We start from the raw sequence: 121896 nt of genomic DNA on the forward strand, positions 1-121896 counted from the left end.
TGTCCCTCAACCCATAATTGGGATGCTAGTTTCTAATAGCGTGTCTCAACCTTGGCAACTTTAAGTTGGGTGGACCTCAACTCCCAGAATTCCCCAGCCGAGCATGGATAACTGGAGAACTCTGGGAGTTGAAGTCCACTCAAAGTTGCCAAAGTTGAGACACTGCTCTAGTATAACCACTGAACATGGTCCTAATTTCTTGCACTAGGCCCTAGTGACTATGGGGCAGCTGACTGAGTAGGAGGCCTCCCTAAGCCTGGTAGAGGGGAACCACACGGTCTATGAGGCCCCGGCAGATGGGACAGGAAGGGTTGGGCAAGGCCTGGAAACAGTGGAAGCACAAGCAGATGTGGCCACAGGGCAGCACGACGCACTCGCGTGGATTGGTCAAGCACACCACGCAGCCGTTTGCGGGCAGCTCTTCGTCCTGGTTGTGATTCCGCAGGTAGTCTTCAAATTCCTGTCGTTGCGCCTCCCGCTCCCGGTTTAACCGGCGGATCCGGTGGGCTCGACGAAGGGCCCGCAGGACAACCACCGCAGCCACAAAGCCACACACCAAGGCTGTCCATTTCCAGAAGTTGCTGGCCGACTGCAAACCAGATAGCAAGGTCTGCCAATCCTCCAGGCACAGGAAATAGCCGGCTCCATTCGAAGGGGGCTGCAGGCAGAGGGTACCATCGGGGCGCTGGGCCAGCTCGCCAATGCCGGTCAGGCTGCTGCCCACCAAAAGCATCTCTTCAGTCTCCAGAAAGCCCTTGGGCTTCTCCCCGCTCAGGTAGTGGCTGAGGAGGTCTTTGAAGCCATGGGAGGTCTGCTGGAAGCGTTCGTAGACGGTCTCCAAGGGCAAGTCAACCGCCTGGAGGGGCAATTCCACACTTACCCGTCCTGCCTCTTTGTCGGCGGAGGCGAGGACGAAGGGGACTGTGTGCAGCTGCTCCAGCACCACCCGTTCACTGTCGGTCCTGCAATGACAGGAAAGCGATTGGAGGGGAGAGGAAGCAGCAAAGTCTCCGTGAGGGTCTACTGATCAGGAGCCCGGATTTACCCTGTTCAGAGACAGCTGCCACAGGAGCCCATGGCTGAAAACCACTTAGGGGAAGGCATTATGCACAGTAGACCAATACTCCATGTTGTCATGTAGCTTATTTGTTTATTTATCTCTCACCCTTATAACTGAAGGCCAGCATATATATATGCCTAATATTCCTTCCTATTTACCCCACAAGAATTCTATGATGTCGGTTAAACTGAGAGAGGGACTGGCTCACTATCAACCTGCCAGCTTTCATGCCTACAGTGGGATTAGAACTCACAGCCTTCTGGCGACTGGTCCAAACTCATCCAGCTGACTTTCATGGCTAAGGCAGGACTAGAACTCACAGACTCCTGGTGATTGGTCCAAAGTCACCCAACTGGCTTTCATGGCTAAGGTAGGACTAGAACTCTCAGTCTCCTGGTGATTAGTCCAAAGTCACCCAACTGGCTTTCATGGCTAAGGCAGGACTAGAACTCACAGACTCCTGGTGATTGGTCCAAAGTCACCCAACTGGCTTTCATGGCTAAGGTAGGACTAGAACTCTCAGTCTCCTGGTGATTAGTCCAAAGTCACCCAGCTGGCTTTCATGGCTAAGGCAGGACTAGAACTCACAGACTCCTGGTGATTGGTCCAAAGTCACCCAACTGGCTTTCATGGCTAAGGTAGGACTAGAACTCTCAGTCTCCTGGTGATTAGTCCAAAGTCACCCAACTGGCTTTCATGGCTAAGGCAGGACTAGAACTCACAGACTCCTGGTGATTGGTCCAAAGTCACCCAACTGGCTTTCATGGCTAAGGTAGGACTAGAACTCTCAGTCTCCTGGTGATTGGTCCAAAGTCACCCAGCTGGCTTTCATGGCTAAGGTGGGACTAGAACTCACAGACTTCTGGTGATTGGTCCAAAGTCACCCAACTGACTTCCATGCCTAAGGCGGGACTAGAACTCACAGACTTCTGGTGATTGGTCCAAAGTCACCCAACTGACTTCCATGCCTAAGGCGGGACTAGAATTCAGTCTTCAGCTTTCTAGACTAGTGCCGTAATCACTAGATTGAACTGGCTCTCTTATTCCTTGAAAGAGGGCAAATGTTTTGTTTTGAAGACTTACTGATCCTCTCTTGCAGACTGAACATCAAATGGAGCTGTCCCTTGCTCTTTTCCTTTCTTCCTCTCTTTAGATCATTCTAATATAGAAGTGGGGAACTGTGGCCCCTTTAGGACTTGTGGACTTCAACTCCCAGAATTCTGGCTGGCTCAGGAATTCTGGGAGTTGAAGTCCACGAGTCCTGAAGGGGCCATATTTTCCCACCCGTTTTAATATGTCCATCCACCTGTTGAACCTTATGTTGATCTATGGAATCAGATCAATGGCTGCCTGAGCTCCCAAAATCTGCAGGTACCCACATTTACCCTCAGCTTTAGGACGACATGACCTATAGGAAACATTAACCAGGTCAGAATTATCACAGACCACAGACACTGGGCCAGCAAAGGCTACTCCTGTGTCTTCTCGGCATTCAAAGAAGCCACCCTTTTGTCCACCCTGAGCAAGTAAATGTGAGGATACTGCCTACTTCCCCAGCACTCCTCCCATCTTCTCCAAAGGGCTGCTCACCAGCTTCGGGCCAGGCTGTTCCAGATCAAGCGATGCTCCTTCAGGATCAGTCTCTCGATCACTCCCTGCAGCTCGCTGTGGTATGGGCTGGTGAGGGCAGCTTCGACCGGCTGGACCACTCCTGAAATGATAAAGACATCTTCCAAATTGGCAAGTCTTTGAGCTTGAAAGTGGTCTGTTTCAAGCCCCTAACTAGGTTAAAATGGCCCCAGGTCCTTCCGGTGAAGGTGAAACCAGGATCCATGAATACCTGCTGGCAGTCAAACACCACATTCCAAAATCCTTCATCCAGGGGTGAAATCTACTTACCTTCCCTACTGGTTTGGAAGTACATGTGCCGCCCGCCCACGTCACATGCGCGCTTGGACCCTCTGTGCATGTGCAAACCCTTCTGCGCATGGGCAGAGGGTAAAAAAAGGTTACTTCCTGGTTAAAACCAGGTTTCACTTCTCATCCAAGAATCTTCTTCAGCTCTGACCAGATGGTGGGGAATGGAAGAATTTCTGCTCCTTGCAGACAGCTGGTCATTTGCATCCTTTTAGAGATGCACCCGGAGCTTTATCTGTGTCCTCAGGGTCACCTGAGTGGGACAAATGGGTGTGGTGCCTGTGTCCAGTCTACAATACAATCCTTTCAGTAGTTCAAAGAAGGCTCCACACCCATTTGCAGCACTCAGGTGACCCCAAGGACAGAGATAAACCTCCAAGTCGCCTCAACAACTCTCTAAAAATGAATGCAAATGACCAGCTGTCTGCAAGGAGTATAAATCCTTCCATTCCCCACCATCCAGTCAGAGCTGAAGAAGCTCCTTGGATGAGAAGTGAGATGTCTTCCAAGAAAAACAAGAAAGTCCAGTTGCCTCCTGAAAAGGCACCTTTGGGACCTCACCCTCATCCTACACCCGAGCAACAGATCTTCCCCACTACTGCAATCCTTCCAGTGAGCTTAGAGCCACCCAGTTTGAGTCCCAAATGTTTGCATATAATTCTAAAAAGCGGGTGGACTTCTTGAGAAGTGGTGGAGAAGAACGGTTGTCCCTGATCCTTTCCGCCATCAGGAAACCACGAGTGAAATATCGCAGCAAGGACTTTGGCGGATACATTTTGGGCAGGTTCTACTGTTACGGTTTCATGCGGAAGAGATCGTGACCTCTTCCCAAACATCACTGGGAAGAGAAATAAAGTTTAAAGGCAGGAAAGTAGCATGTCGCGAACTTGTGGTTTTATATAAATAAATGTATTTAACGTCTAGATTTTCAGCGGACAAGATAGTTAGGAACATCACTACATCGTGAGGTAAATCACGGAACAGCATACAGAGCACACAGAATAAAAAGGCGGGAAAAAAGGGACACTCCCCCTTTAGACCCATCAACCAATCATAACGTAGATGGCGTGCACTCTCCAACCAATTAAGAAGAGATTGAACAGCCATTTGTCTGAACCACGGCAGTGATTCACTTAACAAATGCGGCAAGAGAAGTTGTAAAATAGGACAAATTGACTTAGCAAATGTTTCACTTAACAACATAAAACTTTGGGCTCAATTGTGGTCGTCGGTTGAGGATTACATATACAATGGTGTCTTCTGACCGATTATATACTTTACTATTTCAGCTATTAAATTAAATATCTTAACAGTGCCCCTCTCTTTAAAATTCTCCCCCGAGATTAAATCAGCCCATGCTTCAGTGTTTGAAAAGGCATCAAATCCTGTTTTTTTTTTTAAACTAAATCTTTGTGGACTGGATGTATTTCATTCTGATCCTTCCTGCAAAAGGAAGTATTTATAGAGATTTAATTGTTTAGCGGTAGCCAGAGGATTTAGATTACAAACATCTATCTATTGTTATAACCTTAAAAACTGGGTCTGTATGTTGCTTGGAATCCGTTCAGACTGAAGCAGGACATAACCCCAAGCAAGCAAATTAAAAATTGGGTTGTATTGTAGTATTAAGAACTCGGGGTATGATATATATGATGTAGTCCTCAACTTACGACCACAATTGAGCCCATAATTTTCATTGCTAAGCAAGACAGTTTTAAGTGAGTTTGATCCCATTTTACAATTACTTTTTTTTAGGCACGGTTAAGCAACTCATTTGAAGGGACACGGTGGCTCAGTGGCTAAGATGCTGAGCTTGTCGATCGAAAGGTCGGCAGTTCAGCGGTTCGAATCCCTAGTGCCGCGTAATGGGGTGAGCTCCTGTTATTTGTTCCAGCTTCTGCCAACCTAGCAGTTCGAAAGCACGTAAAAAATGCAAGTAGAAAAAGAGGGACCACCTTTGATGGGAAGGTAACAGCGTTCCGTGCGCCTTTGGCGTTGATTAAACATACCGGCCACATGACCATGGAGACGTCTTCGGACAGCGCTGGCTCTTCAGCTTTGAAATGGATATGAGCACCGCTCCCTAGAGTCGGGAACGACTAGCACATATGTGCAAGGGGAACTTTTACCTTTACCTTTAAGCGACTCAAAGCTGAAGACAAGTAATTGGGATCATTAAATAAATCTGGCATCCCACTTTGACTTTGCTTGCCAGAAGCCAGCTGGGAAGTTTACAAATGGTAATCACATGACCTCAGGACGGTGCAACTGTCATAAGTACATGCCAGTTGCCAAGTGTCTGAATTTTGATCATGTGACCATAGGGAGGCTGCAACTGTCTTATGAAAACTGGTCATAGGTCACTTTTTTCCAGTTCTGTTTTAACTTCGAATGATGGCTATACTAATTGTTAGGATATGGTTTGAGCCTAACAAGTTGTCCAGGCAATATATGCGTTATGTGACTTTAAAGTTTTCCTGCTGATTCATTATAATGCTGAGTCATGCTGTAATTAGATAATCACTGGTTGTGAGAGTATTTAAGCAAGGTATTGTAACGTGTTCAGTTGCTGCTATGATATGCCGCCATTGTGTATGAAGCTGATGTGATATGCTACCAGAGTATGATAAGCTACCATTGTGTGAGGAGTGCTATTCATTGTGCTATCATCGTTGGATGGATTTGCTACCATCGTGGTTTGTGAACCAGAGTGAGTTTGTTATTCTAACCAACTACTGTCTGTTTGGTAAGAAGATATCTGTAACTACTGGACTGATTTAACTGGCAAAGATTTGGAATTTGTTTAAAGACTATGAGACTGTTTTTCTACTATAAAGTAAACTTTTGATAAACCAGTTTGCGTATCTCTTATTCGTTGCTCTCAGCAACGTTTCTCTGTGCTCTACACTCTGCTGGTTGGTAGCACAACAACAGTATCCTTAACACTAATGATTGTAAGTTGAGGACTAACTGTATAGTTTAAAAATATTTTGTATATATTTGTTTGTACAATTGTTTGTATTTTTGTAAATATTTTTGTCAAAAGGCTCTGCTACCCCTGATTTCTAACCATGGGCTGAATATACGTTCTCACTCCCACCACCCACTGATACGAAGACGAATTGAATTCTGTCTGATCAAGAACTTAGCACCCCACATTTGGGAACTTTCAAAAGAAAAAGCAGATTTATGAATTAAAAGCAAAACATGCCAGACTATCTATATTACACTGAACGGTGGGTATCCAAATATCTGTGGGGAAGGGTAACATTTTCATATTTTGGAGAATACACTGCCATTCAAACCGAGAGCCGATTCATTTCAGATTTAGAAGAGAGCTTTACAGGGAGTCTTTGACTTACATGGAATCAGAATAGGAATAGGGAGTAGAGTAGAGTAGAGTAGAGTAGAGTAGAGTAGAGTAGAATAGGAATAGGAATAGGAATAGGAATAGGAATAGGAATAGGGAGTAGAATAGAGTGAGTAGAGTACAGTAGAATAGAATAGAACAGAACAGAACAGAAATAGGAATAGGGAGTAGAGTAGAGTAGAGTAGAGTCGAAGCGAATAGAACAGAATAGAAACAGGAATAGGAATAGGAATAGGGAGTAGAGTAGAGTAGAGTAGAGTAGAGTAGAGTAGAGTAGAGTAGAGTAGAATAGAGTAGAATGGAATAGGAATAGGAATAGGAATAGGAATAGGAATAGGAATAGGGAGTAGAGTAATGTGGAGTGGAGTGGAGTGGAGTGGAGTGGAGTGGAGTGGAGTGGAGTGGAGTGGAGTGGAGTGGAATGGAATAGAATAGAATAGAATAGAATAGAATAGAATAGAATAGAATAGAATAGAATAGAATAGAATAGAATAGAATAGAATAGAATAGAATAGAAATACTTTATTGGCCATGTGTGGAATTTGTCTTCGGTGCATAAGCTCTCAGTGTACATAAAAGACATGTGAGAAATCATGATCATTTAGTGACTGTTCGAAGTTACGACAACACTGAAAAAAGTGACTTACAATCGGTCCTTGCATTTACAACCATTATAGGACACACACACCCGGTCACGTGATCAAAATTTGGGTGCTTAGCAATCGGTGTGTATTAACAATGATTGCAGCATCCAGGGGTCCCATGATCTTCCCAGATTTTCCCAGCCAGCTTCCGACAAGCAAAGTCATACGATTCACTTCACGGATTGTATGACTCACGTTGCAGTAATTCACTTATGTAACCGCCACGGCAGAAGGGTTGTAAAATGAGGCACAACTCACTTAACAGCCACTTTTTGCTTAGCAACAGAAATTCAGGTCTCGATTGTGATCATGAGTTGAGGATTACCTATACTGGGGAGAAGTTGAGGAGGAAATGAATCGATCTCCATCAAGTTCTACAAAAGATCATGAAGATCTTGACAAGTCCTCTTCAAATGCCTTACCGTTTATCTTCTACTATGCCCAAACTATCTACTTTTTGGATTCTAATAGCTCTGAAGCCAAAAACGAAACAGAGACTGAGAAGAAGGCGAAAAAGCATCTGTTGATCCTCCCAACTTCAGGGCAGATATATAGCAAGCCGATAGCTTTCTTTTTAGTTGCAAGTTTGCCCGTCGCAAAGAAGGATCGCAACGAAACGACGAGCTATTTAACAAAGGATAGTATTTTCCTGTTGCAGATTCTTGTTGGTCCCTTGGTGGGCATTTAGCAAGGATAAACTGGTGCCGAATTCACAATGATAAATGGAAAAGGAAGGGATTGAGGAATTGGAGTGGTGGTTTTTCCCCTGTTCAAATCTTGGCGAACCTGTTTGCTGAATTCTTACCTTCAATGACAACGTAGGGGAGGCAGTTGCTACCTGCGGCAGACAGAACGCTGGGAAGACTTGAATCAACCTGGAGCTTCGGAGCCCCCTGCAAGAATTCGGGAGAGAGGGGGGAATGTAAATAGAAGAGGCAATACCAGAACCTATACAGAATCAAGGTGTCTTGGAATCTTAAACATTTGCTTATTCACATATTTACCAAGGAAACTCCCAAATCACTCCTGTATACGAACTTAAGCACATTTGTTTAGCAACGGGCTCAGTCCAGGGGTGAAATCCAGCAGGTTCTGGAGAACCGGTAGCGGATTTTTTTTTTTTTTACAACAAAAGTTTTTATTTTTTATGTTCAAATAACCAAACAATAGAAAATGAATTATTATACATCATTTCCCCCCCCCAAAACCTCCCTCCCCAACTCCCCCCCCCGACTTCCCAGAGCAAAAACAGGATATAGCATTTAATAAACATAAGCTAAAATATACTAACTACTACAGAATTCAAAAGTCTCTCACACTCGTTAACTCCCGCTTTAAAAATTCTACTTCAACCTTCCTTTTATAAATTCTCTTATCACATTTCACATTTATAAAGGAAAAAAAACCTATAATCTTAATTTAAGCATTTTAAAATCTCTCACTTCAATACTTTAAAACTACAATAAAGTTCAAGAAGTTATCCAACTTTAGTTAAACCTTTTAACATCATAAAAGAATCTCCCAAATATAACCAATCTTTCTTTCTTTCTATATATTTTTTTCCCCTCCTTCATACATTAAGAAAACATTCTCCAAAATATAAGTTTCAAAACTTTCAAGAAGTTATCCATCAATTTTTAAAATTTCCAGTAGCGGAAATTTTGAGGAGTTCGGAGAACCGGCAAATGCCATCTCTGGCTGGCCCGCGAGTGGGGTGGGAATGGAGAATTTGCAATATCCTTCCCCCAGGAGTGGGGAGGGAGTGGTTGTTTTGCAGTATCCTTCCCCCGGAGTGGGGTGGGAATGGAGATTCTGCAGTATCCTTCCCCTGCCACGCTCACCAAGCCACGCCACGCCCACAGAACCGGTAGTAAAAAAAATTGGATTTCACCACTGGCACAGTCATGGGCATGAAGCTGTCTCAATTTGTCTGTTCTGAATTAAGATCACTCCAAGTCAAGTGATGACTGAGAGCCACTTTGGTGCAGCGGTTAGGGTGCTGGCCCAGAAACCAGGAGACAATGATTTCTAGATCTCCTTTAAGCGTGAAAGGTAGCTGGGTGACTTTGGGTCAATCAGCAGGAGACTCTGACTTCTAGTCCTGCATTAGGCAGGAAAACTAGTTAAGTGACTTGGATACCAAGAGACTGTGACTTTTAGCCCTACCTTAGGCATAAAAGCTGGCTAGGTAATATTGGGCCAATCACTAGGAGACAGTGAGTTCTAGTCCAGTGTTGGCGAACCTTTTTGGCACAGAGTGCCGAAAAGGGAGCGAGCGTGCATGCACATGTGCAGGAAACTGGAAGGGCAGCCGCCCGGGACACATACGTGCACCGGGAAGATGATCTTCCGGTTTCCGGTGCGCACAAGTCAGCTGTGTCACTGCGTTTTTGTATTTACCAGATGAGCTCTTATTTTCGAACTTTCAGACTTACCGTAGCTTGCCAAGTTCTTATCAGTAACTACTGCGCATGTCTACATTCTTTTCTTCTTCTCTAAAACTTTTCTTTGTTCTCCGGCCAGGAGAGGTGGCTGGGAAAGCTTTGCCAAGATGTAATTAATTAGCTAGTAAGATGTTTTATTTTCTTTACAACAAATAAATGAGTTTTTCTTAGAAAATATATCTTCGGGTTTATTTTCTTAAAAGTATACTTCAAGGAAAGGTCACGATCCATTCTCTAATCAAGGTGCAATTACCCAAAAGCAGAATGGGATTAATTGCCACCCTGACAAGCTGGTCTTCACGTATGCATGCTGGAAAGACCAGGGGGCTGCCACTCATGCGTGCGCCGGAAACCGGAAGATCATTTTCCCAGCGCGCACATGCACCCTGGGTGGCTGCTCTTCCAGTTTCCGTCACTCCCGCACGCGGGAAGACCAGCAAGCCGGCGTGCTGGAACCCAGAAGAGAAACAGGCGACGGCTTGGATGCCCGGAGAGATGGCTCTGCGTGCCACTTCCGACACGCATCCCATAGGTTTGCCATCACGGTTCTAGTCCCTCCTTAGGCACGAAAACCAAATGGATAAGTTTGGGCCGATCACCAAGAGGCTATGAATTTTAATCCTGTCTTAGGTATGAAAGCTGGCTGGGTGACATTGGGCCAGTTATTCTCTCTCAGCCCAACCCAACTCAAAAAGTTGTTGTTGTGGGGAGAACAGGTGAAGAAGGAATGTTATTTATGTTTGCCACCTTGAGTTACCGTATTTTTCGGAGTATAAGACACACCTTAGTTTTTGGAGAGGATAATAGGGGGGCGGGGAATTCTGCCTCTGCCTACCAGCATCCATCGGTATTCATCTGGCTAGCATCCTTAGCAAACAGCCTGGTCAGCTTCAGCACATTAGCCTGATTCAGCACAAGCAGCTGATTGGCAGAATACCCCCAATCAGCTGTTCCCAGAGGTGAACTTTTAGCAACAGGTTCGCTGGTTGTGAGCGCGCATGCGCCTCGTTGGGGCAGATACGCAGCTTCAAAAATGGAGCTGATCATCGCAGGGCGCTCTAATGAGTACAGCAATGGGAAGCGCGGAACTGGTCCGACAAGGCAGCAGCTGTTCCGGGTTGCCATTTTGGCCTCTGTGCCTTGCTTTTTCACCCTTCGAAAACTCCGTTTGCAAAGGAACTTCTCTCTGCAAAGGCAGCCTCTCAAACGGAGCTTTTGGAGGCTGTTTGAGAGGATGCGCGGAAGCCGAAGGGTGGGGGCCGGCAGGTGGGCGGGGCTACATTCAGTGTATAAGACGCACCCAAATTTTCACCCTCTTTTTAGGGTGGAAAAAATGTGTCTTATACGCCAAAAAATACTTAGCAGATAATAAAGCTGAGATAAAAATCTAATAAATCTCCTCTCCCATCCATGGACATAACAAGAAGAGTGTGTGCAGTTGTATTCTTCCATTGTGCTCAGTAATAATGCTGATTTTTTTTTTTACTTAAAAATGTTTTAACCAGTGGGATTTCATAACTATGGCTGAACAACCTTGGCCCAGCATACCTGAATCCAACATGGATGCAAGATAACGCTGATGTTGCAAGACGTTATACTTTTTATCAGAGCAATAATTAAAATGCTGTGAAATATAAATATTATACTACAAATACCATTCTTGCTTTCTCAAGAGCAAGGGAAAGACCATTATACAATACCTAGATGGATTTTAATTGGAATTTTTATGTTGTTTGGGGGGCTTTGCTTATGGCACGCTGCCTGAAGTCACAACGGTGAAGAACAATTCTTTAAATAATAATAATAATAATAATAATAATAATAATAATAATAATAATAAATAATTTTATTTCTATACCGCCCTTCTCCCGAAGGACTCAGGGCGGTGTACAGCCTATTTAAAAACAGAATAAACATCAATTTAAAATAATTTAAAAGTATTAAATAAATTTAATAATAAATAAATCAATAATCACATTAAAAATCCTTTAAGTCAATGTTTTTCAAACTTGCGAACTTCCAACTTTCAGCATGCTGGCTGGGGAATTCTGGGCGCTGAAGTCCACAGATCTTAAGACTGCTAAGTTTGAAAAAGTACTACTTTAATTAATACATAAATGTCACACCTGGATTTTGGACACCACCTTGGCCTTCTTCCTGTGCAGGTAATAAAAGAGGCCAGAGAAAGCCAAGCTCGACCCCAAACAGATCGCTTCTCCTATCGTAAAAGGAAAAGTATCCATCGAAGCTGAGGCTGGAAGAAAAAAACAAAACAAGAACTCGGCTATCAGCCAGGAATGGTAAAATTTAACAGATTAACAGAGATGGAAGGGACACTGCAGGTCATCTAGTCCAACCCCCTGCCCAAGAAGGAGACCCTACATCTGCCTCTACCTAGGATCGAACTCACTGTCACTGCAGTTTTTTGTATTTGTCAGCTGGGCTCCCATTCTAAGATTTACGGTAGATGCAGAGCTCCTTATCTCTGATTCTACTGCGCATGTCCACATTCCTTCTTCCATATTCGAACCTAGGATTGAACTCACAACCTCCTGATTGTGAGGCAAGAGCCCCACCTCTAGGCCACAGCAGCTGGGCTGATACCTCAGAGTCCACTAGGATACTTGATGACCAACGTCAGGAAAGTCCTTGACTTATAATAATTCATTTACTGACCATTCAACGTTACGTCGTCACTGGAAAAGGCGACTGTGACCATTTTTCACACTTACAACGACCATTGCAGCTTCCCCATGGTCACCTGAACAAAATTCAGACCCTTGGCAACTGACTCATATTTATGACCGTTGCAAAGTCCCAGGGTCATGTGATCACCTTCTGTGACCTTCAGTGGAAAAGGCACTTTTCACTTCACAACCATGTTACTCACTTAACAACTGGAGTGATTCACTTAACATCTCTGGCAAGAAAGGTCGTACAATGGAGAAAAAAATGGACTTAACAAACGTTTCACTTAGCAATGAAAATTTTGGGCTCGGTTGTGGTCGTAAGTCGAGGACTATGTTTTCTGAAAGATGGCCCCTTGCCAAAACAAAACAAGGAAAGGAAGATGGAGAACCAAAAACTTTAGCATACCGAAGTCTTAGCAAAGAGTAAGGTAGGCCCAGAATGATCTTCCCATAGAGCTCAATGTTTTCCTTGGAGTATGTTTTGTTTGGTGTCTCCCCTTCGAATTAAAGACCTTTAAAGAAAGCAGAAAAAGTTACTCTGTCGAAAAAAGCAAATCCGATATTATCAAGGTAAAAACAAGGTATAAAAACAATTCGGAATATTAAATAGATAAGCAATAGATTGCTCTCGATTTACAACCATTCGTTTAGTGACTATTTGACGTCATAAAGGCACCGGAAAAAGTGACGTGACTTGTTTTTCACACTTACGACCACTGCAGCATCCCCATGGTCATGTGATCAAAATTTGAGCGCTTAGCAATTGATTCATATTTATGACGGTTCCAGTGACATGTGATCCTCTTTTGCGACCTTCTGAGAAGCAAAATCAGTGGGGAAGCCAGATTCACTTATAACAATACTGTTACAAATTTTAAAAAACCGCAGTGAATCACTTGACAACTGGGACAGGAAAAAATCATAAACCGAGCAACTTAGCAACAGAGATTTTGGGTCCAATCGTGGTCATAAGTCGAGGACTACTTGCACGTTACCTCTGTGTTTCCTTCATGAGTAGAATGTTCCACTGAGGAACACAAAGTCTCAAGGCCGTTTTTTGGGATCACTCAGGTTTGCTGAACATATCATATTATATCATATATCATATCATATCATATCATATCATATCATATATCATATCATATCATATCATATATCATATCATATTATATATTATATATTATATATTATATTATATATACTATATTATACTATACTATACTATACTATACTAATTATATTATATTATATTATAATTATATTATATTATTTATTTTATTTATTTTTATTTATTTTATTAAATTTCTATACCGCCCTTCTCCCGAAGGACTCAGGGCGGTGAACAGCCAGAAGATAAAACACAGGCAATACAAAATCTAAAATAAATTAAAACAAATTAAATAATTTAGGCTGAATTTTAAAATACCCCATAATTAAACAGATTAAAAATTTATGTTTAAAATTTAAATTTAAAAGAGGAGATGATTTAGGCCAGGCCAGCTTGATGAAATAAAAACGTTTTAAGCGCGCGACGGAAGGTGCGAAGATCCGGGATCCTCCTATCTCCGGGGGGAGCTCGTTCCAGATCGTAGGTGCCCCCACAGAGAAGGCTCTCCCCCTGGGGGCCGCCAGCCGACATTGTTTGGCCGACGGCACCCGGAGGAGCCCCTCTCTGTGGGAGCGTACTGGCCGGTGGGAGGCTATTGGTGGTAGCAGGCGGTCCCGTAGATAACCAGGTCCTAAGCCATGGAGCACTTTAAAGGTAGTAACCAAAACCTTGAAGCGCACTTGGAAGACCACCGGGAGCCAGTGCAGCTCGCGCAGGAGAGGTGTTACATGGGAGCTCCATGTTGCTCCCATAACCACCCGCGCGGCCGCACTCTGTGCCAGTTGGAGCCTCCGAGTGCACCTCAAGGGGAAACCTTCCTTTTCCATCTAGTTTCCATTTAACAAGCCAAACTGGAGACTGAGGGACTAAAACATTATATGTGTTTGTACAATGCATTCGGAAGGTATTTTTCAATTCAGAATAGAGCTGGAAGGGGCCTTTGAGGTCTTCTAGTCCAGTGGTCCCCAACCTTTTTATCGCCGCGGACCAATCAGCCTTTGATAATTTTACCGTGGCCCGCTGAGCGCGCGCAGGGGTGGGGGCTTTGGGCCACACGTGCGTACCTGCGCGGGGCTCTCTTTCCTGGAGCCTTTGCGCATGGCCCAGGAGCTTTTGCGCTGCAGCGTTCATGTCCCCCGGCCGCTGCGCGGCCCGGTGCCAGGTACTCCACGGCCCGGCACCAGTCCGCGGACCGGGGGTTGGGGACCACTGTTCTAGTCCATCCCTCTGCTCAAGCAAGAGATCCTACCATTTCAGAAAAGTGGCTATCTAGTCTCTTCTTAATTTCTTCTTATTTCTGGATAACATTTTTCAACTGACTCCCCATATTCAACGAACTTTCACTTTTCATCTCCTTCGAGCACATGGCTTGTAATTCCTCCTAGTTTTGAAAAAAAAAAAAATCCCCTGTCTGAATTCTGAGATTTGTTATTTTTTTTTTTTTGCCTCTCAAGGCTATTCTTATAAGAAATGAATGATTGTTAACACCACATAATTAATTAATTTGTAACTAAGATGATGGATATTGAAATAGATGACAATGGGAAATATCAGTAATGATAATAAAGGAATATAAGGAAATACTAGGAATCGTATTACGTGAGATATTAAATTTGAGGGGTACAACATGGAATAAAAGGGAAATATGGAATTTGGTTAAGATTAGAGGTGAGGATGAAGGGTAATATTGTTTTTTTTTTTAAAAAATAGAGAGAATAAATAATTATGGCAAAAAGGAAGTATAGAAATTATAAATTTAGTTGAAATGACTAAAAACTGTTTAAATTTGTGAACCGGCCAAATACTCTGTTCAGAAAAAATGCACTATATGTTTGTATGTGTGTATGTGACCAGTCAAGAATTCTATATTTCCTATTAAATTTTCTGCAATATACACTTACTATTAATTTTTCTGCAATATACTTACTATTAAATTTTCTGCAATATACACTATTAAATTTTCTGCAATAAACATTTACTATTAAATTTTCTGCGATATACACTTACTATTAAATTTTCTGCGATATACACTTACTATTAAATTTTCTGCAATATACATTTACTATTAAATTTTCTGCAATATACACTTACTATTAAATTTTCTGTGATATACACTTACTATTAATTTTTCTGCAATAAACATTTACTATTAAATTTTCTGCGATATACACTTACTATTAAATTTTCTGCAATATACACTTACCATTAAATTTTCTGCGATATACACTTACTATTAAATTTTCTGCAATAAACATTTACTATTAATTTTTCTGCAATATACACTTACTATTAAATTTTCTGTGATATACACTTACCATTAAATTTTCTGCGATATACACTTACTATTAATTTTTCTGCAATATACATTTACTATTAAATTTTCTGCAATATACACTTACTATTAAATTTTCTGTGATATACACTTACTATTAATTTTTCTGCAATAAACATTTACTATTAAATTTTCTGCGATATACACTTACCATTACATTTTCTGCGATATACACTATTAATTTTTCTGCAATATACACTTACTATTAATTTTTCTGCAATACACTTACTATTAAATTTTCTGCAATATACACTTACCATTAAATTTTCTGCAATATACACTTACTATTAATTTTTCTGCAATATACACTTACTATTAAATTTTCTGCAATATACACTTACTATTAAATTTGAGCTTCCTGCTGACAAAAGCACAGAAGGCAGCTCAGAACAACAATGAAGGAGAAGAAAAATATATACAATCACGGCAGTGAAGTCAGTTTATTTAAAATCAAGGAGCAAGTAAAAGTTTGGGGAAACAGACAGAAATCCCCCCCCCCCCATCCCTTGCGTCTGCCTGGAGCCTCTAACGATCCATATTCAGCAGCACCCTCTGCTCATGCTCAGAGGCACCCTTGTTTTAAAGATTTCCAGAGGCGGGAAACTTACTTACCAGGCTACTACAAGGCTCAACGTTTCCTGGCAAACAAAAAAGGTGACTAATGGCCATCCACCACCCGAAGGTTGGTTCCCGTTTCACTTTCGAACCAAACAGCAGTACCGGAGCATGGTCGATACGGCCGGACGTGACGCGAAGGCGCATGGGAAACAAAGTTCCTAAAGGCCCGTTAAGCCAGCTTCGCTTCTCTAGGCCTCCTTGCTTTGAAAACCACAACTCCCGGCATGCCTTCCTCCCTCTTTATCGTTCTTGACGAGGACTTTTTATAGTTCTTGGCGAGGATCTACGCTCAGTCTCGCGATTCACTGCGAGACTTAGTTCTCTGTTTGAGAACTACGACTCCCATCAGGCATCGGGGCACAAGTTTTTTTTTTTTTTTAAATCTCCGGAGAGCCACGTAGGCTGTCGCTCAAATGGGAGTGGCGTTAGGTAGATAGAATTACAGAGTTGGAAGGGACCTTGGAGGTCTTCTAGTCCAACCCCCTGCTTAGGCAGGAAACCCTACACCGCTTCAGACAAATGGTTAGCCAACCTAAATGCGACAAAATAAATAAATAAATAAACAAACAAACAAACAAATAAATACAAACAAACAAACAAACAAACAAAGAAAGAAACCTCTTCTTTAAAACTTCCAGTGTTGGAGCATTCGCAACTTCTGGAGGCCAGTTTTTCCACTGGTTACTTGTTCTTCTAACTGTCAGGAAATTTCTCCTTAGTTCTAAGGTGTTTGCTAAAATGAGTTATTGGGTTCTGTGATTTTATTTTTATTTTTTTTAAAAAGCTCCTTTTGTTTTAGACCTTCCAGTAAAAGATGTCTTGAGCTCCTTAATGACAGGCAGGTAAAAAACCCAACATTAGAAGCCACTTAGAACTAAGGAGAAATTTTCCTGACAGTGAGAACAATTAACCAGTGGAACAACTGGCCTCCAGAAGTTGTGAATGCTCCAACACTGGAAGTTTTTAAGAAGAGGTTTGTTTGTTTGTGTTTGTTTGTTTATTTAGTCGCATTTAGGTTGGCTAACCATTTGTCTGAAATGGTGTAGGGTTTCCTGCCTAAGCAGGGGGTTGGATTAGAAGACCTCCAAGTTCCCTTCCAATTCTGTTATTCTAGCTATTCTATATTTGAAGGGCTGCCACAGAAAGGAAGGGATCAAGCTATTTTCCACAGCCAGACAAGGAATAATGGATGGAAACTGAACAAGGAGAGATTCAACCTGGAAATACAGAGAAATTTTTGGACAGTGAGAGCAATCAACCAATGGAACAGACGTTGCCTTCGGAAGTTGTGGGAGCTTTCAAGAAGAGACTGGACTGCCATTTGTCAGAAATGGTGTAGGGTCTCCTGCTTGGGCAGGTGGGATGGACTAGATGACCTAGAAGGTCCCTTTCCAACTCTGTTAATCTGTAAATAAACAGAGCTATACAGTATTCACCAACATGGTCTACTTGGTTCCTGAATTACAGCAGCCCACCCATTTTCTGGCTTAAGGTATACTAAACAGTTATTTTAGCGACCATTCAAAAGTTACAGCAGCACTTTAAAAAAAAGCGACTTAGGACCATTTTATACATGACCGTTGGACCATCCCTGTGGTCACGGGATCAAAATTCTGGTGCTTGGCAAGGGATTCATATTTGTGATGGTTCCAGTGTCCAGGGGCCATGTGATTTTTCTTGGTGACCTGACAAGAAAGTCAATGGGGAAGCCAGATTCACTTAACAACCATGTGTTGTGCTCCGTTACCTGAGCCTGTGTCATCGGCAGGAGAGGACTCCGAGAGTGAAGGAGAGGAGTTGGCAAGGCCTCCCTCTCCAGGACCCTCCTCTCTGGCAATGCCTTCAGTGTCTGCCGAAGGGCAAGAGATAGGGCTGGGGCCAAGTACGTCCACGCAGCCACAGATGGACAGTGATGAGGGTAATGAGTCTTGGCTGGATCCACGCCAGCGTCGCAGAGATAAGCGCGCGCAACAGAAGAAAAGGCGTGCCCGAGATTAGGCTGAGTCACTGGACCACACCCCACAAGGTATAAAAGGGAGCGTGGTGGCCAGTCAAACCTTGTGACGAACAAAGCTGAAAGTTTCCACGCCATTCTGCATTGCCGGACTTTTGCTATAGACTTTGCTGGATTATCTCTGGACTTGATTGACTCTGTAATTATTGAGCTGTTTCTTTTGATGTACCAGAAGTGGGGAGAAGTTATCTCTCCTCTTCGTAAGTAATAAACTCTTGGCAGGCAGCCACTAGGTTGTTGCCAAGTTCCATTATCATAAGAAAAAGGATTTTGCCGGCTGGTTTGGTCTTTAACTCTTGAACGTCTGTTGGTGTGTGTGCGTGTGGGGCGGGGACAGAACACCATGTTACTAACTTAACTACAGTGATTCACTTAACAACCCTGACAAGAAAGGTCGTAAAATGGGTTAGGGTTAGGGTTAGGGTTAGGGTTAGAGATAAAACTGTCTCAGCAACAGAAGTATTGGGCTCAATTGTGGTCTTCAGTTGAGGACTACCTGTAAAAGTTATAAAAGTTATAAAATGATGAGTTGTAAATATATATGTTATAAAATACTGTGCATTCAATGTACACTACACTGAACAGTAGCGTGACCTAACAGGCTGAATTCACACCACATGCCAAGTATGTACACTGAACAATCACATAAAATTAAAATCTGTGTGATGCTTTGAAATCTAGAAATCACAAAGAAATAAAAGCTCCATGTCAGAGATCTGGGGCAGAGATGGGTTGACCCCGGTTCGTACCGGTTCTATAGAACCGGTAGTAAAACCGGCGGGAGGCTCTGCCCACTGACCCCAACGTCATCAAAATGCTTCTGCGCTTGCGCAGAAGAGCGCACGACCCCGCTCCGAACCAGTAGTTTTAGTTTAATTTTAGTTTTTATTTGATTTATATACCGCCCTACTCCCGAAGGACTCAGGGCGGTGAACAGGCACAAGATAAAACACATAGAATACAAAAATTTAAGAGCAGAAGTAAAATCGGATTAAATCAATTTAGCCCAAGACAAATTTAAAACCCCAGGTTAAGAACAAATTAAAATTTACATTAAAATTTACATTAAAAAGAGAATGGGAGAGGTTAGGCCAGACCAGCCTGGTGAAATAGAAAGGTCTTGAGAGCGCGGCGGAAGGTGCGTAGATCCGGGATCCTCCGTATCTCCGGGGGGAGCTCGTTCTAGATAGTAGGTGCCCCCACAGAAAAGGCTCTCCCCCTGGGGGTCGCCAGCTGACATTGTTTGGCCGACGGCACCCGGAGGAGTCCCTCTCTGTGAGAGCATACCGGCCGGTGGGAGGCTGTTTGCAACAGCAGGCGGTCCCGTAAATAACCAGGCCCTAAGCCATGGAGCGCTCTAAAGGTGGTAACCAAAACCTTGAAGTGCACCTATTCTCCAAAGCACCAGAAGGCAAGACAAGAAGCAACGGATGGAAACCAATCAAGGTGTCAGACTTCAATGCTATCTCAAAATAAATGAATTTCCAAACTGCCAATCTTTAAGGAAATCTTTTCTTTATTCGAGCACAGCAACCAGATCATGACTCGATGCAGACAAGACTGACCTTTTGCCCCCCAATCCCTCCCTCTCCGATCCCCAATTCTCTGCTTCTCATTGGCTATCTTCCAAGTCCCCCTCCTGACTTCTTGTCTCGTCATTTCACAGGAATGTCTCCCCCCTCCTCATTTCCACGACGACCGAGCTTCAAAGGGATTTAGCAGGCAAAAGTTCAGAGCTTATCTCTCCTCTCTATGCCAGCGCTGAGGCACTGACACAAGGAGAGAAGCAACCTAGAATTAAGGAGAAACTTCCTAACAGTGAGGACAATTAATCAGAGGAACTGCTTGCCTTCGGAAGTTGTGGATGCTCCAACACTGGAAATTTCCTGACACTTAGAAAAAGTAATCCCTGCAATAATTGCAAAATTGTGGGTGCTCATATCACTGGAGGTTTTTAAGAAGAGACAGGACAACCATTTTGTCTGAAATGGTATAGGGCAGGGCTTTCAAACTTGTGGCCCCGCAGGCCGGATGCGTCTCATGCTGGCCACGCCCGGTTTAGCGAAGGGGGAAAAAGTCTCAATACATCATGTGATGCTGCTGTGACATGAGTTTGACACCTCTGGTATAGGGTTTCCTGCCTGAAAAGGGCGCTGACTAGAAGACCTCCAAGTTCCTTTTCAACTTTTTTATTCTGTTAAGCATTGCCACCTTACTAAAGGTTCAAAGAGCCTCGGTGGTGCAGCGGACTAAAGTGCTGTTAAGTGCTAGCACTTAGCTGCCAGCTGCCTGCCATTAGTGCGAGTTCAAATCTCACCAGGCTCAAGGTTGACTCAGCCTTCCATCCTTTCAAGGTAGGTAAATTGAGGACCCGGATTGTGGGGGCAATAAACTGACATTGTATAGAACAAAACCGCTTAGCGGGGGGGCGGGGCGCGAAAGCCCTACTAAGCAGGTATATACAAAAAAGTATGCAGGCTATTGCTATAATGCATTGTAAGCCGCCCTGAGTCTACGGAAAAGGGCGGCATATAAATTGGACTAATAAATAATAAATAAATACCACTTGCAGGTGTTTCTCTCAAGAGACTAATCCAGGATCAAAGTCTGATAGTTTACCGAGCTAATGTGAATAAGGTAAATAAAACAGGAATCATACAGAGTCAGCTACATGGATTCTAAAGGACCCTCTCTATTCACATTATTATAAGGGGAAAAAAACGTGCTTAGCCCCATGAACTCTAAACAACCCTCTCTACTGTAAGAAAGAAATGTGCTGGTTTGGAAGAACAATATTTGTTTGGAAGATTAAACTAAGTCAGATAAATTACATCCTGGATAATATATATATCTTCTGAAGGGACCTAGTTGTCAAGGACATCCTGGGCAATATATATATATCTTCTGAAGGGGCCTCGTTGTCAAGGATGTAAGGACATCCATATGGAACCAAGGAAGACATAAATCTATGCATCAGCAATCACAGAACTAATAAAGGATGTTTAGCTACGATAATCTTATGAACTAGAAAATAATATAGGAATTCAGTAATTAGGAAATGTCAATTATCTTATAATGGATGTATGTTAACCATATATGGAAAACTGCTGTGCCAGCAAAGTCCTTTGTCTTGGATATGTATAAAAGCAGTCCTACCAGGGCTCTTTCTTTGTTCAGATAGCAAGAACCAATCTGCCTCTGAACCTTGCGCAATAAAAACTGTCTCTGGCTGACCCAGGAATGTTGTTTGGTCCCATCATTCCATATCAGAGCCATGCTCCTGTTTGCAATTTGGCAGAGATCTGTTCCATACAGCAATCCATCCGATCTTAACTGAAACTAACCATGTAGAGTTTGGACTGGAACACGTTTCGAAAAGGACCAGGAGGTTATGGTCATCTTTATGAAAGCATCCTCACCATGACTGAAGTGAGGGTGTCTCATTCCTTGGTTTGTAAGTGGAATGGGCAGAATTTAATTTTTTTTTTTTTTTTTTTTGCACACCGAGCATGGCCTTTATCACCAGGCTAAGTGGACTTTTCTTTGAGCGCTGATAATCTGTCCTTCCACACAAACCAGCTTGTCAGTTTGAACCGAGAGATTATGATTTGCATAGGACCCCTTGAAGAAATCTCTGCTTTTCGTTATTGCAAATGATTTAACTTCATTTCTGGACTGAATGACAGTGTGTGTGGGGGGGGAAGTTCTCTGCTCAAAGAACGCTTATGTATCAGAGGACTCTTAAAGCAGAACTGTTTTTCTTCATGTAATAATATAAATACTTAATATAAATCTATATAAATACTTAATATAATACCAGGGCAATGCCTTGACTGCAGAGGTTGTGTCTGCTCCATCACTGGAGCATTTTAAGAAGAGATTAGCTATTTGTCTAAAATGGCATAGGGCAGTGATGAACCTTTTTGCCATCACGTGCCGGGGGGGAGGTTCGCACACACGCGTGCCCACACCCTTAATTCTATGCACCCCGCCCTGTGCATGCAACCCCCCTCCCCCCCTCCTGGCCTCTCTAGGAGTCTCTGAAGGCTTGGGACAGCAAAAAATGTCACTTCCTGTCCAACTGAGAGTTGGGAAACAGTCCGTTTCAGGCCTCCGGAGGGCCTCCGAGGGGGTGGGGAAGGCTGTTTTCGCCCTCCCCAGATGCACAGAGAGAATCTGGAACCAGGTGAGAAGAAAAATGGGCCTTCCCCACCCCACCGCCCCAGGCCCTCCAGAGGCAGGAAACAGCCTGTTTCCCTACTTCTGGTGTCCCAAAAGCCCCAAAAATCAGCTGAGCTGGCGTGCCCACTGATATGGCTATGTATGCCACCTGTGGCACGCGTGCCATAGGTTTGCCATCTTGGACATAGGGTCTCCTGCTTGAAAAGGGGGTTGGACTAGAAGACCTCTGGGTTCCTTTCTATTATTTTGTTCTGTTACTTTGTTATTTTCTATGTTCATGAATATCCATCCCATAAAGCCCAAAGAACGTACACAATGATGTAGAAGGTTGAACAGAGGTTTGGACTAGAAGACCTCCAAGGTCCCTTCCAATGCTAATACAGGTAGTCCTTGACTTACAATAGTTCATTTAGTGACCGTTCGAAGTTACAAGGGCACTGAAAAAAGTGACTTAGGACCATTTTTCACTTACGACCAGGTGTGGGATTCAGCCAGTTCAGGCAAACCGGATGCTAATTTTTCATCTGGTTTGCCGAGCCGATAGTTGCAAGGACTGGCTGGCCCCGCCCACCCCTCCCTGCCCCTCCCAGGAGTCTCCACGCGCCCCATTTTGGATGCCAGGTAAGTGCAGGCCTGCGCGGAGGCTCTGGGAGGGCGAAAAATGGGCCTCCTGGAAGTCTGGAAACAGGCCCATTTCCGGCTTCCGGAGTGCCTCTGGAGCCTGGGTGAGGCTATTTTCACCTTCCCGGAGGCTCAAGGAAAGTCTCCAGAGCTTGAGGAGGGCAAAAACACACACACACACACACACCCGCCGTAGTGCGGGAGGCTGAGTAGGCCACACCCACCATGGCCACGCCCACCCAACAACCGGGCAGAGAACCAGTTGCTAAATTTTTTTAATCCCACCCCTGCTTATGACCATTGCAGCATCCCCATGGCTACGAGATTTACATTTGGATGCTTGGCAACTGGTTCATATTTATGACGGTTGCAATTTCCCGGGGTCACGTGATCACCTTTTGTGAGCTTTTCACAAGCAAATTCAGTATCCAGGAAGCCAGATTCACCTAACAACCGTGTTACTAATTTGACAAGTGATTCACTTAACAAACATGGCAAGAAAAGTTGTAAAATGGAGGCAAGGCTCATTTCACAAATTTCTCACTTAGCAACATAAATTCTGGGCTCAACTGCGTCCATAATTTGAGGACTACCTGTATCCTATGTTCTAATATATTATTTCCTACTTTGGGGTTTTGTTGTTCTTTTTTTTTTTTAATTTAACTTTAATGGAAAGAATCCTGTAATATCAGCCTGGGTCTGGAGTCTAAAACTATTGCTCAGGTAGAGAACAGAAATATCAGCAGGGCTAAACAGCCACAATTCAGAACAAATTTAACCATTGGAGCCAGTGGTTGAATGTAAAATTTGTTACTACCAGTTCTGTGGGCGTGGCTTGGTGGTGGTGGGGTAATGTGACTGGGTGGGTGTGGCCGAACTTTTTTTTTTTTTTACTTTTAAAACCATTTTTTCTACAACCTCTTCAGCTGAAGAGGTTGTATAAAATGCTTTTAAAAGCCTCTGATGATCAGGCAACTCAGCTGGGATCGTCAGAGGCTTTTAAAAGCATTTTTTCTACAACCTCTTCGGCCAAAGAGGTTGTAGAAAAAATGGTTTTAAAAGCCTCTGACGATCCCAGCTGAGTTGCCTGATCATCAGAGGCTTTTTTTTTTTTAACTTTTAAAAGGATTTTTCGGCTGAAAAGGTTGTAAAAAAATTCTTTTAAAAGCCTCTGATGATCAGGCAACTCAGCTGGGATCGTCAGAGGCTTTTAAAAGCATTTTTTGGCCGAAGAAGTTGTAGAAAAAAATGCTTTGATTTTTTTTTCTAAAAGCCTCTGATGATTGCGCGGCTCAGCTAGGCATGGGGGGACGGGCAGGGATTTTTGCTACCGGTTCTCTGAACCACCCTCAGCCATCGTTACCGGATCGGGCGATCTGGTCCGAACCGGGACCATTTCACCCCTGATTGGATCTCCTGTAACTAAACTGCCAATCCAGAGTCACTCCTGATAGGCTGAAAACAGGAAACGGTGCTGCACTCTCAAATGGATTTTTCCACTTTCTTTTTTTCCTTTTTTTAATTCCGTCACACAGTTTTGAAGTCCACTTTGAAACAGTCAAGCGGAAAGTGCTTTTAATAGTAAAGACATCAACAGCAGCCCTCTCCCCGCTCCCTCCCCAACCCAAGTGACACAAACATACACACACACACACACGCACTAATCCAAGGCACTAATCTCCACCAAGCTCAATTAAGATGGGAGCGAGTTTGGAATTTCTCAGCCAAGCTAATTTGGATTTCGATCACGAGCTTGGGAAAGGATTGAATGACACCGCGTCGGAAGCGAGTTCGAATTTGTTTCTCGCTTCTCTCGCCTCCTGCCAGATTCCCAAAAACTTCCTTGGGATACAGGGTTTGTTTGGGTTTTTTTTCCGGTGTGTGTGCTTTGAATAGGATGACCTGCATTTGCTCGGGGTTCTTAGCAACTAATCGAGGGGGCCACCTCCGTTTTGTGAAAAAGGGAGACGAAGCTTGAGGAGATGCAACGCTAGCAAAAGCAAAGGCTTTTCCACAGTGATTGGATGGGATTGTGCTTCGGCAGGTGTACAATCTCTCTTTCCTTTTTCGACGCAACCCGAACGACTTTCCTCCAGATTCGAAAGAAGCAAGACGGAGAAAACAGTCTATGCCTGACCTTTTGTTTTCTTCTTTGGATGCTGGATTGGTAGGAAAAATAGAGTCCGTCTTTCTTTGATTACACCCAGGTACGTACCGGGGATAAATGCTCTTGTGGTACGATCCCAATCTTAGCTAGACTTTGTCCCAAGAGTTTTTCAAACTTTCCCCCCCCCAAGCTGTGGAATTGATTCAGTTTAAAATTATAAAATAAAATAAAATAAAATAAAATAAAATAAAATAAAATAAAATAAAATAAAATATAGGAAAATTCATGCAGCGCCCACGTCAGCTGACAAGCCCTATTCTTTCTCTAACCCAGGGGTCTCCAACCTTGGCAACTTTAAGACTTGTGGACTTCAACCAGTGGTGGGATTCAAATAATTTAACAACCGGTTCTTTGCCCTAATGACCAGCTGGGTAGGCGTGGCTCGGTGGTCATGTGACCATGTGGGCATGGTCAACTCAATGTCACTCACGTCGATGGGCGCTTCGCCTTAGCTGTTACAATGTAATAAGGGTTAACCAGAGAGGCAGTTTCTATAAGCAGGGCAATAAAGATTAGGCTAGAAACACCAGAATGTTTCCTTCCTGCCTTCCTTACAGGATTAGTCCTGTAAAGTGGGAAAAAACAAAAGAAGATATCTTCCAACAACTGGTTCTCTAAACTGCTTAGAAAGTTAACAACCAGTTCTCCCGAATAGGTGCGAACTGGCTGAATCCCACCACTGATTTCAACTCCCTTCAACTTCAACTTCAACTTCAACTTCAACTTCAACCAGCAAAGCTGGCTGAGGAACTCTGGGAGTTGAAGTGCACAAGTCTTAAAGTTGCCAAGGTTGGAGACCCCTGCTCTAACCAATGTTTCCCCATCTCAACAACTTTCAACTGTGAGGACTTCAATTCCCAGAATTCCCTGGCAAGCGAATTGTCACAAAGGTACTTGTTGTCTCCCTCCTCCCGGCAGGGGAATTCTGGGAGTTGAAGTCCACAAGTCTTAAAAGTTGCCAAGGTTGGAGACCCCCTGCTCTAACCAGTGTTTCTCCATCTCAACAACTTTCAGCTGTGAGGACTTCAATTCCCAGAATTCCCTGGCAGGCGAATTGTCCCAAAGGTACTTTCTTTCTTTATCCCCCCCCCGGGCAGGGGAATTCTGGGAGTTGAAGTCCACAAGTCTTAAAAGTTGCCAAGGTTGGAGACCCCCTGCTCTAACCAGTGTTTCTCCATCTCAACAACTTTCAGCTGTGAGGACTTCAATTCCCAGAATTCCCTGGCAGGTGAATTGTCCCAAAGGTACTTGCTTTCTTTATCCCCCCCTCCCCCAGCAAGGGAATTCTGGGAGTTGAAGTTCACACAACTCAAAGATGCTGAAGCCGAGAAACACTCCACTTTGGTTTAGTGACTGAAGGTGGGGTGGGGAGGAACCCTCTTCGCATTCTCCTTACAAAAATAAAAGGCTCAGTTGCTTGCAGGGAGGGTTTTTTTCTCCTCCAAATCATTTGTAGACAGATCTGTGTTTTCCCCCCCCCCTCCTTTGATTCCAAGGTACCCATTCGAGCTTTCGCAGAACCCTATTTGAAAAACCCTGCTCTCACCCAACACTGCAGGAAGGATGACACTTCCCTGTTCTCCCTGCAACCTTCTCAGAAGCATCCTTCTGGCGTGTTGGGAACAAATCTGTAAAACTGAGTGGATTGTCCCAAAGGATCTTTTTCCAAAAGGCAACTGGACTTTCTTGGGGGGCGGGGGGTGGGTGGGTTCCCCTTGGAAAGCATTTCGCTTCTCATCCAAGAAGCTTCTTCACAACTGTTTTGTTTTGTTCTGTTTGGAAAAAGCACCGTTGGGACAACCACGACCTGGATGATGGAGAAACTACATAGACAACTGGGTGGATTCTGCTCTGATTCTAAGAGGGTTTTCTGGGAATCCATGCTAGAGGGCCAAGTTTCAAGGGGTTCCCTGTGGAATGTGTAATTTCCGTAAACTTAGGAAGCTGTAGTTGGAATCCCCACCCCACCACTGAATCCAGAGAGCGACGCCTTCCAACCTGAAGATTCAATGAGCAAAGGCATCCTTCTTGGTATACTTCCTAGACCAGTGATGGCTAACCTTTTTGCCCTCGCGTGCCAAAAGTGGGGGGGGGAGTGTGGGGGGTCACGGGTGCGGGTGCCCACATCCATAATTTAATGTGCCCCGCCCTCTCGCGCATGTGCACGTGACCCCCCCCACTTCCCCCTGCTTTTGGCACGCAATGGCATGGTGGCCTCGGTAGGCCTGTTTTTCCCCCCTCCCTAGGCTCCAGAGGTTTCTAGGAGCCTGGGGAGGGCAAAAACAGCCTTCCCCATTCCCCCAGAGGCCTTCCGGAGTCTGAAAACAGCCAGTTTCCCAACTTCCGGAGGGACCGGAAGGCCTGAAAATCAGTTGGCATGCGCGCTGGAGCTGAACTAGGGCAACACTCGTGTGCTCAGCAATATGGCTCCACGTGCCACCTGTGGTATCCGTGCCATAGGTTCGCCATCACGGTCCTAGACCCATCTCCCCCTACACCCCCGCCCCCCCCCAACAGCAAAGCTGCAAAGCTGATCTAGAGAAGCGGAAGAAACATGGCATCAGGGCACTGCAAAGGATTGGCCAGGCCCCCTGAGTTAGCTGGAGATGAGAAGGAAAGCCAAAGAGGTTGCGTTGGAGATTCTCTGCGGATCCTCCGGAGGAAGGTGCTTGGTTAAGAGAAGGACGGGGCGCGTTTGCTCCTTCCTGACCTAAGAAAAGTTGTAGTCTTGGAAGGAAGGCAAGAGGTTCTGCTTCTCTTGGTCCTGGTGCTCAAAGAGAAGAATTTGTACCAACTGAAGATGTCCAGGCAGGGTTGCCAAGTGCTTCAAAGTCAGCAGGACTGTGCAGGTGGACAGCTGGATGGATGGATGGATGTACAGGAACTGCCAGAGATGCAACTTATTTCCTTCCTTCCTTCCTTTCCTTCCTTCCTTCTTCCCTCCCTCCCTCCCTATCTTGCTTCCTTCCTCCCTCCCTTTCACCTATCTTCCTCCCTCCCTTCCTTCCATCTTCCCTCCCTCCCTTTCTTTCTTGCTTGCTTCCTTCCTTCCTTCCTCCCTCCCTTCTACCTATCTTCCTTCCTTCCTTCCATCTTCCCTCCCTCCCTCCTATCTTGCTTCCTTCCTTCCTCCCTCCCTCCCTTCCTTCCATCTTCCCTCCCTCTCTATCTTGCTTCCTTCCTTCCTTCCACCTATTTTCCTTCCTTCCTTCCTTCCATCTTCCCTCCCTCCTATCTTGCTTCCTCCCTCCCTTCCACCTATCTTCCTTCCTTCCTTCCTTCCTTCCTTCCTTCCTTCCTTCCTTCCTTCCTTCCTTCCTTCCTTCCTTCCCTACCATACCTCACAATATCTCCCAGGGTTCATGAAAGAGCCTATCGGGCATTCAAAGTGCTCTATAAAGTCCCGGGAGTTGCTGAGAGTGCCGATGACCCGGAACTTGTCAGGGCTGTGGGGATCCGTCATCAGGCCCTCGTGGGAGCTCTCCGGGGTCCTCACAGAACACCACACCTGCATGGGAAGGAAGACGGTTAGCAGAGCGCTCATTATCCTGGACATAAACTGTTTCAACTCCTACCCTCAAAACGACGCTATAGAGCACTGCACACCAAAACAACTAGACACAAGAACAGTTTTTTCCCGAACGCCATCACTCTCTAAAAACAAATAATTCCCTCAACAGTGTCAAATTATTTACTAAGTCTGCACTACTATTAATCTTCTCATCGTTCCCATCACCCATCTCCTCCCACTTACGACTGTAGGCCTGTAATTTTGTTGCTTGTATGTTTACGATTTATATTGACATTGTTTCCTGATTGCTTATTTGTACCCTATGACTATCATTAAGTGTTGTACCTTATGATTCTTGATGAATGTATCTTTTCTTTTATGTACACTGAGAGCCTATGCACCACAGACAAATTCCTTGTGTGTCCAATCACACTTGGCCAATAAAGAATTCTATTCTATTCTATTCTATTCTATTCTATTCTATTCTATTCTATTCTATTCTGTTCTGTTCTGTTCTGTTCTGTTCTGTTCTGTTCTGTTCTGTTCTGTTCTGTTCTATTAAGCAGAGGAGGTCAAATGAGTTGCATTGCGTGCACTACGGGGTTGATTTGGTTAGACGTAGCCAAATTTCATCTAAGTTGATTTGGGGGTACAGATGGACAGGTAGTCCTCCACTTACAACAGCTCATTTAACGACCATTCTTAGTTACAACAGCAGTGGTGTTATTCAGCCGGTTCTATCTAGTTCGGGCGAACTGGTAGCGGCAGCTGCGGGAGGCTCCACCCATCTGCCCGGATGTCATCACATCCCATTTTTGATGCTCTGCACATTCACGGAAGGCTCTGAGCATGCCATCACGCGCGCCCACATTTGCGAACCGGCAGCAAAGGTAAGTGAATACCACCCTTGTACAACAGCAGCATCCCCATGGTCACATGATCAAAATTCAGGAGCTTGGCAACTGACTCATATTTATGACGGTTATGCAATGTGCCGGGGTCACGGGATCCCCTTTTTGCAACCTTCTGACAAGCCAAGTCCATGGGGAATCCAGGTTCACTTAACAACCGGCTTCCTATAACTTAACCTCTGCAGCGATTCACTTAACAAGTATGACAAGAAAGGTCATAAAATGGGGCAAAGCTCCCTTAACAACAGAAATTTTGGGCTCAACTGTGGTCGGGCGATGTGGTCGTAATTGTGGAAGGTGGAGAAAAAAAGGAGAAAAATAAGGAAAGGGTGATACTTGAACTTTACCCCTTAAGAGCCTTGGTAGTACAGTGGTCTAAGGCACCCTGTTATTAAGCTGGTTATTAAGACCAGCTGCCTGCAATTACCGCAGGTTCGAATCTCGCCAAGGCTCAAGGTTGACTCAGCCTTCCATCCTTTCTAAGGTAGGTAAATTGAGGACCCAGATTGTGGGGGCAATAAGCTGACTTTGTATAAATATACAAAAGGATGAAGGCTATTGCTGAGCACATTGTAAGCCGCCCTGAGTCTCCGGAGAAGGGCGGCATATAAATCAAATTTAAAAAAAAAAGTGAGGCTCAGTCCTAGAATTAAGCAATCTGTGGGAAAGACATTCAGGCAATTTACGGAGACCCCCTCTTTAATTACTCACTAAATAAATTAAATAAATTAAATCTAGTGTTGATTTTGTGCTTTGTTTTCAAGTAAAACTGCCACCTAACCCTTTTTGCTGGCAATAAGCCTGATTAATGAGACTCCATGTGAAACCTCTTTCCTTGGTCGTTGAGGGGCGGGATTGCTTCCTTACTCAGGAGATTTGTTGATCGTGGACAATTAAACATTTATTGGAAAACAAGGCAGTTTCTGCTTAGAGGGACTTCCAGAAAGCTGTGACATGTTTATTTTGTCATAAGGACCACTGGTGTCTTTTTTGTTTTTACTCGGTCACAGATGACAAAAAAAGCTGTAATTGTGGGTTGCTCGCCAAGCACTCAAAAGAGGCAGTCATAAGACCATGGGGGGGGGGAGGGGAGGGAGGGAGGGAGGGGCAGCCATCAGAACTTTGAAACAAGGTGGTAAATAGCATTTTCAGAATGCGTTGTAACTTTGGACAGTCGCTAACTGAACAGTCTTAAATTGAGGACTACCTGTATTTACCAGGGTGGCTGAAAAATTGATTGATTGATTGATTGATTCATTTATTTATTTAACTTTTCAGACTACAAGACGCTCTGGACTATAAGACACACATTAGCTTTACAGGAGGAAAACAAGAAAAAAAAATCTGCCTCCGTTCGCCGCAGCCCGTTTGCCATTGTCTGTTTGCCCCGCTGTGGACCATTTGCTGCCGGCCCTTTTGCTGGCACTGCCAGCCATTCGCCGCCGCCACGGGCCGTTCACTGCAGGCCATTCACCGCTGCCATGGGCCATTTGCTGCTGCCACAAATGGGTGGCGGTGGCAACAGGTGGCGGCAGCAATCCTGGCCGCCTAGAACAGCTGATTGGTGCCATACCAACTCTCCTCCCCCGCCGCAATATTTGCTCTATAAGACACACAGACATTTCCACCCACTTTGGGGGGGGGGGAAGGCGTCTTATAGTCCGAAAAATACGGTATTTATTCCTCACCTTTATTATTTTTACAACTAACTCAAGATGGCAAATATATCTAATATATTTTCCTCCTCCTATTATCCCTTCAACAACAACCCTGTGAGGTGAATTAGGCTGAGTGTGTGTGACCGGCTCAAAGTCACCCAGTTGATGTTCATGGCTAAAGCAGAACTAGAACTCCCAATTTCCTAGTCATTGGCCTGAAGTCACCTAGTTGATTTTCATGGCTAAAGCAGAACTAGAACTCCCAATTTCCTAGTCATTGGCCCAAAGTCACCCAGTTGATGTTCATGGCTAAAGCAGAACTAGAACTCCCAATTTCCTAGTCATTGGCCTGAAGTCACCTAGTTGATTTTCATGGCTAAAGCAGAACTAGAACTCCCAATTTCCTAGTCATTGGCCCAAAGTCACCCAGTTGATGTTCATGGCTAAAGCAGAACTAGAACTCCCAATTTCTTAGTCATTGGCCCAAAGTCACCCAGTTGATTTTCATGGCTAAAGCAGAACTAGAACTCCCAATTTCCTAGTCATTGGCCCGAAGTCACCCATCCGGCTTTCATGTCTAAGGAGGAACTAGAACTTGCAGTCTCCTGATTTCTAGCCTGGTAACTTCACAACTAGACCAAACTGATTCTCCTTATTTGATTTAATTTGATTTAATTTAATTAATTCAATTTATATGCCGCTCTTCTCCGAAGACTCAGGGCGGCTCACAATACATTTTAAAAAATCATTATAAAAAAACATTTAAAAATTAAAAACATTAAAAACATTAAAAACTCATTCACGCCATTCATGGCCGGATCTCGCCAGATCACAAGAGCGAGATCAACGGCCCCAGGCCTGCCGGAAAAGCCAGGTCTTCACCGCTTTTTGGAAGGCCAATAGGGTGGGGGTGGTCCAGACCTCAGGAAATAACTGGTTCCAGAGAGTTGGGGCAGCCACAGAGAAGGCCCACCCCCGCGGGCCCGCCAGGCCACCCCAACGATGCCCTTGAAGTGATGTCCCAGTGCCTGGAGGCTGTGCGGATCTGGATGGGGAGGAACAGGCTCAGGCTCAACCCTTCCAAGACTGAGTGGCTGTGGCTCCCGGCATCCCGATATAGTCAGTTGACTCCATCACTGACTATTGGGGCCGAGTCTTTGGCCCCCACTGAAAGGGCTCGCAATCTGGGAGTCCTCCTGGATAGGCAGCTGTCTTTGGAGGAACATCTGACGGCTGTAACTAGGGGGACCTTTTGTCAGGTTCGCCTGATTCGCCAGTTGCGGCCCTTTCTTGATCGGGATTCCTTGTGCACAGTCACTCACGCCCTCGTCACCTCTCGCCTTGACTACTGCAACACTCTCTACATGGGGCTCCCCTTGAAGAGCACCCGGAGGCTCCAGCTGGTCCAGAATGCAGCAGCGCGGGTAGTGATGGGAGCAACATGGCGCTCCCATGTAACACCGCTCCTGCGCGAGCTGCACTGGCTCCCGGTGGTCTTCCGGGTGCGCTTCAAGGTGTTGGTTATCACCTTTAAAGTGCTCCATGGCATAGGGCCTAGCTATCTCCGAGACCGCCTGCTGCTACCGACGACCTCCCATCGACCCGTGCGCTCCCACAGAGAGGGCCTCCTCAGGGTGCCATCAGCCAAACAATGTAGGCTGGTGGCCCCCAGGGGGAGAGCCTTCTCTGTGGGGGCTCCCACCCTCTGGAATCAGTTGCCCCCGGAGATAAGAAGAATCCAGGACCTCAATGCCTTCCGTCGTTCCCTGAAAACCCATCTTTTTCAGCAAGCCGGGTTGGCTTAAGAAGAAATTTTTAAATTCTTTTAATTAGTCTGTGATTCTTAACTTTCGGGCCAAAATTTATATATATTTTTAAATGTTTTAATATTTGTATTCTATGTTTTTTATCTTGGCTGTACACCGCCCTGAGTCCTCAGGGAGAAGGGCGGTATATAAATTGGAAATTAAATTAAATTAAATTAAATTGTTTAGCTGACGGGACCCGGAGGAGACCAACTCTGTGGGATCTTACCGGTCGCTGGGAGCTATGTGGTAGAAGGCAGTCTCGAAGATAACTTGGCCCTGAGCCATGTAGGGCTTTAAAGGTAATAACCAACACCTTGAATTGTGCCCGGAGACCAATAGGGAGCCAGTGCAGCTTGCGGAGAATTGGTGTAATGTGGGTGTATCTAGGTGCATCCACGACAGCTCTCGCGGCTGCGTTCTGGACCAACTGTAGCCTCCGAACACTTTTCAAGGGTAGCCCCATGTTGATATTGAGCTGCATTCAGCATTTGAACCCACTGACGCACATGTCAGCTAAATTCACTACCAAACCCATGAGTTACATCCCGTATGCAAGAATTACACAAAGTGCCCTTGTAAGAAAACATTCAAAGTGAGCTGAAGGGACCTTGTCCGATGACAGGGATAGGAATCAGAGAGGAACCCATGGCCCAATAATCCCAATTGTTTCTATTTGCTGACTATATCTCAGATTTAATATAGCTGTCACGCTGACCTAGTAAGAAGGGAAAAATAATAATAAGGTCATGTAGCATCAACAACATTCTGATGTCTGGCTGTAATTTACACCGTGTCTGCCTTCTTTGTCTTGCCTTGGCAAATATTGGGCCAAGGGTATATATATATTTTTTAATTTGATTTATATGCCGCCCTTCTCCGGAGACTCAGGGCGGCTTACAGTGCGTTAAGCAATAGCCTTCATACTTTTGTATATTTATACAAAGTCAGCTTATTGCCCCCACAAACTGGGTCCTCAATTTACCTACCTTAGAAAGGATGGAAGGCTGAGTCAACCTTGAGCCTGGCGAGATTTGATCTTACTTTTAATTGCAGACAGCTGGTGTTAAATTACAGTGCTTTAGTCTACAGAGCTATCCAGTCTCCTATATCAGCTCTGTCCTGCCTTTGCTCAAGCCACTGGGTGGCTCAGCGGCTAAGACACTGAGCTTGTCGATCAGGAAGGTCGGCAGTTTGGCGGTTCGAATCCCTAGTACAGGTCTCCTGCGTGAGCAGGGGGTTGGACTAGATGACCTCCAAGGTCCCTTCCAACTCTGTTACTGTTACAAGGCCGCCCAACAAACTGCCAATCCTTTGCTAGGAGTCCAGCGTTTTGTGTCTTAAGAAAGCTGTGTTGTGCCTTCAAAGAGATTTAGTAAACTAAGGAGAAATTTCCTGACAGTTAGAACAACTGATCCGTGGAACAACTTGCCTCCAGAAGTAAATGCTTCAACAGTGGAAGTTTTTAAGAAGAGAGTGGACAACCATTTGTCTGAAATGGTATAGGAGTTCCTGCCTGGGCAGATAGTTGGACTAGAAGACCTCCAAGGCAGTGGTGGGTTTCAAAAATTTTTACTACTGGTTCTGTGGGTGTGGCTTGGTGGGCGTGGCATGGCTTGGTGGGCATGGCAGGGGAAGGATACTGTAAAATCTCCATTCGCTCCCCACTCCAGGGGAAGGATACTGCAAAATCCCCATTTCCTCCCGATCAGCTGGGACTCAGGAGGCAGAGAATAGATGGGGGCGGGGCCAGTCAGAATTTTTACTACCGGTTCTCTGAACTACTCAAAGTTTCCGCTACCGGTTCTCCAGAACTGGTCAGAACCTGCTGAATCCCACCTCTGCTCCAAGGTTATTTTGATATTATTATCCAAGTCTGTTATTCTGGTTTGTTTGCTTTAGGTGAGCCAGATTTGGGCCACAAGACACTGATTCTTGTTACTCCTACTAGGTAGTCCTTGGCGTAGTGACCGTTCATTTAGTGACTGTTTGAAGGAAGTTACAAGTACCTGATAAGCTGGAATGGGTACTTTGGTCTATTCTATGCATCGTATTTATTTGGTGCTGTCTATTGGTTGATCGGTGTGTTAATGGCCAGTGGTTGGCTCTTAAGTCCCTGATAAGCTGGTGGTAAATCAGCACTCCGGTTGACTGACAAGGACCTGTTTCCTAGGCTTCAATAATTTCTCTGGCTATTTTTGTATCTGCTCGGCCAACAATCTTAGTAACTGCAAAATGGAATGCATGTCTTTGTTCGTTGCAATGTGAGGCTATCAATGAGTTTGGATCTCCTCGTCTGATCACTCGCTTGTGTTCTTGCAACCTGGTGGTTAGTAATTTAATGGTGGATATCATCAACACCATCTATGGTCAGAGGTAGGCAGCTGGGGGTTCTCAGGGGTTCGGGACAGAGGTGAAATCCAATTTTTTTTTACTACCGGTTCTGTGGGCGTGGCTTGGTGGGCACGGTGTGGCTTGATGGGCATGGCAGGGGAAAGATACTGCAAAATCCCCATTCTCTCCCCACTCCTGGGGGAAGGATACTGCAAAATCTCCATTCCCACCCTACTCTGGGGCCAGCCGGAGGTGGTATTTGCCGGTTCTTCGAACTACTCAAAATTTCCGCTACCGGTTCTTCAGAACCTGTCAGAATCTGCTGGATTTCACCCCTGGTTCAGGAGAACCTCTAGCTAAGATTCTGTGCAGTTCAGAGAACCCCCAAATACCACTCTTGCTGACCCCGCCCACCCCGCCCCTACGCGGCCCGTTTTGGATGCAGGTAGGTGCAGGGCATGCACAGAGGCTCAGGGAGGGTGAAAAACGGGCCTACCGGAAGTTCGGGAAGGCCGGAAACAGGCCCATTTCCAGCCTCCAGAGGGCGTCCGGAGCGTGGGGAGGCCGTTTTCACCCTCCTGGAGGCTCGAGGAAAGCCTCCGGAGCCCAGGGAGGGCAAAAACGCCCCCTCTATCGTGGTGCAGGAGGCCAACTAGGCCACGCCCACCATGGCCACACCTACCCAGCAACCAGGCAGAGAATCCCTTGCTAAAATTTTTGAAGCCCACCCTGTCTATGGTCCTAACTTTAGTCCGGGCTAAAGGGTTAACAGGGAAGCACCAGGTTTAAGACGCTGGTCAGGAAAAGGGGTACAACCAGTAGGGAGAGCAAAAACATCCCGAGGCATTTACCTGTGCGAATCCCAAAAAGAAGAGCTGGTGACTCGTAAGACCCACGGAAGGGAGGTGTTTCTCCTCCCCGTTCTTCTTCAACCAAGCTTTGTAAGCCTGCAAAACCAACAAGAGGTTACGACATCTCTACTCCGAGACTCAGGAAGTGTGTGAATCCTGCCCCTTCCCTCCAGGAATTGGGACCTCTGGGGAAGACGTTTTGAGGTTCGCCAGATTGCTCCCTGTGATACAGTATGTGTTCCAGTGGGGTGTGGTTAGGAAATGGTTATTTGTCTAACTAGTTGGTCAGGTAATATATAAACCAACAATGTATGTTTGCAGTCAGAAAGGTAATATTGCTTTAAGACTGTATTGCATCATCTTGTATCCTGATTGCTAAGCTCTGTAGCCAATGTACTTAAGGGAAGTCAGGATCATGGCTTGTGTGGATATTATACCATTTTACTTGCTTATTTGCTGTAACTCTCTACCTGATCTCTCTGCATGATCACTGTTTGATCATAGCTAAATGTTGCTTTCTACTATTTATTTAATGTTTTGATATTGAACTTGTTCCTGTTTTGAAACTCAAGAAGAACTGTTTTATTGTGTATGACTACAACTGGTAAGAAGACTTTGTACTTGAAATATCCCTGGATTGATCTTTTAACTCTCGTCTTATCTGTGTATGACTTGGATTGTTTTTGGACTTTGCTTTACTTTTTTCTAAAAAGTAAAAGACTACAACAACTCAGTGTGTTTGTATGTTAACTATGATTGTTCACAACCACTCCCAGTCACTTTTCATGCGTTTACTCAAAGGGTACTCTGCTCAATAACCCACAACATCGGTTATGAGCCAAGAATATCCTTAACACAGTGGACAATTTTCACCCCGAGCTTACTCACGTTGTAAGCGGCTTTCAGGCCCCCGTTGTCAGCAATGTTCTCCCCCAAAGTCTGTTTGCCATTGACATGCTCTCCGTTGACGAGATATTTGTTATATTGTTCCTCCATGCACTCCGTCCGGTTCTTGAAGGCCTCGAGGGATGAGTTTTGCCACCAAGGACGCAGGTTACCTTCTCTGTCGTATTCACGGCCTGGAAGGAATAAAATTGTTTTGTTGGACCAGAGTATCCATCCAGTACAGGTAGTCCTCAATTTATGACCACAACTGATCTAATTAAAGTAGATCTTTAATGACACCTTCCCTCATGGGCCTTTAGGTCCATCACAACCATGGGAAGCTGAATGAGTATCTCCGTTGATCTTGTGACTTTTAAGCTTTTTCTTTTGATGTTCTCCCCATTCAATAAGACTTCTAAAAGCTTTCCCGGCAGTCCTTGATGTATGACTACAACTGATCCCACAATTTCTGATGCTAAGCGAGACAACTATTCACTTGCTCTTTTATACGACCTTTCTTGTCATAGTTGTTGTTTTTTTTTAAAGTTTTTTTTTATTTTTTAGACAAACAAACATTTAATACATCAGTCATTCCTTCCATGTGACATCTCGGTGTTGTCTCCAAAAATTCTTCTTTTTGTTATTTCTTCTGTCTTCATTCTCGCCATAAACTTACAACAGTTTATGGCTAACACAATATTCTAATCATAACACTTTTTATACATAAGTATTAATTTAGTTATTTGTATCTCTTTTCTACCCAATGGTAAAATTGATTCCATATCTTGAAGTATTCTGACTCTTCTCTTTCTTCAATCATCAAAGTCAATCTATTCATTTCTGCACAGTCTAATTTTTTTAAAAAAATTACTTCCCCTTCCACAGGGTATTTTCTCTGCTTTCCAATTTTGTGCATAAACAATCCTTGCAGCTGTTATTTCCTGTATAATCAAATAAATATTTTCTTTACTAATTTTTTTTCAGGGCGGATACCCAGTAGGAACAGCTCTGGTTTAAAATCAGTACGTTGCTGTATCATTTCTTCCAGCCATATCTTAACTAACCTAACAACTGCAGTGACTCACTTAACAACTGTGGCAAGAAAGGTTGCAAAATGGAGCCAAACTCACTTAACAACCGTTTTGCTTAGCAATGGAAATTTTGGGCTCCATTGTGGTCGTACATCAAGTACCGCCGGGAAGGCGTTTTGAAGTGATATGGAACAGGGAGAACATCAGAAGAAAAAGTGGAAGCTTAAAAGTCACAGGATCAATGGAGATGCTCATTAGCTTCCCGTGGTTGTGATGGACCTAAAGGCCCATGAGGGAAAGTGTTATTAAAGACTTCCTACTTTAACAGATTGTTAATCTGTTGGAAGGTACCTTGGAGGTCATCTAGTCCAACCCCCTGCCCAAGCAGGAGACCCTACACCATTTCTGACAAATGGCAGTCCAATCTCTTCTTGAAAGCCTCCAGTGATGAAGCTCCCACAACTTCTGAAGGCAACTTCTGTTCCATTGGTTGATTGTTCTCACTGTCAGAAAGTTTCTCCTTATTTCCAGGTTGAATCTCTCCTTGTCCAGTTTCCATCCATTATTCCTTGTCTGGCCTTCGAGTGCTTTGGAAAATAGCTTGACCCCCTCCTCTCTGTGGCAGCCCCTCAAACTCTGGAACACTGCTATCAAGTCTCCCCTGGTCCTTCTCTTCACTAGACTAGCCATGCCCAGTTCCTGCAACCATTCATCATATGTTTTAGCCTCCAGTCCCTTCATCATCCTGGTTGCTCTTCTCTGCACTTTTTCTAGACTAGACTAGACTAGACTAGACTAGACTAGACTAGACTAGACTAAACTAGACTAGACAAGAGCAGAGCAGAGCAGAGCAGAACAGAACAGAACAGAACAGAACAGAATAGAATAACAGAGTTGGAAGGGACCTTGGAGGTCTTCTAGTCCAACCCCCTGCCCAGGCAGGAAGCCCTACATCACTTCAGACAAATGATTATCCAACATCTTCTTAAAAATTTCCAGTATTGGAGCATTCGCAACTTTTGGAGGCAAGTTGTTCCACTGATTAATTGATCTATCAGGAAATTTCTCCTTAGTTCTAAGTTGCTTCTCTCCTTGATTAGTTTCCACTCATTGCTTCTTGTCCTGCCCTCAGGTGCTTTGGAGAATAGCTTGACTCCTTCTTCTTTGTGGCAACCCCTGAGATATTGGAAGACTGTTATCATGTCACACCTAGTCCTTCCTTTCATCAGACTAGAGAAACCCAATTCCTGCAACCGTTCTTCATCTGTTTTAGCCTCCGGTCCCCTAATCATCTTTGTTGCTCTTCTCTGCACTCTTTCTAGAGTCTCCACATGTTTTTCACATCGTGGTGATCAAAACTGAATGCAATATTCCAAGTATGGCCTTACCAAGGCCTTATAAAGTAGTATTAACACTTCACGTGATCTTGATTCTATCCATCTGTTTATGCAGCCCAGAACTGTGTTGGCTTTTTTGGCAGCTGCTGCACACTGCTGGTTCATATCTAAATGGTTGTCCATTAGGACTCCAAGATCCCTCTCACAGTTACTACTATTGAGCAAGATATAAAAAAGAGTCTCAACAGCTTTTTTATAGTGTGGTGACCAAAACTGGATGCAGTACTCCAGGTGTGGTCTTACTAAGGCTTTATAGAGTGGTAGTAGCATCTCACGTGATCTTGATTAAATCCCTCTGTTAATGCAATTTAGGATTGCATTGGCTTTTTTTATATTTATTGTTTTTTATTATACATTTTCTTTTATTATGCATCACATTTCCATTTCTGCAACGACAGTGCACTGTCCGTATCAAATCTCTTTTGGATACACATAATATTACACATCTTAATTATAGCCATAATTTTCATTGTATCTACAATGTGCTCTTCACTCCTGGGCATTCTATATAATTTAATCTGTAATCAAATACAAACCTATAATAATAATAGTAATAATAATAATAATATTGCTTATAATGTTATGCTTATATATATATATCTACATCAGGGGTGGGTTCTATTTACCTTTACTACCGGTTTGCAACGGGGCCGCACACATGCGCAGAAGCGTTTTGATGACGTCGGGGTCGGTGGGTGGAGCCTCCCTCCGGTTTTACTACCGGTTCTATAGAACCGGTCTGAACCGGGGGGGCACCCCACCACTGATCTACATATACATTTAACTCTATTGTATTAATAGTTCTTAATTATAAATCTACTAACTTCTGCTTCTGTTTTCTATCCACTTATAAAATAAGTCCCATGTTAAATAATACTCTGATTCCTCTTTGCCCTTTATTCTCATTGTTAACCTGTCCATTTCGGCGCAGTCCAGTATTTGCATTGGCTTTTTTGGCTACTGCCGCACACTTAAAAGAGAGAAGACCGTGCAGGGTGAATGCGAATCCCAAACACCGACACCCCAGGTGGAATAACTGCCTGTTACCTTTTTTTTTTTTATTTAAAAAGTTTTACAAATACATTTTCTTCCCAGTTTCCCCCCTCCCCCGCAAACCCTCCAAACCCTCCCTAACCCTTCCCTTTTCCCCCCAGGACTTCCACAAAATAAAATCCTAATCAAAAATACATTTTATAAAACTTAAACCCCTCCACCCCCTGTATACCACTTATACCTTCCTAAAACTCAATTAATCTATCCCTACATAATACATTCATTCAGCTAAAAGCTATCTGATATTTCCTAGTTTGATATTTTAAACTGTCTGTTACCTTGATCATCAAAAGCATGGGTGAGCTCATGCCCCATCACGACGCCGATGCCTCCGAAGTTGAGGGCCCTTGAGGGACAAAAGGAAATAAAAACACATGAACCACTAAGTCAGGCTTTGACTATCCCAGACAGCTGAAAGGACAAGTCTTTTAAATAAAACACATTGAGACCTAGAATCAAACAAACAAACAAAAAAAAAAAACCCAGAGTTGGAAGGGACTTTAGAGGTCATCTAGTCCAACCCCCCGCCCAAGCAGGAGACCCTACACCATTTTTGACAGATGGCAGTCCAGTCTCTTCTTGAAAGCTTCCAGTGATGAAGCTCCCACAACTTCTGAAGGCAACTTCTGTTCCATGGGTTGATGGTTCTCACTGTCAGAAAATTCCTCCTTATTTCCAGGTTGAATATCCCCTTGATCAGTTTCCTTGAGCAAGCCTGTAACTCCTCCGTGCCCCAAGTCTCGTCTTCCCACCAATCAACCCTGCACCCCCACGTACTTGGGATGGTTGTGAGCGTAGAACGGAGCCTGGAGGATGCCTGCGGGAAAGACGATGCCGTTCTTGGTAGGCAGGTAATAAGCGTTGACAGTCTGGGGGGTCATGCTCCACCTGAGAAAAAAAAAAAACCACAAAACGTCAACTATTTGGGGGCAGAGCTGGCCCTGTTTAGGCACAGGTATGCCTAGCACAAAACTGTGAAGTGGTCCTTTCTGGAGGACGCCTTAATGCCACTCTTTCTGGCTAGTCCTACTTTAAAAGCCTGGTCTCGTTCTTGCTGAGGAGGGACACACCGAACCAGGGGTGAAATGTAAAATTTGTTACTACCGGTTCTGTGGGTGTGGCTTGGTGGGGGGGGGGGGTAATGTGACTGGGTGGGCGTGGCCAACTTTAAAAAAAAAAACTTTTCAAAGCATTTTTTCTAATGCTTTGAAAAGCCTCTCTGCCGATCAGGCAGCTCAGCTGGGATCGTCAGAGACTTTTCAAAGCATTTTTTTTTACCGCCTCTTCGGCCAAGAGGTTGCAGAAAAAAATGCTTTGAAAAGCCTCTGACGATCCCAGCTGAGCCACGCGATCATCAGAGGCATTTTTTTTTAACTTTTCAAAGCATTTTTTCTAATGCTTTGAAAAGCCTCTCTGCGGATCAGGCAACTCAGCTGGGATCGTCAGAGACTTTTCAAAGCATTTTTTTTTACCACCTCTTCGGCCAAGAGGTTGCAGAAAAAAATGCTTTGAAAAGCCTCTGACGATCCCAGCTGAGCCGTGCGATCATCAGAGGCTTTTTTTTTTAACTTTTAAAAGCATTTTTTCGTCGGAAGAGGTTGTAGAAAAAATGCTTTTAAAAGTAAAAAAAAAAAGCCTCTGATGATCGCGCGACTCAGCTGGGCATTGGGGGGGGGGCGCGCAGGGATTTTTGTTACCAGTTCTCCGAACTACCCGCTGCCATCGCTACCGGATCGCGTGATCCGGTCCGAACCGGAAGCATTTCACCCCTGCACCAAACCCCCTCATCATTTGTCTCTTAAAAAGGGGTTAAGCTCCCAATGGTGTCTGCTAACTTTCTACATGCGTTATTTTTATTTGTTTATTTATTAGATTTTTTAATCGCGTCTTTATTACTTTACAGATAATTTAAGATGCTGAACCTACCTAATACCCTTTCCTCCTTGTCCCTTCCCCATAACAACACCTCTGTTGGGTGGGGTGGGCTCAAAGAGAGTGACAGGCCCAAATTCATCCAAGCGGCTCTCATGCCTAAGGCGGGACTAGAACTCACAGTTAAATAAACAAACAACAAACAAACAAACAACTAATCTCAGTAACGTAGTAATTTGGATTGTGAACTGGACAGAATATAAATCGGAAGGGACCTTGGTCCAACAACCTGCTGAAACAGGAGATCCTGTACTATTTCAGGCAAGTGGCTGTGTAGTCTCGTCTTAAAAACCTCCAGTGATGGAGCCCCCCACAACTTCTGGTGGCAAGCTGTTCCACTGGTTAATTGTCCCCACTGTTGGGAAGTTTCTCCTTAATTCCAGGTTGCTTCTCTCCTTGATTAGTTTCCATCCATTCCTTCTTGTCCCGCCTTCAAGTGCTTTGGAAAATAGCTTGACCCCCTCTTCTTTGTGGCAGCCCCTCAAATACTGGAATACTGCTATCATGTCCCCACTAGTCCTTCTTCTCTCTAGACTACCCATACCCAATTCCTTTTTGATTCATTGAACTAACTAACTAACTAACTAACTAACTAACTAACTAACTAACTAACTAACTAACCTGTGCCAGAACTTGATTCATGCTTTGGTGCCTAATCTTCTGAATCTTAACACAGATTCTAGAACTTTTTATTTTTCTGAATCCTGACTTTCTCTGATGGATTTTGGGCTTTTTCTGCTATTGACTTTTTGTGTTGGATTTTGGCCTACGGATTGTCTACCCCTTCCTCTTGCACCGTTGTGTCAAATCGAGGGCATTCATTCATCCTCACTCCTGAACCCTATCTTATGCCATGACTGGGAAAAAGGGGATCCTTACTGGTCCCGGTTGGGAGGCTTCCTCAGTTGGTCTGCCATAAACCTGGCAGAGAAGTTGTAGAAATTCAACATGTTCTGAAAGAAAGAGTCTTCCGAGACCTCATACTGGAAAGAAGAAGAAGAAACACATTTCAGTCTTACAAGGGGGAAACCGCCATTGCTCAATAACTTGCCTTTAATGCAGAAAGTCTAGCATTTCTAAGAAATACAATCTGAAGAAAAAAAAAGCACAAATTATTCACATATCATCCTAGGCCCGTGATGGTGAACCTCTGGCACGTGTGCCACAGGTGCTACGCAGAACCCTCTCTGGGGGCACGCCAGCTGTCGCCCCAGCCCAGCTCCCCGTCGCATGTGTGTGTGCCTCCCACCGGCCAGCTGGTCTTTGGGTCTCTGCCGCGCATGCGTGGGGGCGGAGCGCATGTAGGGGATGTGCGCTTGCGCAGGGGGGTGAGGCACATGTGCGGGGGTGGTGGTAAGAGGCTATCCAGCACCAAAGCAGGGCACGGGGGGCCTCGCCCCGTGCCCCTGTGTCCCGTTTTGGCTTCAAGGTTGGTGCAGAAGATTTTCCAGGCCCAAAACGGGGCACGGGGGGGCCACATGCAGCCCCTCCCCGCCCCATTTTGGCTTCCAGGTTGGTGCAGAAGATTTTCCAGGCCCAAAACGGGGCACGGGGGGCCACATGCAGCCCCTCCCCGCCCCATTTTGGCTTCCAGGTTGGTGCAGAAGATTTTCCAGGCCCAAAACGGGGCACGGGGGGCCACATGCAGCCCCTCCCCGCCCCATTTTGGCTTCCAGGTTGGTGCAGGAGACTTTCCAGGCCCAAAACGGGGCACGGGGGGCCACATGCAGCCCCTCCACGCCCCATTTTGGCTTCCAGGTTGGTGCAGGAGACTTTCCAGGCCCAAAATGGGGCACTGGGGGCCACATGCAGCCCCTCCCCGCCCCATTTTGGGCCTGGAAAGTCTTCTTTAGGCTTTCCAGGCCTAAAACAGGGCACGGAAGCCCTGGAAAGCCTCCTGCACCAACCTGGAAGCCAAAATGGGGCACAGGGGGGCACGGGGCGTATGCGCGGGGGATGCGCATGCATGCGTGGGAGTGGGGCGCATGAGTGGGGGGTGCTCGCATTGCATTGTAGGGGGTTTGGGCACGCACACGTGCATTTACGCGCACGCTTTGGGCACTCAGCACCAAGAAGGTTAACCATCACTGTCCTAGGCCTTAAGAAATTGGTCGGAAGACGTCTTGGTCTATGCAGCTTGCTAAAACCATAGCTCAGGGGTGTCCAACCTTGATCGCTTTAAGATCTGTGGACTTCAACTCCCAGAATTCCATAGCCAGTCATGCCATGCGGGCTAAGGAATTCTGGGAGTTGAAGTCCACACGTCTTAAAGTGGCCAAGACTGGACATCCCTGCAATAGCTGGTTTCTTACAACACAGGGATCCCACAAATTATCTCCAAGCCATTTTAGTCCATGTTGTGCAAAATTACCATTAAGCCATGCGACAGTGAACAAACCACAAAACCTGGCTTCACACACAGTATACGAAACAACAAGCTGAACCAACTACATTTGACTCAACGTTTGAACCCCCGGTATCATGCTAATAAAAACTGGAGCAGCTTCTCTTATTTCTCTGAGACCACCGGGCCCTGAGCAATTTCCATGCCTTTCATGCTGCTGTCCTAGGTTCTTACCCCATCATAGACATCATCCAACTCTTTGTTGTCAAGGATGAACTCGGGGAAGCCAATCATGTCATAGATGGCATCAGCCTGTATAGTAAAGAAAAGAAAAAAAAAAACTGTCTGAAACTCTCAATTTGCAAGAATGCAAGGAACCCCAGTGAAGAGGACTTTCAGAATAACAGAGTTGGAAGGGACCTTGGAGGTCTTCTAGTCCAACCCACTGCTCAAGCAGGAGACCGTTCTGGACAAATGGCCGTCCGGTCTCTTAAAAACCTCGTGTTGGAGCACCCACAACTTCTAGAGGCAAGTCGTTCCACTGATTAGATAGATAGATAGATAGATAGATAGATAGATAGATGGATAGATAGATGATAGAAAGAAAGAAAGATGGCTAGATGGATGGATGGATGGATGGATAAATAGATAGATGATATAGATGATTGATTGATTGATTGATTGATAGATAGATAGATAGATAGATAGATAGATAGATAGAGAGATAGATAGATAGATAGAAAGAATGATGGCTAGATGGATGGATGAATAAATAGATGATATAGATGATTGATAGATAGATGGATGGATGGATATATAGATGATAGATAGAAAGAAAGATGGATGGATGGATGAATAAATAGATAGATGATATAGATGATTGATTGATTGATTGATTGATTGATAAATGGATGGATGGATGGATGGGTGGATGGGTGGATGGATGGACTGACAGATAGGCAGACAGACGGAGAGACTGACAGATAGACAGACAGACAGACAAATGCTTTAATTTAGCAAATACGGGTATGAGAATTGTGACTGATGATCGCAAGTCAAAACCCCCTGCAGAGAAGTAATCCTTTTTTTTAAAAAAAGGGTACAGTTTATCCCACAAATGTTTCACAACAATAGGACCATTATTTGGTATCCAAATTCTAACATAAATGCATATCAGAATCACCTTCTCCTTCGCTGCTTGCTTTGTCTTCTTGTCCATCCAGTCAAGGTTGTTTAGTGAGTCTTGAAAGGCTGCACGGATTTCGGCGATCATGTTCTCAGCCTGAAGGTAAGGATGGAGAGGAACAAGAGGTTCATATGCAGTCAAAGAACTACACCCTTAGAGACCATCTAGTCCATTATTTCTCAACCCTGGCAAGTTGATGACGTGTGGACTACAACTCCCAGCGTGGCTGGTTGGAGAATTCTGGAAGCTGAAGTCCACACATCTTCAATTAGCCAAAGTTGAGAATCACTGATCCAGTCCATTTCAAAGCCCAATGCAGGATGGCTAAAACCTTTGATGCTGTATCTTCCCTATTGCAGCCTCTTCTTAAAAACCTCAACAGCATCTGCAGTGAATTCCACCACTCAACTACCGTATATTTTTCATTCATTGATTATCATTCCTTCATAGAAAAGCAAAAACAAAACCAAAAAAAAAAAAACCCCTCTCAAGAAATCTGGATGTGAAAGAGTTAAGACAGGTGGTTCTCAGCTTATAACATTTCATTTAGTGACCGAAGTGACAATGGCACTGAAAAAGTGACTTATGACCGTTTTTTCAGGCTTGCGATCTTTGAGGCATCCCCACGATCACGTGATCAAAACTTGGGAGCAAAAGCTTACAGTACCACACTTGTCATAGGTAGGTACGTACGTAGGTAGGTAGGTAGGTAGGTAGGTAGGTAGGTGGATGGATGGATGGATGGATGGATGGACGGACGGAGGGGCCAGCCAAGAGTAGGATTAGGGGTTTCTACGAACTGCATAGAATCTTAGCTAGAGGTTCTCCCGAACCCTCTGAACTCCCGTGGTTACTGATGTAAAAGGAACATCTTATCCCCTACACATCGATATAGGTAGTCTTTGACTCACAACCACAATTAGGACAAAAATGTCTGTTGCTAAGCAAGATGGTCGTTAAGTGAGGCATATCTAATTTTATGACTCTTTTGCCACAGGTATAGGGGACAATCTCCAATTGGAGATTGGAGATTGTCCAATTGGGACAATCCAGGGGAAGGATACTGCAAAATCCCCATTCCCTCCCCAATCTTGGGGGAAGGATATTGCAAAATCTCCATTCCCTCCCCACTCCAGGGGAAGGATACTGCAAAATTCTCATTCCTTCCCACTCTGGGGCCAGCCAGAGGTGGCATTTGCCGGTTCTCCGAACTGCTCAAAATTTCCACTACCGGTTCTGCAGAACCTGTTAGAACCTGCTGGATTTCACCCCTAGTCTTACCCCTTCCCTTCTCTGATGTTGCCGCTGCCTCCCTCTTCTCTGCTGCTTTCCAAATACGTAAGCAGGGAGGCAGCGTTCAACCTGTGCATTTGTGGTGGGGCTACGTCTATTTGAGAAGTAAACCCAGGAGTGAGATCTCACCAACCTGGCTGAAGATACTCACAATCTCCTTGCTGTGCCGGTCGAACGTGGCTTTTACAAACAGGGCCCCGAGGGCAAAACCCAAAGTGTCATCCGTGTTAGAAATGCACGTTTGCCAGCGAGGTGTGCAGGACTCCAGAAAAAGAGAACGAAAGAACGAGAGTGAGGCCCAAGGGAAAGTAGAGCCACGGAGTTTTAGAGGACAAGTTGAGTTAAGGATCGATGTTCTATGAAGGAACTAAACCAGGGATGTCGAACTCAAGACCTGTGGACCAGATCCGGCGAGCAGGGTGCTTAAATCTGGCCTGCAGGGCCACCCTGGAAACAGTGAAGGACCTGCCCATGGTGCCTCTGCCAGCCAAAACGGGCCTCCGTGGCCTCCAGCAGCACTCTGCTGGCCAAAAATGGGCCGTGTGAGGCCTCTGTGCAGCCCGTTTTCGGCCGGAAGAGTGCTGCAGGAGGCCGGGGAGGCTGAAAACGAGGCATGGGGAGGGGACACACGCAGTCCCCTCCCATGCCCCATTTTGGCTGGCAGGGTCCTGCAGGTGGCATTCGTCCCGTCTCTCCCGCCCCGCTCCCTGCCGGCCCACGGAAGGGAACTACAATGCTGATCCGGCCCTCGATGAAATCCAGTTTGACACCCCTGAACTAAACAGTGGTGGATCCTCATCCAAGGAAGATTCCTCACAGTATGCCGAAGATCCCAACTCGGGTCAGCAGTGGTTAGTTTTCAGATCACCAAGCTAATGGACTTCAGGTACCAAGATCTCCCCTGGTTTGCAAATTGGAAGCTGTTACTGGTCCTGCCCAGAAAAAGGCATCCCCAATAGAGCCTTGGTAGTACAGTGGTCTAAGGCACCCTGTTATTAAGACCAGCTGCCTGCAATTACTGCAGGTTCAAATCTCGCCAAGGCTCAAGGTTGACTCAGCCTTCCATCCTTTCTAAGGTAGGTAAATTGAGGACCCAGTTGTGGGGGCAATAAGCTGACTTTGTATAAAAATATACAAAAGAATGAAGGCTATTGCTTAGCGCATTGTAAGCCGCCCTGAGTCTCCGGAGAAGGGCGGCATATAAATCAAATTTAAAAAAAAAATTGTCTGTTTCATTCCCCTAAAGCAGGGGTCTCTAACTTTTAAGACTTGTGGACTACAACTCCCAGAATTCCATGCTGGCTGTGGAATTCTGGGAGTTGAAGTCCACAAAGTCTTAGAGTTACCAAGTTTGGAGACCCCTGTTCTAAATAGCAATAGCACTTAGACTTATATATTGCTTCACACGGTGCTTTACAGCCCTTTCTAAGCAGTTTACAGAGTCAGCCTATTGCCCCCAACAATCTGGGTCCTCATTTTACCGACCTTGGAAAGATGGAAGGCTGAGTCAACCTCGAGCCTGGGGAGATTTGAACTGCCAAATTGCAGGCAGCCAGCAGTCAGCAGAAGTAGCCTGCAGTACTACACTTGAACCACTGCGCCACCGTGGCTCTAAAGCAGTGTTTCCCAACCTTGGCAGCTTTAAGATAAAGATGGACTTCAACTCCCAGAATTCCCCAGCCAGAATGGCTAGCTGAGGAATTCTGGGCGTTGAAGTCCACAAGTCTTAAAGTTGCCAAGGTTGGGAAATACTGCTGAGTTCCCAATACTGAGTTCCCAAGGCTGGCTGGGGCATTCTGGGAGTTGAAGTCCACCCAACTTAAAGCTGCCAATGTTGGGAATCGCTGATCTAAAGCATCTGCTTACCTTCTTGGTACCATACAACGTCTCCAACAGCTTCTCCTGGGCCGTTTCAAACCGCTGATCAAGACTGGAAGCTGTTTTCTGGATCAGATTCCAAATCATGTAATTGTTCAAAACACTAAAAAGAAAGGACACGAACAGATAAATGATCACTCCGGCCTCCACAACAGCTTATTTAGAGTGCGTAAAGTTGTGTAAGGACAGGCTAATCTCGAGGCCTATATTTGATCAGGGTACCTGGCATCTGTCTGCTTCAAACCCCCTCATGTTCCATCCCACACAGACAACGGGTGGTATCTCAAGACTCCCGTTTTTAAATAAAGTCTGGCCAACTCATTGAAAACATTGCTTAAGTTGCCCAGAAGCTAAAAATTGCAGGAAGAGAAGAAAACTCAATTCAGTTAGGACTGAAGAAGCTTCTTGGATGAGAAGTGAAACATTTTCAAGGGAAAAAAAAAATCCTTTCAGCAGTTCCAAGAAGGTTCCTCACCCGATTCGCACGATTCAGGTGACCCTGAGGGCACAGATAAACATCTACGTGGCCTGAACAACTCTCAGAAAGAGTGCTAACGACCGGAGGACTGCAAGGAATATAAATCTTTCCATCCTCCACCATTCGGTCAGAACTGAAGAAGCTTCTTGGATGAGAAGTGAAACATTTTCAAGGGAAAAAAAAAATCCTTTCAGCAGCTCCAAGAAGGTTCCTCACCTCATTCGCACGATTCAGGTGACCCTGAGGGCACAGATAAACCTCTACGTGGCCTGAACAACTCTCAGAAAGAGTGCTAACGACCGGAGGACTGCAAGGAATATAAATCCTTCCATCCTCCACCATTCAGTCAGAACTGAAGAAGCTTCTTGGATGAGAAGCGAAATGTCTTTAAACAAAAAACAAAGGAAGTCCAGTTGCCTTTTGAAAAAGCACCTTTGGGACCAATCATGACCTAGATGACTTGAGAACCTCCATAGATGTTGGTGAGAAGAAATGCCAAGCCTCAAAAATTGAATCGTTTGCCTCATCACACCTTTCCAACAACATGAGGACTCACTGTGCTAGACCAGGCCTAGGCCCAGCCAGTCAACATTCTGTCTCAAGATGGCCTACCAAAGGCATCTAAGCTCAGAAAGAGCAGATCAAAGCTGCCCAGCTCTCTCCTTGTTGCTCCTCTGCAGAACAGTGGAGTTGACTGGTGTTGGTGTTTGGTGAGGCGGTGGTCCATGCATTACTTAAACGGAATAGCTCTCAGTATTATAGGAATGGGCTGCCTCCTTGCAAGTAATCTGGCTGACCTTCACTGCTCCTGCCTTTTCTCTGCCCTATGTGTTCTGGGATCAGGTGCAGAAGGCGGTTCCTCTTCCTCATCGCTGACTGCCTACAGCTGCATTTCCCCCCCCACCTGAAGCCTTAGGGCTGTCCTGCTGCAGCTGGGCTTCAGCCAAATTTATTTATTTTATTTATTTATTAATTTTATTTCTATACCACCCTTCTCCCGAAGGACTCAGGGCGGTGTACAGCCTAATTAAAAACACAAAGACAGACAAAATTTAAAAATAATTAAAATTATTAAATAATAGGCCCAGTTTATAAAACCCCCGAATTTAAAATGCTAGGAGATACTTTTCTTCTTCTTCTTCTTCTTCTTCTTCTTCTTCTTCTTCTTCTTCTTCTTCTTCTTCTTCTTCTTCTTCTTCTTCTTCTTCTCTATGCTCTCCCCCTTTCTATTTCTTTCTTTTAGTATCTTTCTCTTTGTTTCTTTTCCCCTCTCTATTTTCTTTTTTAATCCATTTGACTTCTTTTGTTATATTTCTACTCTCTTCCTTTTTCCTTTTTCTCTTTGCCTTATTTTTTTGTATTTCTTTTATTGTAATTATTATTATTATTGCTATTACTTTCTCCTTTTTTTCCTATTATTATTCTCATATAAATATATAAACAATTTGATTAAGAAATAAGAGTATAAATGATTGAAGAAAAACATGAGTTTTGGATATTCTAATGCCTTTTTAAACTTTGAATTTTTAACTAGCATTACCTACAGATTTAATAATTTAGGAATGTGGTGGCCCTCCAGATGCTCAGCTTCTCCCACCACTGGTGATGCTAACTGGCTCAATGGAGAGCTCCCATTCAGCGGCATCCAGACTAACATTTCTCAACCCTGGCAACTTTAAGACGGGTGGACTTCAACTCCCAGAATTCCCCAACCAGCCATGAGTTGAAGTCCACCCATCTTAAAGTTGCCAAGGTTGAGAAACACTGCACTACACAACCCAAGTTCTCCATCTTCGTGCCATACATGGAAGAATGCTTCCTTTTCAATGTCCAAAGATGGACTCCATCCAGAATTGCAGGAAGCTTGGAATGTGCATTGTCCCAGTCATAAATGGATGGATGGAATGTCTCTTCTGATACCTTTTGTCAGTGTTATTGATGAGCTGTGACACCTGCTCCAAATACTCCTTCCCATAGACCACCACGGGCTCAGCATCTGTTAGTTCGAGTGGTGCGAGAAAGTATGAGATGAAGTCCAGCCACTCAACAGCAGGGGCAAGAACCTGGAGAAGACATGAAGAGATTCACAGCTTAATAAATTCATTCATTCATTCATTCGTTCGTCTGTAGAGTTTCTCCATCATCCAGATCATGATTGTTCCAACGACACTTTTTCAGGAGGCAACTGGACTTTCTTGTTTTTTCTTTTGATGACGTTTTGCTTCTCCTCTGTAGAAAGTTACCCTTCTCCTAGAAGAATGAAATATTCTAGGAAATATTAAAAACGCAGAATATTATACCTCCTTGGATGAGAAAAGGAGATACACGCTCTTGAAAAGCAGCCCCCACCTTTGTTAATAGCCCCTGAAAGACTGGGCCATCCTATCTACAAGACAAAAGGCTGGGCCAGCTTATCTAGACCATAAAAGACCTTCACCCTCAGTACATAATAGGATTAGCCCTCTTCCCCTCATTACCACATGGCACTGGGAAGATTACATCACCCAGCAAGATTCAACCAAGCTTGAGACTCAAGACAACCTACAAAGTTGCCCCTGCATGGCCCCATGAGAGTCTGACAACCAATCCGAATACATTTCTCTCACAGGAACAGGAAGCTCTAAGGCTGGGCCCAAGAGAAGGTATAAATCTCTCTCCCTCTCTCACCTATGTGCTCATTTTGGCCAGGACCCAAAAGACCCATGTGGTCCTGTCCACCATTAAACCATTTTTCCAAGCAGTCTCCATGTTTCCAGTATCTTTCTCCCACTTGGAATTGAACCCAGGTGGACATTTCTTCCAACATATTCAAGAAGCTTCTTCAACTCTGACAGGATCAAATCCTTCCATTCCCAATTTATCCTGTCAGAGCTGAAGAAGCTTTTTGGATGAGACGCGAACAAGAAAGAAAGAGAGCGAGAGAGAGAGAGAGAGAGAGAAAGAAAGAAAGAAAAAAGAAAGAAAGAAAGAAAGAAAGAAAGAAAGAAAGAAAGAGAGAGAGAGAGAGAGAGAGAAAGTAAGTCCAGTTGCCTCCTGAAAAAGCACCTTTGGGACATTCATTCGTCCGTCCATCCATCCATCCATCCATCCATCCATCCATCCATCCATCTTCCCATCTCCCTCCCTCTCCCTCTCTCTCTTTCCTTGGCATGTATGACAAAAAAGAGAAGACTGATGACATAATGGTAGAAACCCTGTGCAATTTAGAATTCTCTCCAACTAAAGGCACACCTTGCCGACAAAGCTCCGTATAGTCAAAGCTATGTTTTTTCCTAGTAATGATTTATGGCTGGGAGAGTTGGACCGCAGGGAAAGCTGAATAATTGATGTTTTCACATTGTGGTGCTAGAGAAGACTCTTGGGAGCCCCCTGGACTGCGAAGAGATCCAATCTGTCAATCCTAAAGGAAATCAACCCTGAATGTTCTTTAGAACAGGAGTCTTCAACCTTGGCTCCTTTAAGACTTGTGGACTTCAACTCCCAGAGTTTCTCAGCCAGCTTTGGAGAGAAGCAACTTAGAATTAAGGAGAAATGTCCTGACAGTTAGAACAATTAATCAGTGGAACAACTTGTCTCCAGAATTTGTGAATGCTCCAACACTGGAATACTATTCCACTGTTCCACTCTAAAACACTGTTTTTAAGAAGATGTTGGATAACCATTTGTCTGAAGTGGTGTAGGGTTTCCTGCCTAAGCAGAGGGTTGGACTAGAATGTTGTGGCTCCGTTACCTGAGCCTGTATCATCGGCAGGAGAGGACTCCGAGAGTGAAGGAGAGGAATTGGCAAGGCCTCCCTCTCCAGGACCCTCCTCTTTGGCAATGCCTTCGGTGTCCGCCGAAGGGCAAGAGAGAGGGCCGGGGCCAAGCACGTCCATGCAGCCACTGGAGGACAGTGATGAGGGAGATGAGTCTTGGCTGGATCCTCGGCAGCGTCGCAGAGATAAGCGCGCCCAACAGAAGAAAAGGCATGCTCGAGATTAGGCTGAGTCACTGGACCACACCCCACAGGGTATAAAAGGGGGTGAGGTGGCCATTCAGACTCTGTGACGGACAAAACTAACTACTATCGAGTCACATTGCATCTTTGGAAACGACATTATTGGCCTTGGATTTATTTTACGAAATGGACAATTCTTGACTGTGTGTATTTTGTTTATTGAGTAAAAGTTCTTGGCAAGCAGCTATTGGGTTGCTGCCAAGTGTCTTATCGGAAGAATTGGTTGTCTGCCAGTTTATTTAACCCCCGGCTGTCTGTTTGTGTGCGTGTGTGGGACGGGGACAGAACATCGAAGACCTCCAAGGTCCCTTACAACTCTTGTTATTCTATTCTATCTATTCTAATTCAACCTGAGAGCAGCCAGTTTGGGAATACAAGCCTAGTTTGTAATTTCCACTGATAACTAAATGCAGTTTTAATTCTGGTTCCAACATTTTATGACGTTCTTCCTTTCCCTGCCATTGGCTTTATTTAATGGGCATTTTCCTAATGAAGACTTCTGGAGAACAAAAAAGAAAATGCTTCACTCGCTCTTAGGCAGCGTTATGATTCATTATTAAGAAAAGGAAAGATATTGTATTCAGGGTGGTGGCACATGAATTCTGCATACTGTCACTTTGTTTAATATTCTCGGCTCAACTATTGCCCCAGCTCCAAAGATAAGCTCCGGCATAGACTCCTTTCATTTTCTCCTTTTAATTTTAATTTTTCTCTCGTTCCTGTCCCCGGTTAACAGCTCTGCCTTCATGCAAAGTTTCCTCCTTCCCCTCCCCACTCCTTTCCCCCCCACAAGGAGTCAATCACCCATCCAGTAGTATCACTGCTACTCAATACATAGGATTTTACTTGTCTCCCGGTTACCATGGTGGCAGGTTGCTTGGCAACCCATGAGTGAGGAAGAAAGCCGGCTCCCTCCTTGTAACTGGCAGGCGTTGAAAGCAGAGAAGCAAACAGGCGTGATGGAAACCAGACCAATCGGGACAGGCGAAATTATGGGAACCGTCTACTGGCAACGGTGCTCGAGCGATGCAAAATAAAACAGTTAAACAAAGAACTGGATAGGTGGATTGGCACCGCGCCTTGGTTACCGAATTAACCTAATTTTCTGGGTCCAACAAAATAACACTTAGACCTCTCAACTAAGCCAGGGAGTCGGATCTCCCCATGTCACGCTCTGAAAAACTTAACCCAGGGTAGAAGGTTGCGTGGATGCAACCGGTCTTCCAGTGACCTAGTTATGCATACGGTATAATAAGCCAGTGGTGGGGTGTGGATGAACTAGATTTGAAAGAGGCACGGAGGTGGGTGGGTGGGTAGAGGATAACGGAGGCCTAATGTGCTGCTGGGTGATCTGATTTAGCTCAAAACATAAATCATATGGATTAAAGTGTATTAAACCGATGCAAAAGGCTTTAGGATCTCGTTTTTCAAGTAGCGGCTGAAAGGTCGAAGAGAGAATTGGTGTTCTCCGGAAAAGCAGTTTTACTACACAGTCTTGGGTCCCGAAATGACCATTTGGGAGGGGTCTGCTTGGTTCACTCCCCCCCATCTCTCTCTCTTTCTCTCTCTCTCTCTCTCCCTCTCCCTCGTCCCTATCTATCTATCTATCTATCTATCTATCTATCTATCTATCGGTATCTATTTCTGTCTGTCTGTCCGTCTATCTATCTCTGTCTATCTGTCAGTCTTCTCTCTGTCTCTGTCTCTGTCCCTATCTCTCTCTCTCTCTGTCTTCTCTCTCTGTCTCTGGGTATCTCTCTGTCGTATGTATGTACTGGTATCTATCTATCTATCTATCTATCTATCTATCTATCTATCTATCTATCTATCTATCTATCATCTATCTATCTATCTATCTATCTATCTATCTATCTATCTATATATTTGTCTGTCTGTCTCTATCTATTTCTGTCTATCTGACAGTCTCCTCTCTCTCTCTCTCTCTCTCTCCCTCTCTCTGTGTGTGTCTGTCTGTCGTATGCATGTATGTATGTACCGGTATCTATCTATCTATCTATCTATCTATCTATCTATCTATCTATCTATCTATCTATCGGTATCTATTTCTGTCTGTCTGTCTATATATCTCTGTCTATCTGTCAGTCTTGTCTCTCTCTCTCTCTCTCTCTCTGTCTTCTCTCTGTGTGTGTCTGTCTGTCGTATGTATGTATGTATGTATGTATGTATGTATGTATGTACCAGTCAGTATCTTTCTGTCTGTCTGTCTGTCTGTCTGTCTGTCTGTCTGTCTGTCTGTCTGTCTGTCTATCTATCTATCTATCTATCTATCTATCTATCCTCCTTAACCAGCCATCTCTCTCAGATAGGGCTGTGGGCAATATGCAATTTAATCAATAAAAGTAACTATTAAAAACAGAATAATTTAGCAGATACCCCATCTGCTAAACATTTCAAGGAAGGAGCCATAAAACACCGTGTTTATCAACAGAAGAGAATACGTGTAGCTCAGGGTTGAACGGTGGGTCTTCGGTGCTCTCTGAACTTGGTGGTTTTCTTGCAGATGTTTCATTACCCAACTAGGTAACATCATCAGTGCTTGGTGGAGAATTGCCACCAAGCTCAGAAAGCACCAAAGACTCCATATATCCAGCTTATTTTAAAGTGAGCCACCAAGGCTCATTGAATGTGTAAATTGGCTGCCCATAGTCATGAATCTGTGATGGGGAGCCATATATATCAAAATAATATCAGTACAGTTAGTCCTTGACTTACAACCATTCATTCAGTGACCATTCAAAGTTATGGCACTGAAAAAAGTGACTTATGAATTTATTTCACACATAGGACCATTGTAGCATCCCCATGGTCACATGATCAACATTTGTATGCTTGGCAACTGGTTCCTTGTAGGCCATCTAGTCTAACCCCCCACCCAAGAGGAGACCCTACACCATTTCTGACAGATGGCAGTCCAGTCTCTTCTTGAAAGTTTCAAGTGATGAAGCTCCCACAACTTCCGAAGGCAACTTCTGTTCCATTGTTTGATTGTTCTCACTGTCAGAAAATGTCTCCTTATTTCTAGCTTGAGTCTCTCCTTGATCAGTTTCCATCCATTATTCCTTGTCTGGCCTTCAGGTGCTTTGGAGAATAGCTTGACCCCCCTCCTCTCTGTGGCAGCCCCTCAAATATGGGAAGATGCCTATCATGTCTCCCCTGGTCCTTCTCTTCGCTAGACTAGCCATGCCCAGTTCCTGCAACCGTTCTTCATATGTTTTAGCCTCCAGTCCCCTAATCATCCTGGTTGCTCTTCTCGGCACTCTTTCTAGAGTCTCAACATCTTTTTTATAGTGTGGTGACCAAAACTGGATGCAGTACTCTAGGTGTGATCTTACTAAGGCTTGATAGAATGGTATCAGTACCTCCCTTGATCTTGATTGCATCCCTCCGTTAATGCAATTTAGGATTGCATTGGCCTTTCCGGCTGCCGCTGCACACTGGTTAGCTCCACAGGTTGAAGTCCACAGTTCTTAAAGTTGCCAAGTTTGAGACACACTGCATTAAGCCATCCCCAGCAAGGGACCACTCACCCCAAAATGCTTTAACAGCTCTTCCCTCTGTCCCAATTGGAAAGGGAGAGACACACACCCCATCCCAAAATAGGGCACCACTTGCAGAGAATCTCAGGAGTGTGACGTTTGTCTTTGGGGTTTCTTTGCCCCTTTGTATGCATCCCTGCGAAAAGTGTGACCTCAGCACGGATGCGGGCACAACACTCCAGGAGGGAAGTTAAAGCGAAATTGCGCTTTAAGGAGGCTGAGCGGCTGATTGGGATTCAGATCAGCGAAGCTGCTGGGCTTTTCATCCAGAGAGTTGTGGCAACATGAACTGCATCCTAATCAAAAGACAGATTATATAACAAAACGCCCAATATCCCTGGTTTACGAGGTTGCAAAAAGACAGAAAGGGGGGTGGGGGGCAAAGGGTGTAAACTGAAGGTCCAGAGCAAAGGAATAAGGTGTGTGTGTGGGGAGGGGGGAATGTCAATGAATGACCATGTTTTAAACCCAAAAAAATCTACCATTACACTTTGGGGTTCTCTCTCCCCAGAACCAGCAATTCAATTTTTTTCTCCCATCTGGGGATCCAGTTGGAGCCCAACTGAATCCAATTCCAAATGTGTGCAATTTCCAATGCATTTCTTACTGTAGGAAGTTAGCACCCACCCCTCCCCTAGGAAAAGGAGATATTTTAGGAAATATTAAAAGGACAGAATATTTCCCCTAAAAGGGAGGCAGAAACTCAGCTCCTCCCCCACCCCTTTGTCAATGGGCCATGAAGGCCTGGGCCAGTCTATTCTACATAACAAAGATCTACCTCCTTCAGGCAGAGCCATAGTAGGAATTGCCCAAAGCCCTTTCATTACATCATCACCCAGCAAGAGTCAACCAAGCCTGGGACATAGACAACCTACAAAGTTACCCCTGCATGGGATTCCATGGGAATCTGACAACCAATCGGAACACAAGCTCAGATTCAAAGCCCAACAGAGGATATAAAACCCAGGCACTCTCAGCATCTCTGCCCTTTTTTCCACCCAAGATCTCCAAGCCATGTGATCCTGTTCGTCAATAAACCTTCTTTCCAAGCAACTTCCATGAATCCAGTGTCTTTTTCCCCACTTGGAACTGAACCCGGAAGGATATTTCTTCCAACATTACATAGAGGTATTCCCTGACTCCCTGAAAGTTACAACGGCATTGAAAAAAAGTCTACGTTTCCTTTCTGTTCCGTTGTGTTTCGGCCTAAATTAAAGGCTGATTCAAGCCCTCTCCGCCAGCTGCCCCCTCCTGCCCTTCTCCAGGCAAGGCCCACCTGCAACTCAGCAATTGTCATCTTGTGGTAAATCTTCTCATCGTCTCGCCGTTCATCTTGGGGGACGGTGATGTTGGCCAATTCGGTCTCCAGTTGCAGCACCTGCCCCATCAGCTCTTCCACTGAGCTTCGGGCTCCTCCCAACAGCATTGCCAGCTCCACCATGTAGTCCAGGTATACAGACAAGACCTGCCAAAAAAAGAGGAGTAATTCCATAACAATGACCCCGCCTCCTGATCCTCCGGAGGGATGGAGAGCAGCGGACTTCCTTCTGGAATTTGGTCGGAAAGGGCAAGTGGGAAGAAGTTAAAAATGATCGAAAGGAATATTGAAATGGGATATGCAAAATCACAAGATATACCTAGAGGTTTTTTCCTTCCTTCCTTCCTTCCTTCCTTTTTTCTTTCTTTCTCTTTTCTTTCTTTCTCTCTCTCCCTCCTTCCCTCCCTCCCTCCCTTCAGTCAAGTTTAAGAAATAGTAGTGGTGGAAATGGGAAATGGATTAATTGTGGTCCAATTTCCAAGATAATTACAGCAGTTGCTGAATTCAGTTTAAGAATCCAGTTGTGGCTGTAACAGTAAAGAACCAGAAAGTAAGGAAGGAAGGAAGGAAGGAAGAAGGAAAGAAAGAAGAAAGAAAGAAGAAGGAAAGAAAGACAGGAAGGAAGGAAGGAAGGGAAGGAAGGAAGGAAAGAAAGAAAGACAGGAAAGAAGGAAAGAAAGAAGGAAGGAAAGACAGGAAAGAAGGAAGGAAGGAAGGAAAGAAAGACAGGAAAAAAGGAAAGAAGGAAGGAAAGGAAGAAAAGAAGGAAGGAAGGAAAGAAAGATGTCAAGCTGACAAAAGACAAGAAAGAAGAAAAGAAAGACAGGAAAGAAGGAAAGAAGGAAGGAAGGAAAGAAAGAAAGACAGATAGGAAAGAAAGACAGGAAAGAAGGAAAGAAAGAAGGATGGAAAGGAAGGAAAGAAGGAAGGAAAGAAAGACAGGAAAGAAAGAAGGAAGGAAAGACAGGAAAGAGGGAAAGAAAGAAGGAAGGAAGGAAAGAAAGACAGGAAAGAAGGAAAGAAAGAAGGATGGAAAGGAAGGAAAGAAGGAAGGAAGGAAAGAAAGATGTCAAGCTGACAAAAGACAAGAAAGAAGAAAAGAAAGACAGGAAAGAAAGACAGGAAAGAAGGAAAGAAGGAAGGAAGGAAAGAAAGAAAGACAGATAGGAAAGAAAGACAGGAAAGAAAGACAGGAAAGAAGGAAAGAAAGAAGGAAGAAAGGAAAGAAAGAAAGACAGGAAAGGAAGGAAGGAAGGAAGGAAAAAAAGACAGGAAAGAAAGAAGGAAGGAAAGACAGGAAAGAGGGAAAGAAAGAAGGAAGGAAAGGAAGGAAAGAAGGAAGGAAGGAAAGAAAGATGTCAAGCTGACAAAAGACAAGAAAGAAGAAAAGAAAGACAGGAAAGAAGGAAGGAAGGAAAGAAAGAAAGACAGGAAAGAAAGACAGGAAAGAAGGAAAGAAGGGAGGAAGGAAGGAAAGAAAGATAGACAGGAAGGAAGGAAGGAAACAACAGTCTGCTTGTGAACTGCAGAAAGGATGATGGAGAGAGAACATCTGGACCTTCTGCTTGTAAGCATCCACACAGGAGGCCCAGATGTTCCCTCTCCCCCCCTCTCCTCTCTGCAGTGAATATCTGCTGCAGTTCAAGAGTGGATTCGGCAGCTCAATGGGGAGTTTTGCTCAGCTGGCTGTACTGATTTCACCTACATTTCCCTTTTTCCCCTTAGAATTCTTTCAGCGTCACCCGTTTTTCATTTCTCACTTAAACCTTCCTCGCCTTGCACTATTCTATAGATACATCTTCTGTTTCCAAGCCTACTTTGTGACTCTGGATTTCAGGAAGGGAGACTCAAAATACATCTCCCCACCCCTGAGCTGTCCTGGGTAGAAAGAGCAGAGAATTCCCCAAACGGATAGACGGGATCGGTTTGCAAGGGAGGTCACAGATAATGATCGCCAAACGCAAGCTAATAAAAAGTCAGGACACTTCAAAAATGGCAAAATCAGCAGAAAGATAAGCAGAAGCAGCCAGAAAAGTCCATAGGCCAAGAACAGGAGCCTGGATAGCTCAGCAGACTAATGCATTGTAATTTAACTCCAGCTGCCTGCAATTACTGTAAGTTCGAATCTCACCAGGCTCAAGGTTGACTCAGCCTTCCATCCTTTCTAAGGTAGGTAAATTGAGGACCCAGTTTGTGGGGGCAATAAGCTGACTTTGTATAAAATATACAAAAGTATGAAGGCTATTGCTTAACACGCTGTAAGCCGCTCTGAGTCTCCGGAGAAGGGCGGCATATAAATCAAATTAAAAAAAAAAAAAAAGAACATCACCACGGTTACCCAATTAAATTTCCAGGTTAAAATGACCCGGTGTCATTTTATAAAATAAACAACAATTTGATGCCAAGCAAATTGGAAGAGAGCGTGTGTTATGAAGCAGAAGAAATCTGCTTTTTCAGATTCCACATCCACTTTGCCTCTAAAAATAAACGCTCGAGCAAAAAAAGCTTGTAAAGATAATCTCGTGGCAGGCTTAAGAGCAGTAACTGTGAGAGGGATCTTGGAGTCTTAGTGGACAACCAGTTAAATATGAGCCAACAGTGTGAAGCAGCAGCCAAAAAAGCCAATGCAATCCTTAGCTGCATTAACATGGGGATACAATTAAAATCAAGGGAGGTACTAACACCACTCTATAAAGCCTTAGTAAGACCACACCTAGAGTACTGTATCCAGTTTTGGTCACCACACTATAAAAAAGGTGTGGAGACTCTAGAAAAAGTGCAGAGAAGAGCAACCAGGATGATTAGGAGACTGGAGATTAAAACATACGATGAACGGTTACATGAACTGGGCATGGCTGGTCTAGTGAAGAGAAGGACCAGGGGAGACATGATAGCAGTCTTCCAATATTTGAGGAGCTGCCACAGAGAGGAAAGGGTCAAGCTATTTTCCAAAGCACCTGAAGGCCAGACAAGGAATAACGGATGGAAACTGATCAAGGAGAGATTCAAGCTGGAAAGAAGGAGAAATTTTCTGACAGTGAGAACAATCAACCCATGGAACACAGAAGTTGTGGGAGCTTCATCACTGGAGGCTTTCAAGAAGAGACTGGATTCCATCTGTCAGAAATGGTGCTTGGGCAGGGGTGGGTGGGGTTGGACTAGGAGACCTATAAGGTCCCTTCTAAATCTGCTAATCTGTTAATCTCAACATTTCTACAGGTTTGAAGCAGTGGTGAAATTCAAATTTTTTACTACCAGTTCTGTGGGTGTGGCTTGGTGGGCATGGCAGGGGAAGGATACTGCAAAATCTCCATTCCCACCCCACTCCAGGGGAAGGATACTGCAAAATCCCCATTTCCTCCCGATCAGCTGGGACTCGGGAGGCAGAGAATAGATGGGGGTGGGGCCAGTCAGAGGTGGTATTTACTGGTTCTTTGAACTACTAAAAATTTCCGCTACCGGTTCTCTAGAACTGGTCAGAACCTGCTGAAACCCACCTCTGCCCTATGCCATCCCTCTGGTAAACTTGCAAGATTCGTTTTTCTCACTGTATACATGTATACATCCGAACTAGACTTTTGTTGTCTCTCTGTGTCATATATGTGGGTACATGCATAATTGTCTGTCTGTCTGTCTGTCTGTCTGTCTGTCTGTCTGTCTATCTATCTATCTATCTATGTCATGGTTATATTTATATTAGAGGTAGAGACCGTTTGAAAGCTGTATGCAACATAATTTCATTTTAATATATGTGTCAGGTTTTGATGTCATCTCAAATAAATTGCACTCCCAAACAATTAATCTTTGCTGAAATATTCCGTTTATTGAGTATGATAGATCTGGCCCCGACTTCGTCGTAGCCGATACTAACCCTCTGACCCCCAAACCCTTCCCTTTCCGTTCCCCAATTCTCATCTTCTCATTGGCCATCTTCCAAGTCAGTCTCCCCAGCTTCTGACCTCAACCCACAGGAATGTCCCCCCTCCCATCCCATCTCCTAGGGGATACTATCTACAGAGAAAATAAGTAGGTGAAAAGTCAAGCCTCGTCTCCTCCTTTTTATGGCAGCATCAGAATGCTGACAATATGCCAATTAGTGTACATTCAAAGTGATAATAAAGTATTCTATTCTATTCTGTTCTGTTCTGTTCTGTTCTATTCTGTTCTATTCTCTATTCTATTCTATTGTACTCTATCCCAGGGGTCTCCAACCTTGGCAACTTTAAGACTTGTGGACTTCAACTCCCAGAATTCCTCAGCTTTGCTGTGCCCGCCACGCCCACCAAGCCATGGCATGCCCATCATGCCACGCCCACCAAGCCACGCCCACAGAACCAGTAATAAAACATTTTGAAGCCCACCAGTGGCCTAGGGAACAAAACTGTTACAGAATCAGGTGGTCCTACTAGAAATACTTCGGAACCTCCTCCCAGAGGGGAGCAACAAGAACAGACTATAAAGTGGGTGGGCGGGGTCTCTAACAATGCTTTGAGTTCCCATGAACTGTTGCAGCATCCCCACAGTCACGTGATCAAAATTCGGGCGCTTGGCAACTGGCGTGTACTTATGACAGGTGTACTCTCCCAGGGTCACATGTTCAGCATTTGCAACCTTCCCAGTCGGCTTCTGACGAGCAAAGTCAACAAGGGGGTTGGGGGGGGGGAGAGACCAGTTTTGCTTAACAAACGCATGATTCATTTACCAACTGCGTGGATTTGACTCAACAACAAGGGTTATAAAACGGGACACTGAACACGTGCCTCGCTTAGCAACAGAAATGCTCTTTGGCCAGCGTGCTTGAAGGCTCCTGGAGATCAGCTGCTTGTCCAAGCCGAGCCACCAAACCAAGGTTTGTTGCAAAGGACTCGCGAACTTTTCCTTTTCTTTAGCAGGAAGCCGCTGCCTCTGATCGGCTGGCAGTTTTGATGCCTCGGCCGCCGCCTCCTCCAGCCGCTGCCAGCGGAGCCCACAGGGCGCGGAGCGATCATCGGTGGAGGCCTACCTGTAAAAGGTTTCCTTACCTTCTTGTTGGCTGTCTTGTTCAAGTAATAATCTCGTGATGGTAAAAATAGGCCGGACTGATCCACCTGCCGTAGGTAAAAAAAAAAAGAATAAATTCAATCCAGAAGTCAGACTGTCCTTCCAACTGCCTTATATTCCTCTATAAAAAAGTCAGAAAAATCTTCCTGTTCTTAGCTACTGATGGCTGCCTTCCCACTCATGTGCAGCTGCATAAGAAAAAAGGCATTACAGGTAGTCCTTGTCTTACAACCATTCATTTAGTGACCATTCAAAGTTATAATGGCAGTGAAAAAGTGACTGTTTTTCACACTTACGACCCAGAGGTGGTATTCAGCTGGTTCAGGAAAAGTGGCGAACTGTGGGGGCTGCCCACCTGCCCGCAATCCAGTGGTGGGCAATCTCTGCTACCCATTCGCCCAAACTGGTACATTGCCAAGTTTGGATACCCCTGTGGTCTACTCACAGCAAGTTTGATGAGTCCAAACTGAGGCAGGTGAGAACCATTCCCTCTTTACAACTTATATTGTTTTTATTGTTTCCTAGTATGATTTGATTGCTTATTAGTATAACTATCACCAAGTGTTGTATCTTATGATTCTTGACAAATATACTTTATTTTTTCTTTATGTACACTGAGAGCGTATGCACCGAAGACAAATTCCTTGTGTGTCCAATCACACTTGGCCAATAAAGAATTCTGTTCTGTTCTGTTCTGTTCTGTTCTGTTCTGTTCTGTTCTATGCTATGCTATGCTATGCTATGCTGTGCTATGTTATGCTATGCTATGCTATGCTATTCCATTCCATTCTAGAATTCCCTCAACACTGTCAAACTAGTTACTAAATCTGCATTACTATTAATCTTCTCATTGTTCCTATCACCCATCTCCTCCCACTTATGGCTGTATGACTGTAACCTTGTTGCTGGTATCCTATATTGACTGTTTCCCTATGGCTATCATTATTTGTTGTACCTTATGATTCTTGATATATGTATCTTTTCTTTTATGTACACCGAGAGCATATACACCAAGACAAATTCCTTGTGTGTCCAATCACACTTGGCCAATAAAGAATTCTCCTCTCCTCTCCTCTCCTCTCCTCTCCTCTCCTCTCTCTTCTCCTCTCCTCTCCTCTCCCCTTCCCTTCCCCTTCTCTTCCACTCCACTCCACTCCATTCCATTCCATTCTATTCTATTCTCTGGGGGTCATGAAGACTTGCTATTGCAACAGGTGGGAAGACAGGACAAAGTTACCTGGATGATGTTGCTATTGGAGCTTTTAGAATCAGGTCCCACGAAAACAGTGAAGAACGGAGAAGCGCGATAAGTTGCAGAGACCAATTTCAGCACGTCCATGAAGTTGGTCTGGTTCCAGGAGCCAGTGACGTTCCAACCACCAATCTGAGAGGAAAATGGGTTTAAAATTTTAGAATCGTAGAACACTCGTTGCTTTTGTTAAAATCCATTTTTAATCCCTTGCAACCAAAAGAAAAGTCATGGGGGGGGGGGGGGAGAAAAAAGTCAAGGAAAGGAAAATCATAGACTCTAGGAAAAAGTGTAGGCAAGAGCAACAAAGATGATTATGGGACTGGAGGCTAAAACTTACAAAGAACGATTGTAGGAATTGGATGTGTTTAGTCTAATGAAAAGAAGGACTAGGGGTGACATGAGAAGATTACTTCCAGTACTTGAGGGTTTGTCATGGAGAAGAAAGAGTTGACCTATTGACCAAAAGCACCTGAAGGCAGGGCAAGAAGCAATAGATGGAAACTACAGTAGTGGCCAAAATTGTGGAAACCTTTTGGGAAAAGTGTATTTTTAAGGTTTGATGGCTAATAACACCACTTTTTTTGGAGTTTCGAGAGAATCCTATTCCAGTGCTGGGAATAGCCCAGACCTTAACCCAATTGAAAATCTATGGAGCCGACTAAAGAAACTTGTTAGTCGGAAGCGACCCAGCAATAAAACCCAGTTAATCGAAGCAATCATTCAATCTTGGTTTCACATTAGAACAGCTGCAGAACTAAAAGACTTGGTTCACTCCATGGGAAGACGTTGTAAGGCCGTAATTCATGCTAAAGGTTACCCAACTGAGTATTAACTAACGTGATAATTTTTGTATACCTCGCTTTTTCTATGGTGATAATTTTTGCATATCTCGTTTTTTTCTACGTGTTTTGCTTTTCTTCTTTATACTGTAACTGCTATTCTAATAGCAAATCCTTCATAAAAGTTATTGCATTACATTCTTGATTAAATTATTTTTCTTTTTTTAAAAAAAAAAATCTTTATTTACATTTTCCATTAAAAAAAAAAGAAAAATGACACATTATATAAATAACAAACAAAACATACAAGACAACACAACAAAAACCAACAGAACTAGCATACCTATAAGCAGCACCTTAATAACCTAGTACTCGGTACTGTATATCTATATTATAATCCGGAGAAGACAGAACATCTTACATTATTTTTATAAAACAATTAGGATTATCCGACCTCACTTTACTTGTATAATATAAATTTCTCAGTACATATAATTCCTCTTCTAATTTGGGTTATATTTTCCTCTTCTCTAGATACCTAATTATTTTTCCATTGATATATAATTCCATTGATATATAATTATGGGTTTTAATACAGGGGTGCTTTTAATTGTGGGCCAAATTAATTTAATCGGATTTTAATACTGTTTTTAAATTTTGTATTTCTTGTGTCTTATCTGTTGGCTGTTCACCGCCCCGAGTCCTTCAGGAGAAGGGCGGTATATAAATATAAACAACAACAACAACAATAACAACAACAATAATAATATAATTTTATGGTACTACTGCCAAAAGAAGTGGGTGTTATTAGCTAGTTTTAGAAAATACATGTCAGCACTTCAACCTGCATTTACTTTAGTGCTATAGTACATTTTATTCGAGACGACCACGAAACTTGACAATACACTTTTCCCAAAATGTTTCCATAATTTTGGCCACTACTGTAATCAAGGAGACAACCAACCTAGAATTAAGGAGAAGTGAGAACAATTAATCAGTGGAATAGCTTGGCCTCAGAGGTTAAGGGTGTTTTATCACTGGAGTTTTTAAAGAAGAGATTGGACAGCCACTTGTCTGAAATGATATGGTCTCCTGCTTGAGCAGGGGGTTGGACTAGAAGACCTCCAAGGTCCCTTCCGACCCCATTATTCTGTTATTCATGCATGGAGGCTTGAAATATTTTCTGTCCTTTGTGTGTACCAGGAATCCACATTCTATTTGGCATCTAGGGGTGACATTATAGCAGTGTTCCATTATCTCAGGGGCTGCCACAAAGAAGAGGGTGTCACAAAGAAGCAATGGGTGGAAACTAATCAAGGAGAGAAGCAACCTAGAACTAAGGAGAAGTTTCCTGGCAGTGAGAACAATTAATCAGTGGAACTACTTGCCACCAGAAGTTGTGAATGCTCCAACGCTGGAGATTTTTAAGAAGAGGATGGATAACCATTTGTCTGAAGTAGTGTAGGGTTTCCTGCTTAAACAGGGGGTTGGACTAGAAGACCTCCAAGGTCCCTTCCAACTCTATTCTATTCTATTCTATTCTATTCTATTCTATTCTATTCTATTCCATTCCATTCCATTCCATATTTTCTATTCTATTCTATTCTATTCTATTCTATTCTATTCTATTCTATTCTATTCTATTCTATTCCATTCCATTCCATTCCATATTTTCTATTCTATTCTATTCTATTCTATTCTATTCTATTCTATTCTATTCTATTCTATTCTATTCTATTCCATTCCATTCCATTCCATTCCATTCCATTTCATATTTTCTGTTCTGTTCTGTTCTGTTCTGTTCTGTTCTGTTCTGTTCTATTCACTGTTCATTGGTGCTTGCTTACATTTTCAAACCCTTCCCTGGAATCTTAAAATGTAAGAACCCAGGCAGGTTCTAAAAAATGTTGAGATCCTCTTTAACAGCGACTAGAATTGGAAAAGGAGAGAAGTTACCTACTGATGATGAGATTATTAAGAAAATGATGGAATGTGCTGAAATGAGTAAATTGACATTTGACAGGAAAATAAGCAATATCATTTGATATGGGATTTGTTTTATCAATGGATAGAGAATAAATCATGGAACTGAAGTATGAAATATGGGGTTGATGTAAAGATAAAATATCTGAAGTTTTTTTTTCTATAAAAGATATAAGTTGCTGTTATAAATTGGTATTTTAGAAATGGATTTATGTACAAGAAAATATGAACTGTTCGACTCCCTGTCTGTAATTGTTTGGAATGATGATGGTTTTATGTTTTGTTTTTGTTTTAAAATAAAAAAAAATTCTCAAAAAATAAAATAAAATAAAAAATGTTGAGATCCTCGAGACAGCTAGTGTTATATTTCAAGGGTCCCCAATCTGTGGACCGTGGCACATTAGTGGGCCGGGAGGGGTTTTGCAACTGGGCCAGAGAAATGGCCGGGGAGCGTGCGTGTGCACCCTCACTTGTGCAAGCAGCGGGTGAGCAAGTGAGCGCACGCACCCCATTTGCGTGAGCGGCAGGAGTGAGTGCACGCGGCTCCCCAAAAATGGAGCTGCCCGTGCACGTACTTGCCAGCCGCTCACGCGAACTCTCCCCTCCCCCCCCTCGCTGCCTGTCCGCAAAGCCAGAAACGTTTGGGAACTCTGTTATATTTGATACTTTTCTATTTCTTGGCATGATCATAGATAAAGAGACTTGGTGGCGCAGCAGACTAAAGCACTGTTAAGTAGCACCAGCTGCCTGCAATTCCTGCAAGTTCGAATCTCACCAGGCTCAAGGTTGACTCAGCCTTCCATCCTTTCGAGGTAGGTAAAATGAGGACCCGGATTGTGGGGGCAATAAGCTGACTTTGTATAAAAAAGAACACCGCTTGGGGGGGCGGGGGCGAAAGCCCTACTAAGCAGGTATATACAAAAGTATGAAGGCTATTGCTTAACGCATTGTAAGCTGCCCTGAGTCTCCGGAGAAGGGCGGCATATAAATCGAACCAATAAATAAATAAATAAATAAATAAATTTCCGCTGTCTGTTCTCACTGTCTAGTCTCCAGAATTGGGAATACAATCTTGGAATTGCCTTCGAAGTAGGATGAACTCTTGAACTTCCTGTCACTAGCCAACCTGCTTTGTCTAAGTTTCAATATAACCAAAATGGTCCAGAAGGCCCAAATCTCCCATAAAAAAATCCACTAAAAAATCAATTAAGGCTTAAACTTTAGGACAAGGCACAGGTCCTTTTATCTTGCTAAATTAATCCCAGGTGCGCCACGGGGCACGGCAAAAAGTAGAAATATGGTAGCTAAAAAATGTATTGCTGAAAAGAAAAGTACATAGGTACTGTCATTCATTGGCATCCTTCAGTCTCAAGAGACTATGGTATCGTGCTCTGGAAAGAGGTCCTAAAACAGCATCTGGTGTGACTAAAAAGGCCAATTCGAGAGTGGCCATCCCTTCCACACGGAGGGCAGATACATTCTGTCCCCTGCCCAGTCCCCAGATTTTGCTGGTTCCGGGACTGCCTCTTTGCCTCGGCCTGCCGAACAAGGGTCTCTTCGAATTGGAGAAGGCCATGCTGCGTCTTTAGCCTCCAAGCTGAACGATCGGAGGTCAAGGTTTCCCAGTTGTTAATGTCCATTCCCAGGACCTTTAGGTCCCTCTTGCAGATATCCTTATATCGCAGCTGTGGTCTCCGTCTGAGGCGCTTTCCCTGCACTAATTCTCCATACAGGAGATCTTTCAGAATCCGACCATCAGCCATTCTCATGACATGCCCCAGCCAGCGTAGACGTCGTTGTTTCAATAGTGAATACTGCAAGTAGTGTAAATGAAGCCTATTTTCATAATTGTCCCTTCATCAGTACCAGAGGTGGGTTTCAGCAGGTTCTGACCAGTTCTGGAGAACCGGTAGAGGAAATTTTGAGTAGTTCGGAGAACCGGTAAATACCACCTCTCACTAGCCCATCTATTCTCTGCCTCCCGAGTCCCAGCTGATCGGGAGGAAATGGGGATTTTGCAGTAACCTTCCCCGGGCTCCAGAGGCCAAAAACAGGGCTGTTTCCAGACTTCCAGAACTTCTGGGAGGCCCGTTGTTCGCCCTCCCAGAACTTCCACACGGGCACTGCATTTACCTGGCATCCAAAACGAGCTGCAGGGAGACTCCTGTGAGGGAAGGGGCAGGGTGGGCGGGGCCAGCCAGTCCTTGCAACTACCGGTTTGGCGAACTAGGTGTAAAATTAGCATTCGCTTCGCCCAAACCAGTCCGAACCGGCTGAATCCCATCCTTGGTGGGGCCCCAGGTTTTGAGGGAGTGTGCTGTGCAAAATAAAGCTTCTTTTATCATCCGCACCTTGGTGTGTTCGATTTGAGCGAAAGGCACACCAGGTGACAAAGCCAGTTGAGCTGGGACAGCAATTTCACTCAAATATGACAGGATCCTTGGCGAATTTAGCTTTGATGATGTCCGTTGTTTCCTCTTGATTAGATACAAGTATTCCGTTCAAATATTTCCTTGCTTCTTGGGTCTGCTTAAGAAGAAACTTCTCCCTCCACAGGTTGAATAGAACTGGTCCAATTCTACCCAAGTTGGAGCCAGATTTTCCTTCAATATGTGAATTAATATAACATCAACTGACTAGCCTTGGGCGTAAATCAGAGTCTCCTCATGAGAATGTGAGCAAAATGCTTTTAATATTCCAAACACTCTGTAACTGTTCCTAAGCAAGCTCCTTTTATGAGCAGGGCCTTATTGTACTTAGACCAGGGGTCCCCAAACTTGGCAGCTTTGAGACTTGTGGACTTCAACTCCCAGAATTCTCCAGCCAGCTATGCTGACTGGAATCCACAAGTCTTAAAGCTGCCAAGTTTGAAGACCTCTGATTTAGACAATACGTCTACCTACTTTCATACAATTGTTGCTTGCCAAAAAAATCCCTGAGAATAAATTGTAATAATGTAAGAGTGATGGATTTTTTTTTAAAGCATCCAGTGTCAAAGTAAGTTGCGTTCTTCAGTGGCCTACTGTGAGCAACAGGCCGCCCTGAATAAAATCCATCTCAGATTTTTCCGTCATGACTTTTCATCTTCTTTTTTCTCATCCCAAGGCCAAAGCCAGGTAGGAGCTAGAGCATGGGCATTCAACCTGCAACTTTAAGACTTATGGACTTCAACTCCCAGAATTCCCCAGCCAACATGCCTGCCTGGTGAATTCTTGGAGTTGAAGTCCACAAGTCTTAAAAGTTGGCAAAGTTGGACACCCCCGAGCTAGGGAAACCTAACACCAAAGAAGTCCATCAGCCTGTCCAATTCTATACTCCTCTACTTGGGGGTATGTCCTCTGATTGTCTGAATGCCTGGACTCAGAGGAGGACTACTCCATGAGCACCACAGCATCTGGAAATCTAAGTCTTCAGAAACAGCAATCTACAAGGCAAAGGCAAAGTTGAAGGATTACCCAGCCTCACCAATCTTCTTAAAGTGATGGTTGGACCCAAATAGCTGCAGGACCCACAAACTGCTTGAGGCAACCTAGCATGTAAATCACTGGAAGCAGAGCTCTCCAGGATGCTGAAAGAATATTTTCCTCTTGAGGAGTAGACCATGTTACTTAATGCGATGACTGAATTAATTTATTTCTGGACCTACGCAGAATACCAAACCCTAAATTAACCGAACGGCCTGGCTTCCTGCAGCCTAATAAAGCAGAAGGGGAGAAAAAAAATAAGGAAATTAAGACTAAGCAAGCTGAGCTACCATTATGGGAATGAAGTCAATAGGTCCCCAGTTGACCTAAATTAAGCTTGTTGGGCAGAACACAGGCGATAAAGGGCAAGAATTGATTGGCCCTCGCTTTCTGCATCAAGCGCCAGAGGTGGTATTCAGCCGGTTCGGGCCACTTCACCCGAACCGGTAGCTGAAATCACTGGTGGGCCTGCCCATCCGCCCTGGTTCTATGCCCGTGATGGCGAACCAATGGCACACGTGCTACAGGTGGCATGCGGAGCCATATTAGTGGGCACGCCAGCTCAGCTCTGGGGTGCATGCGCACGCCGGCTAGCTGATTTTTGGGCCTTCTGGGCCCACCAGAAGTAGGGAAACAGGCTGTTTCCTGCCTCTGGAGGGCCTGGGGGCGGGGTGGGGAAGTCCCGTTTTTCTTTCTTACCTGGCTCCAGATCCTCTCTGTGTATCTGGGAATGGCGAAAACAGCCTTTCCCACTCCCTTGGAGGCCCTATGGAGGCTGAAAGGGCCCATTTCCCGACTCCCGGTGGGACAGGAAGTGACTTTTTTCCTGTCCCCAGCCTCCAGAGACTCCTAGAGAGGCTCCTAGAGAAGCTCCTAGAGATTCCTAGAGAGGTTCTGGAGGCTGGGGACAGCAAAAAATGTCACTTCCTGTCCCACCGAGAATTGGGAAATGGGCCCTTTCAGCCTCTGTAGGGCCTCCAAGGGAGTGGGAAAGGCTGTTTTCGCCCTTCCCAGATGCATAGAGAGGATCTGGAACCAGGTAAGAAAGAAAAAGGGGCCTACCAGGCCATCATGTGCCAGGAGCGGGGGTTGGGGTTGTGTGCGCATGCGCGTGGTCACGTGCGCGCACGACCCTCCCCTGCCCCCCCTTTCCTGGCACGCGATGGCAAAAAGGTTAGCCATCAGTTCTATGCCATCCTATTTAGGCAAGTTGGTGAGGCCGGGCGCATGCACGATAGGCCAGGCGCCAGTGGTGAAATTCAGCCGGTTCTATCCGGATCATGTGATCTGGTAGCGCCTGCGGTGAGAGGCTCCGCCCACCCGCCCGGATGTCAACATGTCCCATTTTTGACCCTCCGTGCATGTGCAAAAGGCTCTGCGCATGCATGGAGGAGGTGCTCGCACTCACATTTGCGAACCATTAGGGAAAGTAAGTGAATTCCACCCCTGTCAAGTGCCCTCCAGCCTTCGCAACAACCCCAGCTGTGCCCATTGGTCTTGTGGACTCACCTTCTCGATCAGATCTATCAGTGGCTGAGACCCCAGTTCCTCAATCTTCTGTTCTCTGAGGCAGGACAAGTAATAGCGTTGGGTCTTCCTTTCAGCTTCACTGCTGGAGTTAAAAGTGGCATTTTCTGGAGAGAGGAGCACACGAGGGTCAAGAAAGGGTTGGACAACTGGACAGCTCCGGTCACTGTCCCGGAGCCCCAAAATGACAAGTCAATTTTCACCAGATCTGTGCCAATATGATTCTTCCAACCAGGGGTGAAATCTAAGATTTGTTACTACCGGTTCTGTGGGCGTAGCTTGGTGGTGGTGGGGGGGTAATGTGACTGGGTGGGCATGGCCAACTTTTTTTTTTAACTTTTAAAAGCATTTTTTCTACAACCTTAAGAGGTTGCAGAAAAAAAATGCTTTTAAAAGCCTCTGACGATCAGGCAACTCAGCTGGGATCGTCAGGGGCTTTTAAAGGCATTTTTTTTTTCTACAACTTCTTCGGCTAAAGAGGTTGTAGAAAAAAATGCTTTGAAAAGCCTCTGACGATCCCAGCTGAGCTGCACAATCATCAGGGGCTTTTTTTTTTTTTTTTTTTTACTTTTAAAAGCATTTTTTCTGCCGAAGAGGTTGTAGAAACAGAAGTTGCCTTCAGAATTGTGGGCGCTTCATCACTGGAGGTTTTTAAGAAGAGACAGGACAGTTACCTATCTGAAATGGTATAGGCCAGGGTTTCCTGCTTGAGCAGGGGGTTGGACTAGAAGATCTCAAGGTGCCTTCTAGCTCTGTTCTGATTGGTTGGTGAATTATATTTTTATAGAGGTTTTTTTTGTTTTTTTTTTTTGATTTATATGCCGCCCTTCTCCGAAGACTCAGGGCGGCTTACAATGTGCTCAGCAATAGCCTTCATCCTTTTGTATATTTATACAAAGTCAGCTTATTGCCCCCACAAACTGGGTCCTCATTTAACCTACCTTAGAAAGGATGGAAGGCTGAGTCAACCTTGAGCCTTGGCGAGATTCGAACCCTGCAGTAATTGCAGGCAGCTGTTCTTAAGCAGCTTAATAACAGGGTGCCTTAAACCCTAGTACTACCAAGGCTCTGTTATGTAAAATGTAAAATTTGTTACTACCGGTTCTGTGGGCGTGGCTTGGTGGGTGGGTGGGGGTAATGTGACTGGGTGGGCATGGCCAACTTTTTTTTTAAAACTTTTAAAAGCATTTTTTCTATAACCTCTTCAGCCGAAAAGGTTGTAAAAAAATGCTTTTAAAAGCCTCTGACGATCCCAGCTGAGCCGCACAATCATCAGAGGCTTTTTTTTTTTACTTTTAAAAGCATTTTTTCTGCCGAAGAGGTTGTAGAAAAAATGCTTTTAAAAGTGAAAAAACACAGCCTCTGATGATCGCGTGGCTCAACTGGGCATAGGGCATGTGTGTGTGTGTGTGCAGGGATTTTTGCTACCGGTTCTTCAAACCACTCACCGCCATCGCTACCGGATCGGGCAATCTGGTCCGAACCGGGAGCATTTCACCCCTGCTTCCAACAAAGCTATTCTTTGAGGAATCTACCTGCCTCGGAGTTTTGCTTGATATGGATGTATTACTTGGAACCCTTGACACAAGGACTACCTGGGTGAGATCCAAAGCCCGTATTTTCCTCAGTCTAAATCTAACCTTCCACTTCTCACCCTCCAAGGAGAAAGCTGTCTTGTTGGGATTCTCCACGATCCTTCCCACAAAACCTGAATCCCTTCAACTCATGACCCTTCATTCCAATGTCAAATATTGGCCTTTGTCTTCAGATTCTTTAGCAGCCCTGGATTCCGAATCTGCTTCTTTTGCTCAAGCTAAAGAACCCAGAACGTAGAAACATACTCCGATGCCCGCCTGTAACCATCCACTTCTTACCCAACAGGTGTTTCATGATGGCCTGATTTTGGTCCCAAATACTGTTGAAGGTACTCCACTTGGAGCGTCCATCCGGCAGTGGGTTCCGCTTGATCCATCCCCCGCAGGCGTACTGGTAAAAATCATCACAGGGCTTGACGTCTGGATCCAGAGCTTCCAAGATCTTACCAGCTACAATGACGCAGGCTTCAGTAAGGCAAGTTGTATGCGAAGGATCTGGAAGAGACACATGGAGATTTACGTGGGAGTAGGAATGGATTTGCAGAGGGGGGCCGGGAAATTGCAGACTACAGGAACCATTTGCACTACTCAGCTGACCCTGAGGACACAGATAAACCTCCAAGTGCTTCAACGACCCTCTAAAACAGGGGTGTCAAACTCAAGCCTTGTGGGCCAGATCCGGTCCGCAGGGTGCTTAGATTTGGCCCAAAGGCCCACCCTGCAAAACAGCGAAGGACCGGCCCATGGTGCCTCTGCCAGTGAAAATAGAGCTCGGGAGGGCCGCACGCAGACTCCCGAGCTCTGTTTTCGCTGGCAGAGGGTTGCAGGAGGCCGTTGTATCTGAAAACAGAGCTCGAGAGCCTGTTTTTGCTGGCAGAGCGCTGGGGCCACCCGACACGAGTGACGTCAAGCTGGTCATGCTTGCCCCGGCCACGCCCCCCTCCGGGTCCCCCAAGGTCAAACACAACCCTGATGCAGCTCTCAATGAAATTGAGTTTGACACCCCTGCTGCAAAAGGATGCAAATCAGTGGTGGGTTTCTACCAGTTTGCGCCAGTTCGGGTGAACTGGTAGTGGCGGCGGCGGGAGCCTCCGCCCACCCGCTGTTGTGACCTAGATCCAAGTAGTTATTGCCAGACACAATCAGTCCTAAACAAACATATTTTATTAGGACAGCTGAGAATTACCTCACTCTCAGCGTAGTCCAAATTAAGTTCCAAACAAATTCTTCATAAACAGTCCTTCGGCCTTATCACCAACCTTTGTCTACTTTGGCACCCTACCAAAGGCTTTTCTTGGCAAAAGTTCAGAAGCAAGAGACGCTGACAAGAAGCAAATGTAGCAACGTTGTTTTCCTACAAAGATCCCAAGAGCCGTTGCTGCTCTTTTAAGCCTTCCGGGAGGGGCCAATCATTTCCTGGCCTTACTTCCGAGTCGTCCCTTTTGCTTTACCTGCTCTTGCCTTCTGGCAGCTCTGCACATGTGCGCATTAGGAACAGGAGGAGCCTCCTGTTCCTCTGCCTCTCTGCTATCCGCCTCTGCAGGCTCCGTGCATCGCTCCCAGATGGCCCTGGCTCCCTCTCTGCCTCTGACGCAGAGCCCTCGTCAGAGCCCTCCCCAGACTCCAGGATTGGCCCATGTTCCTCCCCAACCTCCTCACTGTCCAAATCTGCTGCCAGATCTGCTGGCCGCTGGCGGGCCACAACATTAATCCGTAGGGTTTGGCGACAGTATTATATTATTTATCCCCTTTATATTTTTTTATTTCCCCCTTTGATTGGCTGTACACTTTAGTGTCATCACCATTATTACATTCTGCTGTTTTCCAAGAACACTGAGTGCTTTTCTGCCAGAGTCAAATTCCTTGTGTGTTTAACCAGACTTGGCCAAATAAATAAAGGAGATACCGTAAATATATATATATGTATATAAACAAGTAACTAGGGTAAAATGTCCACAAGCTGACAACTGGTAGATAAACTTAGCACTAAAAGAAACACAGACTCTTGGTCTGCCCAGTAATTTCCTTCTCCAGAGAACCAGCTAGCTCCTTTATTCATTAGTTTACTAGGAATTGTCTCCTCTGTTTCTCCTAGGAGAAGCAAACCAACCAATGTTAGCATACAGTAGTGGCCAAAATTGTGGAAACCTTTTGGGAAAAGTGTATTTTTGAGGTTTGATGGCTAATAACACCACTTTTGGGGAGGAGTTTCAAGATAATTTTTTTAAAAAAAATTATTTTGATTTATATGCCGCCCTTCTCTGGAGACTCAGGGCAGCTTACAAGGCACTAATATACAAGATAATCATATTCCAGTGCTGGGAATAGCCCAGACCTTAACCCAATTGAAAATCTATGGAGCCGACTAAAGAAACTTGTTAGTCGGAAGCGACCCAGCAATAAAACCCAGTTAATCGAAGCCATCATTCAATCTTGGTTTCACAGTAGAACAGCTGCGGAACTAAAAGACTTGGTTCACTCCATGGGAAGACGTTGTAAGGCCGTCATTCATGCTAAAAGTTACCCAACTAAGTATTAACTGACATGGTGATCATTTTTGCATATCTCGTTTTTTTCTACGTGTTTCACTTTTCTTCTTTATACTGTAACTGCCGTTCTAATAGCAAATCCTTCATAAAAGTTATTGCATTACATTCTTGATTAACTTATCTTTCCATTGATATATAATTTTATGGTACTACTCCAAGAAAAAGCGGTGTTATTAGCTAGTTTTAGAAAACACACTTTTCCCAAAAGGTTTCTACAATTTTGGCCACTACTGTATGCTTCTGAAAATCCAGCCATCGCTCTGGCTTTCTGTAGAGATATGAAACGCTTTACGATAAACGCTTTGGGGATTTTCATAAGAAGAAAGACAGACAGAGAAGGTGGGAGGCAGGGAGCTTTGTATAAAAAGGAAGGCCAGCCAATTGCAATAACAATAGACCTACGATCACAATTGACCCTCACAATTTCTGTGGCTCAATGAAACATTTCTTAAACGGATTGGGCTCCTATTTGCGACCTTTTGTGCCATGGTTGTTAAATGAATCATGACAGTTGTTAGGTTAATAACATGGTTGTTAGGTGAATATGGCATCCCATTGACTGAGAAAACTGTTGTAAATTGAGGACTAGCTACCCTGTTTTCCCCCAAATAAGACATCCCCTGATAATAAGCCCAATCAGGCTTTTGAGCGCATGGCAATAAGGCCAAGCGCTTATTTCAGGGTTCAAAAAATATAAGACAGGGTCTTATTTTTGGGGGAGACACAGTATATACCCTCCATAGTGCTTTTACAGCACTCTCTAAGCTGTTTATAATGTCAGCCAATTGGCCCTGACCAGCTGGGTCCTCATTTTACCCACCTCGGAAGGATGGAAGGCTGAGTCAACGTTGGGTTGGTCAGGATCGAACTCCTGGCTGTGGGCCGAATCAGCCTACAATTCTGCATTCTAACCACTGAGCCACCAGGAAGGAGAATGAGAAAGGGACTTAAGAGAGGGAGGGAGGGAAGGTGGGAGGAAGGAAGGAAGGTAGGCATTAAGAGAGGAAGGAAGGAAGGAAGGAAGGAAGGAATTGCAATAGCATATATACCATTTCACAGTGCTTTTACAGCCCTAAGTGGTTTACAGAGTCAGCATATTTGTCCCCAACAATATGGTCCTCGTTTTACCAACCTCAGAAGGATGGAAGGCTGAGTCAACCTTGAGCCGGTCAGGATCGAACTCCTGGCAGTGGCCAGAGTCAGCCCACAATGCTGCATTCTTAACCACTGCGCTACCACCATTAGTAATACAACTGTTTCTCCTTGAGAGCTGGGTTGCTGGAGCTTAGTAAAAAAATTCACCATTGCTAGCCTTCACGATACCTTTAAGTAGTTGATGAAACCAAAGTCAACTCTCCAAGGAGAACTTAAAACTTATTCTATTCCGTGCCTCTTTTTTACCATCTTAAATAAAAACACACAGAGGAGAAGCCTTAGCAGAGAACCTGTAAAATAGGAGAAACCCCCCGTACTCTCTTTATAAAAAGATGAGAGAAGAAGGACACTAATTCTTTGTAATGTTTTATATTTATACCAGTGGTGGGTTTCAAATTTTTTTACTACCAGTTCTGGGGGCGTGGCTTGGTGGGTGTGGCATGGCTTGGTGGGCGTGGCAGGAGAAGGATACTGTAAAATCTCCATTCCCACCCCACTCCAGGGGAAGGATACTGCAAAATCTCCATTCCCACCCCACTCCAGGGGAAGGATACTGCAAAATCCCCATTTCCTCCCAATCAGCTGGGATTTGGGAGGCAGAGAATAGATGGGGGCGGGGCCAGTCAGAATTTTTACTACCGGTTCTCCGAACTACTCAAAATTTCCGCTACCGGTTCTCCAGAACTGGTCAGAACCTGCTGAAACCCACCTCTGATTTACACGCTATAAAAATATCATGTATCCATATAATATTTTTTATATCTGTATTTTGTAGTATGTTGTAAGCTGCTCAGAGTCACCTCAAACTGCAGGATGGGGAGGCATATACATTTTATAAATAAATAAATCCGAATCGAATGCATTGATTACCCCCATCCATCAGGAGCAAAGGAAGCGGATATTGTATGCATGCATGTCCTTATGTTCAAAGTATGAAAAATGGTCAGAAATCACTTTTTCCCATGCTGTTGTCACTTCGAATGGTCCCTAAATGAATGGTTGTAAGTTGGGGACCACCTGCACAACCATAAGGCACAGCGGAGATGGAAAGGAAGAGGGGTGCTTTGAAGAAGAGGGGGTGGGCACAACAGAAGCTTCTGGGGCGATGCACAACATGCGAAGCCACAACTGCTGAAGCCACAGCTTGTCTCCTAAACACACAGCCCCTCCCACTCCTGGTGAGGGTTGGTAAATATGCGAGAGCAAAAGGGATATGTGTGTGCATGTGTGCGAAAGAGCTTTAAGCAAAACCTAAACTCCTTGAGGAGCACCCGGAGGCTCCAACTAGTCCAGAATGCGGCCACGCAGGTGATTATGGGAGCGACATGGCGCTCCCATATAACACCTCTCCTGCGCGAGCTGCACTGGCTCCCGGTGATCTTCCGGGTGCGCTTCAAGGTGTTGGTTCTCACCTTTAAAGCGCTCCATGGCTTAGGGCTGGGGTATTTACGAGACCACCTTCTGCTACTGATAACCTCCCACCGGCCAATACGCTCTCACAGAGAGGGCCTCCTCAGGGTGCCGTCGGTCAAGCAATGTCGGCTGGCGGCCCCCAGGGGGAGGGCCTTCTCTGTAGGGGCACCCGCCCTCTGGAACGAGCTACCTCCCGGAATACGACTGATCCCGGATCTCCGCACTTTCCGTAAGGCCCTGAAGACGTTTTTATTTCAGCAAGCCGGCCTGGCCTGAATAGGTTTTATGGGTTAGTTTTTTAATTGTATAGCTTGGGGTTTTAAATTGGGAGGCCGATTAATTTAATTTATTTTTAGTTATCTTAACTTTTATATTGTATGTTATTTTAATTTTCGGCTGTTCACCGCCCTGAGTCCCTTCGGGGAGAAGGGCGGGATATAAATTCAATCAATCAATCAATCAATCAATCAATCAATAAATAAATAAATCTTGGCTATGTTGTGCTCAATGCAGTCAGGGGGCTAACAAAGAATTCTTTGTGTGTCTCCTTGTCATGAAGTGTGGGTTACTCACTCATCTTGGGAGGCTATTATCTCAGTGAAAGCGGTGTGAGTGTGTCCCGCACACGGGTTCCCAGCCTGCTCAAGAGGGCCTGTTGAAAGCTGTCCCTGAGCCCCGAAGCACAGCAGGAGGGGAGAGAGCCAGTTACTATACTGACCTCGGCTTCCCCAGCAGCACGAAACTGAGTCCTCGTTCCCGATAAACCTCTTTTATTTCATTTACGGTGAGTTCCTCTCCAGCCAAGTCTTTCCTCTCCCACAGTCTTTCAAGATAGTTCACAATTACCGACCTTTATCAGGCTTGGAGAGTGGCCAGGCCGATATCTTTCAGACACCGCTGTCAGCGTTCCAGAAAAACCCCAACTCCAAGTAAAGATGCGGAAGCAAACATTTTTCCAAAGTTCTCTTTACTAGAATAGGCAAACTGGCACATCTGGGAAAACCCGAATCTGAAAGGTCCGCGTTTTCCCTCAGTAAATCAAAACCCCCAAAACCATCCCCTCACTCCTCAGTCGATCACATGCTCCAATCAACGTCCGCTCCATCTCGATCCAGCCCCCCTGACTTCTCCAGATGCTGGATCGCCCTGACCTTGACCGACAGGAAGAATGCTATTATGTCTACTTAACAACCCCTCTCCTTAATCCCCCCTCCTACTTTTCCACACATGAGAAGGTGGCAGCATTGGAGCTTCTGGATTAATATGGCCTCCAAAGCTGACAACTGCAATACTTGGCAAGAATGCAGGAATGAACTCATTGTCTCCTGCAAACTCCACTCCCCTTTCGCTCCTCTTTTATTCCCTCTGGGAGGGGCCATTCATCGTCCACCTGTGGCTTTACTCCCAAGTCGACCCTTGTTCTTCAGCTGTTCCCTTCGTCTGGCAACTCTGCCCATGCGCACACTGGGGACAGGCTCCAGCTGTTCGTCTGCCTCACTGATGTCTGACTCCGAAGGCAGCTGATAACTGGCATCCGGCCCTGGCCCCCTCTCTGCCTCCGACGCAGAGCCCTCATCAGAGCCCTCCCCAGACTCCAGGACTGGCCCTTGTTCCTCCCCAACCTTCTCACTATCCGAATTTGCTGCCAGATCCACTGGTGGGTCACAACAGTTACGGGGGTGTTGTTGGGGTCGCCAAGCAGACAGCTCCATCATTAAGGCAGTTTTCCTGCTTGCGTCGTTTTGCGTTTCCTTGCATGAGGCTCTGAAATGCTCCTTTGCTACCTTGCAAAGGGGGGGTCAATGGGGAAGCCAGATTCACTTAACAACCCTGTTACTAACAACAGTGGAGATTCACTTAACAGCCATTGCAATGGAGCAAAACTCGCTTAACAAATGTCTTGTTTAGCAACAGAAATGGGGGGGGCCCAATTATGGTCATACATCGAGGACTACCTTCTCTGCTTATAACCACAATTGAGCCCCAAATTTCATTTGCTGAGCAAGACATTTATTAAGCGAGTTTCGCCCCATTTTTACGACCTTCCTTGTCACCGCTGTTCAGCGGATGCCTGCGGCTGTTCAGTGAGTAACGTGGTTGTTAAGCGAATCTGGTTTCCCCCATTGACTTTGCTCGCCAAGAGGTCGCAAAAGGGGATCCCATGACCCTGGGACACCGCAACCATCATAAATATGAGTTCGTTGCCGAGTGTCTGAATTTTGATCTTGTGACCACGGGGATGCCTCCGCGGTCCTAAGTGTGAAAAACGGTCATAATCATGAATCACTTTTTTCCGGTGCCTTCGTAACTTTGAATGGTCACTAAATGGACGGCCGTAAATCGAGGACTACCCGTACGAAGGAGAATGAGGTCCGTGGTCCAACTTACTGTGGGCCTTGAACCTACCTACCTTTGCTGTACTGGATGGCCATGGCTACGATTGTACTCAGGAGCAGAACTGCCACGAAGAGGGAAATCACCCAGAAGACCAACTTCAGATGAATTTGGGAGCCAAGGCGACTCAGCAGGAGGCCATCCCCTTTTCGGAAGCCCACCTCAAAGAAGAGTCAAGAATCAAAGAGGAAAGAGAAAAGAAACGGGAGATGGAATAGATTAAAGTACCATTCTATTAACACACTTCAGTGTCTTTCAACCTTAGCAACTTTAAGATGGGTGGACTTCAACTCCCAGAATTCCCCAGTCAGCGAAGCTGACTGGGGAATTCTGGGAGTTGAAGTCCACCCATCTTAAAGTTGCTAAGGTTGAGAAACACAGACATACTTCATTCAGCTTGCTAAACTACAATTTATTGTTTAAATCACCGTTGGATTGAAATAGTCTGGATTTCAATTTCAATCTGGATTCTCCCAATATATTCAGTCCAAACCAGTGGTGAAATCCAATTTTTTTTACTACCGGTTCGGTGGGCGTGGCTTGGTGGGTGTGATGTGGCTTGGTGGGTGTGGCAGCGGAAGGATACTTTATTTATTTATGTATTTATATGCCACCCTTCTCCGGAGACTCAGGGCGGCTTACAGTGCGTTAAGCAATAGCCTTTATACTTTTGTATATTTATACAAAGTCAGCTTATTGCCCCCACAAACTGGGTCCTCAATTTACCTACCTTAGAAAGGATGGAAGGCTGAGTCAACCTTGAGCCTGGTGAGATTTGAACCTGCAGTAATTGCAGGCAGCTGGTGTTAAATTACAGTGCTTCTGTCTGTTGAGCTATCCATGCTCCTGAAAAATACTGCAAAATCCCCATTCCCTCCCCATTCCTGGGGGAAGGATACTGCAAAATCCCCATTCCCTCCCCACTCCTGGGGGAAGGATACTGCAAAATCTCCATTCCCACCCCACTTTGGGGCCAGCCAGAGGTGGTATTTGCTGGTTCTCTGAACTACTCAAAATTTCCACTACCAGTTCCAGAACCTGTCAGAACCTGCCGGATTTCACCCAATTATGGTCCAAACCCATAATTGACAACCAGGAGGTTTGAATAATAGGCTAAACCTACACCTTGCTTAGGCAGGAAAACCTACAACATTTCAGACAAATGGTTATCTAATCTCGTCTTTAAAACTTCCAGTGTTGGCGCATTTACAACTTCTGGAGGCAAGTTGTTCCACTGATTAATTTAAGAGCCTTGGTAGCACAGGGGTTTAAGGCACCCTGTTATTAAGCTGGTTATTAAGACCAGCTGCCTGCAATTACTGCAGGGTTCGAATCTCGCCAAGGCTCAAGGTTGACTCAGCCTTCCATCCTTTCTAAGGTAGGTAAATTGAGGACCCAGTTGTGGGGGCAATAAGCTGACTTTGTATAAATATACAAAAGGATGAAGGCTATTGCTGAGCACATTGTAAGCCGCCCTGAGTCTCCGGAGAAGGACGGCATATAAATCAAATTTAAAAAAAAAAAAAATTATTCTAACTGTCAGGAAATTTCTCCTTAGTTCTAAGTTGCTTCTCTCCTTGATTAGTTTCCACAGGGTGTGTAAAGATCGCATGGCAGCCTCTCAGGCTGGAGTCGAATCCGTGAAAGTACACAAATAGTCCTCGCCTTATGACCCCAATGGAGCGCAAGATTTCCATGGCTAAGCAAGACAGTGGTGAAGTGACCTGTGTCCCATTTTGTGACCTCTTTCGTGCGGTTGTTAAACGAATCACTGTATTTGTTAAATGAGTCATGTGGTCAATGGCTCCTCCCATTGACTTTGCCCGGCGGAAAGCAACTGGGAAGGTCACAAATGGGGATCATATGACACCCCACCCCCTGGGACATTGCAACCGTCATCAATATATGCCGGTTGCCAAGTGCCAAATTCTGATCACGTGACCACATGGGATGCTGCAATGGTTGTAAATGGGAAATCTAGTCATAAGCAGTGGTGGGTTCCTCTCGGTTCGGCCCGGTTCGGCCAAGCCAGTAGCGGTGACGATATGACATCACCGAACCTGTTCTGCCCCCCATCACCCCCCAACCCCCCGCCCCCCCACGTTATTCTTACCTTTTATTTCAACCCACCCCCAATCTATTGCTGCCTCCTGAGTCCCAGCTGATGGGCTATAAGGAAAAAAACTGTTTAAACTGTTGCCGCGGGGCTTCAAAGGGCCGCCCTACAGCTGATCAGTGGTAAAAGGCAGTTTGGTGGTAGACCGGTGCCTCAAAAACAAATCAGTAGATCGGTGCCTGCAAAAATACATGAGTAGACCGGTGCAGCTCTGCAAGCAGTTAAAAGCCTGGTAGACCAGTACCTCTGCTAAATCCTAAAGAATTGTCACATGACCATCAAGCCACGCCCACAAAATAAGCCACACCCACAGAACCGGTAGTAAAAAAATTTAGAACCCACCCCTGGTCATAAGTCACATTTTTCAGTGCCCCTGCAACCTCGAATGGCCGCTAAATGAATAATTGTAAGTTTGAAGGGCTACTGGACCTTCCACTGTTCGCCCTACCTCGACGCTGTCCGGAGATGTGTTGCTCCCGTCCCCTGTGGCATCCAGCACTTCGTCTTCTTGAAACATGGCTCTCTTATACTCCGTCATCTGAAAAGAGGGGGGGGAAATGGGAAAAATAACGCTGGGGTTGGAAGACACGAGAGAAAACAACAGGCAGTCCTCGGTGTACGACCGCAACAGAGCCCAACATGTCTCTCATGAAGTGAAACATTTGTTCAGTGAGTTTTGCCCCATATTACGACTTGGCTAAGTGGCCGTTGTTAAGTGAGTCACACGGTTGTTGAGGGAATTGGGCCTCTCCGTTGACTTTTTTATTGGTTCGATTTATTTTTATTGGTTCGATTTATATGCTGCCCTTTTCCGGAGACTCAGAGCGGCTTACAATGCGTTAAGCAATAGCCTTCATACTTTTGTATATACCTGCTTAGTAGGGCTTTCACCCCCCCCTCCCACCAAGCAGTATTCTTTTTTATACAAAGTCAGCTTATTGCCCCCACAAACCGGGTCCTCATTTTATCTACCTCGGAAGGATGGAAGGCTGAGTCAACCTTGAGCCTGGTGAGATTTGAACTCGCAGTAATTGCAGGCAGCTGGTGTTAACTTAACAGTGCATTAGTCTGCTGTGCCACCAAGGCTCTTACTCTTGCTTGTCAGAAGGCTGCGAAAGGGGATCGCTTGATCCAAGGATGCAGTGACCGTCGTAAATAGAAGTCAGTTGCCACGGGACTGACTTTTGATCACGTGACCAGGGGTGATACCGCAACAGTCATACGTGTGAAAAACAGTCATAAGTCACTTTTTTCAGGGCTGTTGGAACTTGGAACGGTCACTAAAATGAACTGTTGTTAAATCGATGACTATGTCTGAAACACATTCAGATCCTATCCTGTAGCTGCCAACATGAAGAGATTGGAAAAGCCCAGCCCTTCTTTTCCCAAAGGAATTCTGGGAATTGTAGTTCGATAGCTGAATTCGTGGCGACCAAAACTGGATGAATAGACTCCCTCTTCTTTGTGACAACCCCTGAGATATTGGAAGACTGCTATCATGTCTCCCCTAGTCCTTCTCTTCATTAAACTAGACATACCCAGTTCCTGCAACCGTTCTTCATATGTTTTACCCTCCAGTCCCCTAATCCTCTTTATTACTCTTCTCTGCACTCTTTCAAGAGCCGTGATGGCGAACCTATGCCACTATGTGGCACACATAGCCATATTGATGGGACACGCGAGCTCAGCTCCGGCGCGCATGCGTGTACCGGCCAGCTGATTTTTGGGCCTTCTGGGCCCACCAGAAGTAGGGAAACAAGCTGTTTCCTGCCTCTGGAGGGCCTTGGGTGGTGGTGGGGAACGCCCATTTTTCTCTCTCCCCAGGCTCCACAGCCTTTCTAGGAGTCTGGGGAGGGCAAAAATGGCCTCCCCCCCCGAGGTCCTCCGGAGGCCGAAAACAGCCCATTTGCCAACTTCCGATCCCCAGTTCCTAATTTTAACCCTCCCCAGACTCCTAGAAAGGCTCTGGAGTCTGGGGAGAGAGAAAAATGGGCCTACCGGGCCATCACGTGCCAGGAACGCGGGGAGTGGGCGAGGCGCATAGAATTATGGATGTGGGCATGCACGAGCATGACCCCCACCCCTGCTCCTGGCACGCGATGGCAAAAAGGTTATCCATCACTGTTCTAGAGTCTCCACATCTTTTTTACATCGTGGCGACCAAAATTGGATGCAGTATTCCAAGTGTGGCCTTACCAAGGCATTATGAAGTGGTATGAACACTTCACGTGATCATGTGATCTTGTGATGGAGGAAGAAAGTAAACAATTGGAGTGATTGTCATAGAGAAGGAGCATAAGGCGTAAAGGGATGTTACTGAAAAATAAAATTGAAAAGGATAAAAAAATGACGGAAAGAAACTAATGTGGCAGAAGTTGAAAGAAGAAGAGATGGAGAAAAATTATAAATTTGTAAGAAAGGATGTATAAAAGAGATAGATATTGGAAAAAACGGGAAGATTTAAGATATATAATAATGATGATTTTGATTATATAAGATGTATAAGGTGTGACCTGGTTGGCACTCTGTTCATAAAACATGTATGATGAAAAGAAAATTTTTTCAATAAAACTTATCTATAAAAAAAAAAAGCCGCTTCACAAGATCTTGATACTTGGTTGATACCTAGGATGCTGGCAGCAACCCCTATCAACCATCAGCGCCAGTCAATGCTATTTGTGATATATTTTTAAATGTTCAGTTGACTGAGTTTCATGTTTGGCGAATAAAAGTTTATAATAATAATAACAACAACAATATATCAAGCAACAACATCTGCCTATCGCAGGTCCCTGGGAAGGACTCGATACAGGTAATCCTCAATTAGTGACTGTTCAAAGTTACAACATTACTCAAAAAAGTAACTTATGACCATTTTCACACTTATGGCTTTTGCAGCATCCCCAAGGTCACATGACCCAAATTCAGATGCCCTGTCTACTGGTTTCATATTTATGACCGCTGCAACATCCTGGGCTCACGTGATCCCCTTTTGCGACCTTCTGACAAGCAAAGTCAACGGGGAAGCCAGATTCATTTAACAACCGTGTTGTTAACGTAACAGCTGCAGCGATTCACTTAACAACTGTGGCAAGGAAGGTCGTGACACGGGGCAAAACTCATGTAACCAATGTCTCACTTAGCAATGGAAATTCTGGGCTCGATTGTGGTGGTTAAGCTGAGGACTACCTGTAGGTGGATAAAAATGCCAAATCCAGTCTAAGAATCTGGCTGATTAAGAAGAAGGAGGAGGAGGAGGAGAAGAAGGAGAAGGAGAAGGAGAAGGAGAAGGAGAAGGAGGAGGAGGAAGAGGAGAAGAAGAAGAAGAAGAAGAAGAAGAAGAAGAAGAAGAAGAAGAAGAGGAGGAGGAGGAGGAGGAGGAGGAGGAGGAGGAGGAGGAGGAGGAGGAGGAGGAGGAGGAAGAGGAAGGAGAGGAAGAGGAAGAAGAAGAAGAAGAAGAAGAAGAAGAAGAAGAAGAAGAAGAAGAAGAAGAGAAAGAGGAAGAAGAAGAGGAAGAGGAAGAGGAAGAGGAAGAGGAAGAGGAAGAAGAAGAAGAAGAAGAAGAAGAAGAAGAAGAAGAAGAAGAAGAAGAAGAAGAAGAAGAAGAAGAAGAAGAAGTTGTTATTGAGTCTTGGTTAAATAAAATATTGATTATATAAATAAATAAAATATTGAATAAAATATTGAGTCTTGGTTTGCTCCACTTTGAACAGCTTCCTCTTGATGGAGGTCAACAAGAGGAAGCTGCTCAAAGTGCAACAAACCAATATAGGAAAACAGCGATGCAAACTCGGGCTGACAGCTGGTATAACAAAGCACTACATGGACTGTTCCTTGAGAAGATCCAAGGAAAAGTAGATAAGGAAAAGACCTGGTTATGGCTGACCAACGGAACACTGAAGAAAGAGACAGAAGGCCTGATTTTTGTAGCCCAGGAACAAGCCATCAGAACGAATGTAATCAAAGCCAGAATAAAAAAAAATCTGCCGATGACCCCAAATACAGACTCTGCAAAGAAGCGGATGAAGCCATTGATCACATACTGAGTGGCTGCAAGACAATAGCTCAGACTGACTACAAACAACGTCATAACACAGTCGCTCAGATGGTCCACTGGAACTTGTGTCACAACTACCATCTGCCTGTAGCAAAGAACTGGTGGGATCATAAGCCTGAAAAAGTGGTCGAAAATGAGCATGCAAAACTACTGTGGGACTTCCAAATACAGACTGACAAAGTTTTGGAACACAATACCCCGGATATCACAATTGTGGAGAAGATAAAAGTGTGGATCGTCGACATTGCCATACTTGGTGACAGCAGAATCGACGAGAAACAACTTGAAAAAGTCACCAGATATCAGGACTTGAGAATAGAACTGCAGAGACTCTGGCATAAACCAGTGCAGGTGGTCCCAGTGGTACTGGGCACACTGGGTGCTGTGCCTAAAGACCTAGGCAAGCACTTAAAAATGATTGGCGCTGACAAGATCACCATTGGTCAGCTGCAGAAGGCCACCTTACTGGGATCTGCTCACATAATCCACCGATACATCACGCAGTCCTAAACGCTTGGGAAGTGTTCGAGTAGTGATTTAGGATACGAAATCCAGCATGGTCATCTCGTTTGCTGTGTATACTGTATAATAATAATAATAATAATAATAATAATAATAATAATAATAATAACAACAACAACAACAACAACAACAACAACAACAACAACAACTTGAACATTTTGACTCTACAAAAAACCACCTTACTCGGAACAGCTTACATCCTCCGACGATACCTTAACAGTTCCTAGGTCCTTGGTTAGGACTCAAGCTGCTGAGCTATTAAGCAGATTTGAGTACAGCAAAAACCACTGGGAACATCAGGTTGAGAAAGTTTTAGAGAATGAGAAACTCAAGATCTTGTGGGACTTTAGGATTCAGACTGACAGGCACTTGGTCCACAACACACCTGACATAACAATAGTTGAAAAGAAAAAAGTATGGTTCATTGACATTGCAATACCTGGTGATGCACAGATTGAAGATAAGCAGCAAGAAAAAAATCACAAAGTACCGGGACTTGCAAATTGAAGTTGAGCGACTGTGGAAAAAGAAATCGTGTGTTGTCCCGATTGTAATTGGAGCCCTTGGAGCAATACCCAAAGGGCTACCCCGCTATTTAGAAATTCTAAATTTACTGGACTTGAACATTTTGACTCTACAAAAAACCACCTTACTCGGAACAGCTTACATCCTCCGACGATACCTTAACAGTTCCTAGGTCCTTGGTTAGGACTCGAGCTGCTGAGCTATTAACCAGCCTCAAAGGCTGTGAATCTCACTAAAGATTAAATAATAATAATAATAATAATAATAACAACAACAACATTCCTGAAATTGTTGCTCTTTCAGGGGTTAATTGAGAGAAAGGCAATGTTTTTCTACAGTACGAAGAATCGCCACGTTTCCATCCAGTGATAATTTTGCACAGCTTTTCCAGACATGAGGATACAGAGAGAGAGAAAAGAAAAGCTGAGATCCAACTTCTGCCTAATGTCATTTATAAAACAGAGATTCTATTTTAAGAAGGGCCATTCTAATTCTGCAAGAGGAAGAAGGAAAGAGAAGAACAGGACAGCCGGCAGCAAGATAGACAGACTCCGTTTGATGAATGGACCCTTGGGAGATTTGAAAGAACAGCTTCGGGATCCATCATCCCGGAGAAAAATCTATGGGGTTGCTAGGGAGGCAAAAGCAATTTCATGGCACATAATTAATTTGAAAAAAAATCTATGGAAGAGATCGTTTGGGGCATACGGTCCCCCCCATTCCTTGGCGCGTGTGGCCAAACGGATATTACGAGGAATATTTTCACCCTATTTAAAAATAAATAAATAATCCGCGCTACAGTTCTGTTTTCTTTATGGAACATGCATGCACTTTAAAAGAACAACAACACAGTCTTCTAATGTGGGATATGTTGCAATTGGTACTCCTCACCATCATTTGTTTAGCACCCATTCAAAGTTACAAAGGGAGGGAGGGAGGAAGGAAGGAGGGAGGGAGGGAGGGAGGAAAATGGGAATGAGAGGGAGGGAGGGAGGGAAGAAGGAAGGGAGGGAGGGAGGGAGGGAGGAAGGATGGATGGAAGGAAGGAGGGAGGGAAGGAAGGAGGAAGGAAGGAAGGAGGGAGGGAGGGAGGAAAATGAGAATGGGAGGGAGGGAGAGAAGAAGGATGGGAGGGAGGGAGGAAGGATGGAAGGAATGAGGGAGGGAAGGAAGGAAGGAGAAAGGAAGGAAGGAGGGAGGGAGGGAGGAAAATGAGAATAGGAGGGAGGGAGGGAGGGAAGAAGGAAGGGAGGGAGGAAGGATGGAAGGAAGGAAGGAGGGAGGGAAGGAAGGAGGGAGGGAGATGGGAATGAGAGGGAGGGAGGGAGGGAATGACAGGGAATGAGAGGGAGAGAGGGAGGAAGGAGGGAGGGAGATGGGAATGAGAATGAGAAGGAAGGAGAGAGGAAGGAGGGAGAGAGGGAGGAGGGAGGGAGGGAGGGAGAGGGATGGGAATGAGAGAGAGGAAGGAAGATTTCAGGGAGCCTGGTTGGAAGAAGAACAGGCAAACGTGGGACTCATTTTGACTTGGATTGGCATTCATTTACCATATATAAATCAATCAATTTCCTATAGGAAGGAAGTACAGGGGAAAAAAACCCACTTAATTCTTTTTTATGAAGACGAGCACTTGAATAACCCCCGCCTTTCTTAAAAAGTTTCTTGGTCCTCCCGCAGAATTTCCCTCTCCATCGCTCCCACCCCCCACCCATCCCAATTTTTAATTCTTTTTAATATAGTGGAAGACTTAGAAATCTTCCTTTTAAAATCAGAAAGCAAAGGAGGCCTAAACGATCTGCGTCTTTTACTATTATCTCAACCTCTGGCTTGGCGATTCTCCCTTCCCTGGTGCAGTTCCTATATTTAGAAAGGATTACGTGCTTCGATTCCTTGCTCTGATCTGCCCAAGCCGGTTTGTCAGACAGAAATCATTCCATATGTCCCTCGGTTACTAATTCTAATGGATGCGAATCATTTCCAGGGAGCGCACCAGTGGTGGGTTCCTCCCGGTTCGGTCCGGTTCGGCCGAGCCGGTAGTGGTGACGATATGACATCACCGAACCGGTTCTCCCCCCCCCACGTTATTCTTACCTTTTATTTGGTCCCACCCCCAATCTATTGCTGCCTCCTGAGTCCCAGCTGATGACTAGAGGGAAAAAAACTGTTTAAACTCTTGCCGCGGGGCTTCAAAGGGCCGCCCTACAGCTGATCAGTGTTAAAAGCAAACAAATGAGTTGGGTCGTAAGTGCGAGGACTGGTCGTAAGTGCGAGGACCTTCCAGAAATGACTCTGACCAGCTAGCCACACCCACCTAGTCACATGACCTCCAAGCCACAACCACAAAATAAGCCACGCCCACAGAACCGGTAGTAAAAAAATTTAGAACCCACCCCTGGAGCTCACGGAGAGAATAAACGGGGAAAGTTAAGAGGATCTGGTACAGCCAAATCCTCTTAATGCAGGGCATCCTTAATACATTTTGTCTCTTCTTGGCTAACCTGAGAGCTTGAGAAAGATTTTTTTTAAAAAAAAAAAAGGGTGGGGGGGGGAAGAGATTTTGCTGACAGAACCTTAAGGAAAAGAAGCGAAAATGCACAATACTGACATCAGGAATCTCAACCTGCAATACTCCAAGCGACCAAAATGCGCGGTAAATGCAGCCTTGTGGTTATGTCTGAAGAACGAGAGAGAATTTCAGAATAACAGAGTTGGAAGGGACTTTGGAGGTCTTCTAGTCCAACCCTTTGCTCAAGCAGGAGATCCTATCCTATACCATTTCAGACAAGTGGCTGTCCAGTCTCTTCTTATGAGATGGAGTGATGGAGCACCGACAACTCCTGGAGACATGCCGTTCCACCGATTAATTGTTCTTGCTGTTAGGAAATTTTTCCTTATTTTTAGGTTGCTTCTCTACTTGATTACAGATGAACAGAGTTGGAAGGGATCTTGTAGGTCATCTAGTCCAACCCCCCACCCAAGTAGGAGACCCTACACCATTTCTGACAAATGGCAGTCCAATCTTTTCTTGAAAGCCTCCAGTGATGAAGCTCCCACAACTTCCGAAGGCAACTTCTGTTCCGTTGGTTGATTGTTCTCACTGTCAAGAAAATTTCTCCTTATTTCTAGGTTGAATCTCTCCTTGGTCAGTTTCCATCCATTGTTCCTTGTCTGGCCTTCGGATGCTTTGGAAAAAAGCTTGATCCTCTTGTCTCTGTGGCAGCCCCTCAGACAGCTAACATGTCTCCCCTGGGCCTTCTCCTCACTAGACTAGCCATGTCCAGTTCCTGTAACCGTTCTTCATACGTTTTAGCCTCCAGTCCCCTCATCATCCTGGTTGCTCTTCTCTGCACTCTTTCTAGAGTCTCCACATCTTTTTTACATTGTGGCGATCAAAACTGGATGAATAGACCCCCTCTTCTTAGTGGCAGCCCCTCAAATATTGGAACACTGTTGTCCTGTCACCCCTAGTCCTTCTTTCCATTAGAATAGACAAACCCAATTCCTGCAACCATTCTTCATATGTTTTAGCCTCCAGCCCAGGGGTGAAATCTAAAATTTTTTGCTACCGGTTCTGTGGGCGTGGCTTAATTTGTGGGTGGGGCTTGGTGGTAAGGTGACTGGGTGGGCATGGTTTGTTGGTCAGGTGGGCGTGGCCAAGTCAATGTCACTTCTTTGCCCTTTTTTAACCTACAAAACACATCACAACACAACTGGCTCACCCACAATGTAAAAGCAGCTGTGCTAGACCCAAAATGGCCCCTGCAACAAGCAGGAACCTCACACAGCCACAAAAAAGCCCCCAAAACCAACTTTCACACTTTACACACACAAAATTCCACATATATCTTTGTGTGATTTTGTGTGTTTGTGTAATAAGAGTGAAACACTACAGAAACACACTAAATCTCAGAAAGCTGCACAAATATTATTTTATTTTATTTTATTTTAATTTATATATAAAAGCAGCTAAATTTAAAACTTCCTAAACTTTAAATGGCTAGTCTAAAAAAAGAACAACTAAAAAAAACCCCAATTAACTATTTTTTTTAAGCTCCCAAAGGGGGAAAAAACTTACCCAATAGAACAGGGGTCTCCAACCTTGGCAATTTTAGGACTTGTAGACTTCAACTCCCAGAATTCCTCAGCCAGCTTTGCTTTGCTGGATGAGGAATTCTGGGAGTTGAAGTCCACAACTCCCTGCCTGCTTGATTGCAGGCAGGGAGATTCAGTTGCTTGCTGATGCAATGGATTGCGGGGATTACAGCAAGGCGTTGCGACCAGCAGCTAAGGAAAGCAAGCTGAGAGGGGGAGGAGGAGGGATTTTTGCTACCGATTAGCAGACAACTCAGCTGAGATTGTCAGAGCTTGGATTGTCAGAGCCATTTAAAAGAAAAAACTTTTTTTCTTTTAAATGGCTCTGACGATCCAAGCTGACTTGCCTGATTAGCAGGCAACTCAGCTGGGATCGTCAGAGCTTGGCTGGTCAGAGCCATTTAAAAGAAAAAAAAGGCTCTGATGATCGCGTGGCTCAGCTGGGCATGAGGGGCGGGGGCAGGGATTTTTGCTACAGGTTCTCCAAATTGCCCGCCGCCATCGTTACCTACTCGCCCGAGCTGGTCCGAACCGAGAGCATTTCACCCCTGCTCCAGCCCCTTTAATTGTACCAGTACATCTTCATAATTCAGTGATGGAAAAGGATAAATATCGATCAGCTCTACCAACGGAAGGGGTACAGCGGAAGCTGAAGGCATCGTAATTGTCATAAGAAACACAATGTGGAGGAGCAAAATGAAAGGTATTACGCATCACTGATACATTCAAGAGCAGCAGTCAGGATGTCAACAGGCATGAAAAAAGAGGCTTCAAAAAAAAAAAAAGTGAAAGGAAATACAGAAGAACAGGAAGTGGAATAGAGGGTCCCTGAATAGAAGCAGCCATACCTTGGGAGAAGACAAAGAGAAAAATTGAATGTGTTGGTGACTCATTACTATGAGAAACGAAGCACGCGTGTGAAGACCAGATCTGCTGGGTGGCAAAGCATACTATATATACAAGAGAAATTCCTTGTGTGTCCAGTCACACTTGGCCAATAAAGAATTCTATACTATCTGAAAGGAACAAGGCGCAGGGATGTGAGACAGTATGTCAGGCACAAAAGATCAGGACCAAAAAATCAGGGCTGCACTTGAGAATTTTATTGCTAATCATTCCGATGCACAGGAATATATGCAACTAACAGTTACCGTGTTTCCCCGAAAATAAGACCCTGCCTTATATTTTTTTTTGAACCCTGAAATAAGCCCTTGGCCTTATTGCCATGTGCTCAAAAGCCTGATTGGGCTTATTATCAGGGGATGTCTTATTTTTGGGGGGGGAACAGGGTTTTGTTCATTTATGAACATGTTCATTTATATACATTACATAGTTATTACTCTAAGTATTTTTTTAAATTTTAAATCTTATCCTACTATAATACTGCATGTTCTTCATTTATCTTTATATTTGTGCTTTTTACTATTTTCTAGCTCTCCCCCCTTCTCCTTCTCCTTCCCACCTCTCTCCCTCTTTCCTCCCTCCCTCCCTCATTCCCATCTCCTTTCTTCCTTTCTTCCTTCCTCCTTCCTTCCCTCCCTCCCTCCTTCTTCCCTCCCTCCCTCTCTCCCTCATTCCCATCTCCCTCCCTCCTTTCTTCCTTCATTCCTCCCTCCATCCTTCCTTCATTCCCTCCCCCCTCCCTCCCTCTCTCTCGTTCTCACTCTCATTCCCATCTCCCTCCCTCCTTTCTTCCTTCATTCCTCCCTCCTTCCTTCCTTCCCTCCCTCCCCCGTTCTCATTCTCATTCCAATCTTCCTCCCACCTTCCTTCCTTCCTCCCCCCTTCTCATTCTCATCTCCCTCCCTCCCTCCTTCCTCCCTCTTTCTCATTCTCATCTCCCTCCTTCCTTCCTTCCTCCCTCCTTCCTTCTCCTTCCCATCTCCCTCCCTCCTTTCCTCCATTCCTCCCTCCTTCCTTCCTTCCCCTCCTCTTTGAACCCTGAAATAAGCGCTTGGCCTTATTGCCATGCACTCAAAAGCCCGATTGGGCTTATTATCAGGGGATGTCTTATTTTTGGAGAAACAGGGTAGCACTATCTTGGCATTAGATAAGGGCCAATGGGATTCAAGAGGGATTCGACTCTGCCGGCTTGTGGCTACATAGAGAGTCTAGGCTGATTCCTCTTTTGATTCCGCCCCCCGTCCCTTCTCCTACAGAATGCCTTCTAACCACAGGTGGGTTTCACATATTTTTACCACTGGTTCACCGCGTGTGTGTGCCTTCCGCATATGCACCTGGCCTTCCACACATGTGCCCAGCCTCCAAAACATAGCTAAACAGGACGGCATAGTGCCGGGGTGGGTGGGCGGAGCCACCCGCAATTTCCGCTACCAGTTCATCCGAACTGGTCCGAACCGGCTGAATACCACCTCTGCTTCTAACATTGATCAAATCCCACTGACAATTTTTCCTTCCCGGTGATAGATCTAGAGGCAGGCGAACAATCACAACAATGCTTCCCTTGACTTTGAAAACACAGGAAGGACACTATACGCTATGACTCCAGGGGTGGGTTCTACTTACCTTTACTACCGGTTCGCAGCGGGGCCGCGCAAAGTATTTTGATGATGTCGGGGACGGTGGGCGGAGCCTCCCGCCAGTTTTACTACCAGTTCTATAGAACCAATGCGAACCGCGGGCAACCCACCACTGGATGACTCCCCCGAATGCTTCCCCAGATGCCTCTCCGGATGTCAGTTCAGAGGAGAATGAACCAGTCCTAGGCATGTCAGGAGGGGAGTCAATCAGTGGCTTCAAGCAGCCGGTTGAGAGGGATTTGGCTGAAGCCCAGCTGCAGCAGGACAGCCCTAAGGCTTCAGGTGGGGGGAAAAACGCAGCCGCAGCCAATCAGCGATGAGGAAGAGGAACCGCCTTCTGCACCTGATCCGAGAACACGTAGGGCAGAGAAAAGGCAGGAGCAATGAAGGTCAGCCAGATTACTTGCAAGGAGGCAGCCTCTCCCTTTTTGATGGGCTGCACCAGATGCTGGCTATTTGGCAGAGCAGACAGATGGAGACGATGCTGGGAACGATGTGTTCATTTCCTAGCTGCGTGTTTCCTGGTCATTGTGATCCCTGTCTTGCTTTGGATTTGAAACCGCACGTTGACTTTGGATGGTGCCTTGAGAACTTTAAACTTTTCTTGCCTCGTGAACCCTCTCGTGTTGTGGGTTTAGTTTTGCCTGGTGGATTTTCTGGTTTGGGAGACTTTGAAAGTACCTTGTGGACTCATTGGCCATTGTTCCATGCCTTGTGGTCTCCACACAAGACCACACCTAGAGTACTCTGTCCAGTTTTGGTCACCACCAGGGTGGATTTGATTTAAATCAAGTTGATTTAAATCACACTTTAAATCATGATTTAAATCACTAGTAAAAAGGCCTGATTTAAATCAACTCGATTTAAATCATAATTTTTAAAGAGCAACTGCCATCTCTGCTACTCCTTTGACCCACTGTTGACTCACCGATAGTCCCAGTGTTGCAGAATATACAGCCTCCTGCTACATAACTCAGCTCCGTTTCATGCTGAATAAACTAAATTATTTATGTATCTTAAATAGAAAAGTATCTTACGATGGATTTTTACCCCAAAAGTTTTTTATTAAAATAAATTAAATAAAAATAAAAATAAATCCAATTTAAATCAAAAAAATCCGACTTAAATCAAAAAAATCTGATTTTTTTGATTTTTTTAAAAAAAAATCATTGATTTTTATCCACCCTGGTCACTACGCTATAAAAAAGATGTTGAGAATCTAGAAAGAGTGCAGAGAAGAGCAATCAAGGCTATTAGAGGGACTGGAAACTAAAACATAAGAAGAACGGTTGCAGGAATTGGATATGGCTGGTTTAATGAAAAGAAGGACCAGGGGAGACATGATAGCAGTATTCCACTATTTGAGGAGCTGTCACAGAGAGGAGGGGGTCAAGCTAAGGCCAGAAAAAGAATAACGGATGGAAATTGAACAAGGAGAGATTCAACCTGGAAATAGGGGGGAAATTTTCTGACAGAGAGAGAGAGCAATCAACCAATGGAACAGCTTGTCTTCAGAAGTTGTGGGAGCTTCATCAATGGAAGCTTTCAAGAAAAAACTGGACTGCCATCTGTCAGAAATGGTGTAGGGTCTACTTGGTTGGTGAATTGGACTAGATGACCTACAAGCAGCGGTGGGATTCAAATAATTTAACAACCGGTTCTCTGCCCTAATGATTTCTTCCAGCAACCAGTTTGCCAAACTGCTCAGAAAGTTAACAACCGGTTCTCCCGAAGTGGTGCGAACCGGCTGAATCCCACCACTGCCTACAAGGTCCCTTCTAACTCTGTGTTGTGGCTCCGTTACCTGAGCCTGTGTCATCGGCAGGAGAGGACTCCGAGAGTGAAGGAGAGGAGTTGGCAAGGCCTCCCTCTCCAGGACCCTCCTCTTTGGCAATGCCTTCGGTGTCCGCCGAAGGGCAAGAGATAGGGCTGGGGCCAAGCACGTCCACGCAGCCACAGGTGGACAGTGATGAGGGAAATGAGTCTTGGCTGGATCCTCGGCAGCGTCGCAGAGATAAGCGCGCGCAACAGAAGAAAAGGCGTGCCAGAGATTAAGCTGAGTCACTGGACCACACCCCACAGGGTATAAAAGGGGATGAGGTGGCCATTCAGACTCTGTGACGGACAAAACTAACTACTATCGAGTCACATTGCATCTTTGGAAACAACATTATCGGCCTTGGATTTAATTTACGAACTGGACAATTCTTGACTGTGTTTATTTTGTTTATTGAGTAAAGTTCTTGGCAAGCAGCTACTGGGTTGCTGCTAAGCTTCGTATTGGAAGATTTGGTTGTCTGCCAGTTTATTTAACCTCCGGCTGTCTGTTTGTGTGCGTGTGTGAGACGGGGACAGAACACTCTGTTAATCTGTATCTGCTCTGTGGACCAGCATTGGTCTGCTTTTGGCTGGACTTAATTGGGTTTTTGGTGAAGGGAACTGCTGGGGAATATTAATAAATCCACCAAACCATTGTTACATGTGCATTTGAGCGGGGCGGCGTACTATAGAAACTAGGGATCCGAGTGATCTCATGCCTGTTTTCCAGTCTGTGGAAATTTAGCCAGTCCTTGACATAGAATTCAGCAATTGTTTGAAGTTATAATGGCATTGGGGGTGGGGGGGGGGAGGGATGGAAATTCAGGTCCTAAATCTGGTTGTTTAGTTGAGGACTGCCTGTAAACTGGAAAGTGAAACCATGAATTAGCAGCTAGGCCAGTGATGGTTAACCTTTTTGCCATCTCTACTCATTTGTTTTCTTTTAACGCTGATCAGCTGTGGGACGGCCCTTTGAAGCCCCGCGGCAAGAGTTTAAACAGTTTTTTTCCCTCTAGTCATCAGCTGGGACTCAGGAGGCAGCAATAGATTGGGGGTGGGACCAAATAAAAGAATAACACGGGGGGCAGGGGGCAGGGGAGCCCAGAACCGGTTCGGTGACGTCATATCGTCACTGCTACCGGCTCGGCGGAACCGGGTGGAACCAGGAGGAACCCACCACTGGCTTAGATGTATAACCAACCTATGCTGTAAAGATCCTTTGACACATGGTTTCCTCACAAGTGCTTACTGTGTGTTGCTGTTATGAGATCTATTACACATTCCATAAAAAATAATTAGAAAGAACTGTGCTCATAAAATACAGAGTCCCTGAAGTTTAGACGGTAAAGCGCAAAGTATGGGAAATAAATGAGATGAGCTTCTACTTTGAGCACAGGAAGAGAAATATAGTTTAATGGGTATAATGGAGACTTGATGAATGACATCCATCAGGGATGCAGAAAGCATTTTGGTGTTCCCCAGATGGTTCTTTTCCCCCCTCTCAGGATGTGTTTGATCTGCTGTTCTGGGAGTCTTTGTCATTTTCTAGAAATAAAGTGAATTAGCTTAGAGATACTTCAGGGATAATCTGGGTTAAAAAAACTAGAAGAATGAATATTAGTAGGGCCTGGTATTATTCATGCAGAGGGGAGGAGGGGAAGGGAAAGGGGAAGGGGAAGAAGAAGAAGAAAGGAGGAGGAGGAGGAGGGGAGGAGGAGGAGGAGGAGGAGGAGGAGGAGGAGAAGAAAAGGGGCAGGAGGAGGAGCAGGAGGAGCAGGAAGGAGGAGGAGAAGGAGAAGGAAGAAAAGGAGAAGGAGGAGGAAAAGGAGAAGAAGAAGAAGAGGAGGAGAAGGAAGAAGAGGAGCAGGAGCAGGAGCAGCAGGAAGGAGAAGGAGAGGAGCAGGAGGAGGAGCAGGAAGAAGAGGAGGAGGAGGAGAAGGAGAAGGAGAAGGAGAAGGAGAAAGAGGAGGAGGAGGAGGAGGAGGAGGAGGAGGAGAAGAAGAAGAAGAAGAAGAAGAAGAAGAAGAAGAAGAAGAAGAAGAAGAAGAAGAAGAAGAAGAAGAAGAAGAAGAAGAAGAAGAAGAGAAACCAATGTAACTTCAGAATACGCCTGGTAAAGTTCTGAAGCAAACAGACCGCAGACTTAATTGATAAGGAAAGAAGATTATGGTCATCACGAAACAGTATATTTCGATAGCTAGAAATTAGAAAAGTTCAAAATCAGCTGGTGAAGAATGCTAAGAACACCCAAAAGGGGTCCCTCTTTGTAAGAAAAAAATAGAAATGGAAATAGAAATATTGAGTGAGGTGAATGATCATCCTCTATATGAGGAGTGTCCAACCTTGGCAACTTTAAGGCCTGTGGACTTCAACTCCCAGAATTCAGTTAGTTAGTTAGTTAGTTAGTTAGTTAATTTATTTGTCAACAAATACAAAGAAACAACAGTATAGACATAGATGTGGACACATGAAATTTTTTTGGCACAAATAAAAGGATATAAATAAGCAAAACATAGACATAAACACATAAAATGAGTACATATAAAGGGGGACAGTAGGACAGGGACGGTAGGCAGGCTAGTGCGCTTATGCACGCCCTCTTAGGGACCTCTTAAGAAACGGGTAAGGTCCACGGTAGACAGTTTAAGGTAAAAGGTATGGGGATTAGAGAGACTAACAACAGCATCAGGTAGAGTGTTCCAGACATTTACTACTCTATTGCAGAAGTCATATTTCCTACAATCAAGATTAGAGCGAATTACATTGAGTTTGAATCTATTGATAGCCCTTGTGTATTATTACGGTTGAAGTTAAAGTTAAAGTTGCCAAGGTGAGACATCCCTGCTTACTACAGGTAGTCCTTACTTACAACAGTTTATTTAGTGATGGTTCAAAGTTACAACAGCCCTGAAAAAAGTGACCTAGGACCATTTTTCACTCTAATGCTCGTTGTGGCATCCCCACCGACACCTGATTTACATTCAGACTCTCATTTTATTTATTGATTGATTGATTTATATTTGAATTTATATACCGCCCTTCTCCGGCCTTTATGACAGTGGCAGTGTCCCCGGGGTCCTGTGATCCCCTTTTGTGACCTTGACCAGCAAAAGTCCACGGGGAAGTCAAACTCCCTTAACCACCGCGTTACTCACGTAAGAACGGCAGCGATTCCCTTAACGGACGTGATGAGAAAAGTCGTAAAATGGAGCAAAAGAAATGTCTCACTTAACAACATCAATTTAAGGCTCCATTGTGGGTCGTACGTGGAGAACTCCCTGTATCGTGGTCTCCCAGAAAACAAAGATAGGAGTATGGGAGGCAAGTTAAAAAGAGAAGAAGTGAAACGTCCAACAGGGTGAGAGATGATGGATAGAAAGGATCCTTAAAAAACATAAGATTGGCTGTACTGAGAACTAGAATAGAGTAAGAAATTAGAAACAGGGGGAATATTGTTATACCTATTTTTACATAACACATTTAAAATGAATGTTTGAAGTTAAGATTAGATTTTGGAAAAGGATGTTATCAGATATGCCCAAGAACAATATTAGGACTATTAGAAGGATGTAGCAAATATTGAATAATTGAAAAAGAAAGGAATATGTGCTGATATAAATATGTATAACAACATCAGACCATGTAAATTTGACTAATGTAGTAATTTTTATTTGTATTAGTATTGGTTTTGTATCAAAATGAGTGACACTCAGGCGCCACACTGTCACGCAATGATATTGATGATATTGATGTACGTTTAAAAATTTTTTAAAAACTTTACCTCAAAAGAAAGAAAGAAAGAAGGAAAGAAGGAAAGAAAGAAAGAAAGAAAGAAAGAAAGAAAGAAAGAAAGAAAGAAAGAAAGAAAGAAAACAAAGATACGTCACTCAGCAGGATATCCAGAATGAACCTAACCAACCCAGAAAGGATTAGATAAGAATAGAATGGAGTGGAGTGGAGTGGAGTGGAGTGGAGTGGAGTGGAGTGGAGTGGAGTGGAGTGGAATGGAATGGAATAGAATAGAATAGAATAGAATAGAATAGAATAGAATAGAATAGAATAGAATAGAATAGAATAGAATAGAATTTTTTTATTGGCTAAGTGTGATTGGACACACAAGGAATTTGTCTTGGTGCATAAGCTCTCAGTGTACATAAAAGAAAAGATACCTTCATCAAGAATCATAAGGTACAACACTTAATGATAGTCATAGGCTACAAATAAGCAATCAGGAAACAATATCAATATAAATCGTAAGGATACAAGCAACAAAGTTGCTGTTATACAGTCATAAGTGGGAGGAGATGAGTGATAGGAACGATGAGAAGACTAATAGTAATAGTAATGCAGACTTAGTGAATAGTTTGACGGTGTTGAGGAAATTATTTGTTTAGCAGAGTGATGGCGTTCGGGGAAAAACTGTCCTTGTGTCTAGTTGTTCTGGTGTGCACTGCTCTATAGCGTCGTTTTGAGGGTAGGAGTTGAAACAATTTATGTCCAGGATGTGAGGGGTTTGTAAATATTTTCACAGCCCTCTTTGTGACTCGTGCAGTATACAGGTCCTCCATGGAAGGCAGGTTGGTAGCCATTGTTTTTTCTGCAGTTCTAATTATCCTCTGATAGGATAAGATACCCCAGCTTGTCAGAATGCACTGCTAGGAGAGCTAATCGCGGCCTGAAAACCTGAGGTCTGTATTTATTAACCCTGCATAACATTATAAGAGATCTAAAAAGCTTTCTTAGCCTCTAAAAAAATGCAGCCGCCCCACTGTGGGCCCTCCTGGTTTTTATGCTTTCATCTTGTGATCAAACCACTTTGCAGTTTTCTCTCTGGGGGAAACATGAGGGTAAGGAAATCAGAAGGCCGGAAAGCGAGAAAAACAGCAGAATCTCGAGATATCAAATGACATCGCCTTATAAACGGCTCCACCTGCAAGGGCTGCGTAACGCACCTCGGTCAGTGCCTCTCCCGTTCCAGCCAAGATCTGATGTTACAAGAAAAGAAAATAGAAGAGAATAACAAGAGTTGGAAGGGACTTTGGAGGTCTTCTAATCCAACCCTGTTCTGCCCCAGCTACGGACCCAAAAAACGCAGCACACACGAAGCCTGTACAAACCTTAGTTTACTAAATTAAATCAGTCTTTTTCAAACAAAGGCTGTTAATTAACTTTCTTAACAGCCTAAAAGAATCCAAAGAATAAATAATCGTAATCTTACTATGGTTGGCAGAAAGCCCAGAAGCAATTTGCAGGAAGCTGAGAAGAGATCAGGATGCGAAGGAGAGTGAACAAAGTTGTTCCCTGCAAATTGCTTCAGTCGTCATCTGTCCTTAAATAGGCTAAGGGAGTGGCCAATTAGCCCCAAGCCTTACTCTCGAGGAGACCTCCTCCTGCGGAGCCACTCCTGCCTTTTGGCAGCTCTGTGCGCCCGTGCATTGAGAAGAGGCTCCTCCTCTTCTTCCTCTTCACCCATGGAAGCTTCTGGAGGTTCTGAAGGCCCCCCTCTGGCACCACATCTTCTCCAGCCTCCTCATTGTCCGACTCGAGTGCCAGCTGCACAGGCTGCTGGCGCAGCACCACACCAGCCTCCTCGCTGTCAGAATCAGCTACTAACTGCACAGGCCGCTGACAGGCCACAACAAACCCCCTGCTTAGGCCGGAAACCCTACGCCTGTCAGTCCTGGAAGCCATCTTTTACTTTCAAAATTCAGGACTGCCAGATGTTGGGTTTTCTGCGTTCCTTAATCGGGGGTGTTACTTGGAACCCTGACAACGCCACTTCAGATAGTTACAAGCGGTCCCCGACATACAACAGTTCATTTAGGGACAGTTCAAAGCAGTGGTAGTATTCAGCCAGTTCTATCCAGTTCGGGTAAACCAGTAGCGGCGGCTGTGGGAGACTCCGCCCATCCGCCAGGATGTCATCACATCCTGTTTTTGACGCTCTGCGCATGCGAGGAAGGTTGCCCATGCAAGCATGCAAGGTTGCCCATGCAAGCGAAGCCAGTGCGCGCGCACACGCGCTCACATTTGCGAACCGGTAGTGAAGATAAGTAAATACCACCCCTGGTTCAAAGTTACGACGGCAGGGGGAAAAAATCCAGTCGTGAGCAGTTTTCACACCGACATCCCCATGGTCACGGAATCAAAATTCAGACACTGGGAAACCGATTCGTCTTTACGACAGTGGCCAGGGTCTCGAGGTCCTGCGATTTCCCCTTTTTGCGACCGTCTGACAAGCAGAGCCAAGGGGGAAGCCTGATTCACTTAACAACCATGTTACTAACCACTGCAGTGATTCACTTAACAACTTGTGGCAGGAAAGGTCTTAACGTGGGGGGGGGGAATCACCTAACAAACATCTCGCTTAGCAGCAGAGATGTTGGGCTCAGTTGTGGTCATAAATCGAGGAGTGCCTGCATTTTACAGAAAGAAAGACAGGTGAGATTAAGTCCGGATTGAAGAAAGAGGGTGTCGGATGGCAGTTCAATAGAGGGAAGAAATGCACATTTTGGGGTGTTTGTATGGATCCAAATCAGGTACAGGGAGCCCTCAACCAGTGGTGAAATGTAAATTTTGTTACTACTGGTTCTGTGGGCGTGGCTTGGTGGGGGGTGGTAATATGACTGAGTGGGCATGGCCAACTTTTTTTTTTTTACTTTTAAAACCATTTTTCTACAACCTCTTCAGCTGAAGATGTTGTTAAAAAAATGCTTTTAAAGCCTCTGACGATCCCAGCTGACTTGCCTGATCGACAGAGGCTTTTTTCTTTTTTTTTTTAAGCCTCTGACAATCCTAGCTGACTTGCCTGATCGGCAGTTTTTTTCTTTTTTCTTTTTAAGCCTCTGACAATCCTAGCTGACTTGCCTGATCGGCAGAGGCTTTGATTTTACTTTTAAAAGCATTTTTTTCTATACTCTTTGGCCAAAGAGGTTGTAGAAAAAATGCTTTTAAAAATAAAATAAAAGCCTCTGATGATTGCGTGGCTCAGCTGAGCAATGGGGGGGGGGCAGGGATTTTTGGTACCGGTTCTCCGAACCACCGGGCGATCCGGTCCAAACTGGAAGCATTTCACCCCTGCCCTCAACTTACAACATTTTGTGTAGTGACTGTTTAGTTACAACAGCGCTGAAAAATGTGACTTATTGTGGTTTTTCACACATATGACCCCACAATCACCTGATCAAAATTCAGATGCTTGGCAATTGGCTCGTATTTATGATGGTTTGCAATGTCCGGCGGTCTTGTTATCTGTCAAGCAAAGTCAAAGAGGAAACCAGATTCGCTTAACAACCATGTTACTAACAACTGGGGCAAGAAAGGTGGAAAAATGTGGCAAAATTTACTTAACAACTATATCGCTTGGCAATCGAAATTTTGAGCTCAATCGTGGTGGTAAGTCGAGGACCATGGGTATACCTTTAGTATAAGGTAAAGGTAAAGGTTCCCCTCACACATATGTGCTAGTCGTTCCCGACTCTAGGGGGCGGTGCTCATCTCCATTTCAAAGCCGAAGAGCCAGCGCTGTCCGAAGACGTCTCCGTGGTCATGTGGCCAGCATGACTCAACGTCAAAGGCGCACGGAACACTGTTCCCTTCCCACCAATTGGTCCCTATTTTTCTACTTGCATTTTTTACGTGCTTTCGAACTGCTAGGTTGGCAGAAGCTGGGACAAGTAACGGGAGCTCACCCCATTACGCGGCGCTAGGGATTCGAACTGCTGAACTGCTGACCTTTCAATCGGCAAGCTCAGCATCTTAGCCACTGAGCCACTGCGTAAAGGGCTGTGCGAATAACCTTGAGGAACAGGAGGAAGAACCACAGCCAAGTCAACGCTCAGATAAGAGAAATTTGAGTCCAAAGTGGAATGGAAACCAGAAAAAGCATCTCAGCTTGCTGACTGCGGAAATTCCGAGAGTTGAAATCCATACATCCCAAAATTGTTGAGGTTGAAAAACACCGATCTGTTCAACCTGCTCCAAGTCCAACAGAAGAGTTAATCAGGGTTCCTTTGAAGGTTTCTTGAGTAGAGTAGAGTAGAGTAGAGTAGAGTAGAGTAGAGTAGAGTAGAGTAGAGTAGAATAGAATAGAATAGAATAGAATAGAATAGAATAGAATAGAATAGAATAGAATAGAATAGAATAGTATTCTTTATTGGCCAAGTGTGATTGGACACACAAGGAATTTGTCTTTGGTGCATAGGCTCTCAGTGTACATAAAAGAAAAGATACGTTCGTCAAGAATCATAAGGTACAACACTTGATGATAGCCATAGGGTACAAATAAGCAATCAAACCATAGTTGTAGTTGTAAGTTGAGGACTACCTATATTTGTAAGTGAGGGTTGACCTGTGGGTCCTTGGTTCTCTCTCTGAGGTTGGTGGTTTTCCTGCAGATGTCTCATTACCCTACTAAATAATGCCATCAGTGCAGATGTTATTACCTAATTTGGTAATGAAGCGTGTGCAAGAAAACCACCAGCTCAGGGACCACCAAGGACTCCACATGCTGGGAATTGCCCAAGTGTCAATAGGACTCACCACCAACCAACCATGTCTAGACAGAAGCTCTTCAAAACCTTCTACATAATTCTACTTTTGCGACGTAAAAAACGATTCAAAGGCCGTTTTATTATCTCCTTCCACCCACCTCTTATTTACGCTGCCGTTTCTAATTTGCAGAAATGGCCCAATTGCTTTGCAGACAGAATTGGCCTTTCATGAGCCCTCTCTTCTTTCAGCGCTTGGTTATTCAAAAGCAGCCTCTCTCTCTCTCTCTCTCTCTCTCGCCCTTCCTTGCATGAAGGCTCGACCGTCTCCATTCACTCTTCTCCTTTTCTTCCTTCCTTCTCTGAATTTGAGAATAAGATCTTTCTGTCCTCTCGGCCTGGCTTGTTTGCGAAGCCCGCATCTTGCACACTTCACTGCCTTTAGCAATCTTTAGGGAGATTTTATTGGGTTGACTCCCCATCCATTTTATAAAAGACTTTATTATTATTTTTTAATTGTGAATCTTCTGGGTTTTTAACCGAGGCCGGCAGCTCAGTTAAAAACCCAGAAGATTCGCTAGGAAAAAATAAATAAATAAAGTCTTTCAATCTTAAAGACTGAAAGAACAGATTGTTTTGTTCCTACTGTATCAGGGGTGGGTTCCTCCCGGTTCGGCCCGGTTTGGCCGAGTCGGTAGTGGTGACGATATGACGTTCACCGAACCGGTTCTCTTTGTTCGGGAGCCGGCCGCCCTGCGTTATTCGTACCTTTTATTTGGCCCCGCCCACAATCTATTCGCTGCCTCCTGAGTCCCAGCTGATCGGCTAGAAAGAAAAAGCTTTTTAAACTCTTGCCCTGGGACTTCAAAGGACCGCCCTACAGCTGATCAGTGTTAAAAAGCAATGTGGTGGTAGACCGGGGCCTCCAAAAATAAATGGGTAGACTGGTACAGCTGTGCAAGCAGTTAAAAGTCTGGTAGACCAGTACCTCTGCTAAATCCTAAATAATTGTCACATGACCATCAAGACACACCCATAAGACACGCCCACAGAACCGGTAGTAAAAAACTTTAGAACCCACCCCTGTACTGCATATAAAGTGACTTACCGTATTATTTGGAGTATAAGACACACTTTTTCCCACCTAAAAGAGGGTGAAAATTTGGGTGCATATGGCGAATGTAGCCCCCACCCTTTGGCCTCTGCCTCCCAGCAATTTTCCTCCTTGCAGCGAACAGCAAACAGCCCGTTTTCAGCTTCAGCACAGCCTGATTAGCACAAGCAGCTGATATCGGCCTATGAACCATCAGCTGTTTCGGGCTGCAGGGATTGGGGAAGCCAAACTGATTTAATTCTGTTTTAACTTATTTTAATTTTTATATGGTATGTATTTTAATCTTGGCTGTTCACCACCCTGAGTTCTTCGGGAGAAGGGCGGTATACAAATTTAATAAATAAATAAATAAATAAACAAATAAATAAATAAATAAATAAATTGCCATTGCCTATTGCTGCAAAGAGGCAAATTGCTGGGAGGCAGAGCCAAAAATGTTTTTCTTGTGCTAATCAGGCTGTGCTGAAAATGAAACTGAAACTGAAACAGGCTATTTGCTGTTTGCTGCAAGAAGGCAAATTGCTGGGAGGCACAGGCAGATTTTTTTTTCTTGTTTTTTTCTCCCAAAAAGATAGGTGCATCTTATAGTCTGGAGCGTCTTATACTCTAATACAGTATTTTCCCTTCATCAGTTACAGGTAGTTCTTGACTTATGACCATAATTGGGGACTGGAACTTCTGTTTTGCTAACCCGTCTGGTTGTTAGATGAGCTACATTGAGTGTTATGATCTTTCTTGCCACCGTTGTCAAGCAAACCTAGTTTCCCCCCCACCCCACCCCAATGAACTTTCCTTGCGGTGAAGGTGAAGGAGCCGTGGTGGCGCAGTATTGCAGCTCTGCCCACTGCCAGCAGTTCGATCCTGACTGGCTTCCTGATTGACTCAGCCTTCCGAGGTCTGTAAAAGGAGGACCCAGATTGTTGAGGCGCAAATAGGCTGACTCTGTAAACTGTTTAGAGAGGACTGTAAAGCACTATGAAGCGGCATATAAGTCTAAGTTCTATTGCTATTACTATTGTGGGAATGGTGATCCATTGCCATCCTAAATCCATGCCGGTTGTTAAAAGTGCCTGAATTGCAATCACATGACCATAGGGATGCTGAGACGGTCGTAAGTCTGAGGACCAGTTGCAAGCCACATTTTTCAGCACTATTGTAATTTATCTATTTATGCATTTAGGACAGTTGTGTGGTCCCTGGAGTCATATCATCACCACTTGTAACCTTCCCAGCCGGATTCCAACAAGCGAAGTTAATGGAAGAAGCCAGATTCGCTTAACGACGGCATAATTTACTTAACGACTGCCGCAAATCACTTAATAACCATGGCAAAAAAAAGAGGCCATAAACTGGGGCACAAATCCCTTAACAATTGCCTTGCTTAGCAACAGAAATTTTGGGCTCCGTTAAAATGTGTATTTTTTTTTTTAAATTTGATTTATATGCCGCCCTTCTTCGGAGACTCAGGGCGGCTTACAATGCGCTAAGCAATAGCCTTCATCCTTTTGTATAATTATACAAAGTCAGCTTATTGCCCCCACAACTGGGTCCTCAATTTACCTACCTTAGAAAGGATGGAAGGCTGAGTCAACCTTGAGCCTGGCGAGATTCAAACCTGCAGTAATTGCAGGCAGCTGGTCTTAATAACAGGGTGCTTTAAACCACTGTACTACCAAGGCTCGGTATTACATGTATTTGATTATACATGTAATAACAGCTGCAAGAATTGTGTATGCTCAAAATTGGAAATAAAGAAAATACCTTTGGAAGAAGAAGTAATAAAAAAAATTTTAGACTGTGCAGAAATGAATAGATTAACTTTGATGATTAAAGATAAGGAGGAATCAGAATATTTTAAAACATGGAACTATTTTTATAATTGGTTGGAAAAGAGATACAAATGATTGATAGTATAATTACTGTATGTATAAATGATGATTATAATGTTGAATTTAGAAATGAACTGTTAGAACGGTTTGGATGAATATGAAGATAGAAGAAATTTATGGAAGATGGAAAAGAAGCCTAGAAGATAACACCGAGACATCACAGGGAAGGGAGGATTGATGTATTAAATGTTTATCTGTCTTAAAAAATAAAAAATTTAAAAAAAAAGAAATTTTGGGCTCAGTTGTGGTCATAAGTCAAGGACTACCTGTAGCTTAGTAGAAACCGGAATAAAGGAGGAGAAAGGGACAGGAGAAAAAATTCTATATGGCCTGGCTAGAATAGAATAGAATAGAATAGAATAGAATAGAATAGAATAGAATAGAATAGAATAGAATAGAATAGAATAGAATAGAACAGAACAGAACAGAACAGAACAGAACAGAATAGAATAGAATAGAATTCTTTATTGGCCAAGTGTGATTGGACACACAAGGAATTTGTCTGTGGTGCATAGGCTCTCAGTATACATAAAAGACAAGATACGTTCATCAAGAATCATAAGGTACAACACTTAATGATAGTCATAGGCTACAAATAAGCAATCAGGAAACAATATCAATATAAATCGTAAGGATACCAGCAACAAGGTTACAGTCATACAGTCATAAATGGGAGGAGATGGGTGGTGGGAACGATGAGAAGATTAATAGTAGTGCAGATTTAGTAAATAGTTTGACAGTGTTGAGGGAATTATTTGTTTAGCAGAGTGATGGCGTTCGGGAAAAAACTGTTCTTGTGTTTAGTTGTGTTTAGTAACCTCATAGGATGGTTAAGTGTCTTTCCCCCACTGAACAAAGATTGAAGCAGTTCATCTCTACAATCTCTTTTAAACCTTGGCAACTTTTAAGCCTGGAGGACTTCAACTCCCAGAATTCCCCAGCAAAGCTGGCCCCTGTTCTAAATCACTCTAAGGTTTGATGAAAGCAGCCTCACAAGCTTAGGGTGAATGAAGTCTTTCTCCAAAACTTAACCAGGATTCCAACAAAAAAAAAATGATGCTAGGTCAGCATCAAACTCTGCTTTCGACTTTTATCCAGAGCCCCCCAGCTTCAAAAGTTCAGGGACAGACCAGGTCTCTCCAGCTTCGATCGCCCAATTAGCCCCGGCAATCAGGAAACCACGGGGTGGGGAGGGGGTGCCACCTCTGAACCCTCGCCCACCCTTGATTCCACAAGAGGGCTTATTAATGCTCCACTATCAAGGGTATTTTGGGAGAGTGGCCACCACAAGAGATGGAAAGGCGAGCAAGGCTAGGACCTAGTTATCTACGGGACCGCCTACTACCACCAATAGCCTCCCATCGGCCGGTACATTCTCATAGAGAGGGGCTCCTCCGGGTGCCATCGGCCAAACAATGCCGACTGGCGGCCCCCAGGGGGAGAGCCTTCTCTGTGGGGGCACCTACGATCTGGAACGAGCTCCCCCCGGAGATACGGAGGATCCCGGATCTACGAACCTTCCGCTGCGCTCTCAAGACCTTTTTATTCCACCAGGCGGGCCTGGCCTAATCTTTTCCCTCTTTTTAATTATGCAAATTTTAATCGGTTTTTAAATGATTGGGGTGTTTTAATCTGTCTGGGCCAAATTGTTTAATTCGATTTTACTTTGTTTTTAAATTTTGTATCTATGTAGTTTTACTGTTTGGCTGTTCACCGCCCTGAGTCCTTCGGGAGTAGGGCGGTATATAAATCAAATAAAGTAAGTACGTAAGTAAATAGGAGGATATCAGAAAGGAAGGCTAGGATGAGGGATGTCAATGTGGATTCTCGGCAGTGGTGAAATATGAGGGATGTCAATGTGGATTCTCGGCAGTGGTGAAATCCAAATTTTTTTACTACCGATTCTGTGGGCGTGGCTTGGTGGGCATGGTGTGGCTTGGTGGGCATGGCAGGAGGAAGGATATTGCAAAATCTCCATTCTCACCCCACTCTGGGGCCAGCCAGAGGTGGTATTTGCCGGTTCTCCAAACTACTCAAAATTTCTGCTACTGGGTCTCCGAACTGTTCAACATTTCCACTACTGGTTCTCCAGAACCTGCTGGATTTCACCCTGATTCTCGGTCATCCAGGTTGCCCCAAAGATGCTTTACCACCCTCCCGGAAGAGGCAACTGGATTTTCTGGTTTTTGCTTCGAAGACCTTTTGCTTCTCCTCCCAGAAGCTTCTTCAGTTCCTCCCGAGAAGCTTCCTCAAAACTGAAGAAGCTTCCTGTGGATGGGAAGGGAAACATCTTCAAAGCAAAAACCAGAAAGTCCAGTTGCCTTTTGAATAATAATAATAATAATAATAATAATAATAATAATAATAATAATAATAGTAGTAGTAGTAGTAGTAGTAGTAGTAGTAATAGTAGCCCTTGGAGCAATACCCAAAGGGTTACCCTCTATTTAGAAATTGTAAACTTGCCGGACTTGTTCCAAGTCCAGTAAATTTAGAATTTCTAAATAGAGGGTAGCCCTTTGGGTATTGCTCCAAGGGCTACTATTACTACTACTACTACAATTATTATTATTATTATTATTATTATTATTATTATTATTATTATTATTTAATCTTTAGTGAGATTCACAGCCTTTGAGGCTGGTTAATAGCTCAGCAGCTCGAGTCCTAACCAAGGACCTAGGAACTGTTAAGGTATCGTCGGAGGATGTAAGCTGTTCCGAGTAAGGTGGTTTTTTGTAGAGTCAAAATGTTCAAGTCCGGGCATCCACCCCAAGGAAGAACTCAAACCAGCCGGGGCGGTCTTAAAAAAAAAAAAGGGCCCATGCTCCACAGCCCACCCACCCCTCAACCTGCAAGCGCGGAGAGGCGCGTGTGTCCCCGCGTTTCAAGCCCAATCATGCCCGAGTTTTCCCCCCGGACACGGGTGGCTAAGACCCTTGGTAGTACAGTGGCCTAAGGCACCCTGTTATTAAGCTGGTTATTAAAACCAGCTGCCTGCAATTACTGCAGGTTCGAATCTCGCCAAGGCTTAAGGTTGACTCAGCCTTCCATCCTTTCTAAGGTAGGTAAATCGAGGACCCAGTTTGTGGGGGCAATAAGCTGACTTTGTATAAATATATACAAAAGGATGAAGGCTATTGCTTAACGCCTTGTAAGCCACCCTGAGTCTCCGGAGAAGGGCGGCATATCAATCAAACTCATCTCTTTCAGTTAGCACCGGTCTCTCTTTTATTTTACGATTTTATGGTTGGTTTTAAATTTTGATAATGGATTTTAAATCGATACATGGGCCTATGGGCCTATTTAATTATTATTTAATAATTACTAATAATTTAATGTAATAATTATTAACAATTTAATATTATTTAACAGTTATTAACAATTATAATAATTATGATTTCATTATGATGAACGATGGGCCAAATTTAATTATTTTCAATCTGTTTTTGAATCCTACTTTTATGCATAAAGGTTTTTATTTTGGCTGTTGAGTCCGAAAAGGAGAAGGGCGGTATAGAAATTCGAATAATAAATAAATAAATAAATAAATAACACATTTAAAAATATATATATATATATATGAGCGGGTAGGCGGGCGAGGGATAAAAGTTGCGGGCATGGCGTTTCCAAACCCCTCTCTCCCTCCCCACCCCCCACCCCCCCCAAAAAATTAAAAAGCCTCCCCGCTTTTTGGCAAGGCAAAGGGGTCGGCTTCCTTCCCGGTTCAGCCCGGCTCTCGGTGGCGCTGCGCTTTTGCAAAAAAACCCCATACACACACATACATACACATAGGTAAGCCCGGCCCTCGGCTGAAAGCGGGCGGGCAGCCGGTGGGTAGGTGGGTTGGCAGCTACTCACGTTGTTGCCGAGCTCCTGGAGAGCCACGCTCATGCTGGCGATCCGGAGGGAAGAAGGGTGGGTGGCTGGGGGAACCCAACCAACCGGCCGCCGCTGCCGCCTCCTACCTCGGGAGCCAGCCGGGGGCGAGGCGGGCAGGGGCGGTGGCAACGGCGGCGTCCGGAGCTCGGGCCATGCGGAGCCGCTCCGCCAGGGGGCCGCGGACCGGCAGCCGGCCTCTCTCTCTCTCTCTCTCTTTCCCCCCCGTTCCGTTCACGGCTGATGGGCGCCGGTGATGATGATGATGCCCGCCAAAGCTCAGCGCTCCGCTCCCCGAGCCGCGCCTTGCGGTTCGCTCCGCTGCAGCCCGGAGCGAGCCCGAGGAAAGGCGGAGGGGGGGGGGAGCTCCTCCCGCGGGGGTTTCTCTCCCGCCCGGCCTTCCGCCTGAGCCTCCGCACCGTTTTCGGCCGCTCGCGTCCTTGGCCGGGCTGGTTGGTTGTGATCCAGTGCCGGAGGACGGCCGTCTTAGCGCGAGATCGCCGGCTCAAGTTTCAAGTCCTCATGGGGTACGGAGCAGTAGGGACCCTTTCGTTGCGAGTCGATGGCTGGGACTGAGTGAGGATGCTTTTGAATGGGAGGGCAAAGGGCCCCCCCCGCTGGCGTCCTTCCTGCCCCCCTCTTGTTTTGTGATTTATCGACTCCAAGGCTGAGATTGATCATCTCAAGTTTCAAGTCCTCATGGGGTGCGGAGCAGTAGGGGCCCTTTCGTTGCACGTCGATGGCTGGGGTTGAGGATGCTTTTGAATGGGAGGGCAAAGGGCCCCCCCCGGTGTCCTTCCTGCCCCCCTCTTGTTTTGTGATTTATCGGCTCCAAGGCTGAGATTGATCATCTCAAGTTTCAAGTCCTCATGGGGTGCGGAGCAGTACGGGCCCTTTCGTTGCGAGTCGATGGCTGGGGTTGAGGATGCTTTTGAATGGGAGGGCAAAGGGCGCCCCCCCACACCCCGGCGTCCTTCCTGCCCCCCTCTTGTTTTGTGATTTATCGGCTCCAAGGCTGAGATTGATCATCTCAAGTTTCAAGTCCTCATGGGGTGCGGAGCAGTAGGGGCCCTTTCGTTGCACGTCGATGGCTGGGGTTGAGGATGCTTTTGAATGGGAGGGCAAAGGGCCCCCCCCGGTGTCCTTCCTGCCCCCCTCTTGTTTTGTGATTTATCGACTCCAAGGCTGAGATTGATCATCTCAAGTTTCAAGTCCTCATGGGGTGCGGAGCAGTACGGGCCCTTTCGTTGCGAGTCGATGGCTGGGGTTGAGGATGCTTTTGAATGGGAGGGCAAAGGGCGCCCCCCCACACCCCGGCGTCCTTCCTGCCCCCCTCTTGTTTTGTGATTTATCGGCTCCAAGGCTGAGATTGATCATCTCAAGTTTCAAGTCCTCATGGGGTGCGGAGCAGTAGGGGCCCTTTCGTTGCACGTCGATGGCTGGGGTTGAGGATGCTTTTGAATGGGAGGGCAAAGGGCCCCCCCCGGTGTCCTTCCTGCCCCCCTCTTGTTTTGTGATTTATCGACTCCAAGGCTGAGATTGATCATCTCAAGTTTCAAGTCCTCATGGGGTGCGGAGCAGTAGGGGCCCTTTCGTTGCACGTCGATGGCTGGGGTTGAGGATGCTTTTGAATGGGAGGGCAAAGGGCCCCCCCCGGCGTCCTTCCTGCCCCCCTCTTGTTTTGTGATTTATCGACTCCAAGGCTGAGATTGATCATCTCAAGTTTCAAGTCCTCATGGGGTGCGGAGCAGTACGGGCCCTTTCGTTGCGAGTCGATGGCTGGGGTTGAGGATGCTTTTGAATGGGAGGGCAAAGGGCGCCCCCCCACACCCCGGCGTCCTTCCTGCCCCCCTCTTGTTTTGTGATTTATCGGCTCCAAGGCTGAGATTGATCATCTCAAGTTTCAAGTCCTCATGGGGTGCGGAGCAGTAGGGGCCCTTTCGTTGCACGTCGATGGCTGGGGTTGAGGATGCTTTTGAATGGGAGGGCAAAGGGCCCCCCCCGGTGTCCTTCCTGCCCCCCTCTTGTTTTGTGATTTATCGGCTCCAAGGCTGAGATTGATCATCTCAAGTTTCAAGTCCTCATGGGGTGCGGAGCAGTACGGGCCCTTTCGTTGCGAGTCGATGGCTGGGGCTGAGTGAGGATGCTTTTGAATGGGAGGGCAAAGCCCCCCCCGGCGTCCTTCCTGCCCCCCTCTTTTGTGATTTATTGTTTCCAAGGCTGAGATTGATCATCTCAAGTTTCAAGTCCTCATGGGGCACGGAGCAGTACGGGCCCTTTCGTTGCGCGTCGATGGCTGGGGTTGAGGATGCTTTTGAATGGGAGGGCAAAGGGCCCCCCCCCCGCTGGCGTCCTTCCTGCCCCCCTCTTGTTTTGTGATTTATCGGCTCCAAGGCTGAGATTGATCATCTCAAGTTTCAAGTCCTCATGAGGTGCGGAGCAGCAGGCGCGCGATCCTTCCCTTCCTCCTCCTCCTTCCTCCCCCTCCCCCGATCCCTTCGATGACTGGGGCTGAGTGAGGATGCTTTTGAATGGAGGGCAAAGACCCCCCCCCACATCCTACCTGCCCCCTCTTGTTTTGTGATTTATCCTCTCCAAGGCTGAGATTGATCATCTCAAGTTTCAAGTCCTCATGGGGTATGGAGCAGTATGGACCCCTTCGTTGCGAGTCGATGGCTGGGGTTGAGGATGCTTTTGAATGGGAGGGCAAAGGGGCCCCCCCCGCTGGCGTCCTTCCTGCCCCCTCTTGTTTTGTGATTTATTGTTTCCAAGGCTGAGATTGATCATCTCAAGTTTCAAGTCCTCATGGGGTACGGAGCAGTAGGGACCCTTTCGTTGCAAGTCGATGGCTGGGGTTGAGGATGCTTTTGAATGGGAGGGCAAAGGGGCCCCCGGCATCCATCCTGACCCTCTTGTTTTGTGATTTATCCTCTCCAAAGCTGAGATTGATCATCTCAAGTTTCAAGTCCTCATGGGTACGGAGCAGTATGGACCCCTTCGTTGCGAGTCGATGGCTGGGGTTGAGGATGCTTTTGAATGGGAGGGCAAAGCCCCCCCCCCCCGGCATCCTTCCTGCCCCCTCTTGTTTTGTGATTTATCGTGTCCAAGGCTGAGATTGATCATCTCAAGTTTCAAGTCCTCATGGGGTGCAGAGCAGCAGCCGCACGATCCTTCCCCTCCTCCTCCTCCTTCCTCCCCGCCAACTCCTTTTGGTTGCGATTCGATGGCTGGTTATGACTGTAATTTTGTTGCTGGTATCCTTATGATTTATATTGATATTGTTTCCTGATTGCTTATTTGTACCCTATGACTATCATTAAGTGTTGTACCTTATGATTCTTGATGAACGTATCTTTTCTTTTATGTACACTGAGACTGTATGCACCAAGACAAATTCCTTGTGTGTCCAATCACACTTGGCCAATAAAATTTTCTATTCTATTCTATTCTATTCTATTCTATTCTATTCTATTCTATTCTATTCTATTCTATTCTATTCTATTCTGAATCGGAGGGCAAAGTAGCACCAGCATCCTGCTGCAACCTCTTGCCGCCGCCTTTTATGATTTATCGTCTCCAAGCCGAGACTGATCGTCTCAAGTTTCAAGTCCTCATGGGGTGCAGAACAGCCGCAGGATCACCCCCCCCCTCCGTCAACCCGAATCCCTCCCTTCTGATTGCTGCCTGGGGCTGAGGATGCTGGAATCCTCTTGCACGCCTTATTTTATGATTTATCCTCTCTGAGCTGAGATTTGTCATCTCAAGTTTCAAGTCCTCAGGGGTGGGGAGCAGCCGCGCGCTCCTTCCCCTCCTCCTCCTCCCCCACCCGCCGATCCCTTCCTTGCGATTCGATGGCTGGGGCTGAGAGAGGATGCTTTTGACTCGTAGGGCAAATGGCACCGGCATCCTCCTGCCCCTCTTTCAGGAGTGAAATCCAGCAGGTTCTGACAGGTTCTGGAGAACTGGTAGCAGAAATTTTGAGTAGTTCAGAGAACCGGTAAATACCACCTCTGGCTGGCCTCAGAGTGGGGTGGGAATGGGGATTTTGCAATATCCTTCCCCCCAGGAGTGGGGTGGGAATGGAGATTTTGCAGTATCCTTCCCCTGCCATGCCCACCAAGCCACGCCCACCAAGCCAAACCATGCCCCCCACCAAGCCACGCCCACAGAACCGGTAGTAAAAAAAAAATTGGATTTCACCACTGCCCTCTCGCCACCTTATTTTATGATTTATTGTCTCGAGCTGAGATTTGTCATCTCAAGTTTCAAGCCCTCAGGAGTGCTGAACAGACTCGGGCCCGTTCCCCTCCTCCCCACCTGCCGACCCAAACCCCCTTCGTTTTCGATGGACGCCTGGGGCTGAGAATGCTTTTGAATTGTAGGGCTGGGGCACAGGCGTCCTTCCCCTTCTTGCCACCTTCTTTTATGATTTATCATCTCCAAGCTGAGATTCATCACTTCAAGTTTCAAGTCCTCATGGGTGTGGAACATCTGCATGATCACCCCCTCAGTCAACCCAAATCCCTCGCTTGTGATTGCTGCCTGGGGCTGAGGATCCTATGGAGGGTGGCAGGTATATCCTGCCCCTCTGCCACCTTATTTTATGATTTATCAGCTCAAGTAGGAGCCTGAGTGGCATAGGAGGCTAATGCCTCCTAAGGCAGCATTTAACATCCAGCTGTCTGCAATTAAAGCAAGTTCGAATCTTGCCAGGCTCAAGGTTGACTCAGCCTTCCATCCTTTCTAAGGTGGGTAAATTGAGGACCCAGTTTGTGGGGGCAATAAGCTGACTTTGTATAAAATATACAAAAGTATGAAGGCTATTGCTTAACGCATTGTAAGCCGCCCTGAGTCTCCGGAGAAGGGTGGCATATAAATCAAATTAAAAAAAAAAAAGTTTCAAGTCCTCGTGAGTCCAGAACAACCTTGCACTCCTTCCCCACCCCCACCCCCCCGACCCAAAACCCTTCGTTTTGGAACGCTGGCTGAAGTTGAGGATGCTTTTGAATTGTAGGGCAGGTGGCATCCTGCCCCTCTTGCCACCTTCTTTTATGATTTATCATCTCCAAGCTGAGATTTATCACCTCAAGTTTCAAGTCCTCATGGGTGTGGAACAGCCGCATGATCGCCCCCTCCGTCAACCCAAATCCCTCACTTATGATTGCTGCCTGCGACTAGGATGCTCTAATCCAGGGGTCTCCAACCTTGGCAACTTTTAAGACTTGTGGACTTCAACTCCCAGAAGTCCTCGACTTACAACAGCAATTGAGCCCAAATTTTCTGTTGCTAAGCGAGGCTGTGAATTTTAACCCGTTCAACGACCTATCTTTGCCACAGCTGTTAAGTGAATAACTGCCGTTGTTCAGTCAGCAACGTCGTCATTGAGTGAATCTGGCTTCCCCACGGACGTTGCTCGTCAAAAGGTCACAAAAAGGGGATCACATGTCCCTGGGACCCTGCAACCGTCATAAATACGAACTGGTTGCCAACATCCCAATTTTGATCACATCATAGTTAACAGGGTCGTTAAGTGAATCTCCCGTTCCCTGTTAACTTTGCTTGTCAGAAAGCTACAAAAAGCGATCACACAACGGCCCCAGGACACTGCCACCGTCATAAAGCCGAATCAGTTGCCAAGCATCTGAATTCTGATCATGTAACCAAAGAGATGCTGCAATGGTCATATGCAGTGGTGAAATGTAAAATTTGTTACTACCGGTTCTGTGGGCGTGGCTTGGTTGGGAGGGGGGGTTAATGTGACTGGGTGGGCGTGGCCAACTTTTTTTTTTTTTACTTTTAAAAGCATTTTTTCTACAACCTTAAGAGGTTTTAGAAGCCTCTGACGATCAGGCGACACAGCTGGGATCGCCAGAGGCTTTTAAAGGCAATTTTTTTTCTACAACCTCTTCAGCTGAAAAGGTTGTAGAAAAAATGCTTTTAAAAGCCTCAGACGATCCCAGCTGAGCCGCGCGATCATCAGAAGCTTTTTTTTTTTTTACTTTTAAAAGCATTTTTTCAGCCGAAGAGGCTGTAGAAAAAATGCTTTTAAAAGTTAAAAAAAAAGCCTCTAATGATTGCGCGGCTCAGCTGGGCATGGGGTGTGTGTGTTAGGGATTTTTGCTACCGGTTCTCCAAACCACCCGCCGCCATTGCTACCAGATCAGGTGATCCGGTCTGAACCGGGAGCATTTCACCCTTGGTCGTATGTGTGAAAAACATCATAAGTCACTTTTTCCACTTCCTTTGTAACTTCGAAAACTTCACGAAGCGAAAGGCTGTAAATTGAGGACTACCTGTAGCGTGTAGCGCATTCACTTTGCATTGAAAGCAGTAACAGCAACAGAGTTGGAAGGGACCTTGGAGGTCATCTAGTCCAGCCCCGTGCTCTAGCAGGAGACCTATACTATTTCTGAAAAATGGCTGTCTAGTCTCTCCTTGAAAGCCTCGTCATGGGGCATCCACAACTTCCACAGGCAATTTGTTCACTGGCTGATTATTCTCACTGTCAGGAATTTTGTCCTTAGTTTTTTTTTTTTTTAATTTTTTATTATATTTTTATTGTTAAAGAATAACAGAAAGGGAAAAAAAATCAATACAAAAATCAACAGTAAGGGGGAAAAAAAGTGGTATTTGACCCCAATAAGACTTTTTCAAATGGATAATAAAGTGGATAAAATGTGTTGGAGATGTAAAGTGGAACTCAGGACATATGCTCATATGTGGTGTAAATGTAATGGGGTTGAACTTTTTTGGTCTAGGATAGAAAATGAAATATTTGAAATGATTAAGAAGAGGGTCAAATTGAAATTGGAAACCATATTATTATTAATATTGAATGAAACAACATTAACAACTGGAGAAAGAGAATTGGTGAGGATTTTGGTTATAATGGGGAGAATTATAATTGCTAGATATTGGAAATTAAATGTTGACTTAAAATTAGAAGAATGGTACAATGAAACATGGAAATTTGCATTAAATGATAAATTGACTTATGATATTAAAATTAGAAGTGGTATATATAAAGAAAATGTTTTTTGGAACACTTGGCAACCATTTGTGGACTTTGCACTTGGGAGATTGGATGAATCGGCACCAGTACCTTATCAAAGAGATTTCTGGAAGAATTGAAGACTTCAATTTCCTAAAACTTCCTTTCCGTTTGTATAGCACGTTGGGGGAAAAATTTTTTTTCCCTTACTATTGATTTTTGTATTGATTTTTTTTCCTTTCTGTTATTCTTTAACAATAAAAATATAATAAAAAATTTAAGTTTTATGTTGCTTTTCTCCTCAGTTAGTTTCCATTGGGGCGGGTTCCAAATCCCGTCGCTACTGGTTCGCTTGTGGGTGCTTGCATGCGCGTGTGCGGGGTGTTTCTGTGCAGAAGCATCCAGGCGGGTGGGCGGAGCCTCCCTCCGCCGCTGCTGCTACCGGTTCGCCCGATCTGGTGTGAACCGGTAGCAATCCACCACTGGTTTCCATCCATTGTTTCTCTTGTCCTGCCTTCAGGTGCTTTGGAAAATAAGTTGGCCCTCTCTTCCTTGTGGCAGCCCTTCAAGTATTGGAAGACTGCGATCATGTCACCCCTGGTCCTTTTTTCCCCACTAGACTAGATATACCCAGTTCCTGCAATCATTCTTTGTATGTTATAGCTTCAAGGCCCCTAATCATCTTTGTTGCTCTTCCCTGAACTCTTTCCAAAATCCCAACATCTTTTTTGTATTGGAGTGACCAAAACTGGATGCAGTATTCCAAGTGTGGTTTTTCTAGGGCTTTATAAAGAGGTATGAAGAGAAGAGAAGAGAAGAGAAGAGAAGAGAAGAGAAGAGAAGAAGAGAGAAGAGAGAAGAGAGAATAGAATAGAATAGAATAGAGACTAGAATAGAGAATAAAATAGAATAGAATAGAATAAAGAATCGAATCGAATTGAATAGAGAAGAGAAGAGAATAGGCGAATAGAATAGAATAGAGAATAGAACAGAACAGAACAGAATAGAATAAAGAATCGAATAGAGTAGAAAAGAAGAGAAGAAAAGAAAGAAGAGAGAAGAGAAGTGGAGAGAAGAGGAAAATAGAATAGAATAAAGAATCGAGAAGAGAAGAGGAGAATAGAGAATAGAATAGAATAGAGAATAGGATAGAATAAAGAATCGAGAAGAGAATAGAGAATAAAATAGAATGGAATAGAATAGAAAATAGAATAGAATAGAGAATAGAATAGAATAGAATAGAATAGAATAGAATAGAATAGAATAAAGAATAGAGGAGAAGAGAAGAGGAGAAGAGGAGAGGAGAGAGGAGAACAGAAGAGAAGAGAATAAAGAATTGAGAATAGAATAGAGAATAGAATAGAATAGACTAGAATAGAGAAGAGAAGAGAAGAGAGAATAAAATAGAATATAATAGAATAAAGAATCGAATTGAATAGAGAAGAGAATAGGTGAATAGAATAGAATAGAGAATAGAATAGAATAGAGAATAGAATAGAATAGAGAATCGAATAGTAGAAGAGAAGAGAAGAAAAGAGAAGAGGAGAGAAGAGAAAAATAGACTAGAATAAAGAATCGAGCAGAGAATAGAGAATAGAATAGAGAATAGACTAGAATAGAATAAGGAATCGAGAATAGAATAGAATAGAATAGAATAGAATAGAATAGAATAGAAAATAGAATAGAATAAAGAATAAAGTAGAAGAGAAGAGAAGAGAGAAGAGGAGAACAGAATAGAATAAAGAATCGAGAATAGAATAGAATAGAATAGAGAATAGAATAGAATAGAATAGAATAAAGAATCAAATCAAGAAGAGAATAGAGAATAGAATAGAATAGGAATAGAGAATAGAGAATAGAATAGGAGAATAGACTAGAATAGAATAAAGAATCAAATTGAGAAGAGAATAGAGAATAGAATAGAATAGGAATAGAGAATAGAGAATAGAATAGAATAGAATAAAGAATCGAATCGAGAATAGAATAGAATAGAATAGAATAGAATAGAATAGAATAGAATAGAATAGAGTTGGAAGGGACCTTGGAGGTCTTCTAATCCAACCCCCCGCTTAAGCAGGAAACCCTACACCAACCACTTCAGACCAATGGTTATCCAACATCATCTTA

The 121896-nt window shown here is 44.8% G+C and overlaps 2 protein-coding genes across 2 annotated transcripts in view; both read right to left on the reverse strand.

Annotated features, from left to right (window-relative positions):
* LOC117679774 (mitochondrial ubiquitin ligase activator of nfkb 1-A-like) overlaps positions 1-16486 on the reverse strand; it is a 17873-nt gene extending 1387 nt beyond the window's left edge. The window contains exons 1-6 of the mRNA XM_034441989.3: positions 16178-16486; positions 12532-12637; positions 11562-11689; positions 7797-7884; positions 2651-2771; positions 1-962 (exon numbers count right to left, since the gene is read on the reverse strand). The exon at positions 1-962 is cut by the window's left edge and continues 1387 nt beyond it. Coding sequence (XP_034297880.1) covers positions 251-962; positions 2651-2771; positions 7797-7884; positions 11562-11678 — 1038 coding nt within the window. The 5' untranslated portion in view covers positions 11679-11689; positions 12532-12637; positions 16178-16486 and the 3' untranslated portion in view covers positions 1-250. The remainder of the gene's footprint in view (positions 963-2650; positions 2772-7796; positions 7885-11561; positions 11690-12531; positions 12638-16177) is intronic.
* Positions 16487-28458: 11972 nt separating this feature from the next.
* Positions 28459-113250, reverse strand: ECE2 (endothelin converting enzyme 2). Its single transcript, XM_060682871.2, has 19 exons — positions 112761-113250; positions 84302-84391; positions 81754-81898; positions 74506-74721; positions 72614-72738; positions 64864-65010; positions 63608-63673; positions 58545-58733; positions 51635-51777; positions 49225-49339; positions 47510-47620; positions 46063-46161; positions 45114-45191; positions 43415-43518; positions 41381-41491; positions 40882-40949; positions 37126-37316; positions 36238-36333; positions 28459-28675 (listed from the first exon to the last, which is right to left on the reverse strand). Exons 1-19 carry the CDS (start codon positions 112791-112793, stop codon positions 28499-28501), a joined length of 2304 nt encoding a protein of 767 aa, XP_060538854.2. The 5' UTR covers positions 112794-113250; the 3' UTR covers positions 28459-28498.
* Between the last annotated feature and the right edge of the window lie 8646 nt (positions 113251-121896).

This window comes from Pantherophis guttatus, chromosome 6 (assembly GCF_059756535.1).
Source record: "Pantherophis guttatus breed Tessera chromosome 6, ASM5975653v1, whole genome shotgun sequence".
In the NCBI taxonomy this organism is placed as follows: Eukaryota; Metazoa; Chordata; class Lepidosauria; order Squamata; family Colubridae; genus Pantherophis; species Pantherophis guttatus.

What these genes read in the sequence shown, in the direction of transcription:
- ECE2 (XM_060682871.2), bottom strand. Translation starts at nt 112,793, where the DNA reads ATGAGCGTGGCTCTCCAGGAGCTCGGCAACAAC. An exon ending in TCCAGGAGCTCGGCAACAAC is followed by an intron (nt 84,392 to 112,760) that starts GTGAGTAGCTGC and finishes CCCTCTTTTCAG; the next exon opens with ATGACGGAGTATAAGAGAGC. An exon ending in TGACAATTGCTGAGTTGCAG is followed by an intron (nt 51,778 to 58,544) that starts GTGGGCCTTGCC and finishes TGTCTTCTCCAG; the next exon opens with GTTCTTGCCCCTGCTGTTGA.